At 42.3% G+C, this 125,241-nt stretch overlaps 2 protein-coding genes across 3 annotated transcripts; one reads left to right on the forward strand and one right to left on the reverse strand.

Moving 5' to 3' along the window:
- The first annotated feature begins 8,934 nt into the window (after window positions 1-8,934).
- Window positions 8,935-14,267, forward strand: LOC311140667 (NADH-cytochrome b5 reductase 3-like). The gene is made up of 9 exons (XM_084175835.1): window positions 8,935-9,310; window positions 10,170-10,295; window positions 11,266-11,338; window positions 11,550-11,656; window positions 11,752-11,881; window positions 12,084-12,167; window positions 12,260-12,345; window positions 12,448-12,547; window positions 12,683-14,267. Exons 1-9 carry the CDS (start codon window positions 9,290-9,292, stop codon window positions 12,853-12,855), a joined length of 900 nt encoding a protein of 299 aa, XP_084031961.1. The 5' UTR covers window positions 8,935-9,289; the 3' UTR covers window positions 12,856-14,267.
- A 520-nt stretch (window positions 14,268-14,787) lies between these two features.
- LOC311140314 (liprin-beta-1-like) lies at window positions 14,788-55,768 on the reverse strand. Of its 2 annotated transcripts, XM_084175320.1 has the most exons (26): window positions 55,644-55,768; window positions 31,753-31,837; window positions 27,590-27,798; window positions 26,412-26,492; window positions 26,000-26,113; window positions 25,691-25,801; window positions 24,644-24,736; window positions 23,101-23,218; window positions 22,397-22,458; window positions 22,054-22,120; window positions 21,758-21,882; window positions 21,438-21,505; window positions 21,237-21,300; window positions 20,326-20,476; window positions 20,042-20,074; window positions 19,170-19,314; window positions 18,837-18,962; window positions 18,454-18,604; window positions 18,106-18,217; window positions 17,905-17,993; window positions 17,579-17,701; window positions 17,264-17,389; window positions 16,955-17,143; window positions 16,479-16,637; window positions 16,154-16,219; window positions 14,788-15,994 (listed from the first exon to the last, which is right to left on the reverse strand). In XM_084175320.1, the coding sequence occupies exons 2-26, from the start codon at window positions 31,814-31,816 to the stop codon at window positions 15,908-15,910; spliced, it is 2,733 nt and encodes a 910-aa protein (XP_084031446.1). In that variant the 5' UTR covers window positions 31,817-31,837; window positions 55,644-55,768; the 3' UTR covers window positions 14,788-15,907. The 2 variants fall into 2 exon arrangements, with proteins under 2 accessions (XP_084031446.1, XP_084031447.1); XM_084175321.1 differs by lacking the exon at window positions 20,042-20,074.
- Window positions 55,769-125,241: the final 69,473 nt, after the last annotated feature.

Here is a 125,241-nt window from a genome sequence, read left to right on the forward strand (position 1 = left end):
CTTCTTTTAAGCAATATTATCTGTATAGATAGCGCATGACTGAAAGACATTTATTGTACCACAGTTGTATATATCAGTCTGCAGACAAAAATTATTTCTAGTTTATGTTGGTATGTTGTTACCCGTTTCCTAATCTATGTATATCTGGATGTTTTTAATAAGATGTTCTATTTTAAATTATATAAATGCAGATATAGGAGAGCCGATATTATATATTACAGGATAAAAAAATTGACCTTATTGCATTCTAGAAGAAGAAAAGAATTCCAACCTGCAAGATGCTAGTGGAAGTATAGTCACATTGTAAAGGACGGTGTCTGGCTTTATGTTTACTAATGAACCATTGCAGAAAAAAATAGAAATACACAGAAAACAAAGAAAACTAGGCCGTTAACTACTATGGTTTCATGGGAAAATATATGCTGCTGGATAGTATACAAGCACATGGTTTCTTATACGCCTTTTTATACAAATTTCTCAATCAGAGGACCTATTTGTTTTGTTTGAAACACAATGTTTTGGAGAATCTCTCAAATCGATGCAAACCGGTTAGCCTTTTTCCTTTTCCTTAAGCAAGGCACCACCTTGTGACACAGTCAGTTACTTTTAAGTGAAATAGGTCCTCATTTGAAAGGCCATCTTTTCATTAAATTATTTTTTATTTTTTTATTTTTTTACAGACCGGTTCTCTTAAACCCAAACGACTATTCCGCCAACCCCCCTCGGAAACTGACCCCATATGAAATAGAATCAAGCAGTAGCCATTGTGTCCTTATGCTTGTGGAACAATATTTGTTAACTGCTTACTTTCAATAGCCTTGTTGTTGGAAATGGATTATGTTCAGGACATTGGAGTCTCAAGGTCTCCAAAGATGGAGTAAAGAGTTGGGATTCTAAGCTTTTAGATGACAATTTTTTAGATAAATTCAGCGGATTTTTTTGTAAACGGCATGATTTTTTAAACAATATTTGCTAAAGGCTGGGACGGGGGAGATCTACCAACACCATGGGGCTGTCTCTTATGATAAGATCCCCTTGCCTTCAATCTATTTAATCTAGATTAAAGCTGAAGTGAGTGATTTGATGGGTCAGTATATGATTTATGTATTGACTGAAAGTAAAGTGAGTTTCTAAACACTGCCATTTTCAGGGAGGTGACAAATGTATACTAACCTTCTCTCCATGCACACTCCCACTAGGTAGTGATCGTAGCTTTGGTTTATCGGAAACAATGTATTTGGCTGCACATGGTGCCCTAAATAGCAGTCTTTGCTTTGTGTTGCCTTTTCACAGTTGCAATAGAGCTAGCCATGTTATACTGCCCATCATACTTTCTATACGGCTACTGTTTTGCACTGTATGTCTTTGAACCGGCAATAGCTTGTTGACTTCTTTACTCTATGTTGACTGGCTTTATTTAAGGATGCTCAATGCGCAGGGGAGCTTCTGTCCAGGAGCCCTACTGGTTCTTGGTATTTACTGAAAGGAACAGTACATGAAAGCAACAACCACATACTGTATCTCTTCTTTGAGTCAACAGTAGTTAGACAGTTTTCTATTGTTGGCTCTCAGTACAACACCAAGAGAACAATGGTATATAAAACAATAACTTTAAAAGTGAACGGTCTGCATAGGTGATAATATTTGTCTATATGTCCTTTACTACGGGTCCAACAAGAGTAACAAGTAAGACGTTTGAATCCATGAAATCCATGAAGTCTCTTATCTTGGAGGAACCTAGCATATACTGGATGCTAGCTTCAGGAGTAGTTTCTAAATGTTTTCAATGTTATTGTGTAGTTGATAGCACTATTATGAAAAAGCTATTTGTCATTCCATAGGCGTCTCTGAGGACAGCTTTGTGTATCACTGTGACTGCCGTGCGTGCTTAGAGGTGTAGACTTTATCAGTAGATAGTGACAGGTTTGTTCTGTAGTGATGTTGTACTGCCATTTCCCTTCCACATGTTGAGAGAGTGCGTGCGTGGCATCGTCTTTTCTACTAACTGTGGAGCGGCTGGTTGGTTGATTGACAGGGCTATACACAGGAGTTGTAGAATGGTTTATGGGAGAGCGAGAGTGGTTGGATTCACACAGCATTTCGTTGAGCACTGTGCAATACTTGTATGTTCATCCCATAGTGTTGTGTGGGTGGTGTTTGCCCGAGAAAAAATGAATATTTAAGTTGACTCCTATCAAGTCAGACGTATTCCTCTCCAGTGATATGGTTAGGACACAGCACATGTAGATTCTGTGGTGGTTGGAGCTTGACATCTCACATCCTTTTGTTTAGGGTTCCCTCATACAGTACCTTGCAAAAGTATTCATCCCCCTTGGCGTTTTTCCTATTTTGTTGCATTACAACCTGAAATTTAAATGGATTTTTATTTGGATATCATGTCATGGACATACACAAAATAGTCCAAATTGGTGAAGTGAAATAAAAAATATAACTTGTTTCAAAAAATAAATAACGGAAAAGTGGTGCGTGCATATGTATTCACCCTCTTTGCTATGAAGCCCCTAAATAAGATCTGGTGCAACCAATTACCTTCAGAAGTCACATAATTAGTTAAATAAAGTCCACATGTGTGCAATCTAAGTGTCACATGATCTGTCACATGATCTCAGTATATATACACCTGTAAGCGGCAAGCGGCACCATGAAGACCAAGGAGCTCTCCAAACAGGTCAGGGACAAAGTTGTGGAGAAGTACAGATCAGGGTTGGGTTATACAAAAATATCTGAAACTTCAAACATCCCACGGAGCACCATTAAATCCATTATTAAAAAATGGAAAGAATATGGCACCACAACAAACCTGCCAAGAGAGGACCGCACACCAAAACTCACGGACCAGGCAGGAGGGCATTAATCAGAGAGGCAACAAAGAGACCAAAGATAACCCTGAAGGAGCTGAAAAGCTCCACAGCGGAGATTGGAGTATCTGTCCACAGGACCACATTAAGCCAAACACTCCACAGAGCTGGGCTTTACGGAAGAGTGGCCAGAAAAAAAGCCATTGCTTAAAGAAAGAAATAAGTAAACACGTTTGGTGTTTGCCAAAAGGCATGTGGGAGACTCCCCAAACATATGGAAGAAGGTACTCTGGTCAGATGAGACTAAAATTGAGCTTTTTGGCCATCAAGGAAAACACTATGTCTGGCACAAACCCAACACCTCTCATCACCCCGAGAACACCTTCCCCACAGTGAAGCATGGTGGTGGCAGCATCATGCTGTGGGGATGTTTTTCATCGGCAGGGACTGGGAAACTGGTCAGAATTGAAGGAATGATGGATGGTGCTAAATACAGAGAAATTATTGAGGGAAACCTGTTTCAGTCTTCCAGAGATTTGAGACTGGGACGGAGGTTCACCTTCCAGCAGGACAATGACCCTAAGCATACTGCTAAAGCAACACTCAAGTGGTTTAAGGGGAAACATTTAAATGTCTTGGAATGGCTTAGTCAAAGCCCAGACCTCAATCCAATTGAGAATCTGTGGTATGACTTAAAGATTGCTGTACACCAGCAGAACCCATCCGACTTGAAAGAGCTGGCTGACTTTCAGCTGTAATTGCTGCAAAAGGTGGCTCTACAAAGTATTGACTTTGGGGGGTGAATAGTTATGCACGCTCAAGTTTTCTTGTTTGTTTCACAATAAAAAATATTTTGCATCTTCAAAGTGGTAGGCATGTTGTGTAAATCAAATGATACAAACCCCCAAAAGGCAACAAAATAGGAAAAATGCCAACGGGGATGAATAATTTCACAAGCCACTGTAGATCCAGCATCAGAATAATTTTCAGGACATATTGGGATAGGGAAATACCAAAATGTGACACACACACACACACACACACACACACACACACACACACACGGAAACATTTAAATGACCCCTCACCCTCTGAAAGTGCATATGTACATATTTTCATCATTGTCCAAAAAGTAATTTATTTATCATATTGAAATGGTCATGATTATTACCGAAACGTATCACATCTTGTCATGATAACTTCATCCATCATGGTATCAACCTGATCTACTATAGTATATCTAATTATGATTATTTGTATTAATAAGTTATGTTTACAACCCTGTTGAAAATTATTTTATATTTGAAATGAAAACTCTGAATGTACAGTATGTACTGTGTGTTTGTGGTGATTACTTTAACTGTGAGAATAGTAATTGGCACTTTTCTTTAATTGTTGCAAAAAAGTGTTGATTTGTGTGTGTTTATTTATTTAAATACCCTATTGGGTAGACCTTCCCCGGATAAATAATACAGTCCAGAAATGTTGAACATACATTTAATCACAGCATGTATGTCACCTAATCAATTACATTCCCTCTTGAACTATATATTTTTTCATTTAACATATTTATTATGCATCCCTTAACTCATGAATTACAAAAATGCTTGTTTAAATAAAACAAGGATAAAACATAGGCTCAGTATTTGAATGGAACGAGCAACTCCATAGGGGTATGATTAAATCACTAAAGAAAGGCTGTAATCAATATTTAAAGGGGAAGGAAATGAAAAGGATTCAACAAAAGAAATGGAAAGCGTCAAACGCTTGAGGGCGGACACTACAGTAAGATGCAGCATTACAGGATCAGATTGTGAGGTGTGTAACTTACCACAAGAAAAGCCATTCACTGCAATGCAATGCTACTCTTACTGGTCCCCCTGCTAAAGCATGGAAGCAAAACCCCTCACATCCTATTCAAGAAAAGCCCATACATCTCCCTGTGTGACCAGAAACATACAAGATTCTCTCAAATGACGACAACAAAAAGCCCCTCTAACCTTTCAAGACAAAGCTGTGTAAAGTATTAGAATCTGATGCTGTAGAAAGATCCTAGTTGCCTTTGTGTATATCAACTGCCTGCTTGAGTATTTTATGTGTTGACATTTTCTCTGTAATCTTGTAGAACTGTTTGGGGTGTTTTTTCCTGCCATATCGCTTGCAGTGATAGCGAGCTGACAGTTACTGTGTATACCTTCATTTTTGATGAGGTGTTTTACAGTTTTGTTTCACTTTGTGTAGTGATTCACTCTGTGGAGTTTTCTGACTGTTGTTATATAACTTCATATACACAAATGATCAATAAAATGGTTTTATTTCCTGTTGATACAGAACCTTTTCAAGTGCTTCTTTTTTTTCCGGATACTTGGTTGGTTCACTTACCAACTTTTTATGTGAATTTTGATGTGTGAGCAGATAATACTGACATTCACATTTTAGACAACATGCCTTCATCAGCATAAGAATAAGAAGCATTGAGTGCATTGAATAAGAAACATTGAGTGCTTATAAAGCCTAGATTTATTTTCATAATGAGCCAAATATATTGGTTTTCTACCCAAAGTTGCAAAGGAAATGCTGTGATCTATTTAATAAACACAAGAGACCAGAAAAATTGATAAAAGAGTGTGGCGGTATAGCAGGAACAGCGGAATCTAGTGGTCAAACCTGGTAGATTCACACTAAACAATGCAAGCGACTTCAATCACTCATTCTTTATTAGGGGGAAAAAACATCTCCAGATTCACAGGGAATACATTACATAGTATGGAGAAGCAATACTACAAGCCACAGCTTCATACTACTTGTCAAACATAGAGAACTGATACTGGTTCTTGGGGTGGCATTGGCGTGGGGTATGAAAAATGTATGCACTCACTAACTGTAAGTCGCTCTGGATAAGAGTGTATGCTAAATTACTAAAATGTAAATGTAAATGTAGGGGGGGTCCGTGGGTGGCTTTCGACCATTCCTTTGGATTCCTCATGTCTAAAGCATTGCTAGAAAGTATGTTAGGCACTATATTTATCGAATATTATATGAACCCTATACACTTAAATGGTCAATTTGGATGCAATCAATTAGCTTAATTTCTCAGAGATCCAATTATATTTCAACAAAATAATGTTGCATGAATGCTAATCTTATGTGTTTCTAACAACATAAATTATTTCAGAACAATCTGAGATGGTGGGTGTCAAAATCCTTTCCTGTGCTTTTTGAGATGGAACGACCATACAATCATTCAGACATTATCAAATGACTAATAAAGAGAACGTGAATGGGTACACACATTGTGAAAGGAAGCAACACATACCTTCGGAGTCTTCATCCAGTATACTTAATACATTAGTAACATTACTACAGTAGCAGTTCATATTTTTATTGCCGGGACAATGGAGATCGAACCCATATTTCCTGATCTGAACATCTGCAAAATGTACCCTCAACGTTATCCACCAGGAGATCTGAAAGTGCATTCTCAACCATATTACTACTCCACTTAAAATTATTTCAATATAGCCCAGGAATACTCTCAGATTACTTAAGAGAGTATAACTTTCACTCTGAATTGGTGATAGAAATAGATTGCATTGAATAAACCTGGGTTTGGTGTGGTTTAAATGGTTTTGTTCTATATGAATAAAATGATTTGATAACTTCCAGCCCCTTATTTAAGGAAACTTCTCTTTGCATTGGATTTGAACCAGCAGCTGTAATGTGGAACTGACCTCTTAGGGAAATACGACATTGTAATGCTTTTTTTAACCACCATTGCCATTCTAGCGAAGGCTCATATCATATAGCCTAGTTCAGAGCATGCACAGATCAGCTGGCTCTAGTGTTTATGGACATTTTCATACTCTCCCTGTCCCAGTCTGTCATCCCCACTTGTTTCAAGACGACCACCGTTGTTACTGTACACAAGCAAGCTAAGATAACTGAACTAAATGACTATCGCCCCGTGGCACTCACTTCTGTCGTCATGAAGTGCTTTGAAAGGTTAGTCAAGGATCATATCACCTCCACCATACCCTACACCCTTGACCCAGTTCAATTTGCATACCACCCCAACAGATCCACGGATGACACAATCGTTGCTGCACTGCACACCGCCCTATCCCACCTGGACAAGAGCAACACCTACGTGAGAATGCAGCTCAGCGTTCAACACCATAGTGCCCTTGAAGCTTGTCACTAAGCTCAGGGTCTAAACTCCTCCCTGTGCAACTGGGTCCTAGATTTCCTGACGGGCCGACCCCAGGTGGTGAGGGTAGGCAACAACCCCTCTGCAACACTGATCCTCTACACGGGGGGCCCCCCAGGGGTGTGTACCCAGCCCCCTCATGTACTCCCTGTTCACCCAGTGTTGAATTCAAGTGTTGTTGCAATTCGCCTAGTTTCCAAGAGGGGCATAACTGTGGGAAGCAATGGAGTCAACATGCAATTCAATATTTGGAAGGTGTTCTTAATGTTTTCTACACTCAGTGTAAGTCAACTATAATAAGTCAACTATGATAAGCCTGGGACACCAGCCTTAACCTCTGAGCCACTCTAGTCTACACCTCTGTTACCTCGACTAACCTGTGCCCCCGCACATTGACTCTGTACCGGTACCCCCTGTATACAGCTTCGCTACTGTTATTTTACTGCTGCTCTTTCATTATGTTTTACTTATCTATTTTTTATTTAACAAGTATTTTTCTTAAAACTGCATTGTTGGTTAAGGGCTTGAAAGTAAGCATTTCACTGTAAGGTCTACACCTGTTGTATTTGGCGCATGTGACAAATACAATTTGATTTGATATGTAGTTGGCAAAAACACAGAGTCTATTCTTGGCTCCAGCCGTTTAGTATGGTCACAGAAGATCAGGGTTGGGGAGTAACTCATTACATGTAATCAGTTACATGTAATGTGATTACATAAAAAATAACTGTAATCAGTTAGGTTACCAGCTAAAATATTGTAATCAGATAAGAGATACTTTAGAATAACTAGATGATTATTTCTTGGATAACTTTTAAATTCAGTTTAAATTCAGAAAGGATGTTTACGAGAAGAAAAACACCTTTCTGTTTTCTCAATGACATTAAATACAACATTGAAAAAAGTTTAAGTTTGTTCCACCTGAGCGAGTCTGGCCACAAGTCAGCGAACACTATGATGACACACCAAATGCGTTTGATGGATAATTTTTGTTTTCTTCTAATGCCTTTTAAGGGTAAAATAATCCAAAAGTAACTGAAAGTAATCAGATTACGTTACTGTGTTTGAGTAATCGAAAAGTTATGTTACTGATTACAATTTTGGACATGTAACTAGTAACTGTAATGGATTATATTTAGAAAGTAACCTACCCAACCCCGCCAAGACCTTGCATGTCACAGCTCTGTCCACAAGATGGAGACACAAGACCCTTTTTACACAATGATTTACATCTGCATGATATTCTTTTCTACAAAAACTTGGGCATTTGGAGTGAAGTATGAATGTTGTTTACTGCTGAGGTGAGGTCCCTCTGTTAGAATGGTGGTTTGTCCATCAAAGTATCAGGTAACACGTACTATTTAATTCAAATAAGTCAATTAAAACCTTTATTAGTGTACTATTTATCATCATTTGCTTACATAGTTTTTCTAAATGCATGCAGTGCACTCTATATCAGCACAGGGCCATCCATTGACTTTTAAAGGCCCTGATATACACAAGTCTTTGCTGCCATCTACTGGACTTGACTGCTATGTCAATTGGCTCCAGACATATCTGTATGATAGAATCATTAGAAATATCCATCAAATGAATCAACATAGCTTAAAAGGCAATTCCACCACTTTTCAACCTCATTTTCATTATCTCCAGCCTGTGTCTACATATGTAAAATCGGTGCATTTCTATGTTTTGTAGAAAAATAAAGTTAAAAGTTCTACCCGATGACATCATCGTAAAAAACTCTCATTTGTATAAAAAAAAAAGAAAAAAAAAAAAAAAAAAAAAAGTGATGGCTATTCAGCATCAAATGCGACTCCATTCATTGTAGCCAGACAGGCATGTTCAAAGCAGTTTTCATGCAAAGTCATGGGTCGTGCATGGACTCTTATTTTGAAATGCATGTTTAGAGCTGCATGTAGAACTGCAGAAATGAGTGCTAATTTCTTATGACGCGTTCAAAACATATGTGAACTCGTGCTGCGTTCAAAACAACTGGGAATTCGGGAGAAAAAAAAACCTAAAGAGTGGGAAAAATCGTTTTGGACGGTCATCCAAATCGGAATTCCAACTCGGGAATTCGGGACTCTTTCTAGAACTCTAACTTTCCGACCTTAAGATCACCGACGTCATGATTTGACCTCGTATTTTTTCCGAGTTCCCAGTTGCCTTAAAAGCACCACAGTCAGTACTTTGACAGCGCGACGGTTTGTCCTCGGAGAACAGACTTTTCGCTGTTGCCTTGTAAGGTACCAAAAACAAGATGCTCTCTTACATCATTGGGGTAAGTATAATTGCCAGCTAGCTAAATATTATATTGTTGCATTGCTTAGGCTCAGCTACAGTTGTGCGATTTGACAGTGCACAAGGAATCTATAACTAATGGTAGGCACGTTAGCTATGGTTGGCTAACTAGTACTGTAGCTAGTTACATATCTTCGTCGTTAACCATCAAGTTTGTAATCCACTGTAGCTGTAGTAAGTCATATGGTGTATATAGTAAACTGTCATAACTACCTAGCTTGATAACCAAAGCGTTTGATTTGCCACTGTTATGGAGATGTTTGGGCGTTTAGGTAGAAGATAACTAGCTAGCTTGTCATGCAACTTGCTAAGCAACCCTCTCTATTCGCAGTGGTTTATTTGTTATGGAGCTAGACAGTTGGTTCCCTAGTTTATGTGATTGACAATCGGGTTAATTTCTGATCAAAATAGCCAGCATGGAGATCTCTGCACGCTTGTCAAAGGAGTGCACGCCACCATGTCGTTATTGAGTTAGCTAGCTACTAGCAATGGAACGGTGGTGAGCGCAGCAGTTTGGTCTAATGGAGTTTCCCCAGTGTTCTCTGACAAAACCACTCCCCTAATTTTAGGTAAACATTGCGCCTATCCATTATGACTAAACTATTTGTCAAGTTCGGTGTAATTGCACACTGACTGATGCATTGTATATCAGTACAAAAATGAGGTATATCCTAGTAACTGTTAAACACCTGTTTTTGTTGACATGTTGGTACAGTCAGTAACTTTCCCCTCGCAATCATGGCTGCAGTCTTTACAATGTTCAACATGTAAAGATCGACATCTTTATTTCCACAATAACTTCAACTGAAAAGGCAAACCTTCCTTTCACATCTCCGCAGCTCATTCGAAGCAGTATCGACAACATCATCAACCTCATTCTGAGCCTCTTCCTCTCAAAGAAGAAACCTGCCATCACCCTAGAGGACCCCAACATCAAATATGCATTAAAGCTGATAGATAAAGAGGTACGAATTCTGTGTTGTGATCTGCTTATTATTACTCTGTGCTGTGGTGAAACCATGTTCACATTATTAATTTAATAGAGTGAAAGAAACAAAAAACATTGGACTAAGAAATAAAATGAGTAACAATTGTGTGACTAGATAAGACATGTTTGATCTGGGATGCCCAGTGCTGTTCTAGGAAGACTTAGGGCAATTCCATGAAATGGAGTGACGCTCAGACTCAGATTTGTCACTTTAACATTTATGTAAAACAAAAACCAATGATTGCAAAGTTAAACAAACCATACAACTATGCACAATGACTACTTTTAACAATTTCCACACCAAAAAAAAACACATTTACTTGAACAACAGTGCAGATGCAATATTTGGTAACATAATGATCGCACAAATCGTCATTCTGTTATCAAATGTTTGCATCTGCACTGAGTTCTAAGCTTTGTTTAACTTTGTAATCATTGTTTTTTTGTTTGAGTTTCAGCATCACTCTGTTGCTGTGGAAATGCCCCTTACCATTAATGGAACTGCACAAAGACCAAACAAATAAGTTAGGCTGGTCTGTGTCACAAGCCCCTCAGGACTTGGGCTGGGCAGCTGCTCCATTGCTACAGACTGGGTTTTCTCCATTTAGTGCAGAGGTCAATATGCAACCACTCTGGATTATAGTTTGAAGTCATTGCTCTTGTACAGACTGCTAATGTGGATGAAGGCTAACAGTCAGTCAACTGTGTGGTTTATTCAGGGTTATTCAACTCTCACACAGTGGTCCGGAGCCTGCTGGTTTTCTGTTCTACCTGATAATTAATTGCACACACCTGGTGTCCCAGGTCTAAATATAGCCCTGATTTAGAGGGAAACAATGAAGAAAAACGCAGTAGAACTGGCTTCGAGCTCCAGAGTGGAGTTTGAGGGATCTATATCATGTCAGCGTTTTGTGCAGTTGTGAAGGACTGTGTTGTGGTTCTCACAGATCATCAGTCATGACACAAGAAAATTCCGTTTTGCCTTGCGGGAGAAGGATCATGTCCTTGGGCTTCCCATTGGTGAGTACATTCAATTGATGTAGCTGTTCAACTTTTCAGCATTTATATGAAAACACTGTTAGACTATATAGCATAACATGGAATGTATTGCTGGTCTGAATCAGAAATCATACAAAAATGTATTGTATCTGTTCGTAGGGTTGTCTTTGCGCTATCACGACTCCTCTTCATTTGTGGCCACCATACTTTGTGACTATGTTTTTGTTCTCAGGGCAACACATATTCCTGTCTGCCAAGCCGGACGGCGTCCTGGTGGTCCGACCGTACACACCTGTGTCTAGTGATGACGACGTAGGCTTCGTAGACCTGGTAGTCAAGGTACAGAAATCATCTGAAGAAGCTTTCTCAGTACTATAATTCAACCTCCATCTCCTCAACCAGTTTTCCCAACAAATGTTCTTCTTGCTTCCCAGATTTACTACAAGAACGTTAATCCAAAGTTTCCTGAAGGTGGGAAGATGAGTCAGTACTTGGAGAGCCTCCGGATTGGCGACACCATTGATTTCAGAGGGCCCAGCGGCCTGCTGGTCTACCAAGGAAACGGTGAGTCATCACATTTGCCCGACACTGCCACTGTGTGGTAGACAAAAGGACAACACTTAAATAATACCCTGTTATGTATATGTAGGCATTGGCTGAAATTCTGTTTATAAAGTGGTCACTGCTCTGAGCTAGGTCAATGGTGAAGAAGTGCATGCAAGCCACACCTTTACTAAGTTGGTTTCTTTACTGGGTGTTTCAACAGGGGCTTTTGCCATCAAGGCAGAAAAAAAGGCGGAGCCTGTGATCAAAACCGCCAAGCAAGTGGGCATGATCGCAGGAGGGACCGGTAAAACTAATGCCACCATGCTCAATCTGTACATAGCAGAATGGCCATCTGTGATTGGTTGACATGTGTTCTATTGGATCCTGTTCCCTCAGGAATCACTCCCATGCTGCAGATCATCACAGCTATAATGAAGGATCCCCAGGACCAGACTGTGTGTCACCTGCTCTTCGCCAACCAGGTGAGTTAACACCGCTTTCCTCATCTGGATTGAATCTAATGTCAAGGTGTTCAAACATGGGCTAGTAGTCCCTAATACCTTCTCTATCCTGTTCTCCCTCAGACTGAGAAAGACATCTTGCTTCGACCTGAGTTGGAGGAGATCGCAGCAAATCACCCAACCCGATTCAAGCTGTGGTTCACCCTGGACAGGGCACCTGAGGGTAAGAGATGCCCATAACTACTATTTTGTTTCAGTGAACATGATCTGATATAGGCAAATTCATGTTTGTTTCCCATGTTTAAGAACCTTGTCTGGTCCTGAGTGACTTAAACTTTAACGTCTCTTTGCTCATCAGAGTGGGAGTACAGCCAAGGCTTCATCAGTGAGGACATGGTGAGGGACCACCTTCCACCCCCCGGAGACGACACTCTCATCCTCCTGTGCGGACCCCCTCCCATGATCCAGTTTGCCTGCAACCCCAACCTGGACAAAGTGGGCCACGCCAGCAGCCGGAGGTTCACCTTTTAAAGGCCACCCCAGGCGAGGGGTTCCCCAGGGCTCAATGATCCGCTACACCCAACATTTATTAAAATGCTCTTGCATCAGCGCTTGATCATCTATTGAAATCATTTCACTCATCCTACAGCAGAATTGGTGTGGACCATTTTCTGTAATTTGGTGTGCAAAACCGAATCCTGAAATGAGTAGAGTCCAAAGCATTTTCTGTTGATCAGTGATTTCTGATTAAAAGGTTTATCATTCTGAATTTAATCATTGGTAGTTGGAGGGAAGAGTAGAAAACATATATTTGTTATTTGAACGTTCCTCCTGTCAAACTAATTGTGACATCAACAGATACCTGTATACTGAACAAAATATAAATGCAACATGCAACAATTTCAAAGATTTTACTGAGTTACAGTTCATAGGAGGAAATCTGTTAATTGAAATAAATAAATTGGGCTCTAATCTATGGATCTCACATGACTGGGCAGGGGTGGCATAGGCCCACCCCTTGGGTGCCAGGCCCAGCCAATCAGAATGAGTTTTTGCCACAAAAGGGCTTTATTACAGACAGAAATACTACTCAGCACTCCTCCGACGATCCCGCAGGTGACAAAGCTGGATGTGGGGGTCCTGGGCTGGCGTGGTTACACGTGGTCTGCGGTTGTGAGGCCAGTTTGACATACTACCAAATTATCTAAAATGATGTTGGAGGTGGCTTATGATAGAGAAATTAACATTCAATTCTGGCAACAGCTCTGGTGGACATTCTTGCAGTCAGCATGCCAATTGCACACTCACTCAACTTGAGCCATCTGTGGCATTGTGTTTTGTGACAACTGCACATTTTAGTGGCCTTTGTCACCAGCACAAGGTGCACCTGTGTAATGATCATGCGCTTTAATCAGCTTCTTGATATGCCACACCAGTCAGTTGGATGGATTATCTTGGCAAAGGAGAAATGCTCACTAACGGGGATAAACAAATTTGTGCCACAGACATTTCTGGGATCATTTATTTCAGCTCATGAAACCAACACTTTACATGTTGTGTTTATATTTTTGGTTCAGTCTGGTTTGTGTAACTTGACTCAAGTGCCTTAGCAATTGTAATACTTTTTTTTTGTATGCACAGCTGAAGACATGACCGTAATACTGCTCACTTGCATCCAATGCAAACTATTCCTTAAAGTAATGTATAGCTTTGCACAATATTGTCATTGATGTACTTATTCCATACAATATTCATATTGTTGCAGAAAGATTCTCATTGAGTGTGACTACTAAAAGGGGGGATATCTTGAAGCTGTTACTGGAGTCTTTCCATGTGCTTAAATGTGTCTGTTGCTTACATGTCCTCACAGCACTTGAATTACAGTTTCATTATGCAACACGTTTGTTATATACATTGTGACCAATAAAATACAAATGCAATAAGTTGGTTTAAAGTCTGAGGTAGCCGTGGTTACCGCAGAGCAATATGACTCCTCACACCACTTAAGTAACCAAGTTAAGATTGGCACCTTAGGCTGCGCTTACACACAGCCCAATTCTGATTAAAAAAATAACAAATTGGTCTTTTGACCAATCATATCAGGATGTGAAAAGATCTAAGCGCAGCCTTAGTGAGACATGGGACTGGCAGATCTCTAGTTGCACAAATGTGATGCATTGTACTGGCTATGTTCGTATTTAATGAGAAGAGGTTGTGGGTTCAAATCCCATTCTAACTCCATGTCAACATACAAAATAAGGAGTCTCTGGCTGGTGTAAGGATCTCTCCCCATAAGCAAGTGCTCAAGAACTCATAGTGAGACCTTACCTTGCTCCATAGCTCCAGTCAGCTGAAAAGTGGAATAAGTAGCTATAAATAAAAATACTTCCACAAGTATCTCAAAAAGGGGAAAATGTACATAGCTCACCCATCTGTTATAGGCTAGTATACACATACAGCCCATCATTTTTTACCATATTCGTTTTTATTGACAATTCTTTACAAAAAAAATGCATAGAAACAGTACACAGTACATAGTGTTCACTGATATGGTTAAGGCTTGCATAACGATATCATTGCTTTGTGGTAATGTTTACATTCTAGAACGTTGGGCTTCCATGTTTAATGTTCCTAAAATTCATGGATATTATGACAAATTCAACAACATGACAGGACAAACCAAAGTTATTATATTGAATTATTTGGGACACATTAAACAAAACATGCAGATAGTAGCATCAAATGAGAGGACAACATGGAGAGGAAATTATAATTATGGATTAAGAGCGTCTGCTAAATGACTTAAAGGTAAAGTACAGAGACTCATTTGTGGATATTCAAACAAATATATAAAAACCAGTTCTGTAATACATTAAATCTATGGTAGTATAAAGTAAATGCTCCAATGTTGAATTCTCAATTAATGCACTACAATTCGACAACAAATAAGTACAAATGTATAACTTCACTCGGGAATGCAGAGAGAGATCGTAAATTGCTTGAAATGACAACGACGTAATAAGGCCAAAAGGTGGTCTCACAGGTTGTAGAAGAGAGCTTATCAAGGTGGAGGGGTTCAGGGTTGGATGTTGGCACAGTTTGTTCCCATTCACAGCGCTTCATTAGGTTTGCATGGCGACGCCAGCGGGGGCCAATGATGTGTATAAACCCTGGATTGCTGATGCGATGTAATGTCCAATGAGAGGCTTTGAAGCCACCGGTCAGCCATATTGGTACTCATCAGAAGGAGCACTCTTCAAATCATTCCTATAGAGTTTTACAGTATTTCAATAAAATGTTTAAAGGACAAAATTACATTATTATTTATTGTAGTGGGGACAGTATCATTAGTACTCCCTTGTATTTTTATGTTCAGTTCACATATCATTTCAAAGTATGCATTAAGGTGCCTAATAGAATATACTTGTCAAAAACAAAATGTAGACATTAATAAATGCATTTCCATAGCTTCCTAAATCTTTTTTACAATGGAGGAGTACCAAAATGGCTGCGTGGTGACTGCAAAACAGCGCCCCCTGTCAGTCATCTAAAGTTAATACATATCACTGGCGGGGACCCTCCCTCACACGTTGGAGTCGTCATCGGTGACGCTGGCCTCAGGGGAGCGAGAGGAGACCTCGCTGAAGAACTCAACCTCCTTCAGCATGCTCTGAAACACGCAGGAGAAAACACAACACACAGGAGAACGAGGTGGTCAATAACAGTGCCAGAAGAGAGCCATGGTTGTTTTGCTAGTGCACAGCTCGCTGAGAGGCTCTTGTCAAGTGATTCGATGTGTGATCATGTGAGCATTTTAATGACTTCTTACTGTCAGGTTGTCGATTTCCTCAGAAAATGCTCCTATCTGCCTCACAGTCCCTTCCGAGTCTTCCATCTAGAAATACAGACAGTGTTCAAGAGCACTTCACATGGAAAATGAAAAGTAAACATTAAAACGCTATCCTCGCGGTACCACATTCCACCCTCTCATCTGTTCATTGGAGTGATCTAACCTCACTTAAAGTATGATCAGTAATACTTTTTAAAAAGTTAGTGCCTCAGTGGAAGGGGCTACGAAAACACACATAACACTACCTATATCCATATAGGTAACACATTCCCTGAAGTTGAAGGGGTTAATGGCAGTCCCCTACCTGCTCCAACTGGTCCAGGTCGTCCTCGTAGATCCTCAGGCCCCCCTGGAAGCTGCTGTTCTTGGGAATCTCCACGTCCATGGGGCACACGTACTCCTCGCTGTCCTCCTGGCGCTTCTTACGCAGCGTCCCGAAGCCACCGAACGACAGCCTTCTGGGCTGGAGGAGGAGAAAGGATGATGGGAGAGAGTCAGTCAAATGGGGACAAACAGCTGTGTGCCGATAGTGTTAAAAAGCAGTCTGTCCTCGCCTCCTTTTCCTGCTGACCACTGATCTGATCTGATCTGACAGGACAGGACAGGCGAAAGCAATATGGCAAAAACCTATCCAGTCCATTCACACATAAGTGGTCACGAGGCCAACTTCGAGTAGTGAGACACAGCCAAGGACACTGATCAGATCAATAAACACTGATCCCCAAAGCTCTGTATGTCTAACAACAAGATGATGCCTTACCAGCTGTGTGTTGACCCTACCTTGACCTTGGCGGTGGCAGTGAGCAGGGTGTAGTCAGGGTTCTCCAGACACTCCTGTTTGCTGCGCTGGGCCGCGGAGCCGATGAGCAGGTGGAAGTGGGTGGCCAGGTGGCGGCGCAGCAGGGTCTTGTTGGGAGGGATGTTGAGCAGGAGGGCCAGGGACTCCACGTTGAAGCGAGGCTCCAGCACCTGAGACAAGGAGAGATGGAAATGAAGAGACAGACAATGTATGTATATGCTGATGAAGGCATGTGTTCCTGAAATTAGTCAGTGGCAAGCCAATTCAAACGTAAGACTTTTCCCTCTCACCATGACCCCCCCGTGCACACCACTGCCCCTCAGGTTAGGAGCGTACTCAGCCAGGTCCACTGATCTCAGCCACTCCATCACTCTGTGATTGGTCCACTGGGAGATCTCCGCTGGCGTGATGTTGTTCTGCCGAGATAGTTTTTATTAACACCAGCTTAAAAAACAGAAAAGTGTCTCTTTTCCCTATACAAATAACACCACTGAAATGTAACTGAACTGGTGAAGTGAGAGATCATGTGTATGGTGGATATGAAAGCACAGGGAAAGAATGAGAGAGAGAGAGACTTTATTTATTTAGTTGTCTCTAAACCGTACCTCGTCAGAGGGTCGTCGGCGGAGGCAGTTGGGCTCGTAGAAGTTGAGCCGGAGGACCTGGATGGCTCTCTTGATGCTGAGGTGGTGGAGAACACTGCCCACCTTTAGAGACAGCAGGTCATCCTGAAGAGGACAAACACATACACTTCTCAGTCAGGAGAATGACTACTGTCAATCAATTAGAAATAAAGTACACTAGACCTACAACATATGATCACACAAAAGCAAGGATTTTTTTAATTTAAATCGACTTTATTCATCCCCCCTGACACTGATTCTAAATGATTTTAGCCATGTTAGACCGACTATTGCAATTTGAAACTCACCACAGTCATGTAGTGTAGCATTCGCCCATCGACCCTCCCCTCTTCAAACTGGCTCTTATACTGGGGCAGACCAATGTCATCCAGCCATCCTGAGAAACACCAAAACAAGTCAATCACAAGTCACAAAACAGAAAGGTTATTCCATTTTTCGTTGTTAAGGCTTCATTGATAACTCCGAGGCGGTGGTCAGTGGTCACTCACTGGTCACCCAATTGTGGTCCAGTTTGGACTTGCCGCAGTCCTCGTCTGATCCCAGTGCCTGGAGAGCCAGCTGCAGCTTCTTCCTGTGTAGGGGGTGTTTGATCCCCAACTCCTGTTGCCACATAAACATGTATGAGTTGTTTAAGACATCTCACATACTGTACAGTTAAGAAGAGAGCGCTAGAGAAAATAGATGTTTGTCAGGACACAGGTAGCAAATTGAACATTAACCAACTATAAGCTTTAACATTGGGGTTTCATTAAAATGTCTAGCGACATAGAATCTAAACACAGCATGCATGATGGTCCCAGGAAACGCCTCCTGGATGGTCCACTGAGGTGTCCTACCTTCTCCAGGTCGTGCTGCGAGGCCTGCAGCAAGGTGTGCCCTGAGCGGATCCACTGCTGGGCTTGAGCCACGTGCAGCCCCAGGCACTGCTCCTGCAGCCACACACACACCTGCTCCTTACTCCACTGTGCAAAGGGAGCGGCCACATCACTGAGGGGAGAGAGAGCGAGCACACTCACCTTAAACGTGGAGGGTAAACACTACACTGCACTCCATAATTCATTGCCATTTACTCCTCTGACACCACAACATCCTAATATTCTAAAACTGTGATACTGTAGACTTAGTTCCAATTATCTTCTGATCTATTCCTCTACATATCTAGCTCACAGACAGATACACACACAGAGACACAGTCTAGCAAGAGGTGAGCTTCACATACTCAACACTGTGCTGCAGGTCACGTGACCAGCCCAGTCGGGGGCCGGCCGTGGCTCTGACTCCTCCCCTCCTGAACTCAGTCTCTGTCTCCTCCAGGTCTAGCGAGGTGGAGTGACTTCTCTTCAGCCTAGAGGGGTCAGAACACTACACCTAAATATCCTGCCATACTCTGTCCTCATGTTACAGCAAACCCTCTGTCCTCATGTTACAGTTAATAAAGCCATAGTTTCATTTAAAAACCCTGGCTCCATCTTAATTCAGCTTTCCCCAATTATTTGCATAGCATCTCCTTACCTCCTTCTAAACTCAGGGGATAGAGAACATTTTGACCCACCTGCCTAAGAACTTCTTAAAGCCTCTGGACTTCTTCTTGGCCTCTGGTGAGGAAGGAAGGGTCTGGCTGTTGTCTCCTCCCTGAGGTTTGTGTGGTGGGGCACCAGCCAAGTCCAAGTGGTCTGTGCCCTTACGCTCGGCCTCAGCTGGATTCAAACACACATCTGTTAGATCAACAGCCAACATCTGACACAATCCACCACCACTTAGAAAACGCCGGAGGCCAACACTACCCAAGGACTACAGCTGCAATGGCCACCACAAGCACTTCTGGACTACATCTTCCACTACACACCACCACCACTAGGACTACGCCAAGAACCACTGAAAAGCACCACAACTCAATCTGCACATGCAAAGGACTGGTTGGCATGAACTGCTGATGCAAATTCATAGACTTCCAACTGTAAAAGACAAATCTCAGAGGCACATCTTGAAGGACAGCTAGCAGAGTTACGCGGCATCATTGCAGATGGTGTCACGTCATGGATAAGGAACAACTGGATATGATTTCAAAGGGGAAAGAAATCACACACTAAAAACCACCGAGCTCACACCAGCGATCAACTAAAAACTTTCACTTGCTTGATACAAGTGAAGAATTAAGAGTAGGAAAGATGGAGGTAGAGGCATATCTAGGGATTCTTCAAACAACAACGTAACCATTTACCATCTATGACCCAATCAGCCTCAAGAGCGCTCAGAAAAACACACTGCCTCTTTATTTAGTCTACGATGGGTCTGGTTGTATGGTAGATGGTGATCACATTGTTGTGTTAGTATCCCTGCACACATCCAGCGGTCATCCTGATCTGCCATACTGCAGGCCTGGCCCGTCTGTGGGGCTCTGCACTGTAGACTACTGTACTGTACCCAGTGTAGGCGCACTCACACTCCGGCTGCGATCTTCACATCACATAGAACCATGGAGGATAGAGAGAGCAAGGACAGAACATAGTCACTAGTGTAGATACTACCAGACGACAGACAGAAATAAGAAAACACACATTAAGGTATGGAACTGTGAATGGTTTTTCTTATATCATGAACAGAGAGTAATATATATATTTTCACAGCCCTTGTTCACACCACCCCGTGCAGAGGCACGTGCACCCTTCTTCCCCGTACCCTTCCTGCCCCCCAATGATGAGACTCACCCAGATTTGGGGCACTGGACGTCCTCTTGCCTCCACGCATCTTGAAGAAACCACGTCCAAAGGAGGAGCGGGCCTTCTTGGTCCCAAAGCTTTCATTACTGGTGGGGTTTGATGGGGAGGTGGATGGGGGGCTGGGCTCCTCAATTGAGGTCTAGAAATGGGGGGGGGATCACTATGAGCACATAAAACCTAATGAAATATTTGGCATACCAGTAAACAAAGTCAATCTCCCAATAGAACCAGCTCCATTGTAGTTATATTGTTCTACCACCAGGTGGCGGTGGAGTAACATGACTGTTAAAACAACCATTGCTCAGGAATCCTTTTATGATTCTGTATCATCTGGACAGACAGTCCGGAGTCCAGTCAGCCGTCACAGTGGGGCTCAGTGACTCCGTCCTCCGTGTGGGGGCGATAAGAGCTAGAACCATGCCTTCTGCATGACTTGCCCATTTGGGAGACACATCCCATAGTGCCTTTGAGACTCTCCCACGTTGAGAGGTCAAAAGGTCAAAGATAAGAGGCTCTAGTATTCTAGTTTGGGTGACAAAACTAGGGGGGGGTAGGTAATTGGCCCCTTTTGCACTGTAAAAATATGTGATTTAAAACTTATAGTCAGGCTAGAGCAATGGGTCAGTAACCGAAAGGTTGCTGGTTCGAATACCCGAGCCGACAAGGTGAAAAATCTGTCGATGTGCCTTTGAGCAAGGCACTTAACCCTAATTTGTTCAAAGGGTGCTGTACTACTATGGCTGACCCTGTAAAACAACACATTTCACTGCACCTATCCGGTGTATGTGACAATAAAAAAATCTTATCGTATATAAACTCTGCCATGATTGCAGCAAGTCAAGGTCTTTCCAGTTAACCCACCACTCCCCATCCCCCTAGGAGAGAGGGGACGGTCTTACCTGCTCGGTGTTGCTGTTTGTGTGACCCAGGCTACCTGCTGAATGTGGTGGGACTTCTGGTGGACTGCAAAGAGAAGGGAAAGTTAACTCTCAGCTTAGACCTAGAGATGATGAACATACAGACAAATAAACTAAAAACAGTGACCTAAAGTGCAAATAGTCCATGGGAGTGTAGTTTGTGCAGGGAAAGTAAAACTTTACCTGTCTGTGTCTGGCGCCTGTGTCGGTCTCTCCTGCTCCAGCTCTGAAAACACTGCAATAGATGGAATCTGGGAAAAGAGGGTGAGCGAGGAAGAGAAAGAAAGACAAGAGTCAACATCTCTAAATGAATGTGTCGTCAATGTCGCAAAGCACAGTCGACAGTTTCATTGGTTAGGTAGCTGCTGTCCAGCTAAGCCAATACCCCAAGCCTGTTGACTTGCACATTCCTATGAAAGGCCCAACATGAAGTTTTGGTAAGGAAGTCTAGAGTCTCGGGTCCATCCTGTGTGATACATTGTTATGACAGGGGAGGTCTTTACCTCGTCCCAGCTCCTTCCTGTCTCCTCCCCAACCGCCAGGGTGGCCCGGTCTGTATCCATGGCGACCTGAATGGAGCGGGATCTGTCATCCTGGATGTCATAGTAATCGTCTTCATTCAGTGTGTCTGGGGGAAGGGGGGGACATTTATAATTGTTACACAATTATCAAGTCCATTATTCTACACTCTCAAACATGTGATTGATCTAGTCCGATAAATAGAGAATGAATGGACTATTGCAATGATACCGATAAAACACTTCATTACTACTTTCATACTCCTTGAACATAGTTTCACCTTTCACCAAGTCCTGGACTTTCTTGTACCGTGTGATAGACTCCTGAAGCTCCTTGATCCTCCGGTCCTGTGGGTGAAGGATGGTAGATCAGAGTTAGAAAAAGCCATTGAGATCCCCATGCGTCAACTAATAATAATAATAATAATAATAATAATAATATGCCATTTAGCAGACACTTTTATCCAAAGCGACTTACAGTCATGTGTGCATACATTTTTACGTATGGGTGGTTCCCGGGGATCGAACCCACTACCCTGGCGTTACAAGCGCCATGCTCTACCAATTGAGCTACAGAGGACTACTGCAGCCTCTATGAAACAGTAAAGACAGCAGCTCCAGTACCTTGTCATTGTTGGCTGACATCAGGGACTCCATGGCCCTCTTCATCCTCAGCACATCCACATCTGGAAAACAACAAGTGTGCCCCCACAGTGATCAGACAGACACACTGTCTGGTGTCTACTGGTGTCTGTCCACACTGATGGAGTTTATAAATACCTACATTCAAGTCAAGTTCACTTAAGCAACAGGAATTTTAATCGAATAGACAATTACCTTGCAGTATATGGGGCATGTTCAAGCACAATACATTCTTGAAGTGAATAAATTGCACCCTACATAAATTGCATTCCTTTATAGTAAATGGGTGATAAGAGACTCAGCTGTGGGTTGAAAGAGTCAGAGATCATGTCTAAACATGTGTGGTATGAGCCCTGCAGACAGATAAGAGGACAGTAAGGTTGGAAGTACAAAATCCCCCTTTTTTCCCCTCAGTCTGTGTGAGACAGACAGGATGCTTAGAAAACTGTATTTCAGGGGGAAAATCCAATGCTCAGGCCATGTCTTGATGGTACTCATCATTACTTAAGGGAACTTAAGGGCAGAAGTAACTGCAGACGAATTAGGAAAAGGAATGCTGGAACATCTTTTTGCCGTATATCTGTCAAGGTGCAAGTTAAGCCTATTGAAATATTATGGCTCCTGGTGTGTATGGGGGTGAGGCGAGGTCCCCCTCCCTCTCCCATGTCTAGTAACAGTACTCCCACCTTTCTCCCCTCCATCTGTTCTGTCTGGGGTCAGGACTCCCAGTGTAGCCTGGTCTTTTAGCCTCCTCAGCTCCTCCCCTCTCTCCTCCAGCTGCCTCTGAAGGGTCTGCAGTTCCTCCTGAATGGGAGAGGACCATTCTGACCTCATTAAACTACATATACACATCTAGGCCCATATTCTGAAAGTGTCTCAGAGTAGAGGGGTACACGACAAAGCAGAATCAATGAGCGAATTTGCCTAAATATTCTGAAATAACGTTATATTTTTTAGAGAGAAGCTTGAAAATGGGCATGGCATAATTGACTCAATAACCAAAAACACATATCGAAGTTTAGCTTTCTTAATGAACCAGAAAATCAATACTTATTTCTGGTTGTTTATTAAAGTTAGCTGGCTGACCCATTGAACCTACATTGTAGTATACCCCTTAGGGGCGCTGATCTAGGATCAGATCCCCCCTGTCCCTTCATACCAGAGAAGCACTCTTAGTAAGAGACACTTTATGAATACAGGCCAAGCTCTAGATAAGAACACAGCTAGACAACAGAGTCTGACCAAACTCAGTTAAAACCCAGTCTGATAACTAACTAACTGTGATGTAGGGCAAGTGAGTGCATGACCCAAAACAGGATTAGAGTGAGGCTACATTCTACCAGAGGACTGGTGTAGCCCTCCTGTAGCTCAGTTGGTAGAGCATGGCGCTTGCAACACTAGGGTTGTGGGTTCGATTCCCATGGGGGGCCAGTATGAAAAATGTATGCACTCACTAACTGTGAGTCGCTCTGGATAAGAGCGTCTGCTAAATGTCTAAAAATGTAAAAAAATAAGTGTCTTTACCAGAGAACCATACACAAACACACTGTAAACATGTTGTCAGTTTCACATTCCACTGAGAAAGAACAGCTCCATTGGGATGTTAATCCGTGACCGATCAGATCCATCCATTAGTTTAGCAGCTTACTTAGCCAAAGGTTTAAGACATTTTCTCATCAATGTACAGTTAACATACAATTAAGTGGATCAGGGCAGGAAGTGAAGAAGAACTAGTGTGTTAAGAAATCTGCAACTTATACTTAGCTGGTAGGAAAACTTACAGTCAAAGTGGAAGCGTGGTGAAAGCTGGCAAAGTGGATAGGGTCAATGGACAAAAGGGAAGGTTTAGAGGCCCATAGGGATAGACAGGGAAGAGCAGAGCGCTGGGTGTTAACTTCTGCACCACACCTCCAGAGAACCGTAACCTGCCCATGTTCCGTTCCTAGGGCTGCACAGGTTAGCATGTTGCAGGGGAGAAGTTAGCCAGGCAGGAGTGAGAGAGGAGACAAAAAGGTATGAACCCTGAAGGAAGTGGTATTAAGAGTGAAAGCAGGGATATATAACCAACACACAAGGGAACGATAGATTCAGTACCTACATGCTGTAGAAAAGATGTAGAGTGAGTCAAACTTAATCTGTGGACCATACAGTATGTCATGCACAATCAAATGTGAATGGACTGATCTAAAGCCTTCGTATTGCAGACAGATTTTTAGCCATGCTACTCACTTTGGTGGATTTAAGTTTATTTTCACACTGCAGTCTTTCATTCTCCATATCGGTCACCCTGAACCGCAGGTCGTTGACTTCCTGGTACAACCCCTGGGGAGGTAAAAGACTGCATTACCCACATGCCCAAGGGGTCAGCTGAGAGTCTTGGAGGAAACTGTGGGGGATGTTTTTGCAGAGTGAAAAATCCCCAATGGAGGCACCAAATACTATTTAGAGAGAGAGAGAGGAGAGAAACAGAGAGCCAGAGAAGCCCAACATGGAGACAGATCCTTGAGTCGAAGGAAGCGTCATGGTCAATTACCATTACAACTGCTTTTATGTCATGGATAATACATACTCCTGCACCTTGGCGCAATTACCGTATAGATAGAGCACTCAGGAAATATGCATCATCATTAAACAAGAATGTGCTACATGATTCACGACACATACATTTAGACAAGAGTAAAAACCGCAGAGCACTGTGGGTAGGAAAGAAGAAATGGATCAGACTCAGGGGTGTGTGATTTACACCCGAACAAAGCCCAACATTAAACAAAGGCAGTATTAAATATATATGGAAGACATTGTCTTTCCACACACACACCACTCCCTAAAGGTTATAGTAGTGTCGGAAACCCACACTCAGGATCCAATATCCTGATTCCTCTCAATATTCCTCCAACCCAGGCCTGCTCAGTGCTCATGGATGGGGTGTATGGAAACCCTGACTGTCAAACTCCCAGCTTCTCTAGAGGGGGGAGGAATTATTTTATGAGAGGAAACGGCTGCTGGAGCAGGGGGTGTTTTGGCACTCTCCCTGCCCGCCAGTCCACCCAGGTCAGGATCTGCATTACGGATCAGGGCCCACTCCAACCGACTGAGACGAACCTCTGCATGGTCTCAGTGTGAACTATTAAACGTTTGGGTGACTGCCAAGATTCATATGCACTCACATCCTAATATTATAAGAAGTCTGCCTGCCGTTGAACGAAACTCCAAATATCTACCAAATACATGATATCTCTGTGTGGGTGAGTCTATTGTCATAACGCATCTGTGTACCTCACTATCCCTGCGATCTCTCGCCACAGTGGTCAGCTTCAGTTTCAGACTGGACACCTCGGTCATCAGCTCCAGCTTCTGGCTCTCCAGGGTCGACCTGCTCAACAGCTCCTGCACAGGACACACAGTCACAGATTCAGTCACTAACTAGTAGGAGTGAAGTGTTTAAGTGTATTAAATCAGTATTAATTCAGAAAGATAATTTGGATCAAAGGCTGACCAATACCTTGAGCCCAAGGTTCTGTCTCATAATAAGACATACCACCATGCTAATAACCATAATACACTGCAACCCTGCTGGGGCCTCACCTGCTGCAACATTTCTTCAGTGGCGTTGAGTTTCTCTCTGTGTTCCCCCAGACACATGTCCAGATCCCTGATCTTCTCCCCCTGCACCTCCACCTGGTCTGAGAGAACACTCACCTGGGGACAGTCATTCAATAATACACCACATGTCATCTGTGTGTTGTTTTCAGGGTATAGGTTTGGGATCTAAGAGCATGCTCTGTGATTCATGCATTTCACTCAAACCATGAATAGGTTAAAAAAACGACTGAATTCAACAGCAACCTACCAAATACACTTTCAACAGAACACCCTTGTCCAATGTATTTGCTAATGTACACATTTTCAAAATATGGGGTCGTATTTCCTATTTGTTAAAACTGGTCTCTGCTTCTTCATGGCCTCGTGACACAGCGTTTTTCACTCAGACACACACCTGGAGGACGAGACACTCCTTATCGCTCTCCACCCGTGACAGTCGTTCCTGGTAGATCATGGCGGAGCCATGTCCGTTGGTCTGAAATCACAAACAACCAAGGCCATCGTCAGAAGGCTGATCGCCCTATCACCATACCAGGAAAGACTCCTGACCCTAGCAATAGAGCAACCTCCAGTCATAAGGAAGATGATGTATCACTCCATCTCAAAGGCCAGCATACAGGTGTCATAGCATCCCTACATTGAAAAACATCACATGATTTTTCCCTGGGAAAAAAAGAGTCCGGTGACACGTGAAATGCATGTTATTTGAGAGACACGTGAGGGTCGATAGGATTCTCACATGCAAGTGCTTCGTGTGTGACTAAAGTGGAAATTGAATAAAAAACTAAGCTCCTCTTCTCATATTTCACACAGGGAAAGAAAGGGCTTGAGGAGGGAGGAAAACATGAGCCTCACTGTGAATGGAAACCATTGCAAACACCGCTCCAGAGACACTTCGTCACTCACAAAGCATGTCATCACACAATAGCTGTACAATCAAAGGAGTCAAGGTATAAATAAGGTAAGGGTGTGAAGACACAAAGCAGACAATCACACAAAAGGAATCTAGTCTAAAAGTACTTTTATCTTAATGTGTGGAACACTCGTCAGCAATACATTTTCCATGATTACACTCAAATTCTGAATATCTCAGACATTAAAAAGAGATTATCCGGTACTTTTGTAGACTTTTTAGCCAGTAGTTCTGAAAGTAGCACTCACGAGACAAAAGTTCACGCACCACATAATTTCTCTCTCGCTCGCTCTGCTGTGTGTGCATCTTAATAGCAGTCACTCAAATCGCGAGGGGCTGAAGCAAATTGTCTAGAACTCTAATTGCTAGGGGGCTGGGCCATGATGGGGAAAATGTAGGGAAAATGGTGCAGCACAGCTTCCCCAAAAACAGTCGCTTTCAAAATAGGGATTTCGTGGCTAATTTAGGTAAGACAGTAATTCTGCTCATAAATGATGCATGTATGAACTACACACTGACACATCCAGCCCAAAGCGGGAGATTTAAAAAATACTTAGTTCCGGAGCATGTCTTTAATGTACTTCACAATAGTAAAAATACTGACTAACATTATCAGTGTTTGCATTTGCAACAGTAAGAGAACAGAGGGAGTTACCTACCAGCTGTCCCTGCTGCAGCCACTCCACTAGGCCATCGGCGGTGGTGTCGGGGACCTGGCAGCGGAGGCCCTCCCTCTCGTCCTGGTCCATCATCTCCAGCGCCGCCCGCAGGTCCTCCAGCAGGTGCAGCGCCCGCAGGCTACCCAGGAAGGGCGAGGTGGGCGACTGGCAGTCAAACAGCCCATTGGAATAGTCCATGGCCTTGGAGCCTGTTGGGTCCAGGGTTAGGAGAGCGGTGGTTAAGAACAAATAAGGGAGTTAGAAGCATAGATATACAGTGCATTCTGAAAGAATTCAGACCCCTTGACTTTTTCCACATTTTGTTAGGTTACAGCCTTATTCTAAAATTGATGAAATTGTTTTTTTCCCCCTCATCAATCTACACACAATACCCCATAATGACAAAACAAAAGACATTTTTGCAAATTTATAAAAAAAAATATATAACTGAAATATCACATTTACATAAGTATTCAGCCCCTTTACTCAGTACTTTGTTGAAGCACTTTAGGCAGTGATTACAGCATTTAGTCTTCTTGGGTATGAAGCTACAAACTTGGCACACCTGTATTTGGGGAGTTTCTCCCATTCTTCTCTGCAGATCCTCTCAAACTCTTTCATGTTGGATGGGGAGCGTCGTTGCACAGCTATTTTCAGGTCTCTCCAGAGATATTCGATCGGGTTCAAGTCCAGGCTCTGGCTGAACCACTCAAGGACATTCAGAGACTTGTCCCGAAGCCATTCCTGCGTTGTCTTGGCTGTGTGCTTAGGGTTGTTGTCCTGTTGGAAGGTGAACCTTCACCCCAGTCTGAGGTCCTGAGCACTCTGGAGCAGGTTTTCATCAAGGATCTCTGTGTACATTGCTCCGTTCATCTTTCCCTTGATCCTGACTAGTCTCCCAGGCCCTGCCGATGAAAAACATCCACCCAGCATGATGCTCCCACCACCATGGTTCACCATAGGGATGGTGCAAGGTTTCCTCCAGACGTGACACTTGGCATTCAGGCCAAATAGTTCAATCTGGGTTTCATCAGACCAGAGAATGTTGTTTCTCATGGTCTGAGAGTCCTTTAGGTGCCTTTTGGCAAACTCCAAGCGGGCTGTCATGTGCCTTTTACTGAGGAGTGGCTTCCGTCTGGCCACTCTACCATAAAGGCCTGATTGGTGGAGTGCTGCACAGATGGTTGTCCTTCTGGAAGGTTCTCCCATCTCCACAGAGGAACTCTGGAGCTCTCTCAGTGTGACCATCGGGTTCTTGGTCACCTCCCTGACCCAGGCCCTTCTCCCCAGATTGCTCAGTTTGGCCGGGTGGCCAGCTCTAGGAAAAGTCTTGGTGGTTCCAAACTTCTTCCATTTAAGAATGATGGAGGCCACTGTGTTCTTGGGGACCTTCAATGCTGCAGAAATGTTTTGGTACCCTTCCCCAGAGCTGTGCCTTGACACAATCCTGTCTCAGAGCTCTATGGACAATTCCTTCAACCTCATGACTTGGTTTTTGATCTGACATGCACTGTCAACTGTGGGACCTTATATACACAGGTGTGTGCCTTTCCAAATCATGTCCAATCAATTGAATTTACCACAGGTGGACTCCAATCAAGCTGTAGAAACATCAAGGATGATCAATGGAAACAGGATAATAATATAATAATAATAATAATAATAATAATAATAATAATAATAAGCCATTTAGCAGACGCTTTTATCCAAAGCGACTTACAGTCATGCGTGCATACATTTTTTTTTTTTTGTGTATGGGTGGTCCCGGGGATCGAACCCACTACCTTGGCGTTACAAGCGCCGTGCTCTACCAGCTGAGCTACAGAGGACCTCAGGATGGACCTGAGCTCAATTTCGGGTCTCATAGCAAAGGGTCTGAATACTTATGTAAATAAGGTATCTGTTTTTTAATTTCAAATACATTTGCAAAACTTTCCAAAAACCTATTTTTGCTTTGTCATTATGGGTTATTGTGTATAGATTGATGATTTTTTAATCAATCTTAGAATAAGGCCGTAACGTCACAAAATGTGGAAAAGGTCAAGGGGTCTGAACACTTTCCGAATGCGCAGTACATCTATAGTTTTATCCCTGTGGTTAGAAGTTTGAACCTCTCCCATCCTCTCCTAATTCCCTTCAACAAGGAGGATGAAAGGCGATATCACCAGGTGGGATATCATTGACCAATGTGATGCGCTGCAGATGTGGATTTCTGAATGTGTCCTGAAAAATCACATACCACACATTCTAAAAGCAAAGAAAAACAGATTAGATATCTATAAAACAAATGTTTGGGTGCAAGAGGCCTGAGAAGAAGCTTATTTGTTGGACTTGGAAAAGCCATGTTTCCAGTGTGTACTATAATCTGCTAGACAGCATCTGTCAACCAGCTCCAAAAGGTCAACCTTCATAGAAATGTAGAACAGAAAAATAGAGGGATAAATAAATATACAAGTCTTCCCCAAAAGGCAGCCAGGGATTTTGAATGCTGTGGTTTCTGTGGTAACGGGGGCTAGAGGATGTCATGTGATCAGCCATCCTTCTTGGAAAGGTCAATTCTATAAATTACACAAGTCAGTGGAAAGGCCTGGGCTCTTAAAGTGGACCCCTCTGCTCATCTGTCACCAAAAAGTAATAGGACCAAAACGTCCCTCTGGTGTCTGACTTTCACTGGGTTTTTTTATTGCTTTTGTGTTATTTTCAGAAATATGTGGTACATTTTCAAAACTCAAAAGAGATCATCAAAAAGGCAGTGGTTTCAAAACTAACCACATTTTCAATTGACTAAGTACAAGACACAATATCAGTCAGTTTTTCACCAAACTTAAAATCAGTGTTTCATATTGCAATTCATGTTCATATAAAGTTATTGCCTTTCACAATGCAATGCTCACATTACTTTTGATATGATTCTCTTCTATTTGGTTAAAATACATTTTACTATTACTTAGTCCGACTGTTCTTAATTGATGACCACTTAAAAGTTTGGTAAAGCTATAGGTTTTACATAGTTTGTCAACTACAGAATGTTTGTAACAAATTCAAGTTAAATGGTTATGTACACAGATTAGCAGATGTTACAGCAGGTGCAGTGGAAATGCTTGTGTTTCTAGCCCCTACATTGCAGTAATACAATATCAATATGAAAATAATCCAGAAAGTCCAAAACAATAAAGAAATGCATCCCCTATACAGTAAACATGTATCCAAAATTGTGTTGCTGGGGGTCACACTGCTTTACAAAAATGGCATCGGCCAATAAAGTACTGTAATACCGTAATAAATGCCAATACAGTACTATAATACTGTAATATATGCCAATACAGTACTATAATACTGTAATATATGCCAATATAGTACTGTAATAGGTGACATTTACGTAGCAGACAATTTTATCCAAAGTGAATACAGTCCACACATTTCGGTATGTGGCCCCAGTGGGAATCGAAACCCACAACTCTGGTGTTGCTAGTGCCATGCTCTTATGAACTGAGCCACGTACATGACCACCAAAATAAACACGTACAAAACAATACACGATTACAATACAGGTGAAGATGTAGGATTGCCATCCCCATGGGCGTGCCACCCTCCTTCAGGCCATGGATGAGGCATGCAATGCCTGTAAATCATCTTAGCAGTATGCCTTGAATAATCATTCGTTTCCATCACTGCTGAAACAATGGAAAGTCTTGCTTTCTCATTTTTGGAGGACTGCACTGGGAAACATCCCAGACCAGTACCACAGCCACATGTTAAGACCAGCAGCATGGGAACCCTAGTCCCGAGGGTAGATATCAGGGGCTTATTTAAGAGGCGGTGTGTTTTATGTCAATATTTGAGGGGATCAGCCCCACAGTTCAAAATGTGAGTGAGTTTTGCATGTTTTATTTATTTGATTTCACCTTTATTTAACCAGGTAAGCCAGTTGAGAACAAGTTCTCATTTACAACTGCGACCTGGCCAAGATAAAGCAAAGCAGTGCGATAAAAACAACAACACAGAGTTACATATGGGATAAACAAAAAACGTACGGTCAAAAACACAATAGAAAATCTATATACAGTGTGTGCTGTGCAAATGCAGTAAGTTATGGAGGTAAGGCAATAAATAAATAGGCCATAGTGCAAAAGAATTACAATTTCGTATTAACATAGCGTTACCTGCTATGATCCCATCCATTTGCTCCAAGGCGGCTGCCAACATCTCGCTGGCGTCGGACATCATCTTCACCGTCCCACTGTGAATCTGAAAGAGAACAGAAGTGTGAAGTCATAAGTAAAGACCAATGACGCCTGAACAGCCATTGCCCAGAAGACTACAGCCATTGCCCAGAAGACTACAGCCATTGCCCAGAAGACTACAGCCATTGCCCAGAAGACTACAGCCATTGCCCAGAAGACTACAGCCATTGCCCAGAAGACTACAGCCATTGCCCTGAAGACTACAACCTACAGTACAAGTTAGACGATGTGCTTGTAAAAACGTCAGTGTCTGAAAATGTATGGCATTTCAAAGCTTTTAAAACTTGAGCAGTAAATTACATTAACCCCCTGGGAAGTTCAAGTCTACACATTACACACAGACAGAACTAAAGTGGACAGAGACCACCCAAGAGTCAGGACCCCCCTACATTACCACACTAGCAGATTTGACAACTTTTTACAGTAATACTTGATGAATGGCATTTCTATGCACCTTCATTTGTAAGCCACTTCCCGGTAGTAAGGATAATGTTCTAGCCCACAGTTAGTTGTAGAATGAAACTGCAAATAATATGTAGGATTTTCTCCCTCCATGTGAATGGGACATTAGTGAATTCCCATGTCTTGTGTGATCAAGTATAATTACAATGCATGGCAGAGTAACTGTAGCAAAGGATTTTCTCCATCTGTTTGATAAGCTCGCCAAACAGGAAATTGGAGCATAATTGTCTGGTATTGTTGGTGGGCATTGTGGTGTCCCTGGTACATTTGAATATGAATATGAAATCGTATTCCTCATCATTTTTTTAACAAAATACATCCAATTGAAAAGGTTGCTAAAGAAGATATTATCCATCATGAATATTCATGGTTGTATGATGACAAGTTCTCAGATTCAACAGCGTTACTCCTACCATACATGCATTCTCCTATAGTGGAAATCTGGTGGCCTGAAGTTGTTGGGCATTTTTGTGCCACACAACTTCCCCATTGATGACTGCATTTAGTACAGACCTCAGCAATTCACTTTAGTAATGCGGTCAAGACTCAAGCCCATGACTGGGTGTTTCCATATGCAAATGTTGGGTAACAGCCTAGCAGTTTACAATCACCCTATCCTCCCTTTTCATCATTCGACTGTAAGTCTCTTTGGATAAAAGCATCTGCTAAATTGCATATCATCATATCATATCATCATTAAGTGCCCCAGTTTCCCCACACCTGCTCCATGACTGTCTAGGTAAAAACAATTGATCAGTGCCACTGGAATCAAAACCAGAAAGGAATCTAGACCATGGCATAGCGAGTGATGTGAACTATAAGTAACCACAACATGCCAGTCGGAAACAAAGATGAGCTCTCAGAGGCAAAACCAGTGATTTCTCACCCCACAAAAATTCCCTGAGACCATTACATTTACATTTTAGTCATTTAGCAGACGCTCTTATCCAGAGCGACTTACAGGAGCATTTAGGGTTAAGTGCCTTGCTTAAGGGCACATCGACAGATTTTTCACCTAGTCTGCCCGGGGATTAGAACCAGCGACCTTTCGGTTACTGGCACAACGCTCTTACCCACTAAGCTACCTGCCACCCTTAGACCAGTCATGGGAATTGAGAGTGGGCTCTTATCTGGAATAATGATGCTATTCTACCAGGGATCTCTCCCCACAGTGTGTTGGCTTGACTGGAATTCCAAGCTTCCATAACAAAGTATCACTCCCAGCCTCAGGATGTCACAAGCAGCTCATTCACTTAAAATGGACCAGACAACTTCACTTTCATGGTAGGCCTAACGTTATATTACATATTGAATTCACGAAAACAAATGTACAATCTGAATGAGAAATGTAAAATAGCCTGAGAGGATATGAAATCACGACGCAAAGTCAATTGAATTGGAGGGTAATGAGAGAGAGCCCTCTCCTTGTCCAGGGCAGAAGGGCAGCATAACTCAGGGTTGGAGGGGGGAGGGGGGGGTGAGTTGTTGTGGAAAACGCTGAGGGGGCTTACTTCATTTCCCCCTGGGTCAGAGAGTCACACCCAGAAACTCTCTGATGGAAGGGAGTTGCTCAAGCAGAAAACATTTCCAGAAGAAAACAATTCCAGCTTTATAAAGCTGCCCACATAATTGTCTTGGATGGTTTTCACAGCCTTTAAAAAAGGCACATAAAGCAGAATCATTGTTCATTGGACATTCCAATTGATAACTCAAATAATCTGAACGACGTTATCGTCAAGATGAATTATTTGCTGACTAAAGGCTACCTATAGAATGCAGGGTGGCGTAGCAGTGTGGTCGTGTACTCTTGTGTGTCCGTGTAAATAGCCTGTTTTTTGTTAGTTTTTTTCGTACATATTTCCCTATCACATTTTCATCCTTCTATTTATTTATTTATTTATTTATTTATTTTTGGTCATTTAGCAGACGCTCTTATCCAGAGCGACTTACAGGAGCAATTAGGGTTAAGTGCCTTGCTCAAGGGCACATCGACAGATTTTTCACCTAGTCGGCTCGGGGATTAGAACCAGCGACCTTTCTTCTACTAAATATACTTTCCTGCAACCCGCCTCACTCAATGTGGAACGGATTCTATTATTGACTTACCTTTTATCTAGGATCTCCAGTTGAAACTAGCTAGCCAGCTAACTAGCTACTTGCTATTAGCCACCGTTAGCGGTTTTTCACCCAGAACATCGGATTTTCTGCCAGAATAACTGAATCACTGGACATTAACACCGGATCGCAACTAGCTAGCCGCAACCGGATGGATGTTACTGTTGGCTAATCACCACTGCCCCCGAAGCAAGCACTAGTTAGCCTTGAGCTAGCCTCGAGCCAGGCCTATTTCCCGGCTATCTACCAGACGGGAGTAGCCAGCTAACTAGCTACTTGCTATTAGCCACCGTTAGCGGTTTTTCACCATTGTCCGTGGCCTGCACTACCTACCAGCCAGCTCTAGCCTGGACTATTATCGGCCAGTCTGCACTGTCTGCACAGCGCGTTAATGACCCAGAACATATCGTTTTTTCTGCCGGAATCACTGAATCACTGGACCTTTAACACCGGATCATCGCAACTAGCTAGCTGCAACCAAATGGATGTTGTTGTTGGCTAAATCAGCCTTGAGCTAGCCTCGTGTCAGGCCCATCTCCCGGCTATCTACCTCTCTGTCAACCGGACGGGACCTCCTAGAGTCGACACGGAGCCCCGCCGATCCATCACGACTGGTCTGCCGTCGTAATCGTCTGTGGTTTCAACAGGCTTCCCGTTGCGACGACAACGAAGATCCATCTGCTAGCACCGGCCCGCTAGCACACGCAAACAACAGCCGTGCTTCCTGCTCGCCTGTGCTATAGCACCAATTCGAACTGCTCTCGGACTCACATATTGCTGTTCACTGGACCTTATGATCACTCAGCTGCACAGCTGATGCCTGCTGGACTGTTCCTTTACACGGTACCCTGTCCTGTTAATCTGTTTAGCCTCAGCCCAAACTTTCATCGCCATTACCAGTTGTTGTCTTAGCTCTCTCGAATAACACCTGTGATTGCTTTATGCCTCTCTCCCATGTCAATATGCCTTGCCTATTGCTGTTCCAGTTAGTTCTTATTATACAATTTCACTGTAGAGCCCCAAGTCCCTCTAAAACTGCCTCAAATAGCTCCTTTGTTCAACCCCCCATACACGCGGAGACCGGCTCAATCGGTGCCTACAGTGATGCTCTCTCTTTCATTGTTACCCAATGCTTAGGTTTACCTCCACTGTACTCATATCCTTCCATATCCTTGTCTGTACATAATGCCCTGAATGTATTCTACAACGCCCGGAAATCTGCCCCCTTTATTCTCTGTACCCAACGCACTAGAAGAACAGTTCTTAAAGCCTTCAGCCGTACCCTTATTCTAGTCATCCTCTGTTCCTCTGGTGATGTAGAGGTTAACCCAGGCCCTGCAGCCCCCAGTATCACTCCTACTCCCCAGGCGCTATCATTTGTTGACTTCTGTAACCGCAAAAGCATTGTTTTTTTGCATGTTAACATCAGAAGCCTCCCTAAGTTTGAGTTATTCACTGCGTTAGCACACTCCGCCAACCCTGATGTTCTAGCAGTGTCTGAATCCTGGTTTAGGAAGGCCACCAAAAATTCAGAAATGTCCATTCCCAACTACAACATTTTCCATCTAGATAGAACTGCCAAAGGGGGTGGAGTTGCAATCTACTGTAGAGATAGCCTGCAGAGCTATATCATACTATCCAGGACTGTGCCCAAACAATGAGCTCCTACTTCTAAAAATCCACCTTTCCAGAAATAAGTCTCTCACTGTTGCCGCTTGCTACAGACCCCCCTCAGCCCCCAGCTGTGCCCTGGACACCATATGTGAATTGATTGCCCCCCATCTATCCTCAGAGTTCGTACTGCTTGGTGACCTAAACTGGGATATGCTTAACACCCCGGCCATCCTACAATCCAAACTAGATGCCCTCAATCTCACACACATTATCAAGGAACCTACCACGTACAACCCTAAATCCGTAAAAAGGGGCACCCTCATAGATATCATCCTGACTAATTTAACCTCTAAATACACCTCCGCTGTCTTCAACCAGGATCTCAGCGATCACTGCCTCATTGCCTGCGTCCATAATGGGTCCGCGGTCAAACGACCACCCCTCATCACTGTCAAATGCTCCCTAAAACACTTTAGCGAGCAGGCCTTCCTAATTGACCTGGCCCAGGTATCCTGGATGGATATCGATCTCATTCCGTCAGTAGAGGATGCCTGGTTGTTCTTTAAACGTAATTTCCTCTCAATCTTAAATAAGCATGCCCCATTCAAAAAAATTCAGAACTAAGAACAGATATAGCCCCTGGTTCTCCTCAGACTTGATTGCCCTTGACCAGCACAAAAACATCCTGTGGCGTACTGCTTAAGCATCGAATAGCCCCCGCAATATGCAACTTTTCAGGGAAGTTAGGAACCAATATACACAAGCAGTTAGGAAAGCAAAGGCTAGCTTTTTCAAACAGAAATTTGCATCCTGTAGCACTAACTCCAAAAAGTTTTGGGACACTGTAAAGTCCATGGAGAATAAGAGCACCTCCTCCCAGCTGCCTACTACACTGAGGCTAGGAAACACTATCACCACCGATAAATCTACAATAATCGAGAATTTCAACAAGCATTTTGCTATGGCTGTCCATGCTTTCCACCTGGCTACCACTACCCCTGCCACCAGCTCTGCACCCTCCGCTGCAACTTGCCCATGTATACATCTGGCCCTTCATTGGACACTGTGTTAACAAACCTCCAAATGAGCTTCAATGCCATACAACACTCCTTCCGTAGCCTCCAACTGCTCTTAAACACAAGTAAAATGTTATGCATGCTCTTCAATCGAACGCTGCTGGCACCCGCCCACCCGACTAGAATCACTACTCTCGATGGGTCTGACCTAGAGTCTGTGGACAACTACAAATACCTAGGTGTCTGTTTAGACTGTAAACTCTCCTTCCAGACTCACATTAAGCATCTCCAATCCAAAGTTAAATCTAGAATCAGCTTCCTATTTCGCAACAAAGCCTCCTTCACTCATGCCTCCAAACATGCCCTCGTAAAATGGACTAACCTACCGATCCTTGACTTCGGCAATGTCATTTACAAAATAGCCTCCAACACTCTACTCAGCAAATTGGATGTAGTCTATCACAGTGCCATCCGTTTTGTCACCAAAGCCCCATATACTACCCACCACTGTGACCTGTACGCTCTTGTTGGCTGGTCCTCACTACATATTCGTCGCCAAACCCACTGGCTCCAGGCCATCTATAAAATCACTGCTAGGCAAATCCCCGCCTTATCTTAGCTCATTGGTCACCATAGCAACACCCACCCGTAGTATGCGCTCCAGCAGGTATCTCTCACTGGTCATCCCCAAAGCCAACACCTCCTTTGGCCGCCATTCCTACCAGTTCTCTGCTGCCAATGACTGGAACGAACTGCAAAAATCTCTGAAGCTGGAGACTCTTATCTCCCTCACTAACTTTAAGCATCAGTTGTCAGAGCACCTTACCGATCACTGCATCTGTACACAGCCCATCTGAAATTAGCCCACCCAACTACCTCATCCCCATATTGTTATTTATTTTGCTCATTTGCACCCCAGTATCTCTATTTGCACATCACCTCCACATCTATCATTCCAGTGTTAATACTAATTGTAATTATTTTGCACTATGGCCTATTTATTGCCTTACCTCCATAACTTGCTACATTTTCACACACTGTATATATATATATATATTATTTTTTTGTTGTATTTTTTTTTAACTTTATGTTTTGTTTTACCCCATATGTAACTCTGTTGTTGTTTTTAATCGCACTACTTTGCTTTATCTTGGCCAGGTTGCAGTTGTAAATGAGAACTTATTCTCAACTGGCTTACCTGGTTAAATAAAGGTGACATAAAAAAAAAGGGTGGTGTACCACTGGGCTCCTCCTTAAGGCGTCCACATGCTTCCCAGCCTAAACAGTTCGGTAGAGTTCGTGCATATATTATGACGACATTTTGTGACGATTCCGTTCGTTTTGGACATTTCGTTTTTTCCGGCTGTTCGGGCACACACATTTTTTTCTGGAGGCAAGCCGAAGTTCAGAGCCGAAGTCTACGCCCCTTCGTCTGTGATTGGTCAACAGTAGGGATTCTTCAATAAAGTCTGTTGTCATTCAATGAGAGGACTCATTTTCATGCAAATATTTTCATTGAAAAATACTGCACCAAATTTTAGTTAGATGTAAAATTACGCAACTAAGACCTCTTCGGCAAAAACGTCAAAATTAATTACAGATTTCTTGAGTTATCTTAGATTAATTCTGACTATTTTGAGGAAGTGTATACTGGCTACGGCATCTCAAAATGGACAAACAGTACTATTGCCGCTTTTTTCTAGTTTTTCAAGCAAAGGTCTTATAAGAGAGCATGCTGACGCCTTTAGTACCATTGCTTTTTCCTCCCAAGGCATTTCCTTCTGATGGAAAGCCATCCCACTCTCACTCCAGGGAGGGAGGCAGCTTTATTTGGTCAGCCGTCTGTCTCACACCCCAAGGGGGAAACCCAAAACGTGGATATTTTTCTAACTGGAAGAGCAGTTTTTAGAATCCAAACATGAACATTCCCTCCATGGGATAGTAAAATGAAACTAATAAGAAGCATAAAGAAAGGGTAGCAGTAAGGCACTAAAGCAGGTAAGCTTGAGTTCCTTTAACATAATTCAGTATGCAAAACATGACTTAATACTTGGTGGCAAAACCCTTGTTGGCAATCACAGAGGTCAGACGTTTCTTGGAGTTGGCCACCAGGTTTTCACACATTTCAGGAGGGATTTTGTCCCACTCCTCTTTGCAGATCTTCTCCAAGTCATTAAGGTTGAGGCTGACGTTTGGCAACTCGAAACTTCAGCTCCCTCCACAGATTTTCTATGGGATTAAGGTCTGGAGACTGGCTAGACCACTCCAGGACCTTAATGGGTTTCTTCTTGAGCCACTCCTTTGTTGCCTTGGCCGTGTGTTTTGGGTCATTGTCATGCTGGAACACCCATCCATGACCCATTTTCAATGCCCTGGCTGAGGGAAGGTGGTTCTCACCCAAGATTTGACGGTACATGGCCCCGTCCATCGTCCCTTTGAGGCAGCATTCCTCCTCCTCCAAACACGGCGAGTTGAGTTGATGCCAAAGAGCTCCATTTTGGTCTCATCTGACCACAACACTTTCATCCAGTTCTCCTCTGAATCATTCAGATGTTCATTGGCAAACTTCAGACGGGCCTGTATATGTGCTTTCTTGAGCAGGGGGACCTTGCGGGCGCTGCAGGATTTCAGTCCTTCACGGCGTAGTGTGTTACCAATTGTTTTCTTGGTGACTATGGTCCCAGCTGCCTTGAGATCATTGACAAGATCCTCCCGTGTAGTTCTGGGCTGATTTCTCACCGTTCTCATGACCATTGCAACTCCACGGGGTGAGATCTTGCGTGGAGCCCCAGGCCGAGGGAGATTGACAGTTCTTTTGTGTTTCTTCCATTTGCGAATAATCGCACCAACTGTTGTCACCTTCTCACCAAGCTGCTTGGTGATGGTCTTGTAGCCCATTCCAGCCTTGTGTAGGTCTACAATCTTGTCCCTGACATCATTGGAGAGCTGTTTGGTCTTGGCCATGGTGGAGAGTTTGGAATCTGATTGATTGATTGCTTCTGTGGACAGGTGTCTTTTATACAGGTAACAAACAGATTAGGAGCACTCCCTTTAAGAGTGTGCTCCTAATCTTAGCTCGTTACCTGTATAAAAGACACCTGGGAGCCAGAAATCTTTCTAATTGAGAGGGGGTCAAATACTTATTTCCCTCATTAAAATGCAAATCAATTTATAACATTTTTGACATGCGTTTTTCTGGATTTTTGTTGTTGTTATTCTGTCTCTTACTGTTCAAATAAACCTACCATTAAAATTATAGACTGATCATTTCTTTGTCAGTGGGCAAATGTACAAAATCAGCAGAGGATCAAATACCTTTTTCCCTCACTGTACCAATTAGTTAGTGATTTTACTGATATCAATGTTATGAATTATTAAGTGATTAAAACTCATAATTCCCCACCCCATTCTTTCTGCAGGTATCTTTGAATCTTCATTTGGAGCATATACACTGCTCAACAAAATAAAGGGAACACTAAAATAACACATCCTAGATCTGAATGAATGAAATAATCTTATTAAATACTTTTTTATTTACATAGTTGAATGTGCTGACAACAAAATCACACAAAAATGATCAATGGAAATTAAATTTATCAACCCATGGAGGTCTGGATTTGGAGTCACCCTCAAAATTAAAGTGGAAAACCACACTACAGGCTGATCCAACTTTGATGTAATGTCCTTAAAACAAGTCAAAATGAGGCTCAGTAGTGTGTGTGGCCTCCACGTGCCTGTATGACCTCCCTACAACGCCTGGACAGTCTGTGGTGCAACGTGGCGTTGGTGGATGGAGCGAGATATGATGTCCCAGATGTGCTCAATTGTATTCAGGTCTGGGGAACGGGCGGGCCAGTCCCCATAGCATCAATGCCTTCCTCTTGCAGGAACTGCTGACACACTCCAGCCACATGAGGTCTAGCATTGTCTTGCATTAGGAGGAACCCAGGGCCAACCGCACCAGCATATGGTCTCACAAGGGGTCTGAGGATCTCATCTCGGTACCTAATGGCAGTCAGGCTACCTCTGGCGAGCACATGGAGGGCTGTGCGGCCCCCCAAAGAAATGCCACCCCACACCATGACTGACCCACTGCCAAACCGGTCATGCTGGAGGATGTTGCAGGCAGCAGAACGTTCTCCACGGCGTCTCCAGACTCTGTCACGTCTGTCACATGTGCTCAGTGTGAACCTGCTTTCATCTGTGAAGAGCACAGGGCGCCAGTGGCGAATTTGCCAATCTTGGTGTTCTCTGGCAAATGCCAAACATCCTGCACGGTGTTGGGCTGTAAGCACAACCCCCACCTGTGGACGTCGGGCCCTCATACCAACCTCATGGAGTCTGTTTCTGACCGTTTGAGCAGACACATGCACATTTGTGGCCTGCTGGAGGTCATTTTGCAGGGCTCTGGCAGTGCTCCTCCTGCTCCTCCTTGCACAAAGGCGGAGGTAGCAGTCCTGCTGCTGGGTTGTTGCCCTCCTACGGCCTCCTCCACGTCTCCTGATGTACTGGCCCGTCTCCTGGTAGCGCCTCCATGCTCTGGACACTACGCTGACAGACACAGCAAACCTTCTTGCCACAGCTCGCATTGATGTGCCATCCTGGATGAGCTGCACTACCTGAGCCACTTGTGTGGGTTGTAGACTCCGTCTCATGCTACCACTAGAGTGAAAGCACCGCCAGCATTCAAAAGTGACCAAAACAGCCAGGAAGCATAGGAACTGAGAAGTGGTCTGTGGTCACCACCTGCAAAACCAGTCCTTTATTGGGGGTGTCTTGCTAATTGCCTATAATTTCCACCTGTTGTCTATTCCATTTGCACAACAGCATGTGAAATTTATTGTCAATCAGTGTTGCTTCCTAAGTGGACAGTTTGATTTCACAGAAGTGTGATTGACTTGGAGTTACATTGTGTTGTTTAAGTGTTCCCTTTATTTTTTTGAGCAGTGTATTTAACAAAGTTTAGGGAAAACGTGGTTCCATAAAAACCTGAGGGAGATTTTACCGTAATGCCGTTACTAAAGTTTGCATCTGCACAGTTCTTCCACTAAATTAGTTTTTGTACATTTTTATGTAGAAGTTGTTAAAAGTAGTCCTTGTGCATAGAGTCGTATGGTTTGTTAAACTTTGAAATCAATGGGTTTTGTTTGGCATACATTTTAAAGTTTAAAAACTGAGTCAAAGTGTGATTCCGTTATCGTGGAATTGCTCTAAAGCACAAGCTACACGCTGTTTATCAGTGCCCAAAATCACTCGCTAGCTAAGTTCCAACTCTGTGTTTGTCAATGAAGCTAACAGGTAGAAGCTAGCAGGCACATTGAGCAGCCAAGCCACAATCAGCTATTCAAGTCACTGGCGAGGTGTGTGCTTTAGTGCCGTTTAGTTTTTTACACCTTTCTCAACATCTATTACCAGAATGTGCATCTGTCTGGCAGTGTTTCATAGGGATTCATGTTACAAAACAGGTCGCGGGGGGATACAAGATGCTCGCCAATGGGTTTTGGAATATTGACAATACAATATATCAAGAGTACTCTGTTAGTCTCAATTCTCATTTTGCCCAAAATAGTGGCACACTCTAATGATTGACACCAAACACATCAGCAAGTGGCCACTCCATAAAGGGCTTAGGGCCAAGGGTTATTTCAACATAACGTGTTGTCTTATGTAAACAAGTCTGAGGTGCTGCGTAATGGGCAAGTCTGTCTCACTGTCTGGAGGTTCTAGGCTGCTATGATTGGATAGAGCGGAATCAGGACAGCTGCTTCTCTCGTGTTAGTGGGCACTGGGTGTGGGCATGATCGTAATCCATACCCAACCCTTCAGTAAGTTGTGACAAACTCACTTACAAAACTCAGTTTTGGACGAGACTGACTTAATGACCAAAATGATCCTATTTACACTCTGTAGTCAATTTTGACAGTATAATTAATGTTCCTGACTCATACTGATGCCACATAGAACCAACTTCTCTGGTTTTTAACAGCCTAAGGGGCAGTTGACATTGAAATAATAGCTGAGAACATATCTTTATCTAATATTAAAATCTGGACCTAATGAAATCAACTGAAGCGTACCTTTTGAGAGCCTTTAGAGCGCAATTGACACAATGGAAAAACAAATACAATTTTAATGCGTGTCTTTGCTAAAATGGTTAGTGGGAATTAACACCACATAGGCCATCCCACTCTCAATGACTCACTGAACCAGTAAAGTACAACTTTATGGTGAAGAGCAAAGAGTTTTCCATTTTGGTTATATCGCTCAGTGGCTGGCAGATTCAGAGTTTTAAAACCACCGAAAAAGTTATTATCTACGCAGCCTTGTAAAGTACTGTCTGTCAGGAATGGCAACTCTTCGGAGCTAGGCTACACAGACAGTTCTACTGTGGGTAAATGCATTGAAACCTTCTTTCATTCCAGAGCAGTTCAGTGCTCAGTGTGAGGTGTCAGTTCAGTACCCGACACTGGCATCTCTGTGAGCTGTATGACCTGCAGTCCGTAACACCCTCCCCCGGATTCCTTCAAACCTCCTCCAGATGTGCTCCTCTCTCATATATATCAAATGTTATTCGTCACATGCGCCAAATACAACAGGTGTAGAACTTACAGTGAAATGCTTCCTCACAAGCCCTTAACCAACAATGCAGTTAAGAAAAATAAGTGTTAAGTAAAAAATAGATATGTAAAAAAAAAGAAATAATAATAATTAAAGAGCAGCAGTAAAATAACAGTAGCGAGGCTATATACAGGGGGTTATGGTACAGAGTCAATGTGAGGGGGCACAGGTTAGTCGAGGTAATTGAGGTTATACGTACGTGTTGGTAGCGGTAAAGTGAATATGCATACATAATTCTCTGTAGCTCAACTGAGAGCATGGCGCTTGTAACACCAGGGTAGTGGGTTCGATCCCCGGGACCACCCATACATAAACAAAAAAAAATGTATGCACACGACTGTAAGTCGCTTTGGATAAAAGTGTCTGCTAAATGGCATATTATTATATTATTATAATAAACAGAGTAGCAGCAGTGTAAAAAGAGGGGGTGGGGGGGACAATGCAAATAGTGCGTTTAGCCATTTGATTAGCTGTTCAGGAGTCTTACAGTGAGGGAAAAAAGTATTTGATCCCCTGCTGATTTTGTCCGCTGATTGAGTTTGCCCACTGACAAAGACATGATCAGTCTATAGTTTTAATGGTAGGTTTATTTGAACAGTGAGAGACAGAATAACAACAAAAAAATCCAGAAAACGCATGTCAAAAATTGTATAAATTGATTTGCATTTTAATGAGGGAAATAAGTATTTGACCCTTCTGCAAAACATGACTTAGTACTTGGTGGCAATACCCTTGTTGGCAATCACAGAGGTCAGACGTTTCTTGTAGTTGGCCACCAGGTTTGCACACATCTCAGGAGGGATTTTGTCCCACTCCTCTTTGCAGATCTTCTCCAAGTCATTAAGGTTGAGGCTGACCTTTGGCAACTTGAACCTTCAGCTCCCTCCACAGATTTTCTATGGGATTAAGGTCTGGAGACTGGCTAGGACACTCCAGGACCTTAATGTGCTTCTTCTTGAGCCACTCCTTTGTTGCCTTGGCCGTGTGCTTTGGGTCATTGTCATGCTGGAATACCCATCCACAACCCATTTTCAATGCCCTGGCTGAGGGAAGGAGGTTCTCACCCAAGATTTGACAGTACATGTCCCCGTCCATCGTCCCTTTGATGCGGTGAAGTTGTCCTGTCCCCTTAGAAGAAAAACACACACAAAGCATAATGTTTCCACCTCCATGTTTGACGGTGGGGATGGTGTTCTTGGGGTCATAGGCAGCATTCCTCCTCCTCCTCCAAACACGGCGAGTTGAGTTGATGCCAAAGAGCTCCATTTTGGTCTCATCTGACCACAACACTTTCATCCAGTTCTCCTCTGAATCATTCAGATGTTCATTGGCAAACTTCAGACGGGCATGTATATGTGCTTTCTTGAGCAGGGGGACCTTGAGGGCGCTGCAGGATTTCAGTCCTTCACGGCCTAGTGTGTTACCAATTGTTTTCTTGGTGACTATGGTCCCAGCTGCCTTGAGATCATTGACAAGATCCTCCCGTGTAGTTCTGGGCTGATTCCTCACCGTTCTCATGATCATTGCAACTCCACGAGGTGAGATCTTGCATGGAGCCCCAGGCCGAGGGAGATTGACAGTTCTTTTGTGTTTCTTCCATTTGCGAATAATCGCACCAACTGTTGTCACCTTCTCACCAAGCTGCTTGGCGATGGTCTTGTAGCCCATTCCAGCCTTGTGTAGGTCTACAATCTTGTCCCTGACATCCTTGGAGAGCTCTTTGGTCTTGGCCATGGTGGAGAGTTTGGAATCTGATTGATTGATTGCGTCTGTGGACAGGTGTCTTTTATACAGGTAACACGTGAGATTAGGAGCACTCCCTTTAAGAGTGTGTTCCTAATCTCAGCTCGTTACCTGTATAAAAGACACCTGGGAGACAGAAATCTTTCTGATTGAGAGGGGGTCAAATACTTATTTCCCTCATTAAAATGCAAATCAATTTATAATATTTTTGACAAGCATTTTTCTGGATTTTTTTGTTGTTATTCTGTCTCTCACTTTTCAAATAAACCTACCATTAAAATTATAGACTGATCATTTCTTTGTCAGTGAGCAAACATACAAAATGAGCAGGGGATCAAATACTTTTTTCCCTGTATGGCTTGGGGGTCGAAGCTGTTAAAAAGCCTTTTGGACCTAGACTTGGCGCTCCGTTACCGCTTGCCTTGCGGTAGCAAAGAGAACAGTCTATGACTAGAGTGGCTGGAGTCTTTGGCAATTTTTAGGGCCTTCCTCTGACACCGCCTGGTATAGAGGTCCTGGATGGCAGGAAGCTTGGCCCTAGTGATGTACTGGGCCCTAAGCACTACTCTCTGTAGTGCCTTGCGGTCGGAGGCTGAGTAGTTGCCATACCAGGCGATGATGCAACCAGTCAGGATGCTCTCGATGGTGCAGCTGTAGAACTATTTGAGGCTCTGAGGACCCATGCCAAATCTTTTCAGTCTCCTGAATAGGCTTTGTTGGGCCCTCTTCATGACTGTCTTGGTGTGTTTGGACCATGATAGTGTGTTGGTGATGTGGACACCAAGGAACTTGAAGCTCTCAACCTGCTCCACTACAGCCCCGTCGATGAGAATGGGTGCGTGCTCGGTCCTCTTTTTCCTGTAGTCCACAATCATCTCCTTTGTCTTGATCACATTGAGGGAGAGGTTGTTATCCTGGCACCACACGGCCAGGTCTCTGACCTCATCCCTATAGGCTGCCTCATCGTTGTCGGTGATCAGGCCTACCACTGTTGTGTCGGCAGCAAACTTAATGATGGTGTTGGAGTCGTGCCTGGCCATGCAGTCATGGGTGAACAATAAGTACAGGAGGGGACTGAGCACGCTCCCGAGGGGCCCCCGTGTTGAGGATCAGCGTGGCAGATGTGTAGTTACCTACCCTTACCACCTGGGGGCGGCCCGTCAGGAAGTCCAGGATCCAGTTGCAGAGGGAGGTGGTTAGTCCCAGGGTCCTGAGCTTAGTGATGAGCTTTGAGGGCACTATGGTATTGAACGCTGAGCTGTAGTCAATGAATAGCATTCTCACGTAGGTGTTTATTTTGTCCAGGTGGGAAAGGGCAGTGTGAAGTGCAATAGAGATTGCATAATCTGTGGATCTGTTGGGGCGGTATGCAAATTGGGAGTGGGTTTAGGGTTTCTGGGATAATGGTGTTGATGTGAGCCATGACCAGCCTTTCAAAGCACTTCATGGCTACAGACGTGAGTGCAATGGGTCGGTAGTCATTTTAGGCAGGTTACCTTAGTGTTCTTGGGCACAGGGACTATGGTGGTCTGCTTGAAACATGTTGGTATTACAGACTCAGTCAGGGACAGGTTGAAAATGTCAGTGAGGAAACTTGCCAGTTGGTCAGCGCATGCTCGGAGTACACGTCATGGTATTCTGTCTGGCCCTGCGGCCTTGTGGACGTTGACCTGTTTAAAAGGTCTTACTCACATCGGCTACGGAGAGCGTGACCACACAGTCGTCCGGAACAGATGATGATCTCATGCATGCTTCAGTGTTGCTTGCCTAAAAGCGAGCATAGAAGTAATTTAGCTTGTCTGGTAGGCTTGTGTCACTGGGCAGCTTGCTGCTGTGCTTCCCTTTGTAGTACATAATAGTTTGCAAGCCCTGCCACATCCGACAAGCGTCAGAGCCGGTGTAGTACGATTCAATCTTAGTCCTGTATTGACGCTTTGCCTGTTTGATGGTTCGTTGGAGGGCATAGCGGGATTTCTTATAAGCGTCCGGGTTAGAGTCCCACTCACTCAATGCGGATGTTGCCTGTAATCCATGGCTTCTGGTATGTACGTACGGTCACGGTGGGGACGACGTCATCGATGCACTTATTGATGAAGCCAGTGACTGATGTGGTGTACTCCTCAATGCCATCGGAAGAATCCCGGAACATATTCTAGTCTGTGCTAGCAAAACAGTTGCTAATGGCCTTATACAGCTTGTTGAGTGCGGTCTAAGTGCCAGCATCGGTTTGTGGTGGTAAATAGACAGCTACGAAAAATATAGATAAACTCTCTTGGTAAATAGTGTGGTCTACAGCTTATCATGAGATACTCTACCTCAGATTAGATTTTGTGCACCAGCTGTTATTTACAAAATATACACAGACCGCCACCCCTTGTCTTATACACACACAGTACCAGTCAAAAGTTGACACACCTACTCATTCAAGGGTGTTTCTTTATTTGTACTATTTTCTACATTGTACAATAAGTGAAGACTTCAAAACTATGAAATAACACATAAGGAATCATGTAGTACCAAAAAAAGTGTTAAACAAATCAAAAATATATTTTATATTTGAGATTCTTCTTGATGACAGCTTTGCACACTCTTGGCATTCTCTCAACCAGCTTCATGAGGAATGCTTTTCCATCAGTCTTGAAGGAATTCCCACATATTCTGAGCACTTGTTGACTGCTTTTGCTTCACTCTGCAGTCCAACTCATCCCAAACCATCTCAATTGGGTTGAGGTCGGGTGATTGTGGAGGCCAGGTCATCTGATGGAGCACTCCATCATTCTCCTTGGTCAAATAGCCCTTACACAGCCTGAAGGTGAGTTTTGGGTAATGTTGAAAAACAAATGATAATCCCACTAAGCGCAAACCAGATGAGATGGCGTATCGCTGCAGAATGCTGTGGTAGCCATGCTGGTTAAGTGTGCCTTGAATTCTAAATAAATAACAGACAGTGTCACCAGCAAAGCACCCCCACACCTCCTCCTCCATGCTTCACGGTGGGAACCACACATGCGGAGATTATCCGTTCACCTACTCTGCGTCTCACAAAGACACGGCGGTTGGAACCAAAAATCTCAAATTTGGACTCATCAGACCAAAGGACAGATTTCCAACGGTCTAATGTCCATTGCTCGTGTTTCTTGGCCCAAGCAAGTCTCTTCTTCTTATCGGTGTCCTTTAGTAGTGGTTTCTTTGCAGCAATTCAACCATGAAGGCCTGATATAACATCTGAACAGTAGATGTTGAGATGTCTCTGTTACTTGAACTCAGTGAAGCATTTATTTAGGCTGCAATCTGAGGTGCAGTTAACTCTAATGAACTTACCCTCTGCAGCAGAGGTAACTCTGGGTCTTCCTTTCCTGTGTAGGTCCTCATGAGAGCCAGTTTCATCATAGCGCTTAATGGATTTTGTGACTTCCCTTGAAGAAACTTTAAAAGTTCTTGAAATGTTCCGGGTTGACTGACCTTCATGTCTTAAAGTAATGATGGACTGATGTTTCTCTTTGCTTATTTGAGCTGTTCTTGCCATAATATGGACTTGGTCTTTTACCAAATAGGCCTATCTTCTGTATACCACCCCTACCTTGTCACAACACAACTGATTGGCTCAAACGCATTAAGGAAAGAAATTCCACAAATTAACAAGGCACACCTGTTAATTAAAATGCATTCCAGGTGACTACCTCATGAAGCTGGTTGAGAGAATGCCAAGAGTGTGCAAAGCTGTCATCAAGGCAAAGGGTGGCTACTTTGAAGAATCTGAAATATAACATATATTTTGATTTGTTTAACACTTTTTTGGTTACTACATGATTTCATATGTGTTATGTCATAGTTCTGATGTCTCCACTATTATTCTACAATGTAGAAAATAGTAAAAATAAAGAAATGAGTAGGTGTGTCCAAAGTTTTGACTGGTACTGTACACACACACCAACCGACTGGCTTCACTCTTACCGTAGGCCTGTTGTCTAAGGGCAATTCCACGATAACGGAATTACGCTGAGATTCCGATTTATCACTTTAAAAAATGTATGCCATATAGTTGTATGTTTTGTTAAACTTGGAAATCAATGTTTTTTTGTTTGGTATACATTTTAAAGTGAAAAATCTGATTGTCAGCGTAATTCCATTACCACAGAGTTTCCCCTAATATAATCTCACCTACTCACTGATAACAACCATTCCACTAGACTGCACTGGCCATTGTGTGCAAACTCCTCTGAACAACCAGCGGGTTCTTCTTTATCAAAGCATCAAAGCTTTCCGAGTCACCAGAAAAAACAAAAGTCTACCACTCTGAAAAAAAAGATGATTCAATCTCTTGGGAAAAAAGCTTCTCTACGTGAATGTTTTCCTAGTAAGGCCTCATTATTGAATGTGTGCATTGTAAGCGAGGGCTCACCCATTTGGCTCCGGTTTGCCTTTGAAATCATTGGGTAGACGTTATTTTGGTTTATTTACATATTTTGACATCAACCAGATGTAGAGATATGGAGGGGGAGGGGAGACTCATTCGAAAAGAAAACACCTCCTGGCCCATTGACGATCCTCACACACACGAGCACTCGCACATGCACACACAATTTCCAATAGCTACGTAGCTATAGAGTTCCAGCTGTGCCACAGATGTGTCCTTCACAACTAAACTGACCTACGCACTTGTCTCCCCTTCAGCTGGTGAGCTGTTGTTTAACAGGGGGCTCAAAATAGGGTAGATAATTAAATACCCCATATAGCACAATGCTTGAGTCATACAAATTAAGAATGTCCTAACAGTAGTACTGGATGTTGGTTTGGTCATACAGCACCTAAAAACACAACATCAGGTGATTTCAGTCTTCAGAGCCATGAAATAGCCTACCATGTAAAGCCAAACAAAAACATACAACTACAATAAACGTGCAACACAACTAATTCCTGAACAGTATCCTACTATTTAAAACAACTTGGCTTGTTTGCATGCTTCTTTTACTTAGATGGCTAATGGTCCTTTTGTCATGTCTGGAGTGAGGTCAGGTTGCAGTCGTACTAGTAGGCTGGGACTTCACCCTTGTGGTCGTGGTGGTCGTGGCTCTGTAGACACGGCACACAAACAGCTCTTTGTCCTGCACAGTGTCACATGGAACGCGAGGGATACAGAACACAAGGTATGACCGTTTTCAGCATTTCCCGACTAAATTACAGCCAAAAACACACACTTGAAGAAAATAAAAACGGGGGAGGGGGGAAAGCAACTAGGCACCTCAATTCTGAACAGTGCACTACAAAATACACATCAGTCCAACTAATAGCCACACTGAAACTGAATGTCAGTTTAATTATGCATTATATGTATGTCCTGGGGCTAGTCATCATTAGCTATAGTTCTGATGCACAGATGTTTGACTATCTGCCACTGTAGACTAAATACGAATATGGATTTTGAAGCAGGACCTGAAAGCTTGGCATGACTGAATACAAATAAGACAGAGACAATCATCTCTGAAGTTAGACTAGGCTGTTTAGTGAACTAGGCTGCTGGCCAAAGCATCCCTGCACTCAGGATGACCTTCGCCTTGTACCGTTAGGAAGTCCTTCCTGTCACGTGCTTGAGAAATGTCTTCCTTTCAGTCACACTGTCTGCCGTTTTCCCAGCTACAATTCAGAGCTCTACGCTGATTTTTTTATTTTTACAAGGAGCACCTACGTGTGCACCTAAGTCGAAAAATGTAGGCTCACACAAAGAAATTTAGAAGCACAACGAAAAATATTTGAGGTATTAAAGCTAGAATCCTTAATTTTTCTAGGCGCACTGGTGCTCCTAAATTAAAAATACAGGTCGCACAGCAAAATATTTAGGCACATATGCGAGTAAAATGGTTGCACTGTAGAGCCCTGCTACTACTGGTATGTGACGCAAGCCAAAGATCTTGACAAAGAGGTTTTTAGCGGAAACAGAAAGCACATTATTCCAGTCAGGAATTCCATAGACTACTGTAAATGCAAATATGTGTATAAGAATTCAACAACAACAAGTGCAATGAATGAAACAAAGAGTCTTCACATTAAAATGTCAAGTACAAGAATCATGTCTACTCCAGCAATGCCCCAACTGCTTCACAACATTTGTGTTTAACAAAGAGTCGCGCCCAGGAGCTGTCCCACCACTCAAAATACGCCACCGCAGGAGTAGTCCTCCAGAAGTATGTATGGAATGTCAACGTGTAGGAAAAGTAGGTCTGAATGGTGGAGTATGGCCTCAGGACAAAATCTAGTAGAATGGGTGCAGCTGAAGGAAGGGTTTTTTAAGCTAGATGCATGACATCTATTACTTTACGTAGCTAGGATATCTAGGTCTGTCAAATAACTCAGTTGAACACTGGATGAAGGAGCTGTAGGCTAAAATACTTTGCTCTCTGCTCTTCACAACAAACTAGGACCAACCCATGCTATATCAATGAACTTCACCTCCTCTGCTGGAACTGACTCAACTCTGGCTGAGGAACAAACAACTGACAGGACACACTGCCTGAGGAAATGAAAAATGTCAACAAAACTATTCTGCACATAATGCAGATATAGATTAATGGATATTTCCTTGAAAAACCTTTTAAAAGGACAGACACCCAGTTGATTGTTTCCTTGGTACTAGGTTGGAGGGCACAATTTTGTTAATATAAAGCTGTCACTATAGCTCTTGGAAGTCTGGCCTTTCGGCTGTACCTGGCTTGAACAACAACTTTCAGCTGGACTTGGGGTGAAAAGTATGTTGTCTTGCAGCACTGATACAGATTTCAAACGATTATCCTTGCCTGATAATGTTGCAGTCATTGGACACAAAACGGTATAATACAGTCAAATACATGTGACTGCATGCTATCCTTAGGACATTTGTCTGGGGGGAAAAATAGAATCTACTATACAGTAATTGGTCTGAGTGCAGCAGACTGAACCAAGGTCTTTGAGAGTAAATCCTTTGTTATGCTTTCAGTCCCCCCCCCCCCTCCCAAAGACACCCAATACACAGAGCGATAGCCAAGAGCAAGGACACAGACAATATCTCAGGAAGGAGCGCTCTTTCCTGGACAATTTAAGACTACAGAGTAATACCAATAAAACTAAGAGCCCTTAAATAAAAGGACACAATGAATGAATTTGGCATGAGCTCTAGATCAACTATTTTTATTAACCATTGCAACTGTGATGTTTTCGTTGTTGAACTATCTTGTGAACGTGTCCTTGTCTCTCACAATTGCAAGAATGAATCACCCCCTTTATGAATAGGCCTAACTTACAGTTAATGAAACTACCTGGAGGTAACGTTGACCTACCTACCTGAGGTGTACATACAGTGGCGGCTCCTGAAAAAATTCTCAGGAGGGGCAATTTTTCTGATGATTTAGGTGACCTACACACATTTAAAAAAAGATATGTCCAGCAACAACATGAAGACAGGGGCAGCATATAAGTCAATACCAGAAGCATTTATTGACTGATCTCAAAAGTGTTGGCTTACCAGGGTTGGTGGAGCCCTCAGTTTCATCTTTGCCTCGCAAAGCTAACTCAAACACTCCGCAAAACTTCACACACTGGATTAGCCGGCTGAGGATGTGGCGGTTCTTGCTAATGTCGTAGTAAATATATTTGTTATAGTGAATATGGAATATGATATGTTGAGTAAAATGTTGTGCTAAGATCTATTTAGGTCAGGAGCTGGTTATAAATTCTGTTCCTATCCAATAACAATGGACAAAAGGGTCCTATCTTGTCAGCCTTGTCAGCAGGTGGCCAAGGACAACACCCACGCCATAGGCCTCTCAGTTCTTCCAACTCACGAGTTCTTGCTCTGAGGACACACACACACACAAACACACACACACACACATCATCACTGTTAAACACACACACACACACACACATCATCACTGTTAAACACACACACACACACACAAAAATCCCCTCTCTTAGGCTGAACATTTGAAGACAGAGAACCCGACTCAGAGCCAATGCAACAGTGACAGTAGCCTGCAGGGGACCTCGCCCAACTCATCAGGACCAATCAGAAGATCAGAACTACTAGATTGAACCTACTTCATTTATTGCATAAAATGTCTGCACACAATGTTTCGGGGCTCTCTTCAGATAATAATAATAATAATAATAATAATAATAATAATATGCCATTTAGCAGACGCTTTTATCCAAAGCGACTTACAGTCATGCGTGCATACATTTTTGTGTATGGGTGGTCCCGGGGATCGAACCCACTACCTTGGCGTTACAAGCACCATGCTCTACCAGCTGAGCTACAGAAAGTGGATACTCATGGATGCGCATTGCAATTGTAAAATGTCAACACAATTGGAGACACCACGTCATTTTTGGAGACATGTTATTGACAGTAAACTATTGTAGATGCGACTGCTAACTAACTAAAACATTTTAGCTGGCTAGCTAATCATCTTAGCTAAATGTGGGGCAAACAATTCAGTTATTTACCGTTAATTTGAGGGATTGGGGTGAAAGAAATCGAGTTACATAGTGATACTTTACGATATACTGTATTGACAATATCGCAATATTTTAGCGCTAGTTGGCTGTACCTGCACCAAAACACCATTATTGTTCCTTCATAGCTTGTTCTCAATCTTTTCACATTGGGAGCCAATTTGTTTTCAGCACTTTTATTTCCATGACTGATCAAAACTCGTTCTCATGGCTTTCTGATCCCTCTGCAACAGACATATGGTGCGCAATAAAATCACAGTATCGAATCGCAATACGTATAGAATCATGAGACTCGCAATGCTGATGCATATATCTTATCGTGAGGTTCCTGGCAATTCCCAGCCCAAGTTCATTTGCCACAACAAATCTCTTCGCTAGCAAACGCGATGTCTTCTCCAAAACGGCAATGTGTCTCCAGCAATGTTTACTTTTTTGACGTTCTATGGCATCTCCACTTTCCAAGCATATATGACCACATGTAATATTTTGGTAAGTGATGCAAATAGTGAACTATGTAGGGCCAGGATGTAAAATATATGTAGCTGCAGCAATTTCTCTTATCTGATATGGTAAGTAATGGGGCTTAATTTATAGCTCCCTAAGAGTTTGACGAACGGGTCCGTGAACGCGATTCCAGATATATTTACCTCTGAATAAACTGCCTTTATTACACCATATCCACATCCAGTAAACTTGTGATTATCAACACTAACCTCATCGTTGTGGCGGCGGACAGCTAGCCTGTATCCCTCGTCATCCAGTTGAGTGAGTGGCAATGTCTTTTTTCGTTCGTACCAATTTTTGGAAAATCCTCGGGTGTAGGACTTTCCGCCTTTAGTAGAAACCTGTTGAATTATTAAATTTGGTCTGGGAGGTCCTAATTGTTTCGTTGCCAATTTATCTTAATTTGTTCGCCGACAAAAAGGAACTTCTTTCAAACAATCCACTCTTTTCTCAGTTACGTTCATGGTTACGTAACGTATGACGAAAGCGCGTAAGTGCAAGCCCACAGACACCCATTGAGATTGTATTGAAGGCTCTGAAATTTGAAAAAAATAGATTTTACATGGGAGTCTATGACAGAAGTTCTGGGCGATTTTCAATCTGACTGAAATCGCCCCAAAAGGGGGTGGAGCCATTTGAAGCACGACTTTAGCCTGATTCGACATTTAGTGGCAGTGTGGCACTGTGGCAGATCAGACGTATAGATTACAACACTGATAACTACTGTTGCCGTGATATAATTGATTAGAAAAAAAATCCCTTCCTTTTCCCGTTTGGCAGTGCGTCGCCCATATCGCCCTATTGAACAGGCCGTCCCTGTGTACATACCATATGTAAAAACTTCAGTGGCATGCAACACTTTTTAATATTTGTGATGTTATTGCTCATTGCTACACTGTAACCATAATCAAGAGTTGTGGTAAAGGTGAAAATGTATTCATTGTATCACAATGTTGCCCATTCATTGTTTTTTTGACCATGTCAAAGTTGCGGTCTCATCAACTGATTACTGACAGCTGTGCACAGCAGTATCGTAAGTCAATGAGGAAAATAACTGTCCAAGAAAGTTGGTCTCAAATGTTTTCCATTGTTTTTCTATTTAATTTCATAGTAAAACTACTGTTATTGACCATGAATAACCCAATGGCGCAGACTAAATTTAACCCATACAAACAATACAATTGACGGTCAAAGTCTAAAAACTGGTGCGATATAACTGGAATACACATTTTCACATTTAAAACAACGTACCCAATTCAAGAGGAATAACTTCACACGTGGACTCCTTGAAGGGCGACCTTTCCGCTATTCCAAAAGTTCACTTTTCAGTGCTCTCTCGAGCGGTATGCAACACCTTTCGATAGAGCTGCATAACGAATTCCCAATTTCCAGAAGTTTGCGATATATCGCACTGCGCATGCGCCAACCAAGGCCAATCACAGACTACTACATAGCGTTTGCTATTCAATCCAATTTCAACCCCGTGTATGCTAAATTATTTTTGGATTTGAAGACGATTGGTTTTCACTTTGGAGGGGATAAAATAACTAATTGAAAACTGGCCATTATACATGAGACAAATAACATATATATGTGTGTAATATATATTTTATTTTATGAATATCATTCATATTGAATACCATATCATACTGATATGATTATTATTTTGCTTCCTCCACCAAACTGTCTGAAAACTGATGATTAACAGATTATGTCCGTCAGGTTTTTCACAACAGCTGTACGGTATGAATGTTGCTCCTCATTTCATTATTTTAGGTTCTGATCATGATGTTCTCTAGGCAACGTACCTTAGCTTGGTGGGCATTCTGCTGTAGGCTGATTTGATGGACTGTCTAAGGGCACTTCAGTAATCAGTACAATGAGTTTAGAGTTAGGAAATGATGGAAACTGAGTGCACTCTGAAGAAAATAACAGTGGTCAACAGGCAAATTGACACAGGATATAATCCTAGTTGTATCAAAGGAGAAGATACTAATAAACCAACAGCTAGTTGAGCATACCTTTGCTTAGCTTACTAAACTCCACTCTGTGGTGAAGGAAGTTTCTGATGACTCCACCAACGGAGTGGAGCAAAGACCAGGCTTTGTGGAGTCTAGCTCCGACTAATCTAGTCCACAAACCTTTGCTGGGCATAAAATCAATTCTGACTGCCACCCCTGGAGTAAAGCTAAATGTCTCTCTCTAGTGGTTTTAACGGTCACAGTGCATAATTGAAACTGTCAACATAGCCAGCAGCACTGCAAAAACAACACATTCCTGAAATAACTAATTCCTTGTGGCTATCACCTTGGCAAATGGGTGGATCCAGCAATTAATTTCCTGTCAACTCTATCATTCACTGATTACACATCCTCATGGAAGATTCCACCAAGTCTGGAGGAATGTGAACATATTTTTGTTTATATCTCTTTCTGGAAAATCACCACTTGAATGAACTTTCATTTTCCGGAGGTTACAGTCACAGGTTCAATAGATAAAGCATTTAATTATTATAACGAAAGTAGGCAACGTAATTGAATCAGCTGCTGATATTCACTGGCATTAGGCTTACATGTTGTTTCAGATATGCATGGTCTTAGTTCTCTGTTTGCAACCTTTTGCAAAAAAAAAACGCTCTGGAACAGGTAAGTCCTGGGTTGGAGCAAAAGCCTGCACATCCAGTAGCTATCTGAGAACGGATGATAATGGAGCTCTGATTGACAGAGGAGACAAAATAACCAGCAGGTGGAGCTGGAGCAGTTCTTAGGGCTAGATCTGGAAGGAAATGAGTAATCTGGTCTTGACTGAGATATGATGAATATGCTATAATTACCTAATGACAGGCAGGTGATAATGGGACATATGTCACTGTACTTGCTCTTCACAGGACTACATGGAATTACTGTAAGTATGGCATTACAATATTTTCTACCTCATTGATTGAACCACATTCAGCATGTCCTTATTACCTCTGAGACCAGTTGATTTATCATACTTCAAGGTCTGTGTGCTCTGATTGCACAGTGCTAAGAGAAGTATGCAGCATTGAACTAGCTCTCACAGTGTGCTGTAGCTTTACCCTTTATACTGTACAGTCTGTGGTTCTACCCCACAGTGTACAAAAAAACATCTAGTGCCCATGCCCTCCCACAGCTGTGTGTTATGTGACTGGAGACCTTGCCGTTTGCAGCGAGACACACTGTGAGCCACACTGGCCATTAAGTCAATAGACTACTTACAACAACAACAGGACAGAATAACATGTTCTAGAACTTCACATTTTGCCCAAAAGGCAGCCATTATGCTGTTGCCATGCTAACATACCAGAGCAACTAAACTCTCAAATAGACTTCACTCTTACAGTGGGGAAAAAAAGTATTTAGTCAGCCACCAATTGTGCAAGTTCTCCCACTTAAAAAGATGAGAGAGGCCTGTAATTTTCATCATAGGTACACGTCAACTATGACAGACAAATTGAGGAAAAAAAATCCAGAAAATCACGTTGTAGGATTTTTAATGAATTTATTTGCAAATTATGGTGGAAAATAAGTATTTGATCACCTACAAACAAGCAAGATTTCTGGCTCTCACAGACCTGTAACTTCTTCTTTAAGAGGCTCCTCTGTCCTCCTCTCATTACCTGTATTAATGGCACCTGTTTGAACTTGTTATCAGTATAAAAGACACCTGTCCACAACCTCAAACAGTCACACTCCAAACTCCACTATGGCCAAGACCAAAGAGCTGTCAAAGGACACCAGAAACAAAATTGTAGACCTGCACCAGGCTGGGAAGACTGAATCTGCAATAGGTAAGCAGCTTGGTTTGAAGAAATCAACTGTGGGAGCAATTATTAGGAAATGGAAGACATACAAGACCACTGATGATCTCCCTCGATCTGGGGCTCCACGCAAGATCTCACCCTGTGGGGTCAAAATGATCACAAGAACGGTGAGCAAAAATCCCAGAACCACACGGGGGGACCTAGTGAATGACCTGCAGAGAGCTGGACCAAAGTAACAAAGCCTACCATCAGTAACACACTACGCCGCCAGGGACTCAAATCCTGCAGTGCGAGACGTGTCCCCCTGCTTAAGCCAGTACATGTCCAGGCCCGTCTGAAGTTTGCTAGAGTGCATTTGTATGATCCAGAAGAGGATTGGGAGAATGTCATATGGTCAGATGAAACCAAAATATAACTTTTTGGTAAAAACTCAACTCGTCGTGTTTGGAGGACAAAGAATGCTGAGTTGCATCCAAAGAACACCATACCTACTGTGAAGCATGGGGTGGAAACATCATGCTTTGGGGCTGTTTTTCTGCAAAGGGACCAGGACGACTAATCCGTGTAAAGGAAAGAATGAATGGGGCCATGTATCGTGAGATTTTGAGTGAAAACCTCCTTCCATCAGCAAGGGCATTGAAGATGAAACGTGGCTGGGTCTTTCAGCATGACAATGATCCCAAACACACCGCCCGGGCAACGAAGGAGTGGCTTCGTAAGAAGCATTTCAAGGTCCTGGAGTGGCCTAGCCAGTCTCCAGACCTGAACCCAATAGAACATCTTTGGAGGGAGTTGAAAGTCCGTGTTGCCCAGCGACAGCCCCAAAACATCACTGCTCTAGAGGAGATCTGCATGGAGGAATGGGCCAAAATTCCAGCAACAGTGTGTGAAAACCTTGTGAAGACTTACAGAAAACGTTTGACCTGTTTCATTGCCAACAAGGGGTATATAACAAAGTATTGAGAAACTTTTGTTATTGACCAAATACTTATTTTCCACCATAATTTGCAAATAAATTCATTAAACAAGATGGCGTATTGAATAGAAATCGGTACAAAACACCTCAAGATAAAAACATAATATTCAAAATCAGTAAGTTAGACTAAATATTAGCATTTCATATATTCGCAGTTAATATAATTCAATCTGGATAATAACAGAAATAAGATCATAAGGCTAGAGAAATATATCGACAAATATTACTACAACAAGCAACACCCAAACATGACTGAAGACAAGCGTGGAGAGCCGATCCCCAAAAGAAAACGCGACTCATCGACAGATACAGATGATATATGCTTTTCACCACTGGGTATGGTAAGTGTGGAAAGCGACCTGTTGAAGTCGATAAATGACAAATTGGGCATATTAGAATTGGTCAGTAAAGACGTAAAAGAGTTGAAAGCGAGTCTTCAAATGAGTGACGAAAAAGCTTTGGTAATGGAGAAAGAAACCAAAGAAATAAAAGTGACAGTCTCTAAAATGGAAACGGACGTTAGGGAATTAAAAAAGGAGAACAATCTTCTGAGAGAAGCCTTACTAGACATCCAAACTAGATCGATGAGGGAAAATCTAGTACTTACGGGTATTCAGGAAAAGGAGGGAGAAATAACAGAGAATATTATGAAGGACTTCCTGCATACAGCGCTACAAATCCCACTCGAGGCTGTCGATAAAATCCAACTAGAACGTGTACATCGTTTCGGAAAAAGAGGACAGAAATATGAGCGCCCAATCGTTGCCAAATTTGCTTTTTTTAAGGACAAAGCTATGGTGAAAAGCCTGGGAAAAAGACTTGCTGGCACGAAAATAGGCATGAATGATCAGTTCCCGAAGGAGATTGTAGAAAGGCGCAAAGTTCTGTATCCAATCTTCAAGGAAAACAGATTAAAAGGGAAACGTGTTGCACTAGTGGTGGATAAATTATATATTGACAACCAAATGTTCAGAGACACAAAGACTACTCCATGGCTATTCTAAAAGTTGTAATAGAGGAGTCAAATATTGGAGCACCTGATACTAGCAATGATAGGGATTGTAATATTAAATAACATTTATAGTAAGTATAGTATTTTATAAATGGATAAAACGATATAACAAGCAGAATAATACATCTTTATATACAAATAATTAGAACATGGATTTTTTGGCGGGAGATTGTTGTTTTGGCGGATGGTTGTTGTGGTTGGTCCTGTGTTCTCTCTGGCGTCCTTTCCCCCTTGCAGCAGATGTGGATGCGGGTGCGTTTGCACGCTCGGCCCATTTCTTCCGCAGTCAACCATGTGGTGTGCATTTTTGTATTTGAAAAGGTACGGCGTTAAGTGAGTGAGAGGGGAAATGGTTGCATATCCCAGAGCCGACCGGGGGTCTATGAACAGGGGTAGTGAGAGAGAGAGCTTTCAATTTTGTGTAGATGAGGGATATACATTTTTAAATATAGTATACATCTAATCTAATTATTCATTGTCCTATCATGATGGAAAGATCCCTAACCCTATAACCTGGACACCCACCTGAGCGACCCATACACCAAAGAGAAGTTCCCATCTATTTTATGGACCTGCTGTGAATATGCAGCCTAAACAGAGAAATAAATGCGGTCAGAGACCTACTTGAGCAGCACCGCCCCCTCAAGATTCTGAGCCTGCCTGGCAGGGTTGGTCCTACAAAGCCAGAGCCCCCTGATGGGAGAGCAAAATATACAAGGAAATTCTCAAAGCTGCTAATGAGAACCTTGACGACCTTTTACCTAGCCGGTGGGGATTCCGGTGGGGTACGCCCACCCAGGTAGTGGCAGTGCTGGCAACACTGGCTGCAGTAACCCATGGGGAGGGGGTCACACTCGGACAATCAGAGAGGGGGTTTATCATTGTGGCCCAGGTGGCACAAAACAATCAAAGGTCTGACCGCATGGAGATGCTTGGGAAAATGGTTACAACAGGGGATCAGAGTGTTTGTGTCTCAGGTGAAGAGGGTGGATCTGATCTCCATCACCTAGGACTTGACATAGATTAAGTAGATTAATCAAATCTCACATTGTTATCAATTTCTGCTCAATCTGCATGCTTTCTCAATCAGCTTTAACTGTATGTGCACTCGTAGATCAAGTTATTTCTCGAGTTGGGCTCTGGGATATAACAGCCGTTGAGTATCGGATTTTATGGTGGATTGTGGAGGAGGGGAGTTGAGTGTGTTGGAGTATGTGAGTATGTGCGTGTGTGCTGGTCTGGCATCTGTTTTGGGGGGGGTGGGGATGTTGGGGGGGGGGGGGGTATGGGATGGACCGCAGGAATTATTTGCTAGGATAATAATTGCTTGTCAATGAATTAAATGTAATACAATGGCAATCCTGGTTATATGTTAGAATCCTATGCGTGAACTGCCGACATTATTACGCATATTAATTGATAATGATGGAAAATAGGATATGCATAATAAAAATAATAATAATAGTTATATAGATATATATATATAGAGGTAAAAGCATTGGAAATGCTTTTGGCGGTTAACCTGCTTCTGTTTTGTGGGTGGCACTGTGTGCTGTTATCGATGGATGGGTCCTGGCCTCTCGGGGCCTTAGGGATACGGAGGGACGTGGGTGGGATGCTGATCACTGGGATGACGGCTCAACTTGGGATGGGGAGGGGCTTTAGCGGGGGAATTAGTGGAGAACAATTGAAGGGTTACTCCGTAGCAATGCAAATATCACGGTACAGCTATATGGACACTCAATCATTACGCTATTTTTTATTGATAAATTTACAAACATATATAATGATAAATAGACTTGAAACTTGTATCTCATTATGGTGTATGGTGAAATAAGTATAGCCAGTTATAATTGTAATGGCTTAGCTGATAATAACAAAAGAAGAACAATATTTACATGGCTCAAAGAGAAGGAATATAATATCTATTGTATACAGGAAACTCATTCAACAATTCGAGATGAAGTAGCGTGGAAAAAAGAATGGGGGGGGGGAAATATACTTCTCCCATGGGCAAAGAAATTCAAAAGGGGTGATGATATTAATTAATAGTAATTTCGATCCAAATGTGCAAATTGTCCAAATAGATACGCAAGGTAGATGGATTATTTTAAATATGGTATTGGACCATAAACAGATATGGCTCATTAACCTTTACGGACCAAATAATGATGATCCACAATTCTTTGACAATATATATAATAAATTATCAAGCCTGCAAGCAACTCAAGACAATATTATTATGGTGGGGGATTATAATACTATTTTAAATAGCTCAATGGACCGAAAAGGAAATCACACCACAAACAATCACCCACATGCTCTTAAGGAAATTGTGAATGTCATGGATACATTAGAACTAGTAGATATATGGAGGCTTAAATATGCTGATCTAGTGAGATATACATGGCGGAGACTGAATCAAGCTAGTCGTCTTGACTTCTTTCTTATCTCATTCTCGTTGGCACCAAAAGTAAAAAAAAGTGTTGATAGGGGACAGAATGCGGTCGGACCATCATATAATAGGCATATACATTACTCTGACTGAATTTCCACGTGGGCGAGGATATTGGAAATTTAATCAAAGCCTATTAGATGATAATTTATTTATAATTAGAACAAAGGAATTTATAACTGACTTTTTCCAACATAACATAGGTACAGCGAATCCCCTTATTGTATGGGACACCTTTAAATGTGCCTTTAGAGGCCATGCAATTCAGTACTCATCTCGAAAACAAAAGCAATTTAGGTCAAAAGAGTTTATACTAAGAAAGGAAATAGAAAGTCTAACAGAACAGATAGATGGCAATAAAAACTGTAACATAGAGGCTCAGAATAAATTAGAGGAAAAACAAAAAGAAATGGAAAAACTTATTCAAGAAAGATCAAGTGTAATATATTATAAAAATAAAGCAAACAGGATGGAATATGGGGAAAAATGCACAAAATTATTTTTTAATCTTCAACATAGGAATGCTACCAAAAAGAACTTAATGAAACTAGTTACAATTGACGGAGTCACCCATAATTCACCTAATGATATTTTGAAGGAAGAAACAAAGTATTTTAAGCATATGTTTTCTTTTCAGTCGCCTCCATCTCCTCTAACTGAAGCTAATTGTAGAGATTTTTTTTCTATTGATAATGTCAAATTAACAGCCACACAGAAAGACTCATGTGAAGGTGAAATTACAGAGGAGGAACTTCTGGATGCAATTAAAGACTTTAAGTCGGGGAAAACTCCAGGGTTGGATGGCATACCAATCGAGGTATACCAAACCTTTTTTGATATACTAAGAGGACCGTTATTAGCATGTTTTAACCACTCCTATGTAAATGGTAGATTATCTGACACTCAAGAAGAAGATCTCATTATTACTGAAACAGGATACAAGTGGAAAATATAAAGATCCAGTCCATTTACAAAATTGGAGGCCCCTTACACTTCAATGTTGTGATGCAAAAATCCTAGCAAAATGTATAGCGCATAGAATTAAAAAGGTATTGTCGGATATTATTCATTCTAATCAGACAGGTTTTTTACATGGAAGATACATTGGAGATAATATAAGGCAAGTATTGGAAACAATAGAACACTATGGAAAATATGGGAAACCAGGCCTGCTATTCATAGCAGACTTCGAAAAGGCATTTGATAAAGTTCGACTGGAATTTATATATAAATGCCTGGAGCATTTCAATTTTGGAGAATCTCTTATAAAATGGGTCAAAATCATGTATAGTAACCCTAGGTGTAAAATAGTAAATAATGGCTATTTCTCAGAAAGTTTTAAACTATCAAGAGGAGTGAAACAAGGTTGTCCACTATCGGCATATCTATTTATTGTGGCCATCGAGATGTTAGCTATTAAAATCAGATCCAATAATAATATCAGGGGATTAGAAATACAGGGCTTAAAAACAAAGGTGTCATTGTACGCAGATGATTCATGTTTTCTTTTAGATCCACAACTAGAATCCCTCCACAGCCTCATAGAGGATCTAGATACATTTTCTAACCTCTCTGGATTAAAACCAAATTATGACAAATGTACTATATTACGTATTGGATCACTAAAAAATACAATTTTTACATTACCATGTAGTTTACCAATAAAATGGTCTGATGGTGATGTGGATATACTCGGAATACATATCCCAAAGGAAATAAATGATCTCACTTCAATAAATTTTAATAGAAAGTTAGCAAAAATAGATAAGATCTTACTACCATGGAAAGGAAAATACCTGTCAATTTGTGGAAAAATCACCCTGATTAACTCTTTAGTATTATCCCAGTTTACCTATTTGCTTATGGTCTTGCCTACGCCTAGCAAACAGTTTTTAAAAATATATGAGAAAAAAATATTCAATTTTATTTGGAACGGCAAGCCAGACAAAATTAAAAGAGCATATTTATATAATGAATATGAATTCGGAGGACAGAAATTATTAAATATTAAAGCATTAGACCTATCACTAAAATCTTCAGTCATCCAAAAGTTATACTTAAATCCGAACTGGTTCTCAAGCAAATTAGTAAGATTGTCTCACCCACTGTTCAAGAATCAATCAATCAATTTCAATCAATTTTATTTTATATAGCCCTTCTTACATCAGCTAATATCTCGAAGTGCTGTACAGAAACCCAGCCTAAAACCCCAAACAGCTAGTAATGCAGGTGTAGAAGCACGGTGGCTAGGAAAAACTCCCTAGAAAGGCGAAAACCTAGGAAGAAACCTAGAGAGGAACCAGGCTATGAGGGGTGGCCAGTCCTCTTCTGGCTGTGCCGGGTGGAGATTATAACAGAACCATGCCAAGATGTTCAAAAATGTTCATAAGTGACAAGCATGGTCAAATAATAATCAGGAATAAATCTCAGTTGGCTTTTCATAGCCGATCATTAAGAGTTGAAAACAGCAGGTCTGGGACAGGTAGGGGTTCCATAACCGCAGGCAGAACAGTTGAAACTGGAATAGCAGCAAGGCCAGGCGGACTGGGGACAGCAAGGAGTCACCACGGCCGGTAGTCCCGACGTATGGTCCTAGGGCTCAGGTCTCTCAGTTGGCTTTTCATAGCCGATCATTAAAGAGTTGAAAACAGCAGGTCTGGGACAGGTAGGGGTTTCGTAGCCGCAGGCAGAACAGTTGAAAGGCCTTTTTCCCTTTATTCAGATTACAATCTCTCACTTTCAGTTATTTGAAAAGGAAATAATCTCCCAAATGTCACTATTTCTAAAACAAGCCATAGAAAGTTGGTTGCAATTTCAATTTAATCCTCCAGAAACGACAGAACAAATAATGCAACAAATATTGTGGTTAAATTCAAATATACTAATTGACAAAAAACCTTTATTTTTTGACAGAATGTTTAAAAAAGGTATAATCTTCGTAAATGATATCATCGGTAGGACTGGTGGAGTTATGTTGCACATGCAGCTAACAAAAACATATGGAAATGTCTGCTCTACCCAAAATTACAACCAAATAATTGCAGCCTTACCACAAAAGTGGAAGAGGAAAGTTGAAGGGGGAGAAAGTAAGGAACTTGTCTGTCGGCCTTGCATTAAAGAACATAATTGGTTAAGGAAAACTGTGATAAATAAAAAAGTATATCAGTTTCACTTAAGGACCAAAGGATTGACAGCCGTCCCATATAGATTGCAAAATAGTTGGGAAGAGATCTTTGACGTACCAATCCCATGGCATAGTGTTTATGAACTGACACGCAAAACGACACCGGATTCAAAAATTAGAATCTTTCAATTTAAATTATTATATAAAATTCTTGCTACCAATAGAATGTTATTTATATGGGGGATACAATCTTCACAGCTCTGCAGATTTTGCTGTGAAGAGATAGAATCATTAGATCATTTGTTTTGGTTCTGTCCATTTGTAGCTTGTTTTTGGACACAGGTCCAGGAATGGCTAAAGGATTGCAATATTTACCTGGAACTAACTTTGCAGATAGCATTACTGGGTGATCTGAAAAGTCATAGTCAATCAATCAATAATATAATAATACTTTTAGCAAAAATGTTTATTTTTAATTCACAATCTGTAGAAGCAATGAGAATAGAAAGGTTCAGAACTTTTGTAAAACATCACAGTATGGTTGAAATATATATGGCAAATAGAAATCCTATATGGATGGTGTTAAGAGATAGATGGGAGGTATTGAATAGAGTTGAAGGATGGGACTAATAACAAATAACAACAAATAATAACAAAGATAGCTAATAATGTAAGCATACTGTGTCCATAATAAGTATATAGGTTGTATGTTGGGAGCTTTTGGGAAAGAGCACAGTTAGAAAGATATGGCATTTAGAAGCAAACCGGATGGACATCATGAAAATGATCGGAGAGGTTGAGAGTAGAAGAAGTTCAGGAGCAAAAAAATAAATAAATATATATATATATATATATATATATATATATATATATATATATATATATATATATATATATATATATGGATATAGAATTATTGTAAAATTAACTCTGTCCATAAGGTGTAGATAGTAATTATAGACCGGAAGTAGAGGCCTGGGCGTAGTTGTTCACTAATTTACTCCAAGTAGGGAAAGGATGGTGGGGTTGAAAAGTAATAAAGGGGAATATATATATATAAAAAATAAAAAAAACATGGGGGATTGGAAGTGATGCAGACAATTACATTGATAGAAGATACAATCTATCTGCAATATTAAGCTGATCCATCCCCCCAGAAAATAAAAAAAATAATAAAATAAAAAAATAAATTCATTAAAAATCCTACAATGTGATTTTCAGGATTTTTCTTTCTCATTTTGTCTGTCATAGTTCACGTGTACCTATGATGAAAATTACAGGCCTCTCTCATCTTTTTAAGTGGGAGAACTTGCACAATTGGTGGCTGACTAAATACTTTTTTCCCCCACTGTATGTGTTGCATCTCATGCCCATCCTTCTGCACCCCACCATCTGGCATACTGTATATCAGCATGATCGCTGTGTACTAACAGTAAACACATACGTTTTGAAATGCAGACAATCTGAAAATTGCTTCAACGGTCTGTTTAATTCCGAAAACCATATGGAATCCTGAGTATGGAGTCATTATGAGGGCACTCATCAGGTGAACGTGCTTGATGCTGACTTTTTTACTGTAACAATCACACTATGTAAATTAGCATTAGTTTGAAAGTACAGTTTGTGCCAGTACTTTGTGTATATTGTACAGTATGCTGCTATTCACTCCTAATGATAACAGTTTAGTCCCATACTTGTCTGCCCGTACAGTAGATTAATGTATCCTCCTGTAGGCATTGTATGTATGATGACTGTCTTTAAAGACCATGGCTATGGCAGTTGTGTAAAGAAGATATGACTGATCCATCGTAATGGAGATTGACATGGAATGGTTTGACAGTGAATAGGTAGCGTAGGGGGATAGGCAGTGACACTGCCCCTTTGCACTCTAGTGCACAGCAATGGCCTGAATGGATCAAGAGTGACTTTAAAGTGACTCTAGTGTCTCATGTCCTTGATTGAAGGCACCAATAGGGAGCAAGCTAGAAGCTTCTGTCCACAGGAGCTAGAGGCAGTGGTCCATCTGTGTCAAGTTGATCCTTTTAAAGTTGTAGTGAAGCGCTAAGTTGGACTGGAGTGGAGCCATTTCTTGTTTCAGGAGTAGGTACAGGGCAGGTTGTCCTGACTTTAACCCCCTAGAGTCGATGTCCACGCCCCCGTAATTTAATAAGCATAATACAACAATCCCCATCAAAATCTGTCTGTTTAAGCAACTCCCTCATCATGCCCCTATGGGGAATTCAGATAAGGTGGCTCTAACACATGTTGAATGGCAAAGAAACAGCTGGTTACAGGATGTACAAATTGTCAAAGGAAGTTTACATTTTAGTAATTTAGCAGACACTCTTATCCAGAGAGACTTACAGTTAGTGCATAGATTTTCCATACTGGCCCCCCGTGGGAATCAAACCCACAACCCTGGCGTTGCAAGGGCCATGCTCTACCAACTGAGCTACAGGAGGGAAGTTAGGCAATATTCAGACTTAGAAACACTTGTGATGTGAATGCTGATGTTTGTCATTTTCCAGGAGTTGCTCTTGGTTAACAGTGTTATAGCACTCTATTGAAGAATTGTGTAGTGTGTAATTTTGGTGTAGTTTCTCATCATAGTCAATAAGACATCATGCTTTTAATGTACAGTCCAGAACATTGAGGATAAACCCATTAGGGGAAACTGTTTTAATGTTGGATACACATGAGAAAGCCTTCTCCCGCTTTTATCAGGGTCAGTGGGTTTTATAACGGCAGTTACGAGTGTCTGGACCAGAAGCCACCACACCAGAATGGGGACGCTTGAGCTCTCACTGCTTCGCTAGCCTGTATCTTTCTACTACTCTGTTGTAGCATCATTTTTCTTTTTGTTTCCTAACTTTGCAATCCTTCCTCCTTTGTTATTTTCTACAATTTTCTTCATCTGTTGCAGCGAGGGAGAGGAAGAGCACAACTTCATGACCTGCTTTGATACAACGACCAGTTACTACAACAAACTGCAAGGTTCCATTTCCTTATCAAATAGAAACAAATGATGGTAGTGAAGGATAGTGTTAAAAACAGAGTACCCTGATGGAAATAGGATGATGATGAAGAGTTAAAAACAGTTCCCATAATATTGACGATGAAGATGAAGAAGAGGAGGATGATGAAGATGTTTAACTGATTATGCCAAATACAAGAAAGACAAGCTAAACCAACAATGCCGAACATACTTCATTAGTAAGGAAATAACAAATAGTGAATCGACCTGTCGACCTGCTCTCTCCCATGACCAGTCAAATTAAAACTGTTTTGTAACAGTCAAACTATTTTATAACAGCCTGCAAGAGCACCTTTCAACATCTAGAGGTTAGTATTGAGAAGGTCACGATTAATAACTGTTGCATTCTAATGCAATTCAACCTCTCTCCATATCAAACATTTGAGTGACTCAAGCTCTTGTTCACTCATTTCCACTTCTTGGCTGAATTAATTGTCGCTTATTAGTGGGGAAACTGTCCAGGCATGTTTCAGTTCATCATTCAGCTTCCTGGTGCTTTCTTTCTTATGTAACAGCTGACAGGGTGATCATTAACGAGCTGAGGGAAGTCAGCAGGATCCCTGGGGCGGCCCCAACCAGACAGGGATGGCTGCTCACCCTTCTGTACCAACCGTTGCCACGGTTTCATTCATCATCACCACTTGTAAAGGGTTTATTTTTACTGGTCTACGAACATCATGTTACCGCTTGCCCTCTTGATTATGCACAATCCCCAAAGGAGTGGCTATATGTTTCAATGTAGCTATTTATTGATACATAAAAAAAAGTGTTTAGTATCTTACCTGACTTTTACTGTCAGGAAAATGATGATCCACTATACATTTCATGATCTGCTGCATGCTAAATAAGATGTTTAGCTCAGCTAGTCTAATGGCTAGCCATTCATATACTGTGGCTTGAAATCAACCCCTGCAAGATCCTTCTTATTCACACCCCCATGTCATCGCTTTCTCATGGAAGATGATTAGCGAATAACAGAGTCATCCTTGCTTTTAGCATGGTACTGACAATGACCTTCTTACTGGTCTGATGAGCATTACAGTGGAAAGTTCCCATAAAGAAAAATGCCTTGGAGCAAATAACTGTAGCTGTCCATCAGCCACAAAACACCCCCTTACATCCCATAATGATCCCTCTGGACGACAGGAGCTGATAAGGAAGCGACCATTGGCCAGTAGGAGAGCGGAGTGAAGTAGCACTTAGAGACGCGTCGAGAGGCGCCTGAGGCCAGGGGTCAGTTGAAGAGCACCACTTAACCAAAGGGAGGAGATGAACCACAGACACAAGGAAAGACTGTCTCTGACAACATGTGAACCTCTCCAACAGAGAGTCCTTTATCTGTGTCTGCTTTCACAATCTCAGCACCTTTGTTGGTATACTTTCCCTTTCACGCTTTTGGCTTTGACCATCAAAGATTAAGGTACAAATAGAAAGATTTAGACTTGAAAGAACATCATTTTTTTCTGTTCAATGCATAATGAAAGATGTTGATAGAAACATATATTATCTATTGATGTCTTTTCTAGGAATGTAGAAACCTGTTATAATGTACCAAGCTGTGAGAAATTTGTGCAGGGAAAAACAGAAAGAAAAACTCAAATCTATCAATATCCGTACAGTATAAGAATGTGGACCAGGTAATGAAACTGCATACAGAGAAGGAATCATACCAGAGTATAATATCTGTGCTGATGTTGAACATCGTGGGTGGTATTACTTTATAATATGCCCCATGGAGGATAAAATCACATCTCTCTCTCACAACCCAGGAGCAAACTGCAAGAAGAAAATGTGAACAGAGTAAATGCTGTTTGTGTGGAGAGAAAATAATGTTATAATAATATGCCAATTAGCAGACGCTTTTATCCAAAGCGACTTACAGTCATGCGTGCATAATTTTTTTTGTTTGTGTATGGGTGGTCCCGGGGATCGAACCCACTACCCAGGCGTTACAAGTGCCGTGCTCTACCAGCTGAGCTACAGAGTTATCCAAGCACCTCTGTGCTCTCTAAATAAAGCTAGCCTTTCTCTGCTTAAGCTGGATGACAAAGGAGTTTAATATTGACATTAGAGACGGAATAGGGGATCCAGCCAACTATGTTTGTCCAGAAAGCACATCGCTTTTGGGTCACTAACTTTACTATTAATCTCAATAAGTCTGACCGCTCGCAGCTCAAAAACTCATTCAGTCATTCTCAATGTTGAATCATTCTCAATGTTGAATCATTCTTAATGTTGAATCATTCTCAATATGGTGCTACTGTACTAGGAGCTCTGCTTGAGGTCCATTTGGTTTACCATCAACTTAATCTCCTCCATCAGCTGACTCTCCCTCTGTCTACATGCGGTAGCAATTGAGCCTGGAGACAAGGTTACAATCAACTGAAACCTGCGGACTGAAATTAATCCCAGTGAAACAGTATTGACTTGAATAACAAGCCTAACCGTCTCCTAGTAGAGTTATATAAAACTCCCTAATTTATGTATCTCTCTGCTATGATAGGTATGATTGCTGGTCACTAACAATAACTGTTCTGCTGGGGACATAGTGTCAACACTTGTCTGGTACTGTTTACAAAGTTTCAGGCTGGTGCAGCACAGTCACTTAGTAGGAGCAGAGTAATTGGACCTTTTTCCCTGAGTGGAGAGCATCGCTTTGATTTATCTCCAGGTGACAGAGAGAAACCTAGCAACAGACCGTTCCAGACATAGCCTATTGCTGCTGCTCTCTGCATCCCACCAGACTCTGTCTGGGTCATAGCCTGATGCTGATCCTGCTCTCTGCATCCCACCAGACTCTGTCTGGGTCATAGCCTGATACTGATGCTGCTCTCTGCATCTCACCAGACTCTGTCTGGGTCATAGCCTGATGCTGATGCTGCTCACTGCATCCTACCAGAGTCTGTCTGGGTCATAGCCTGATGCTGATGCTGCTCACTGCATCCCACCAGAGTCTGGGTATGGACACACATGCATTTGGACACAAACACACCCTTGGACACAAATACACAAAGACACTTGGACCCCCAAAAATGTGTCTGCTCCAGCACGCACACAGGCACACACGATTACTATTAATGAGACGTCCCCTCGGGACGCATGAGGAATAACCAACAATACACATTAGATGCTCAAATCAAATCAATTTTTATTTGTCACATGCTTCGTAAACAACAGGTGTAGACTAACAGTGAAATCCTTACTTCCCAACAATGCAGAGATAAAAACAGAAAAGTTCAAAGCAGTTAGCCATTTGGTTAACTATGCTGTACATAGAGCTGAAGGCAGGGTGTGTACAGTATTACAGTATGTGAGTGAAATGATAATGGAATATTTCAGAGCAGAGCAGTGAAATATGAACAATTATGAAAGCTGTAATCTATCCTGCCCTCCCTCACCACCCAAGCCAGTCACCAGCACTTCTAGTACAGACTTGACCAGATAAGGGCTTGTAAGAAAAAATGAGATGGGCCCACAGTTAGAATCTAAATAATCTCTCAAAATCATCAGGGTTCTATTCGGGCCAAGAAGAGGAGCTACCACAACACTCCACAGGTCTTACAGTGGTGAGGGTCATTCCGTTCCTCTGACAGACAGGCTTAGACTTAGAGCTAAGTATATTTCTAGGCCCTAGTATGAAGTGTAATCATTACATTTAATCCGGTTATCTGATCCCAGAAGGGGACAATCCAAAACACAAGTGGCATTTAGAACTACAGTACATACACATAGTTAGTCTGTTAACACAGTTAATATGCTGATTTTCTCTTACCTCCTAACAACACAGGGTAGTCATTTTTGTCATAATTGTCACAGCTGGATATGGAATGCGGAAATATTGTTTTCATTTGCTGATATCTGGGATGCAACCTTTTATACTTTTAAAATGTATTTTACCAAACATTCATGTGCCTACCTGTAGCAAAAACACAGATACCAATTTTAGTAACACGCATTTGAATTTCAAAGTGGGTATTCCACCAACGCCTTAGTGATTTTAGTGCCTGGATTTCTCTGAGTAGGCTCGATGAATAGCCTAGATGTTTTGGAGAGCTGACCATCAACATGGTTATTTCAATGCTATACCGACCTAATTTTCCATGACAGTGTGTGTGGGCTGGAGAGAATTCTGAAAAAACCCATTGCGTTTAATTAACCACTACAGAACATTGATATTTATGTACATGCGTGAAGCAGAATAACTCCAAGGCAAATCTTTTGATATCAACAAAGGAAGACAAATTGTGTCCCCCAGCCCAGCCTCCAAATCATAAGCTGTACTATACAGTGCAGTACTGATCAAAACATATTCTTGTTGATTTATGAAGACTGTTTTCTCTCCCTTTGAGTATTGTAGGCAAGGCTTTGAGAGAGTAGTAAATTACCGGTATGTGCTGTTAAGTGTGCATTGGAGGTTGAGAGATTCCTGTTGGAAGCTTGAAAAATAAGGTCAAAATGACTTCTGAAAGTGGTCTTTCTAAGAAATGGGATAAAAGGGGAGAATGTAATCAAAATGAGGGCTTTTATGGACAGCGCTTAGTCCTTTTAATACCATTGTGTAATTTCATTTTCCATTGTCCTTACAGTATGTCGGCTTGACTCAGTAAAATTGGGCAGTAATTTATTCTGTAATCTTTGCCTGCCAAGAGGATAAAATCAACACTGTTTAAGAATTCTCCCTCTATGCAGAGAGTCTGACAAATGGTCAATCAGAATCATTTCGTACACATTCTTTCTGCTTTCCATCTGCTTACTTTATGTGTATGGTGCCTATAACTATCATTCACAATGCCTTCCATGAGACAGGATACACAATAATAATTATATTCATGAAGTTACTAAAGTAGACTACCCCTTCTTTCCGGAAGTGTAATTCAACACAATTCAACTATGAAAAAGTAGCAAAGGTAGCAGGAAGTTGATGAGATGCTGTCATTGTTGTTGCACTGATGCACTGTGGGAAGATGTGGCCCACCTAAGTGTAGATTGTACATTTGAGACCTTAATGTACCTCAACCAATGAATCATATCACACTCATCATCTTGATTCTACGTTATACTTTTGTACTCTCTGTGTGTTCTCCAAGTAAGACTCTCTTCATTTCACACTGGTTTCCACATTCAACACAATCAAAGTCAGAAGTTAGTGAAACCACACATCACATAACACATTAGTGCCAATAAGGAAGCTTTGGGTACCAATAAGAAAGCTTGTTCCACAAAAGAGGATTCCAGCAAAGAAGAAAGAAGACAGGAACGCTCCATATAAAAGAAAGGTGTGAAAAATGAGGACATTAAGCAAAACCGAAATAATTACACCAAACACATTCATGAATTGAGAGCACGTAGCGTTTAATATAAAACACCTCAGACGTAGGAAGTGTTTCATTATAGATGTGGGTCTGACTGAGAGATATGGCAGGGGGGCCTCCATCGTGGTCCAAGCCTTTTCCACCTTATCTGATTAGCCCAAACTTAAATGATATTAGTGGTTGATGTGATATCCCCCAGTTCGCTCTGCGGATGGACGCCAAAATGAATCATCCCACCCCCTCTCTCGCGTGATGACTTATCAGATCTGACATGTTTGTATGATAAATGTAATTACGTTTATATTGGCCCTCCACTGCTGTCTACTGAAGGAGATCGCATTACTCATTCATTTGAATGATTCCCCTTAATTTAAAACAAAGCAACTTAATTCTGGACGGTCCAAAAGAGTTTGATATGTTTTTCTGCAGGAATAATATAATAATTAAGGGAAGAACTGGGTTGAAACTGCTTTGGGAAACTTTGGGTTAAACTGCTTGACCACTAAAAATTATTTAAGCATCCAGTGAAAGAGTCTCGAGCTGAATGACAACACTAAGATGTTGACCTTTGCTCATTATTTGCCATACAAGTTGTGTACACCCAGAGAAATGGAAATAGCTAAGGCTCAAAATAAGAGTGACCTTTTGGTATGAGTTAGACAGAGACACTTTAAGTACACTCTCTGGTAAAACAATGGGAACCAAACATCTAACGCACAGTAGGTAAAGTATGGGGGATTTCATTGTTACACTTCACATGGGAATACCTTCCTGGATATGGATTATATGTCCTCAGTCTATTGAAGTCTGAACCATTGACCCAAGCCACATTTAGTCACTGATCCAAGTAATGAGGAATCTGAGATCATGTCAATGATCTGTGTCATGAATGTTTATTGACCTATTATGTATCTTAATTATGATTGACCTAAGTCATGAACGACCGAGAAAGACTGGTTTGTACTGTAATTGTCAGAACAGCAGTGTATTGACCATTTCGAGTCTTATACCAATACTATGTGTGCAAAATCAAGTTACTTTCCCAACAAACTTGGACTTTGAAGTAGAACATGGCCTTCTTTAAGGTTGTTAGCTGGCATACAGGCTGTTCTCAAGCCAGGGCCAAGTGAGTGCCCTTAAAATGCCAGACAGAGAGGAGGGATAAAGGGTTTTGGCAGAAATCTTGTTAAATGAAATCTCTAAACAAACACAATACTAAATCCCACTTGATGATAAGTGACGTATCTACAGCAAACTCCAGAAAGGTTGTTCGGTGAGTGGTTTCCTAGTGATGGCGGCAGATAGCCTAGCAGTTGGAGCATTGGGCCTTCTGATGTGCCCTTGAGCAAGGCACTTAACCCTAATTTGCTCCTGGGGTGTTGTACTACTGCGGCTGACTGGTTAAAACAACACATTTCCCTGCATCCACCCGGTGTACGTGACAATAAAACATACTTTTTTAAATGATTATTTGGGTAAAGCTCTAAAGCTCTTAAACACTAGTAAAACTAAATGCATGCTTTTCAATCGAACGCTGCTGGCACCCGCCCACCCGACTAGAATCACCACTCTCGACGGGTCTGACCTAGAGTATGTGGACAACTACAAATACCTAGGTGTCTGGTTAGACTGTAAACTCAACTTCCAGACTCACATAAAGAATCTCCAATCCAAAGTTAAATCTAGAATCGGCTTCCTATTTCGCAACAAAGCCTCCTTCACTCATGCTGCCAAACATGCCCTCGTAAAACTGACTATCCTACCGATCCTTGACTTCGGCGATGTCATTTACAAAATAGCCTCCAACACTCTACTCAGCAAATTGGATGTAGTCTATCACAGTGCCATCCGTTTTGTCTCCAAAGCCCCATACACTACCCACCACTGTGACCTGTACGCTCTTGTTGGCTGGTCCTCACTACATGTTCGTCGTCAAACCCACTGGCTCCAGGCCATCTATAAATCACTGCTAGGCAAATCCCCGCCTTATCTTAGCTCATTGGTCACCATAGCAGCACCCACCCGTAGTCTGCGCTCCAGCAGGTATATCTCACTGGTCATTCCCAAAGCCAACACCTCCTTTGGCCGCCATTCCTTCCAGTTCTCTGCTGCCAATGACTGGAACGAATTGCAAAAATCTCTGAAGCTGGAGACTCTTATCTCCCTCAATAACTTTAAGCATCAGTTGTCAGAGCACCTTACCGATCACTGCACCTGTACACAGCCCATCTGAAATTAGCCCACCCAACTACCTCATCCCTATATTGTTATTTATTTTGCTCTTTTGCACCCCAGTATCTCTATTTGCACATAATCTCTTGCACATCTAGCATTCCAGTGTTAATACTATTGTAATTATTCTGCACTATAGCCTATTTATTGCCTACCTCCATAACTTGCTACATTTGCACACACTGTATATATATTTTCTGTTGTATTTTTGACTTTATGTTTTTTACCCCATATGTAACTCTGTGTTGTTTTTATTGCACTGCTTTGCTTTATCTTGGCCAGGTCGCAGTTGTAAATGAGAACCTGTTCTCAACTGGTTTACCTGGTTAAATAAAGGTGAAATAAAAAAATAAAAAAATATGAGAGAGTGGGGTAAGTTGAGCCAAAGGGGTAAGTTGAGCCACCCTTTTTTCTAGGAAACCATACACAAAATTTATTATTTGACTAAATATTTAGGAAGAGGTCGTCATTTCATGGAGTCTGTGAAGGAAGAAACAACATTAAAAAGGTGGTAAGCAAGTTAGGTCCAAAAAACAAATTTTCACCAAGTCAAATTAATTTATTGTGTTAAATGTTTCTTCATGCTTGTATCTAAACCAAAGTAAATAATTGTAAGATTGTACGCAGATGATTCATGTTTTCTTTTAGATCCACAACTAGAATCCCTCTACAGCCTCATAGAGGATCTAGATACATTTTCTAACCTCTCTGGATTAAAACCAAATTATGACAAATGTACTATATTACGTATTGGATCACTAAAAAATACAATTTTTACATTACCATGTAGTTTACCAATAAAATGGTCTGATGGTGATGTGGATATACTCGGAATACATATCCCAAAGGAAATAAATGATCTCACTTCAATAAATTTTAATAGAAAGTTAGCAAAAATAGATAAGATCTTACTACCATGGAAAGGAAAATACCTGTCAATTTGTGGAAAAATCACCCTGATTAACTCTTTAGTATTATCCCAGTTTACCTATTTGCTTATGGTCTTGCCTACGCCTAGCAAACAGTTTTTTAAATTATATGAGAAAAAAATATTCAATTTTATTTGGAACGGCAAGCCAGACAAAATTAAAAGAGCATATTTATATAATGAATATGAATTCGGAGGACAGAAATTATTAAATATTAAAGCATTAGACCTATCACTAAAATCTTCAGTCATCCAAAAGTTATACTTAAATCCGAACTGGTTCTCAAGCAAATTAGTAAGATTGTCTCACCCACTGTTCAAGAAAGGCCTTTTTCCCTTTATTCAGATTACAACCAAAAAACAAATTTTCACCAAGTCAAATTAATTTATTGTGTTAAATGTTTCTTCATGCTTGTATCTAAACCAAAGTAAATAATTGTAAGATTGTACGCAGATGATTCATGTTTTCTTTTAGATCCACAACTAGAATCCCTCTACAGCCTCATAGAGGATCTAGATACATTTTCTAACCTCTCTGGATTAAAACCAAATTATGACAAATGTACTATATTACGTATTGGATCACTAAAAAATACAATTTTTACATTACCATGTAGTTTACCAATAAAATGGTCTGATGGTGATGTGGATATACTCGGAATACATATCCCAAAGGAAATAAATGATCTCACTTCAATAAATTTTAATAGAAAGTTAGCAAAAATAGATAAGATCTTACTACCATGGAAAGGAAAATACCTGTCAATTTGTGGAAAAATCACCCTGATTAACTCTTTAGTATTATCCCAGTTTACCTATTTGCTTATGGTCTTGCCTACGCCTAGCAAACATTTTTTTAAATTATATGAGAAAAAAATATTCAATTTTATTTGGAACGGCAAGCCAGACAAAATTAAAAGAGCATATTTATATAATGAATATGAATTCGGAGGACAGAAATTATTAAATATTAAAGCATTAGACCTATCACTAAAATCTTCAGTCATCCAAAAGTTATACTTAAATCCGAACTGGTTCTCAAGCAAATTAGTAAGATTGTCTCACCCACTGTTCAAGAAAGGCCTTTTTCCCTTTATTCAGATTACAACCTCTCACTTTCAGTTATTTGAAAAGGAAATAATCTCCCAAATGTCACTATTTCTAAAACAAGCCATAGAAAGTTGGTTGCAATTTCAATTTAATCCTCCAGAAACGACAGAACAAATAATGCAACAAATGTTGTGGTTAAATTCAAATATACTAATTGACAAAAAACCTTTATTTTTTGACAGAATGTTTAAAAAAGGAATAATCTTCGTAAATGATATCATCGGTAGGACTGGTGGAGTTATGTCGCACATGCAGCTAACAAAAACATATGGAAATGTCTGCTCTACCCAAAATTACAACCAAATAATTGCAGCCTTACCGCAAAAGTGGAAGAGGAAAGTTGAAGGGGGAGAAAGTAAGGAACTTGTCTGTCGGCCTTGCATTAAAGAACATAATTGGTTAAGGAAAACTGTGATAAATAAAAAAGTATATCAGTTTCACTTAAGGACCAAAGGATTGACAGCAGTCCCATATAGATTGCAAAATAGTTGGGAAGAGATCTTTGACGTACCGATCCCATGGCATAGTGTTTATGAACTGACACGCAAAACGACACCGGATTCAAAAATTAGAATCTTTCAATTTAAATTATTATATAAAATTCTTGCTACCAATAGAATGTTATTTATATGGGGGATACAATCTTCCCAGCTCTGCAGATTTTGCTGTGAAGAGATAGAATCATTAGATCATTTGTTTTGGTTCTGTCCATTTGTAGCTTGTTTTTGGACACAGGTCCAGGAATGGCTAAAGGATTGCAATATTTACCTGGAACTAACCTTGCAGATAGCATTACTGGGTGATCTGAAAAGTCATAGTCAATCAATCAATAATATAATAATACTTTTAGCAAAAATGTTTATTTTTAATTCACAATCTGTAGAAGCAATGAGAATAGAAAGGTTCAGAACTTTTGTAAAACATCACAGTACGGTTGAAATATATATGGCAAATAGAAATCCTATATGGATGGTGTTAAGAGATAGATGGGAGGTATTGAATAGAGTTGAAGGGTGGGACTAATAACAAATAACAACAAATAATAACAAAGATAGCTAATAATGTAAGCATACTGTGTCCATAATAAGTATATAGGTTGTATGTTGGGAGCTTTTGGGAAAGAGCACAGTTAGAAAGATATGGCATTTAGAAGCAAACCGGATGGACATCATGAAAATGATCGGAGAGGTTGAGAGTAGAAGAAGTTCAGGAGCAAAAAAATAAATAAATAAATATATATATATATATATATATATATATATATATATATATATATATATATATATATATATATAGATATAGAATTATTGTAAAATTAACTCTGTCCATAAGGTGTAGATAGTAAGTATAGACCGGAAGTAGAGGCCTGGGCGTTGTTGTTCACTAATTTACTCCAAGTAGGGAAAGGATGGTGGGGTTGAAAAGTAATAAAGGGGAATATATATATAAAAAAAAAAAAAAACATGGGGGATTGGAAGTGATGCAGACAATTACATTGATAGAAGATACAATCTATCTGCAATATTAAGCTGATCCACCCCCCCCCCCAAAAAAAAGAAGAAAAAAAAAAGAAAAAAAAGAAGAAAAAAAAAGAAAAAAAAAAGAAGAAGATTGTTCTATACATCAGTTGGGGTCTCTATATGCTTTAATATGAGGTCCTAAACCTAGCATGAAAGAGCATCCTTGTAGCTGTGTGGGCTAATATAGTCAAAATGTTTGCCTTGGGGTAAGTTGAGCCAATGGTTGAGCCAATAGCAAGTTGAGAAAATGTACGATTTCTCTTCCCAGATGTAATGCAAGGCATTATCCCTGGGATATGAGCTAATAACAGGGTCTATGTCAAAAGTGTTTTTTTAAAAGTGTTTGTTGGGTGTTAAAAGATGCTTAAAATGATTAGAAGGCAAAAGAGCGATTTTGATTGTGTTGAATTGTGTTTCGGAAATAAAGATAGACATGGTTTTAAAAGGGTAGTAGTAGTATTTTATTCAGTACAGAAATCCCGCGGCTCGACTCACCCCATACCCGGGGTAAGTTGTGCCAAGAGCCAACTTTTTTTGGACAAGCTATGTTTTCAAAACTGTAATGTTTACATGAATTCTGATTGTTTCCAGGGAAACACAACTGAAATACAGTAGATGCAGATATCTTTGTTAGAAATAATACTATTTGTACCTTGACGGAGTGATGCTGAATGTAAAAAATGGCTCAACTTACCCCACTCTCCCCTACTGTAAATAGAAGAAAAGAGGTTTGGAGACAAGGGGAGGATCCCTTCTGCAGCGTCTCCAGCTGGGTGGTAAACACAGAGTAGGGTTCTGTCTGCCTCTCTCTATCCCTCTTGAGTTATCAAATGATCATGATTACCATTTGACTGATTAATAGTGAATGAGAGAAGTCATGATCTCTTTTAAGGGCCCTGATTTTAAAACAAAGTTATTGGAAAGTTTTGTATAAGGCCTATAACAGCCTGGTGTGTCCCCCACAGTAGACAAGGACACGGAGGCGTGTGTATGGGACAGCCTTCTAATAAGTGGTGACAATGGCATGGAAACGGAGTGGCCTTTAAAGGTATTCCAATGTTAGCAATCCAAATGCCGGATAACTTTTTTAGGGACAGGAGAAACGGTATCTAGGCCAAATTGTATCTCCACCAATGTTTGAGAGGAGGATGCTCTCTGCAATGGAAAAAAGGTCGACACTGTGCAACAGTCCACTACCATTATGCAAATACATACCAAAATACTCCAAAATCCACCATAACCCAAGTCTCGTCTTAAAGGTCAGGCATAGTCTAGACAGCTCAGTCATGCTCGGTTAGACCCAGAGTGCATAAGAAATGTTACCTAATTCAGAGTCATATTTTCTAGATTATTAAAAATGTTATTATAATACTTGTGATGAAATTTAAATCCTCCCTAAGCCATTGCAGGATTGGAGTCCTGTGTTCGTTCGCATTGCAGAGAGGAGAGTTGGTATATGGACTGTAGATTCATATTGCTTTGTTTGAACTAATAAGGGTGCTCTAGCCTAGTACCATGTTCAGACCCATTTTGCCATAAGGTGAAAGTATTTTAACAATTCGAGAGCTTGGGATTATAAGGTTCTATCTGCAAAAAGTTGATTCTGAGATAATTGGCTTTAAAGTTCCGATCCCTCATTGGTTTGAATGGTGTCAGCAATTTATATTGTATTATTTTGAACTTAACAACATGAATTGGGATATTTAGAGTACTATATAGGTAGAGAACATTGAACAGAACAAGGCTATGTCAATAACTGAATTTTGACTAAAATGAAGATAGAACCTTATAGTCCCAAGCTCTCGAATTACCAAAATACACACCGCATTCATGGATATCTAAACTAGTAACTTCCCTGATACATGTGTAAATATTGTACTATAAAGAGTGCCTTCCTGTATAATACTTATGCTAAAATGTTTATTTTATTCTACTGAGCCATTTACTCTATGTTCATATTCTTATATTTTATTATTTATTATTGTAACGACCCGGTATTGTGTTCTGTGTTCGTGGGTGTGTTATCGTTCTCATGGGTGCTAGCAGGGGTTAAATATGCCAGGACAGATGGAAAGGTTGGGGGGGTATGATGGGTAATCCCGCTGGGTTTTGGAATGCTTAAATAGGGGTTACAGTCTCATCTCTCTCTCTTCTGTTTTGGGACCCTTGACTTGACATGTTATATTTGTGTATGTTCGAGGTTTAGCGGCGTGGGCTGTGGCCTGAACAATAGCCCATTCAGGAATAAACCTGTGTTCTGCCTGTACACCTGGTGCCCGTCTCTCTTTTACTTTATGACCCAGCTGGGTCATTACATTATTGTCGTTGCATTGTCGAGAAGGAATCTGCAAGTAAGCATTTTGTTGGATGTGTATACCATGTGTATCCTGTACATATGACTAATAATTCAACTTGAACTTGAACTTCATTTTGTAGGTTTTGTCAAGTCAAGGACAAGCAAGCAGACCACAAACAATTAGAAACTCTAAACCGGACGCACAAACATCCCACCTCTACACAGGTATTTCAGGGCCTTGATAAAGAAAGAGCTTCTCGCAAGGCACTGACAAAAACCACTCTCCTCTCTATTCAAGGTCTATTTTAAAAGCCTCCTACTCCCTAGCAGCAACAGCAGAAGAGATGTTGGACACATCAGTGTGGTAGTAAGCCGAGGGCGAAGTCAAACATCACATAATACACAACGGGCCGGAGACAGCTCCATTTGCCACGGTTTCGCCTGCTGGTACCTCAGCTTTGACAGGGGTGCTGACTCACAGCTGATATGAATGAGGTGGACAGCGCCCCCTCAATACAGTGATTCTTCGCTAACGGCCATGGATTGAACCTGTGACTCATGCCAGCGCTCCATTAAAGAAAGCACAGTGGGGGTGGCCGGCCATGCCCGTGGGATGTGCTCCGGGTTTAGAGTCTCAGAACAGGCAGGCGAGGCTGATTTCTGAATGACAACACCATTTACAAGTGAATATAACTTTATATCGGTGATTCACATAGTGGATGTGATTCACTTATAAGCCGTGGTATTTATTTTCATACATTTTCTATTCATACTGTAATGACATTTAGTATGAACGGAAGTCTGCAACACTGTTGTCATCTGTACAGGGTACAAGCCTTTTGCCTATCTAAGGAGGTCAGTCACAAATGTATTCTTCTTCCCATGAGGTTCAAATCAGGACATTACATGGACATGGCCAAGGTAAACATGTCAGACCAGCAACACAGAGCGTGCTCAGTACGTACTAAGGCGCAGTGTAAACACACCATTATCAATATGGCTGGTATGTATCTGCAGGGTTGGGGAGTAACTGATTACATGCAGAAAAAAATATATAAAAAATAAAAGCAACTGTAATCAGTTACGTTACCTGCAAAAAACATTGTAATCTGATTACAGATACTTTTGAAAAACTAGATGATTACTTTTTGGATTACTTTTAAATTCAGAAAGGCTATTTGCGGGGGAAAAAAATACATGATGAAACCTTCCTGTTTTCTCAATGACATTCAATTCAGCAAGTTTCAGTTTGTTGTTCTACCACTATGATGACACCAAACGCGTTTGATGGATCCTTTTCATATTTTTGTCAAATCCAAAAGTAACTGAAAGTAGTCAGATTACGTTACTGAGCTTCGGTAATCCCAAAATTACATTACTGATTACAATTTTTGACAGGTAACTAGTAACTGTAACTGATTACATTTAGAAAGTAACCTACCCAACCCTGTAATCTGACACCCTACGTACAGTCGTGGTCAAAAGTTTTGAGAATGACACAAGTATTGGTCTTCACAAAGTTCGCTGCTTCAGTGTTATGAGATATTTTTGTCAGATGTTACTATGGTATACTGGAGTATAATTATAAGCATTCCATAAGTGTCAGAGGCTTTTATTGACAATTACATTAAGTTTATCCAAAGAGTCAATATTTGCAGTGTTGACCCTTCTTTTTCAAGACCTCTGCAATCCGCCCTGGCATGCTGTCAATTAACTTCTGGGCCACATCCTTGCATAATCAATGCTTGGAGTTTGTCAGAATTTGTGGATTTTTGTTTGTCCACCCGCCTCTTGAGGATCGACCACAAGTTCTCAATAGGATTAAGGTCTGGGGAGTTTCCTGGCCATGGACCCAAAATTTCGATGTTTTGTTCCCCAAGCCACTTAGTTATCACTTTTGCCTTATGACAAGGTGCTCCATCATGCTGGAAAAGGCATTGGTCGTCACCAAACTGTTCTTGGATGGTTGGGAAAAGTTGATCTCTGAGGATGTGTTGGTACCATTCTTTATTCATGGCTGTGTTCTTAGGCAAAATTGTGAGTGAGCCCACTCCCTTGGCTGAGAAGCAACCCCACACATGAATGGTCTCAGGATGCTTTACTGTTGGCATGACACAGGACTGATGGTAGCGCTCACCTTGTCTTCTCCGGACAAGGTGTTTTCCGGATGCCCCAAACAATCGGAAAGGGGATTCTTCCGAAAAAAATTACTTTACCCCAGTCCTCAGCAGTCCAATCCCTGTACCTTTTGTAGAATATCAGTCTGTCCCTGATGTTTTTCCTGGAGAGAAGTGGCTTCTTTGCTGACCTTCTTGACACCAGGCCATCCTCCAAAAGTCTTTGCCTCACTGTGCGTGCAGATGCACTCACACCTGCCTGCTGCCATTCCTGAGCAAGCTCTGCACTGGTGGTCCCCCGATCCCGCAGCTGAATCAACTTTTGGAGACGGTCCTGGCGCTTGCTGGACTTTCTTGGGTGCCCTGACGCCTTCTTCACAACATTTGAACCTCTCTCCTTTAAGTTCTTGATGATCTGATAAATGGTTGATTTAGGTGCAATCTTACTAGCAGCAATATCCTTGCCTGTGAAGCCCTTTTTGTGCAAAGCAATGATGACGGCACGTGTTTCCTTGCAGGTAACCACGGTTAACAGAGGAAAAACAATGATCTCAAGCACCACCCTCCTTTTAAAACTTCCAGTCTGTTATTCTAACTCAAACAGCATGACAGAGTGATCTCCAGCCTTGTCCTCTCCAGCCTGTCCACTCTCACCTGTGTTAACGAGAGAATCACTGACATGATGGCAGCTGGTCCTTTTGTGGCAGGGCTGAAATGCAGTGGAAATGTTTTTTGGGGATTAAGTTCATTTTCATGGCAAAGAGGGACTTTGCAATTAATTGCAATTCATCTGATCTCTCTTCATGACATTCTGGAGTATATGCAAATTGCCGTCATCAAAACTGAGGCAGCAGACTTTGTGAAAATTAGTATTTGTGTCATTCTCAAAACTTTTGACCACGACTGTATAGTCTCACTAATAAACTCCCCAGCAGGAAACAGCAGCAGCGTTCTCCAGTGTTTGCAGAGCAAGAGACAGGTATTATTAGAGAGGTGCCTCTTCACCTCACTTCACACTCTCCTCACTGTCACTGTACCTCCATTTTGTGTCCCACCACTCTCCTTACTGTCACTGCACCTCCATTTTGTGTCCCACCATTCTCTCTCACTCTGTTTACACACATCCCTCTATCTATCAGGCCTTCACTCTTATGTGCCTGCATACTTTAGGGAACGCCACAGTCACACACACATGCACAAACACACACACACACTCACACACGTTTGTTGTATTATCCTTGTGGGGACCAAACAATTGATTCCCATTAAAAATCCTATTTTCCCTAACCCCTAACCCTAAACCTCACCCTTTCCTTAACCTAACCTTAACCTTAAACCTAACCCTAACCCTAATTCTAGCCCTTAATTGTAGACCTAACCCTAAACCTAACTGCTAAGCCTAAAATAGCCTTTTTCCTCGTGGGGACCAGCGAAATGTCCCCACTTGTCTGAATTTTCCTTGTTTTACTATCCCTGTAAGGACATCTGGTCCCCACAAGGATAGTAAAACCAGACAGACAGACAGACAGACAGACAAACCAAAGACAGGTCTTCCTCTGGAGGGATTTCAATCCATCTGTGCTGCGAGGGACATGTCCTTGGTACGTGAGTCCTACATATGACCAAGCCTGTCCTGTCTTCAAGGTTCCCATTTACTTTGTGTTAGATATCAGATTACATTGATTTCAGGATAATCCAATGGTAATATGAATAAGACAAAGCTGTCGTATCTCCAAAGGACGTTTACAGTTGAAGTCAGAAGTTTACATACACTAAGTTGACTGTGCCTTTAAACAGCTTGGAAATTTTCAGAAAATGATGTCATGGCTTTAGAAGCTTCTGATAGGCTAACTGACATCATTTGAGTCAATTGGAGGTGTACCTGTGCATGTATTTCAAGGCCTACCTTCAAACTCCGTGCCTCTTTGCTTGACATCATGGGAAAATCTAAAGAAATCAGCCAAGACCTCAGAAAAAATGTTTTAGACCTCCACAAGTCTGGTTCATCCTTGGGAGAAATTTCCAAACGCCTGAAGGTACCACGTTCACCTGTACAAACAATAGTACGTAAGTATAAACACCATGGGACCACGCAGCCGTCATACCGCTCAGGAATGAGACGTGTTCTGTCTCCTAGAGATGAACGTATTTTGGTGCGAAAAGTGCAAATCAATCCCAGAACAACAGCAAAGGACCTTGTGAAGATGCTGGAGGAAACAGGTACAAAAGTATCTATATCCACAGTAAAACGAGTCCTATATCGACATAACCTGAAAGGCCGCTCAGCAAGGAAGAAGCCACTGCTCCAAAACCGCCATAGAAAACCCAGACTACGGTTTGCAACTGCACATGGGGACAAAGATCATACTTTTTGGAGAAATGTCCTCTGGTCTGATGAAACAAAAATAGAACTGTTTGGCCATAATGACCATCGTTATGTTTGGAGGAAAAAGGGGTAGGCTTGCAAGCCGAAGAACACCATCCCAACCGTGAAACAGGGGGTGGCAGCATCATGCTATGGGGGTGCTTTGCTGCAGGAGGGACTGGTGCACTTCACAAAATAGATGGCATCATGAGGAAGGAAAAGTATGTGGATATATTGAAGCAACATCTCAAGACATCAGTCAGGAAGTTAAAGCTTGGTCGCAAATGGGTCTTCCAAATGGACAATGACCCCAAGCATACTTCCAAAGTTGTGGCAAAATGGCTTAAGGACAACAAAGTCAAGGTATTGGAGTGGCCATCACAAAGCCCTGACCTCAATCCTACATAACATTTGTGGGCAGAACTGAAAAAGCATGTGCGAGCAAGGAGGCCTACAAACCTGACTGAGTTACACCAGCTCTATCAGGAGGAATGGGCCACAATTCACCCAACTTATTGTGGGAAGCTTGTGGAAGGCTACCTGAAATGTTTGACCCAAGTTAAACAATTTAAAGGCAATGCTACCAAATACTCATTGAGTGTATGTAAACTTCTGACCCACTGGGAATGTGATGAAAGAACTAAAAGCTGAAATAAATTATTCTCTCTACTATAATTCTGACATTTCACATTCTTAAAATAAAGTGGTGATCCAAACTGACCTAAGAAAGGGAATTTGTACTAGGATTAAATGTCAGGAATTGTGAAAACTGAGTTTAAATGTATTTGGCTAAGGTGTATGTAAACTTCCGACTTCAACTGTATACGGTAGTTGCTTTTCAACCCAACATGCTTTTCTCTTAGCCTTCCCACCCCTAGGAGGGGCCAGCTCCCACTCATCCCAGGCAAAGCTCTTTAATGTCCTGGCACCCGAATGGTGGCACAAGCTTCTCCCTCATGTCAGGACAGCTGAGTCCCTGCCCATCTTCTGATAACGTCTGAAAGCCCACCTCTTCAGAGTACATAAAACCAAATATATTTACAAAAAACACCCTTGTCTTGTTTGCAGTAACACTCTCACTTGTCTTTTCTCACTAGCACTGGCTTTGTTGATAGCTACTTTATTGAAGAAAAATGTACTTACTATGACTGTTGTATATGGTTGTCTTACCTAGCTATCTTAAGATGGATGTAAGTCGCTCTGGATAAGAGTGTCTGCTAAAATGTAATGTAAATGTAAATGCAACCCACTCAAGCATTATTAACCATGCCTGTGTTTTTCCCAAACTCATTTTGTGTTCTGTAATCAACCTGGACTTGGACTTGACCTAGCTAAGCTCTGTCTGAGATGTGTCCACACAGAGATGAGCATCCCAGGATTCTGCAGAACACATAAAGCTAGCTACCGAGCAATTACCCCTTAACCCCAATAATGTAATCATTCAGCAGGCGTATGCGGGCAACTGGCCATCTTCAAAGTGGCTAAATCAACAATTAGACATCAAACGAAATGGCATCAGCCGAGCAGTTACGGGAAAGAAAATATAATGTTTACTGTCATTGATGTGGGGAGGCGGATGTCCGCTGTCAGTATGTCTGTCTCTCTGTCTGTCTAGGGACAGTCTTAAAGACATCATTGCTGGCTCCATGGTTAGGGCAGAGGAGAAAGAAGAGAGAGAGAGAAAGAGAGAGAGAGAGAGAGAGAGAGAGAGAGAGAGAGAGAGAGAGAGAGAGAGAGAGAGAGAGAGAGAGAGAGGGGGGGGGGGGGGGGGGGGGGAATGAAGGCAGCATTTAGCTAGGGGTCACTGGCAGGATACAGCTCATTATCCTGTTTCAGAGCTGGGTTTGGCACAGGCAGCGTCCGCCCTTCACATACGTGTTTATTAGCCTGGCATTTGGACATGTGTCCGTCAAACCGTCGCCGCACGCCGGGCGGAGGGGAGAGACAATCAGACAGGGTGAGGCAATTGAGGAGCAGACAATAGTTGGGCAATTTAAGGGTTCTGAAGGTGATTTCCCACCCCCTCCGTTGATGTGTGAATGGATTTGAGTGAAACAGAAGGTTAATTTAAAAAAGAGACGAGGAGTTGGAGTGTGTGTGTTCGGGTGTGTGTGTTTGTGCGCACGAATGTGAATTCATCCGTGCATGTGTTTGTGTGTGTGTTTATGTGTGTTTATGTGTGAAAATATGCATTCATCTGTACATGTACAGGTGTGCTATCTTAATTTGATCACTCTGTTGTCGCAGAAAAATGCAAACTTGTAGTGTATTCAAGGTTTTAAAAGGCTTCTACCATTTGTAATTTCCACTTTAAAATCTCAGACTAACGAAAAATGTATCAACCCCTATAAAAATGTCCATTCATTATAATCAACATAATAATTCACATGTCCTGTTCCTGCAGGATTATTTTCATGTCATGAGAAACTGGTCAAATTAAGATAGCAGATCTGTATGTGTTTTGTGTTGGTGAGGAGCACCCACGTCACAGCCCTAAGTACACACAGAAATTACACTGGCAGTGTTCTTGGACCTGTTGGCAGTAATGTAAATGGCGATTGGCGAAGAGAGAGGCTGGCAGGGGGTTTAAAACGAATTTGCCAAAGAGTCTGCCCTTTATAGAACAATGTACAAAAAATACTTGTAAGGCATAGGGGGATGGAGAGAAAACCACAGTCCTCTGTAATGGATTTGCCATTCCAATCTGGAAAAGATTGTACTAATTGACAAAGCCATTTATAGAATCAGCAGTCCAAACTGATGCACTGTACATCTTCCCAGTATGCTAGGGCTGAGCTAGTTCTCTTCACTGAAGCAAATAAAACGTCCAGAAGTGATTCATTGCTAAAGAAACTCATTTAATGACACTCTATGCCACAAGAGTTGTGATGCCTCTTGAGCGTGTCTTCTGTCTTGTGACAAAAAGCTATCTTCAGTAATCATAGGTGTACTAAATTGTCTCTGACCTTAAACACCTTTCCTTTAGACACGACCGAGAGCTTTGTTGTGTCCAACGTCAACTGAGAGCTTTAATCATTTCCCTGGAAGAGATAAAGGCAGAGATATACGTATGTGTTCTAATTATTTTTCTATAAATGTCAGAACAAATAATTACACATCGACCATTGCATTTCACTTCAAGTTCAAAGGTGAATACTGTATAGAAATTCTGTAAATTCTGTAAAAAAGTATCAATTTACTTTGTTGGAACATCATTTACTTGGACGAGTGAGTAAGTAAGCACTTACTGGGAAAGGGAAACTTTTTTTAACATAATGTTATTCATTGATTTGATGTGCCCACCAATTTATTGTTGCCACCCAGGTAACATTACGACTCTGCCAATATCAAAATAGGCTTTTTGTCTTTTTTGTTTTATTGGATAATATATTTCATTGCCCTGCTGTTTTATGGTGTAATGTGTCGACTCATTGATATACTGAAACATTTTGTTATTGTTCGTGTAGTGCTAGTATAACATTGTGTAGCAATTTAAATGAAGTGTATATTATAATTACACATCTATAAGTATATTATAAACATGACATTTATTGTAACACTTTCTTTTAAATCTGTGTTATGCATCAGGTCCCCATAAAGAAACGGTTTATCAGATATACAATTCTATCAATCTAGACACAGATTTCCTCTAGACTTGTCTGTCTGTATCATTAGGTTATAGGCTGCTGAACGTCTCTTACATGCTTGAGGGAGTGTGAAATAATCTGTGTGGGTGGACTAATTGACTACTTGATTGACTTCCCTGAAACAATTGATCCATCCTAGCAGCATGTCAACAGCTGACTCCGAGACAAAGGAGGGCTTTGTTTTCCCCCGTTGTAGACACAATCCATGAGGGCCTAAACATGTCTCTGCATCGTGCCACTCAGGATTTGAGGAGATGGATGGACATTGAACATAGAGAGGAGCTGGCATTCACCTCTGGGAGGACTCAGTCATGCTGAATGCCGACATCTGAACGCAGTGTTCCTCTAGGTATTGACTGAGATACCCTCAGGCCCTCCGTTCCTGGACACAAACGCAGTCAAACACTTATTACCTGTCAGCTCAGTAGGCATCAGGGGGACTGCATGCCTACTGCCTTGACTTCCTTTGTTCCCACAGTCAAATGACCAAATTGCACTCTAGTGGCCTCATGGGTGGAGTGTTATTAATATTTCTCATGATTTCATAATTAATAAACATTTTTGTTTTTTGCCGAAAATCTGGTGTTTCTATGTCAAACGGTTTTGTTATATTTCAGTCTTCTGTGATGTATATAAAGTGTAGTATTGGGATACAAACTCAACATTGAATACAGTATGAAAAACGTATGCACTCACTAACTGTAAGTCGCTCTGGATAAGAGCGTCTGCTAAATGACTAAAATGTAAATTTCAACTCTATGTCTGACAAGGTACAGGTGTCTTCTTTCTTTAAGCCCATAACCATGCGTGTGAGGTGTATACTTTTGTTTCAAAGTAGATTTGTTTAAGACTACTGTCGTGTATTAGGATTATGCCTTTGTTAAATGTTTTTCATGAAGAAATGGAATGTTGTTTATGTTAGGTCAAATGTAGCCGTTTGGAGGGTGACGCCCCAGGGGAGACTGGTGATTGGCCAGAAGAGGGAGCACCCATCTTTTTGCATTGTTTATAAGTAGGGGCTAGACAAAGAAAGGGCAGAGCGACCATTGCAATCCGGGCCGTCGCTCTCCGGATGTCATGACATCTGTCACTTATGCTGAAGCTTGTGATATGAATAAACCTTATGATCCAAGTTCAGTATGAGCAGACTCCTTTGTTTATCAGCAATAATTGCCAGCATTCACCCGATACGACACTACTAAAAACACTCCACGTGACCCTGATGTAGCCCACTGCAGTAAATTCATTAAACTGATTTCTATTTCAATAGCTCCTTAGACATGAGGCACACAGACAGTGCTTTTCTGCTTTCATCCCTCAATGCTTTCTCAAGTAGCAGGTCTCAGGTGTGTGTGTGTGTGTGTGCATAGAGGTTTGGTGCTGTTCTCACAAATAAGACAGTTGGTACTTATTGAGGCCCAGTTCTCTAACAGTGGTTGTCAAAGAGAGACAGTGGGTGCCAAGTCAGACAAACAAAAGCTGCTGCAGCTGAAAAAGAGAGAGAAAGAGAGGCTTCGTGTTAGCAGAGACACCTGTGTGTGTCTGAGACTTTTGGCACTCTCTCTTTCTATCTCTGGCTTTCTCTCACTGATCCTATGGGACACCGGGGTCTAGTCTGGGATAATACCATGACAAATACATTTAGCACAATATGCACAATAGCAGGACCCGTACACAAAAAAAATAAAGAATTGTAACAGGAGGAATCGGTTTGATGCGATAATCACAATGTCAATACAGTATGGAAACATCATAGGGGCTCTTGTTTAAGCCTTGATGCATCTAGATCTCCTTCACTGCTGGGTGATTTCTACTGATGTGATTTCCAGCGCTTCTCTCCCGGTTTCCAGCGGCCCCAACGCCATGCTGACCTTGTCACTGAGTACGTTTACATGCACACTAATAATTAAATATTAAACTGATCATGGCAGTAGGCCGAGTATGGAAATAGTCATATAAACAGCTTAATCGGCATAAGGTAATAATCAAAGTAAGCATTAGCCGATTAAAACACCAGGATTTATTTTGCAATCTTTTGAATTATTAAGACATGTAAACACCTTAATCAGTGTTCCAACAGTGTATTTGATCTGAGTCCCATCAGGTAGCCTGATTTCAGATGTGTCTATGTAAACATGATTATTAGAGAAATCATTCTTCTTGCAAAGCATGTAAACGTTTTAATCAAACTATTATATTAATCTGAGAATTCACAATAATCGTATTATTGTGTATATGTACACGTACAGTGGGGAGAAAAAAAAACTGTAAGTCGCTCTGGATAAGAGCGTCTGCTAAAAGACTTAAATGTAAATGTAAATGAGAACAAGTATTTGATACACTGCTGATTTTGCAGGTTTTCCTACTTACAAAGCATGTAGAGGTCTGTAATTTTTTATCATAGGTACACTTCAACTGTGAGAGATGGAATCTAAAACAAAAATAGAGAAAATCACATTGTATGATTTTTAAGTAATTAATTGCATTTTATTGCATGACATAAGTATTTTATCACCTACCAACCAGTAAGAATTCCGGCTCTCACAGACCTGTTCGTTTTTCTTTAAGAAGCCCTTGTCACGATCGTTGGTTAGAGATGACCAAGGCGCAGCGTTGAAAGTGAACATATCCTTTATTTATACAGATCACACGATCAAAACGATAACGTGACGTCTACGGTTTAACACGAACCGAAATGAACAAAAACCCACAACACTAAGGTGAACACTGACAGTTTAAATATGGCTCCCAATCAGAGATAACGAGCCGACAGCTGACACTCGTTACCACTGATTGGGAGTCACACGACCAAACAATGAAACACAACCAAATACAACACAACCAAATGAACACACCCTGGCTCAAAATACACAGTCCCGGAGCCAGAGCGTGACAGTACCCCCCCCTAAAGGCGCGGACTCCGACCGCGCCTACACCCCAAATAGGGAAGGGCTGGGTGGGTATTGCTCCTCGGAGGCGGCTCCGGCTCCGGGCTTGACCACCACCCTACTACAATCCCCCCGTAGTGCCCCCAGTCCGATCTGACCCAGTTAGCTGGATCAGGACTGCCGACGCGCACCCCTGGCTTGGCGCGTGAGGCAGGAATGGACCGGACCTGGCAGACGATACGCACCCTTTGCATGGTGCGTGGAGCCGGAACAGGCCTCACCAGGCTGAAGACTCGCATCCCTGGCTTGGTGCGAGTAGCAGGAATGGGCTGAATCCGGCTGACGACTCGCACCCTTGGCTTGGTGCGAGTAGCAGGAATGGGCTGAATCCGGCTGACGACTCGCACCCTTGGCTTGGTGCGAGTAGCAGGAACGGGCCGAATCCGGCTGACGACTCGCACCCTTGGCTTGGTGCGAGTAGCAGGAATGGGCTGAATCCGGCTGACGACTCGCACCCTTGGCTTGTTGCGAGTAGCAGGAATGGGCTGAATCCGGCTGACGACTCGCACCCTTGACTTGGTACGAGTGGCAGGAATGGGCCGGACTGGGCTGGCGACGTGCACCACAGACCTGGTGCGGAGAGCAGGAACGGGCAGAGCCGGGCTGACGAGACGCACCACAGGCTTGATGCGGAGAGCAGGCACGGGCCGTGCCGGACTGACGACGCACACCACTGGCTTGGTGCGGGAAGCTTGGATGGGCCGGACTGTACTGGGGACACACACCACTGGTCCTACACCGGGATCTGGAACGGGCCGGACCGGACTGGCAACACACGCCAGTACCTCTCGCCGTGCCTCTACTTCCTCCATCCCCTCTTCGACCAGTGGCCCCCGTAACCCGGCGGCCTTCTCCGGCAACCCACTGGGCCGCTCTATCGCGGCCTCCTGCTGGTCCGACGTCGTGAGCCCCCCCCCTAAAAATTTTCGGGGCGTCTCTCCTACCCGTGGACCAGGTCTCCATGTCCCTCGCCAGCCTCTCGCCCTTCTGCCATAATGTCAAGCCCTTCTCTTCCTCACTCGGCTTGACCCAGTCCAGGAGGCGAAGGAGATCTGTGAGGGATCTCCCTGGCGATGGCTCCTGGACACGCTGCTTGGTCCCATCTTGGTGGGTTTTTCTGTCACTGAGGACTTCATGATCGTGTTTTGTTTTGTATTCTCGTGTATTACATTAAAAATCAATATGTTCGCTACCAACGCTGCGCTTTGGTCCTCCTCTGTAGATGACGCTCGTGACAGCCCTCCTGTTCTCCACTCATTACCTGTATTAACTGCACCTGTTTGAACTCGTTACCTGTATAAAAGACACCTGTCCACACACTCAATCAAACAGACTCCAACCTCTCCACAATGGCCAAGACCAGAGAGCTGTGTAAGAACATCAGGGATAAAACTGTAGACCTGCACAAGGCTGGGATGGGCTACAGGACAATAGGCAAGCAGCTTGGTGAGAAGGCAACAACTGTTGGCACAATTATTAGAAAATTGAAGAAGTTCAAGATGACGGTCAATCACCCTCGGTCTGGGGCTCCATGCAAAATCTCACCTCGTGGGGCATCAATGATCATGAGGAAGGTGAGGGATCAGCCCAGAACTACACGACAGGACCTGGTCAATGACCTGAAGAGAGCTGGGACCACAGTCTCAAAGAAAACCATTAGTAACACACTACGCCGTCATGGATTAAAATCCTGCAGCGCACGCAAGGTCCCCCTGCTCAAGCCAGCGCATGTCCTGGTCCGTCTGAAGTTTGCCAATGACCATCTGGATGATCCAGAGGAGGAATGGGAGAAGGTCATGTGGTCTGATGAGACAAAAATAGAGCTTTTTGGTCTAAACTCCACTCGCCGTGTTTGGAGGAAGAAGAAGGATGAGTACAACCCAAAGAACACCATCCTAACCGTGAAGCATGGAGGTGGAAACATCATTCTTTGGGATGCTTTTCTGCAAAGGGGACAGGACGACTGCACCATATTGAGGGGAGGATGGATGGGGCCATGTATCGCGAGATCTTGGCCAACAACCTCCTTCCCTCAGTAAGAGCATTGAAGATGGGTCGTGGCTGGGTCTTCCAGCATGACAACGACCTGAAACACACAGCCAGGGCAACTAAGCAGTGGCTCCGTAAGAAGCATCTCAATGTCCTGGAGTGGCCTAGCCAGTCTCCAGACCTGAACCCAATAGAGGGAGCTGAAAGTCCGTATTGCCCAGCGACAGCCCCGAAACCTGAAGGATCTGGAGAAGGTCTGTATGGAGGAGTGGGCCAAAATCCCTGCTGCAGTGTGTGCAAACCTGGTCAAGACCTACAGGAAATGTATGATCTCTGTAATTGCAAACAAAGGTTTCTGTACCAAATGTTAAGTTCTGCTTTTCTGATGTATCAAATACTTATGTCATGCAATAAAATGCAAATGAATTACTTAAAAATCATACAATGTGATTTTCTGGATTTTTGTTTTAGATTCCGTCTCTCACAGTTGAAGTGTACCTATGATAAAAAATTACAGACCTCTACATGCTTTGTAAGTAGGAAAACCTGCAAAATCGGCAGTGTATCAAATACTTGTTCTCCCCACTGTATGTACCCACTGTCAATCTGTCCGTCTCTGTAACGATACCATATTTACTCCTGTCACACCCCCATTCATCCATTGCCATGGCAGCCTGTTACATAACATACATGACATGTACGACGCATGATCACCGCCACTGTTTCCCAGAGAGAAATCAATCCGCCCTGTGTTTCTCCTCTTCGCTCTGTCAATAGCTCAATTCATCTTTTTCTCTCTATTGTCTCACCTTCTCCGTTCACTCATCCATTTGAGGCTCAGTGTTGGAACCTTCTATGTGCAGCAGGCAGTGGGAGTGTGATTCAGTCACATCTACCTTATGGCTGTTGTTTGTGTACTGTACAGTGACTTGCATTGTTGTGGTCCTCCTTCTCCTGTCCTCCTTGTTGGTGTCGTCTAACGATCATTCAGAATGAGAGCCGGGGGCTCGGGTACAAAGACACTGGGGATTGATCGGACCAAACCCTTGCAGGCTTTGGTGAATGAAGAGGCTGCGAGAAAGTGTTTGTGTGGATGGGTGTTTGGGTTTCTCCAGTCGAAGAATGAAATATCAAAGACAACTATTTGAATTTGTGCCTAAATCTGAATCAATCCCCCCAAAAGTGTGCAATCCTTCCAGAAAAGCGTATGGTAGTTCAGTGCTTTCCAGATTAGATTGAACACTGGATATGGCATATGCTCGACAACCTGTTAGAATCTGTAGAGCATGCTATGCATATTTCCCAATTACTCTCCTGTCCTGGTGTGATTTGAGCAGGCTGCACAAGGGGAAGGAAAATCAATTAACCTTTAGGGCAGCGGGAGCACCTTCCAACCAGCCGGGAGGGGAAGAAATGCATCTGGATTTAAAGGTTAGGGGATGGGTACTGATGGAGCAGAAATACACACAGGGGCATCAGTGATTTGTTACTGGATATACACAAATACACACTTGCAGACATGCAAAGCAAACACACACACGCTATCACAGATACACACAAACACACTCACTCTTGTTTAACTAACCTTGTGGGGACACACAATTTATAACATTTCAATATCCTATTTTCCTAACCCCTAACCCTAAACCTAACCCTTACCCTAAGGTTAGGCCTAACCTTAACCCTAACCTTAACCCCAAAACCTTAACCCTAAACCTAACCCTAACTCCTAACCTTAACCCTAAACCTAATTCTAACCCTAAAACTAACTAAATGTCCCCAGTTAGTCAATTTTTGGTTCATTTACTATTCTAGTGGGGATTTCTAGTCCCCATAAGTATAGTTAAACACATCCACGCTAATTGACACATAATCATGTGCACGTTTAAGGAACAGTCCACATGCAATGTGAATGTTGATTGTGGAAGTTTGGAAAGAAACATAATACAAAACCTGAGCTTCATCCGAGCAAGAAGCCAAACTCCACATTAATTAAAAATGAACATTGAAATTAAATCACCTCTTCGTTTGATTTATTTACAATCCACATACTGACAAAACTTAAATGGAACAGAGTACTGCAACTCTTCTAACCTCGAAGACACCAACAAACTACCTGATTCCAGCCGGTTCACCTTCAGCGGGGGCTATTCTCCTTGGCCGTGATTAAGTCCACATCTGGCGTGAGAGGAAGACCAGTAGCCAGGTGAGGTGAAGAACAGCCAACCCAGCCAGGTGGGTGAACATGGAGCTTCAGCCAGCCACGTGCATACTGATGCTTTCTTAATAACTGCCCGAATAAATGGAATTAACAGGGATTTGGTGATTAAATCATGTTTACTCAGGTTCAGGAAATTCAGTTATTTAATCGAAAAAACTCTCCGAAATGGTATTACAAGGAAACTGAAGAGGTGATTTAATTTCAATGTTCATTTTTAATTTCAAGTTGCCTTACTTGCCTTGACAATACTATATTGCCAGAAGTATGCAAGAAGTACACGACATGACCAAAAGTATGTGGAGCCCTGCTCGTCGAACATCTAATAATAATAATATAATACTTAGCAGACGCTTTTATCCAAAGCAACTTACAGTCATGTGTGCATAAATTTTTACGTATGGGTGGTCCCGGGGATCGAACCCACTACCCTGGCGTTACAAGCGCCATGCTCTACCAATTGAGCTACAGAGGACCACACTGCAATAGACTTGAGCAATGATTGTTTTCATCAATTGAGCAATGAATGAGCATATCTATAATGTGCATTGTGTCTCACTCTGAATAGTGTGCTGTGTATAATTGCATCCTTCTTGGGTTTGTGGATCTTTCCTCATATCAGCCTTGAACAATTTCCCTGAAGCATTCATACACTGTGGCAATAGTCAACTGAAGCTCAAGCAATCACAGTGTGCATTCTGCAGTAAACGTTTCATTTAAAAAAAAGTTTTAGTCATTTAGCAGACGCTCTTATCCAGAGCGACTTACAGTTAGTGAGTGCATACATTATTTGGAAAACATCTGCTACATGCAAAACAATCAATAACACCACTGTGTTAGAAAACCACCAACACTAGACAGACTAATCAATACAATAACACTGGGATTTAACAACGGTCTGTTTATTTTTAGCCATTTCTGTATAGCTAATGCACAACGGACTCAAAGAGGTACAGCAGGAAACTGTGGTTCCCTGCCATGTGGTTCACTGTCAGGTTCATTCTGAACTTGATTCACTGGGCTAACATCTCATTCCAAAATCATGGGCATTAATATGGAGTTGGTCCCCCCTTTGCTGCTATAACAGCCTCTACTCTTCTGGGAAGGCTTTCCACTAGATGTTGGACCATTGCTGCGGGGACTTGCTTCCATTCAGCCACAAGAGCATTAGTGAGGTCAGACACTGATGTTGGGTGATTAGGCCTGGCTCACAGTCGGCGTTCCAATTCATCCAAAAGGTGTTCGACGGGGTTGAGGTCAGGGCTCTGTGCAGGCCAGTCAAGTTCTTCCACAACGATCTCAACAAATCATTTCTCTATGGACCTCGCTTTGTGCACGGGGGCATTGTCATGCTAAAACAGGAAAGGGCCTTCCCCAAACTGTTGCCACAAAGTTGGAAGCACAGAATCGTCTAGAACGTCATTTTATGCTGTAGCATTAAGATTTCACTTCACTGGAACTAAGGGGCCTAGCCCGAACCATGAAAAACAGCCCCAGACCATTATTCCTCCTCCACTAAACTTTACAGTTGGCAAGCGTGATTCATCACTCCAGAGAACGCGTTTCCACTGCTCCAGAGTCCAATGGCGGCGAGCTTTACAACACTACAGCCGACACTTGGCATTGCGCATGGTGATCTTAAGCTTGTGTCAGGCTGCTCGTCCATGGAAACCGATTTCATGAAGCTCCCGACGAACAGTTATTGTGCTGACGTTGCTTCCAGAGGCAGTTTGGAACTCGGTAGTGAGTGTTGCAACCGAGGACAGACGTTTTTTACGCTCTACGTGGTTCAGCACTCGGCGGTCCTGTTCTGTGAGCTTGTGTGGCCTACAACTTCGTGGCTGAGTCGTTGTTGTTCCTAGACGTTTCCACTTCACAATAACAGCACTTACAGTTGACCGGAGCAGCTTTAGCAGGGCAGAAATCTGACTAACTTACTTGTTGGAAAGGTGGCATCTTATAACAGTGCCACGTTGAAAAGTCACTGAGCTCTTCAGTATGGCCATTCTACTGCAAATGTTTGTCTATGGAGATTGCATGGCTGTGTGCTCGATTTTAATACACCTGTCAGCAATGGGTATGGCTGAAATAGCCGAATCCACTAATTTGAAGAGGTGTCCACATACTTCTGTGTATATAGTGTATGTCAACATGTAATTACGATATGAAAAACACTGCAATAGACTTGAGCAATGATTGTTTTCATCAATTGAGCATATCTATAATGTGCATTGTGTCTCACTCTGAATAGTGTGCTGTGTATAATTGCATCCTTCTTGGGTTTGTGGATCTTTCCTCATATCAACCTTTAACAATTTCCCTGAAGCATTCTTACACTGTGGCAATAGTAAACTGAAGCTCAAGCAATCATTTACATTTTAGTCATTTAGCAGATGCTCTTATCCAGAGCGACTTACAGTTAGTGAGTGCATACATTATTATTATTATTTTTATTTTTAATACTGGCCCCCCGTGGGAATCGAATTGCAAACGCCATGCTCTACCAACTGAGCTACATCCCTGCTGGCCATTCCCTCCCCTACCCTGGACGACACTGGGCCAATTGTGCGCCGCCCCATGGGTCTCCCGGTCGCGGCCAGCCACGACAGAGCCTGGATTCGAACCAGGATCTCTAGTGGTACAGTTAGCACTATGATGCAGTGCCTTAGACCACTGCGCCACTCGGGAGACAGCGTGCATTCTGCAGTAAACATCTGCTACATGCAAAACAATCAATAACACCACTGTGTTAGAAAACCACCAACACTAGACAGACTAATCAATACAATAACACTGGGATTTAGCCATTTCTGTATAGCTAATGCACAACGGACTCAACCAACACTAGACAGACTAATCAATACAATAACACTGGGATTTAGCCATTTCTGTATAGCTAATGCACAACGGACTCAAAGAGGTACAGCAGGAAAGTGTGGTTCCCTGCCATGCGGTTCACTGTCAGGTTCATTCTGAACTTGATTCACTGGGCTAATGAGGGGAGAAAATGGCTGGGCTTTCAATGGCACTCCAACTGGGCCCATGTTCACCAGAGATATCATTACTTTCCTGTGCATGCTTATGATGGTTAGGACAAGTTAAGCCAAAGAGATGGAGCATGTGGGAGGTCTACAATATGGTTCATTTCCTCCCTTTGGTACCATAATTCTAGGCTTCACACCATGTAAAAATACTATCAGCTCATTGTTAGCAGAGCAATGTACCATGCATGGAGAGCTCATCGTGATTGAGGCACATTACTCAACTAACAGTGAGCCACTGCAGATCTACCACTGTCTGCATGAGAAGTTTTTGCTGATCCATTTTTGTGCAGTTTTCAATCTCCTGTCCCTGAGTGACAGGTCTCCAGCACTGAACAAGGACAACCACTGATGGTGTCAACATACTGATCTAAGTCATAAGTAGAACGTCAATATTCTGTAGACAGGGCATCATGACAACCTTAAAGGGATACTTCAGGATTTTGGAAATGAGTTAGCATTGGATCGCAAAACAACCACTAACTTCCTTCATACAGGACACAGAGACATAAAAATTCATCTGACTCTGGGGAAGTAGATAAAGGGCCTCATTGCCAAAATCCCAAGTATCCATTTAAAAGAGGAGAGAGAGAGGGAAGAGAAAGAGAGAGAGAGAGATTGGATCGTCCTTTTCATTCCAATAGAGCTTCAATGGAAATTGAGAGAAGGAGAGGAGCGAGAGGACCCAGATCAACTCCTCCTCTGAAAGGACCTGGAATTATTTTAAGAATAAACGTTCTGTTCATATGTCAGCACCTCCATTTTACCCCAGTAATGAGTAACAAAGACGAGTCATCATTCATATAATACATACAAATAAGGCTAGTTTAGTTATCATGAGATTAGGTATTATTAAATACATTATCTCAGCACACTGCTGTTCTTATAACAGGGTGACTCATAGGGCTTGCCATTTCAGTGTGTACACAATGTCTTTTGAACTTTAAGTAGAGCTAAGTATCTTGGTCATGTGCTTTTATTCAGTCCTTTTTTGCTCATGTCTGACATTTGCTTACATTATTACTCACCTGATTACCAGTTTGGCCTACCACTTCTGTAATTACCAGTTCAATTATATAACATTCTACTATTGAAGATCAGCTGTCACCCTTATGCCAATGTCTTTTCTCATGTACATACGCTGTCATATCTGTAAGTAAACATCAATTTTCCTTACATGTATGGATTTCCATATCTGCGTTTTGGAATCAGTTTCTAATGGTTTATTCATGAATCATAGTGTAGCCCATCTCCTGCCTGTGAAGTGCCAAAAGCCTGTAGCATTCTTCACTCTCCAAGTCCTATTAGTCAGATGAAGATATGGAGTGCTTAAGGCTAATAGAAACGCTTTCCATGAAGAGAAAGCGTTTCTCTACAGATGTGTTAATAATGGTCAAGAAACCCGCACAGTGTTCTTATACACTCAATGCCTTCTCCAGCAGGTTAGGACAAGGGTGAACAGTACAAGGACAAGTACTGTCCATCATGCCATACCATGATTGTACAGAGGAAAATAATGTGGTCATAAACAGCAAATGATACAAAAGTTATTTCCATGGCGATGTCGTGAGTGTTTCAGCCTTTCACCTTTTCATCCAGTAGAATAATGTAATATACCGTATCTCGAAAGAGTTGGAAATGTTGGAAATTCTAGTACGATTTCTAAAGGAGTAGAAAGGATCAAGTATTTTTGCTCTCAGAGGACAAAACATACTGTACAATAAAAAGCTGGACAATCTTTTACCTGCGGTACATTTTGGCCATTTTGTTTCCACTGAGCACTTTATTAGAGACTTTAGACAAAATAAAAAACATCAAACACAGATGGAGAAAACACTACAGAAACACGAGACAGATCTCTGGTCTTTGCCCATTCAGCTGTCCACACACTATCTGCTACTCTATTAATTCCCAAATCCATTTCCTCCTGATAAGATGATCGAATAAAAAGGAAATAGATACAGCCTTTTAGTGGCCTTTCCCCCAGCTGTGATTACGAGCCGCTGCTATCCGTCCATCCCCTCACTGTAGCTTATTGTCCAGGCTGTTTCACATGCTTCACACATGTCTTAAGAAGGGTGGGAGAGGCGATAGCATCACGACCCTGTCTGACCAGAGGGCAGGCCAGAGGACCTGGCTGAGATGCGCCCCTCGTCTCTCGTCCATCTCTCTGTCAGGACAGGGTGGTGTTTCTCAGACCCTCCAGAAATCAAGGAGAATCAGGGAATCAACAGATGGGAGTAAATGTCATTATCTTTGGGCTACCTCTGCCAGCTTATCTCTGGGCTGTAGGCAGGGGAGAAAGGAGACAGGTAAGGAAAGGCAATTATAGAGCAATGAGAAGGGTCTAAGCTGCCACCTCATGAGCTGGGTCTGTTCCACTGATCTCTCCAGGCACATGACTGAGCAGTTGATTGACTACCATCACGGTCAACAGTTGACAACACAATATGCTCATTCTATCCTACTCGACACTTAGACTAGATAGATACCTAACATGAACCACCTCAGTAGTGATTGACTGCTCATCCTTGAATGTTGACGTTTAAACAACTTCCTCCACAGAGAGAAGTGGTGTTACATGCATCCATATGTCCGGAAGAACAGGTGACGTGTATCTTACATAACTTAAGTCTCGTTGCATAACACTTTATACATCCTTACATAACAAAAATGGAGGCTCGGTTAGGCACTACCCTTTTAGCCTCCACCACCACAGCTTTCGCCTCTATTTCTCCATAAATAACCTCCAGGCCACCAAAGCGGACAACCACCTCAGAAGTGTCCTTTGAAGGGGAGATTCAGCGGGCGGCTTCTCCCTTCACACAGAGATCTGAGCCAGGATATATGAATAGGCTTTCTCTCTCTTGGTGGTTGGTGGTGAAGGTGCGGGGGAGGGGAGATACGTGGGGGCTGAGTGTGAATACAAATATCAGTCGATATGGTTTCAAGACTCATTTGTCTTGGTAAGTAAGCCAGTCGTTTGGTAAGCCAGTCGCTCGCACTTGTGTGCCTGTCAAATAGGCCTCCATTTTTTTTAAGGAACATAAAGCCAGGGAACAAGAAGAGATTATATGTTCCAGGCTGTAAATATGTTCTCATTGTCTCTCGTCTGATGGGAGCTCAGTGATGGTGTGCAGGGGGAAAGAATGCGCAACGAAAGGTTGAATATATGAAAGAGCTTTAAATAGTGATGCCTCCTCATTCTTAAGGGCTTTGCTCCTACTCAGTTTGTTTTGTGCCCTTTCCGCCATGTCTAATACTGCTATTCCAAATGTAGAAAACAAATAATCTCGAGGATGATGTGCAGCGTCGTGTAGCTATGAAATTTCAATAGAAAAACATTCAGCTTCATTCACAAAGACACCCACACATTGAATAAACTTTATTTCAGATCTGATTTAATGCTTTGTACAAAGTTTCTTGTCATAGTCTCAGAAACCCTGTCTAAAGAGATGTATCCACTCTCAAGGCGCACAAATGAATTGCTACCCACTGGGCACACACTAGTAGTTATCAACATTGTTTCCATGTCATTTCAATGTACCCTTTGTGTACTGTCTGCAACAGTTGCTGGGTGATTATCATGAAACCAGTTTTAACCACGTTAGCAGCAAATTGAGTTAGAAAACCATGATGCATCTGCAACAATGAACTACACTACATGACCAAAAGTATGTGGACACCTGCTTGTCGAACATCTCATTCCAAAATCATGGGCATTAATATGGAGTTGGTCCCCCCTTTGCTGCTATAACAACCTCCACACTCTTCTGGGAAGGCTTTCCACTAGATGTTGGAACATTGCTGCGGGGACTTGCTTCCATTCAGCTACGAGAGCATTAGTGAGGTCGGGCACGGATGTTGGGCGATTAGGCCTGGCTCGCAGTCGGCGTTCCAATTCATCCCAAAGGCGGGGTTGAGGTCAGGGCTCTCTGCAGGCCAGTCAAGTTCTTCCACACCGATCTCGGCAAACAATTTCTGTATGGACCTTGCTTTGTGCACGGGGGCATGCTGAAACAGGAAAAGGCCTTCCCCAAACTGTTGCCACAAAGTTGGAAGCACAGAATCGTCTAGAATGTCATTGAATGCTGTAGTGTTAAGATTTCCTTTCACTGGAAGGGGGCCTGAACCATGAAAAACAGCTCCAGACCATTATACCTCCTCCACCAGATTTTACAGTTGGCACTATGCTTTCGGGCAGGTAGCATTCTCCTGGCATCCGCCAAACCCAGATTCGTCCATCGGACTGCCAGATGGTGAAGCGTGATTCATCACTGCAGAGAATGCGTTTCCACTGCTCCAGAGTCCAATGGTGGCAAGCTTTACACCACTCCAGCCATCGCTTGGCATTGCGCATGGTGATCTTAGGCTTGTGTGCAGCTGCTCGGCCATTGAAACCCATTTCATGAAGCTCCCGACGAACAGTTATTGTGCTGACATTGCTTCCAGAGGCAGTTTGGAACTCGGTAGTGAGTGTTGCAACTGAGAACAGACCATTTTTACATGCTACGCGCTTCAGCACTCGGCGGTCCCGTTCTGTAAGCTTGTGTGGCCTACCACTTCGTGGCTGAGCCATTGTTGCTCCTAGATGTTTCCACTTCACAATAACAGCACTTACAGTTGACCGGAGCAGCACCAGCAGGGCAGACATTTTACGAACTGACTTGTTGGAAAGGTAAGGCCGTTCTACTGCCAATGTTTGTCTATGGAGATTGCATGGCTGTGTGCTCGGTTTTATACACCTGTCAGCAACTGGTGTGGCTGAAAAAGCCGAATCCACTCATTTGAAGGGGTGTCCACATACTTTGGTATAAACAGTTGAAGTCGGAAGTTTACATTCACCTTAGCCAAATACATTTAAACTCAGTTTTTCACAATTCCTGACATTTAATCCTAGTAAAAATTCCCTGTTTTAGGTCAGTTAGATTCACCACTTTATTTTAAGAATGTGAAATGTCAGAATAATAGTAGAGAGAATTATTTATTTCAGCTTTTAGTTCTTTCATCACATTCTCAGTTGGTCAGAAGTTTACATACACTCAATTAGTATTTGGCAGCACTGCCTTAAAAAAATGTTTGCGTTTCATTTGGGTCAAACGTTTCGGGTAGCCTTCCACAAGCTTCCCACAATAAGTTGGGTGAATTTTGGCCCATTCCTCCTGACAGAGCTGGTGTAACTGAGTCAGGTTTGTAGGCCTCCTTGCTCGCACACGCTTTTTCAGTTCTGCCCACACATTTTCTATAGGATTGAGGTCAGGGCTTTGTGATGGCCACTCCAATACCTTAACTTTGCTCTCCTTAAGCCATTTTGCCACAACTTTGGACATAATTTTCCTTCCTCCTGATCCCATCTATTTTGTGAAGTGCACCAGGCCGTCCTGCAGCAAAGCACCCACACAGCATGATGCTGCCACCCCTGTGCTTCACGGTTGGGATGGTGTTCTTCGGCTTGCAAGCAACCCCCTTTTTCCTCCAAACATAACGATGGTCATTATGGCCAAACAGTTCTATTTTTGTTTCATCAGACCAGAGGACATTTCTCCAAAAAGCATGATCTTTGTCCCCATGTGCAGTTGCAAACCGTAGTCTGGCTTTTTTATGGAGGTTTTGGAGCAGTGTCTTCTTCCTTGCTGAGCGGCCTTTCATGTTGATATAGGACTCATTTTACTGTGGATATAGATAATTTTGTACCTGTTTCCTCCAGCATCTTCACAAGGTCCTTTGCTGTTGTTCTGGGACTGATTTGCATTTTTCTCACCAAAGTACGTTCATCTCTAGGAGACAGAACACGTCTCCTTCCTGAGCGGTATGACGGCTGTGTGGTCCCATGGTGTTTATACTTGCGTACTATTGTTTGTACAGATGAAGGTGGTACCTTCAGGCGTTTGGAAATTGCTTCCCAAGGATCAAACAGACTTGTGGAGGTCTACAAATTTTTTTCTGAGGTCTTGGCTTTTTTTTATATTGCCGCCGTCCTGGAGCTAGAATTGGGATCTTGTATACTGCGCTAATGATGACACAAAAAAAGATTAAAGTAGAGCAATGTATAATACAGCGAACTTAGCAAACGAGGCATTTGTGGTAAGTGCATTGGGGCCGCCATCTTTATACACCTCCGCTATTGTTTGCTGACTTATAATGGCTGTTTCCTATTACTTGCATTTTGAGGGCCTCTCATTACTGAAACACACATTTTTCATTAACACATAAAAAATGTTAGGTCAGTTTCGGTAATGAGAACTTTAATTTAGGTAATGATAATAAGCTAATTCTAATGTATTGTCAATGGGTGTGCTGTGCTGGTAACTTTATTTTACCAGGACCACTGCTTACACCTATTGTTTAGATTTTTTTTTAAACATCAGTTATTTGACCAAGTAGGGTTTGTCAATAAATATGGGGTGTATAAACCCCATTTAATTTACTTAAAGCCACAATCTGGAGTTTGTGTTTCAGCAAAGACCAACCCCGCCACTTAAGAGAATATCATAATGTCGGCTTTTGGTTACTGGCCCAAAGCTCTAACCACTAGGCTACCTGCCGCCCATTTGATATCCCCCATTTTAAAATGTGTACCTGTTTTAGCACTTACCTATACAGTTGTTTGATATCCCTAGACAGTCTTTGGTCCATATCCCACATATTTAGATACTTTATAGGCATATCATGTTATGCCATTTGCCAATAGGATCCCATTCAATCCAGAAATACATCTAAAATACCTTACAACCACACATATCAATGTCCTAATACACAAATATTACCTGTAAAGAAAAATGACTTTTTCTTAAAAAAGTAGCTTTTCTACCCTTAAGTCTACTTTTGTCTTGCATGCACGTAAAGTCTGAAATACAAGCACATAATTACAGTTATGCTTGTGCTAAAATAAGGGGTATTTTAGTCAATTGCATTAAGATCAGTGATTTTAGTATTATGCAAGTCATTTGGGATTTACAAATGACACAGTTTGATGATATATTGGGTTACTGAATCTCTAATGGAGCTCAGTACAGTTGTTCAATGGAATGGCAAACTGCAACACTCATTACCGAAACATGCATTATTATCTCCAAAAGGAGGAAATATTAGGAAAAATACAACTTATTCTTTAGCAATTTTGGCTTAATCTGATGCCTTTTGTTCTTTTTCCAAATATGTGTACATAAAGATAACAAGTAATTATGACAAAAACAAGATTCAGAAAAGGTTATGTGTTGCGGTAATGAGATAAATTACAAAATATTATTTGAAATATATTTGTTTTCAGTGTTATGTTTAACTCAAGCCTTTTCATTAGGGGAGCAATGTTAACAAATATAAGAAATTGATTTGTTTATAACTTTTTTGGACATTGAAAACTGATCAATAAACATAACAATAATTATGAAATAGATAAATATAGATCCTATTCAGTCATTTTTATAGTAAAAAATGCATTTTTTTTTTTTCAAGTGCCAGTTTTATGAGAATCACAATGCTACATGAGGTTTCGCAATCAAAGCCACCATTCCATTCCTCAAGGCCCTCCCTGACATTAAACATGAAGGACAGTGGAGGAATTGAACTCAACGAACTGGAATCACACACCCACACACCTACACACCTACACACCTACACACATGCACAAACACAGCACAAATCCAGTTGCCATTACATCTTATTACTTCCACTCAATGTCTTCGACAAAGTGAGCCCAGATGGAAGAAATGAAAGTGTTGTTGTTGTTCATTCCAGGCTTTATTTAGAGGGCCCATCAGGCAAAAGCCTCTCTTGCATGACACACCATTACCACATCATCCACATTCTTGATCTCTTGATGTGTTGAGTTCGAAAACGCTCTGCGAGACATGCTCTCTCTCCTTGGGAGCTAGATAGCAGGTACTAGCCTACCTGCAGGTGCTCACAAAGCAGCGGAAGGAGGTTAACGCCACGGCACGTTCTAATTAAGCAATAAGGCATGAGGGGGTGTGGTATATTGACCATATAACACAAACACCTGAGGTGCCTTATTGCTATTATAAACTGGTTACCAATGCAATAAAAATAGTCAAAATAAATGTTTTGTCATACCCGTGGTATACGGTCTGATATACCACAGCTTTCAGCCAATCAGCATTCAGGGCTCAAACCACCCAGTTTATAATTTAGGGTAATTATAGTCCTGGAGCACCTGGAATGAGTTCCATCAGTCCAGCCCGATATTGACCACTGGGGTAACCATGGCGACGGCTCAATGAATTGTTAGTCTCTGCACTAGAGTCACGCTGGGCTGGGGGGGGGGTGGACATACACACGCACATGGATAGACACAAACGCATGAGCACGCATACATGCCTGCACACCCAGAACAAGATGCACACACTAATATAGACAGCAGAAGTTCTCATTGATTATAAGCAAATAAACTGACGAATTCAATTGAATCATGTTGACAGACTATCCATTATCCATCCATTGTCAGAAATTCAATAATTGTATGTTTGAGCATAATATTTGTTCAAACACCAGCGGTGATACAGATGTAGGATCTTAATTTGACCAGTGATGTCAGAGAATAATAATCCTACAACAATAGGTTTGAACATTTAGTCCATAATTTTGCTTGATTGGTAGTAACTATGTGTTAGTGTGGGTTTTCAGTGAAATTATGTAAATCACAAAGCTCGTCTGCATTTCCTGCAGCACAGTGATCAAATTAAGATCCTACATCTGTAGTATTACAACACCCAAGGCTGAAATAGCTGGATAACAGCATTGTTAGAACACACCATATATTACAGCATCCATTCTATAAAGCGGTGACCAAATGACATAAATTACAGTAAGAGCTTTCTCAGTTGTCTGGCCCTGTCACTGTGGGTGTGAGCGGATGAGCAGCCAGGACACGGGTATTGATTGGAAGGCCTCAAGCAGAATACATTACTGCAGCAGACACCTTCTTGTCTGGCTGGGCACTGGCTAGGGGAAGGGAAGGCAGTCTGCTTCAGAGCAGTGTGTAACAGGCCAATTCAGATTTCAACCTTTAAAGCCTTGTAATCTGACGTTGTTGCCACAGTGGAGGTGTTCACATGAACAGCTCCCATAAAGAGCCCTAACAAACGGCTAGGCCTGCATATAACCATATACAGTATAATTACATATGTATATCTCTATATATGGGTCTGGGCCTGCAGCTTCAAAATTAAAGATGGGATGATGAAGACTTCATAAACCACATGGTAGACATATTCCTCTCACATGAACTCATGACCCTCGCTGTTTATGTCAAAAAGGTGCCATGAGGCTAAATCAATCGTTTGATGATTGACAGCCAAAGCTCTCATACAGTATATACTGTATCCCCTATCATCGCTTGCTTTACCTACCCACAGGGCCATAGAAATTATAATGGACATACATGTATAGTCTCTTCCCCCTGACCAGCTTGCTAACAGTGTTTGACACCCCTGCTTTAAGCTATTCATACTTTTTGAACTACAACAATATTAAAATGAACCCCAATGCATTTCAATGGCCGTAGACTTTTAAATTCTAGACACTACTCATCTTCAAACGTTTAAGCTATCAACTCCAATTCAATGTTGAAATGTGCAGACTGGCTCAACTTTGATTGATTTTATTCCGATTTTTTATACTATTTATACTTTTTGAACTATAACCATTTTACATTTGCATAAATCATCATGGGTTTGAATGAGAACCATAGGAATACAGTGATAGCTATTCAAAATGGTCCTGTTCCTTGGCCAATTAAGCTACAACCAACTTTTAAATGTTCAAGCTTTTCTAACTTCAAATTCTCTAACACCTTGTCACGAACGTTGAGAGACGGGTCGGACCAAGGTGCAGCGTGAAAAGCGTACATGTTTATTAACTAAATAAACATTCAACAAAACAAGAAACAACGTAACGTGAAGTCCAAAGGGCTATACACATACCAGAATAACAGGAACAAGATCCCACAATAAACAGTAGGCAATAGGCTACCTAAGCATGATCCCCAATCAGAGACAATGAGCGACAGCTGCCTCTGATTGGGAATCATACCCGGCCAGACATAGAAATAGAAAACTAGAACTTAAACATAGAATATCTAACCTAGATTTCCACACCCTGACTCAACAAACAAGAGTTCTATAGGTCAGGGCGTGACAGTACCCCCCCCCCCCCCCCCCAAAGGTGCGGACTCCGGCCGCACAAACCTGACATGACAGGGGAGGGTCCAGGTGGGCTTCCCGCTTCGGTGGCGGCGCCGGCTCCGGGCGTGACGACCTCTCCCTCTCTGCCTCCCCGTTGCGCCCCTGGTCTGGTCTGGACCTCGGCGCGATGCTTCCCCTCTCCTTCCTCCCGCGATGCACCAAGCCCTGTCTGGACCCTGGTGTGGGAGGCCCCGACCCTGGAGAGGGGCTGACGTCTGGACCCGGAGTAGAGCCGCTGATTGGAGCTGAACTGGATCCCGGTGGAGCGGACTGCTCTGGCTCCGGAGTGGAGCCGCTGACCGGAGCTGGCTTGGACACCGGTGGAGCGGACTGCTCTGGCTCCGGAGTGGAGCATTTGACCGGAGCTGGATCAGGCACCGGTGGAGCGGAATACTCTGACTCCGGAATGGAGCCGCTGACCGGAGCTGGACTGGACACCGGTGGAGCGGAATGCTCTGGCTCCAGAGTGGAGCCGCTGACCGGAGCTGGACTGGACCCCGGTGGAGCGGAATACTCTGGCTCCGGAGTGGAGCCGCTGACCGGAGCTGGACTGGGCACCGGTGGAGCGGACTGCTCTGGCTCCAGAGTGGAGCAGCTGACCGGAGCTGGACTGGACCCCGGTGGAGCGGAATGCACTGGCTCCGGAGTGGAGCCGCTGACCGGAGCTGGAGTAGACACCGGTGGAGCGGACTGCTCTGGCTCCGGAGTGGAGTAGCTGACCGGAGCTGGATCAGGCACCGGTGGAGCGGATTGCTCTGGCTCCGGAGTGGAGCCACTGACTGGAGCTGGACTGGACCCCGGTGGAGCGGACTGCTCTGGCTCCGGAGTGGAGCCACTGATCGGAACCGTATCCATCCCCATCTCTGGAGCAGGCCTAAAGCCGTGCCCAGCCTGGGCACCGACGCAGAGGTGGTTTCCAACCCTGAAGTTGGGCTGGTTGCCGGCCCCAGACTGGGCACCGACACGCTAAAGTGCTCCCTGCAGGGGACCATCGCTGGAGGTCAGGTGAGTTGTGTGGTTGGAGGAGTTGTAGAAACGGCACCTCTCTCCCATCGCTCCAATGTACTCACCACGCACTCCATTGCGCTGCCGAGAGCCTGGATCCTGCTCGCCTGCCGTTGGATACGTTCCTCCAAAGATCTGGACGGACCGACTGTACCTGCTGACTCCATTTTAGGTGCGTGTTTCTGTCATGGAACGGGCCGTGCCGGACTGGGAACACGCACCACTGGCTTGGTGCGAGGAGCAGGCACGGGCCGTGCCGGACTGGGAACACGCACCACTGGCTTGGTGCGAGAAGCAGGCACAGGGCGTGCCGGACTGGGAGCACGCACCACTGGCTTGGTGCGAGGAGCAGGCACGGGCCGTGCCGGACTGGGAACACGTACCACTGGCTTGGTGCAAGGAGCAGGCACGGGGCGTACCGGGCTGGGAACTGGCGTTGGAGATCCACGACTGCTCCAGTCCTTCTCTCTCCACCGCCCATCCTCCTCCAGTGAGGACTCCTCCGGGAGCCCCCACGAGTTAGGGAACAGAAACTCATCGTCGTCATCATCCTCCGACTCCTCAGTGTAAAACTGTTCCCATTCCTGTTCCCATGGTCGTAGGGACTCCAACTGGAACCCCACCGGGTGCAGTGGTTGGGGCTCTTCTCTCTCGATCCCCGACCACCCCTTTAGCCCCCCCCAAAAATGTAATTGGGGCTGCCTCTCGGGCTTCCTCCTCGGGCCGGCGCCGTCGGTGTCGCCGTTGCTCCTCTCCTACCCGGGCTTCCTCTGTCTGTTGCCAAGGACGGCGATCCATCCCAGCATGGTACTCCTCCCATGTCCAAGATCCCTTACCATCCAGGATCTCCTCCCATGTCCAGGATGTCTGCTCCTGGCCACGCTGCTTGGTCCTCGTTTGGTGGGATCTTCTGTCACGAACGTTGAGAGACGGGTCGGACCAAGGTGCAGCGTGAAAAGCGTACATGTTTATTAACTAAATAAACATTCAACAAAACAAGAAACCACGTAACGTGAAGTCCAAAGGGCTATACACATACCAGCCTAACAGGAACAAGATCCCACAATACACAGTAGGCAATAGGCTACCTAAGCATGATCCCCAATCAGAGACAATGAGTGACAGCTGCCTCTGATTGGGAATCATACCCGGCCAGACATAGAAATAGAAAACTTAAACATAGAATATCTAACCTAGATTTCCACACCCTGACTCAACAAACAAGAGTTCTATAGGTCAGGGCGTGACACACCTTTATAAACTATAAACCATTATAATTTCCATTAAATGTAATGGTTTCAATGCCAATGAAACAAACATCAGTGTGCTTCTAACAGTATAGCTTCCTCCACTGTCCCCATATCGGGCTCGAACCAGTGATCCTCTGATAGCAAACACATGTGACCGCCCTCCTGACAATGAACTAACCTCCTGAGCTATCGAATAATATCTCATTTGATAGCTCCATCGGCGACCTTTCAAGCTAGCTGTGGAGTGAGTTTACGGTATATTCTTAACTCCATTACACTCACCCCTTCTAAACTCGCAACACCGCGAGTGACACCGGCCATTGAGCTGAGCCCAACTGCTGATCCTGGTCACGGCACCAGTGAAACGTATGTCAGTGTGCTGCTAACAGTATAGCTTCATAAACCGTCCATGTCCCCATACCGGGCTCGAACCAGTGATCCTCTGCTCGCAAACACACAACTGCCCTCCTTTACAACGTACCAACCGTTGATCTATGGAAAAATATTTAATTTGATTTCTCCATCTGCGTCATTTCAAGTTAGCTGTGGAGTGATCTTACGGTAGGTTCTTAACTCCTTTACACTCTTCCTCCACTGTCCCTGTCCCCATACCATGCTCGACCCAGTGATCCTCTGCTCGCAAACACACGCGGACTGACCGCCCTACTTGATAACGTATCAATCGTTTGAGCTATCGAAAAAGATCCATTGGCGATATTTCAAGCTAGCTGTGGAGTGAGCTTACGGTACGTTCTTAACTTTACACTAACCCTAACAACACACTGGTCTTTAACACTTTCAGCTACAGACATTAAATCAACTTTAAAATGTTCTAATCCTTATAAATTATAACAATTAAAATTAGCATAAAATAATCCACCAACAGTAATAGTAACTCTTGAACTGTTCAAGCTAAAGACACCAAACCAACTTATGTTCAGGCTATCCTATCCTATCAAGCAATCAATCAATCTTTCCATTTATCTATACTTTTTCAACTATAACTATTTACAATTATTCTATGTCTAAATATAAATAAAGATAGTTTAGTGGTTTAGGCTAAGCTTTATTGTTCTGGCGTCTTATCCCCTTCTGAAAATAACCACCACACTGCAGGCTTTGCACAGGTGCAAATGTTTAGTAATGTAGAAATGTTATTTTGTAGTCAGAGACAAAACAAATGTTTCTCAAGTAATTTCTGTGGGATTTATTTAAGATACCCTTTAAAGAATTAACGTTTCAGACGTTCGGAAGCTGGGCAGGTACTCTTAGCTCTCCTGACATTAAGGGGAAGCTTGTTCCACCATTGGGGTGCTAGGAGAGAGAAGAGCTTTGGCTGGGCTGAGCGGGAGCTGCCCTCCCGTAGCGGTGGGAGGGCCAAGAGACCAGAGGTGGCAGAATGGATTGTTCGGGTTTGGGTGTTGGGTTTGACCATAGCCTGAAGGTAGGGAGGGGCAGTTCCCTTGCTTCTTCATAGGGTTAGGGTTAGGTTCTTGAAGATGATGCGAGCTTCAACTGGAAGCCAGTGGAGTGTGCGGAGGAGCGGTGTGACATGGGATAACTTGGGAAGGTTGAACACCAGGCATGCCGGGCGTTCTAGATAGGTTACAGGGGTTTGATGGACAAGCGGGGAGCCCAGCCAACAGAGAGTAGCAGTAGTCTAGACGGGAGATGACAAGTGCCTGGATTAATACCTGCGCCGCTTCCTGTGTGAGGAAAGGTCGTACTCATACTTGTAGAGAATGACAGGGTGTTGTCTTGTAAACGCGGGTACTCTATTCTTAGCTAGTTTTGCCACAGTATATCTCATCTGTCTGAACTGTCCTCTCCAGAATAAACTAAACGATTTTGAATACATACGTCACTCTTGCTTGATAGATTACAAGATAAACACAACAGTGTGACCAGTGATATACATATAGCCTCACCTACATTTGCATTCTGTATCCAATTCTGATCAGTGGAATGGGTATTTAGCCTGGTCTCCCTGCAGATGCCCCTGACTGCTCAGTTTCCAATATTAATGTGAATAAATAGCTGTGACTGCAAAGAGCAGCCTCAGGTTGCCATTATGACTTCACTTGAGGGGTCGTGAGTGGCAGTCAGGTGGACATAATGGTTCTGAACAGCCCAGTGTGGCGCTCTCAGTTGTGATCAGCTCATCCAAACAGAGAGTAAATGTGTGTGTGTGTGTGAGAGAGAGAGAGAGAGAGAGAGAGAGAGAGAGAGAGAGAGAGAGAGAGAGAGAGAGAGAGAGAGAGAGAGAGAGAGAGAGAGAGAGAGAGAGAGAGAGAGAGAGAGAGAGAGAGAGAGAGAGAGAGAGAGAGAGAGAGAGAGAGAGAGAGAGAGAGAGAGAGAGAGAGAGAGAGAGAGAGAGAGAGAGAGAGAGAGAGAGAGAGAGTGTGTGTGTGTGTGTGTGTGTGTGTCTATCTCTAAGAGAGAGTGTGTGTAGGCGCCTGCATGTGTCCATCTCTGAGTGTGTCTGTCTCCTCCTGCCAGGTGCTCAGAAGTAAAGGCACTCATAGTGTGTGTAAGGAACATACATTATGTACAAAATGATATCAACCTAAAGTGAATATGCATTATGTACAGAGAGTGATATCAACCTAAAGTGAATATGCATTTGCTGTACAAGCTCAAGTAAGTAGACGCTCTACATTCTTCATCACAGGGTATCCATGAGCTCTAATAAATAGCTTCCCTGGACAGTCAACTACTTTGTTATACATTATCATACCAAGTCATTATATCCCGTAAAGCTGTATCAGTTTATAAGTCATTATTTGCTCTATATTACCTGCGGGCTTGGAGTATGAAAATGTAACTTGTTGAGAACATAGCTTAGAAGTGGCTGTATCCATAGACATACATACAATAGTGTTCTATCACAAGTATGTGGTAAAATTCCACAACTCTTAGTGCAAAACTCAAAACAGATCATCCAAAAGGCTGTTTTTTCACAACTTTAAGCACATTTAAAAATCACAAAGTACATTTTCCACCAAACCTAATCAGTGTTTCATCTAGAAATACCTTTCATATAAAGTAATTGCCTTTCACAATGCAATGCTTTTCATATGATTCTCTTCTCATTTGCTTAAATACATTTGACCATCACTTAATCCAACTGTGCTTAATGGTTAATGATTTAACCGTTTGGTAAACCTATAGATTTTAAACTGGTTTGTCTACTATATATGGATTTAGAAAACTACAGAAATAAAATGTGTTTGTAAAGTATACAAATATAATAAATTACATGTATGATACATACATAACAACTACTCGTTATTGCTAATTGATTTCACATAGTTGTAACAACAATTGGTCACAATATAAAAGGGGGGGTGTGAACACTTGCAATTTCTTTCAACATGGAGCAGGATAGACAGCAAGGGAGAGGAAGAAATCAAAGAGCTCGAGGACAAGGGGCCTGTCAGAGATGTGGGCATGTGCCCCATCAAAGAGGCTCAGCATGGGCCCCATCAAAGAGGTCAAAGAGGTGGGCATGGGCCTCATCAAACAGAAATTTGCATCCTGTAGCACTAACTCCAAAAAGTTTTGGGACACTGTAAAGTCCATGGAGAATAAGAGCACTTCCTCCCAGTTGCCCACTGCACTGAGGCTAGGAAACACTATCACCACCGATAAATCTACAATAATCGAGAATTTCAACAAGCATTTTGCTACAGCTGGCCATGCTTTCCATCTGGCTACCACTACCCCGGCCACCAACTCTGCACCCTCCGCTGCAACTTGCCCATGCCCCCCCCGCTTCTCCTTCACACAAATTCAGACAGCTGATGTTCTGAAAGAGCTGCAAAATCTGGACCCCTACAAATCAGCTGGGCTAGACAATCTGGACCCTTTCTTTCTAAAACTAGCCGCCGAAATTGTCGCAACCCCTATTACTAGTCTGTTCAACCTCTCTTTCATAACGTCTGAGATCCCCAGAGATTGGAAAGCTGCCGCGGTCATCCCCCTCTTCAAAGGGGGTGACACTCTAGATCCAAACTGCTACAGACCTATATCCATCCTGCCCTGCCTTTCGAAAGTATTTGAAAGCCAAGTTAACAAACAGATCACCGACCATTTCGAATACCACCGTACCTTCTCCGCTATGCAATCCGGTTTCCGAGCTGGTCATGGGTGAACTTCAGCCACGCTCAAGGTCCTAAACGATATTATAACCGCGATTGATAATAGACAGTACTGTGCAGCCGTCTTCATCGACCTGGCCAAGGCTTTCGACTCTGTCAACCACCGCATTCTTATTGGCAGACTAAATAGCCTTGGTTTCTCAAATGACTGCCTCGCCTGGTTCACCAACTACTTCTCAGATAGAGTTCAGTGTGTCAAATCGGAGGGCCTGTTGTCTGGACCTATGGCAGTCTCTACGGCGGTGCCACAGGGTTCAATTCTTGGGCCGACACTTTTCTCCGTGTATGTCAATGATGTCGCTCTTGCTGCTGGTGACTCTCAGATCCACCTCTACGCAGACGACACCATTTTGTATACATCTGGCCCTTCATTGGACACTGTGTTAACAAACCTCCAAACGAGCTTCAATGCCATACAACACTCCTTCAGTAGCCTCCAATTGCTCTTAAACAATAGTAAAACTAAATGCATGCTTTTCAATCGAACGCTGCTGGCACCCGCCCACCCGACTAGAATCACCACTCTCGACGGGTCTGACCTAGAGTATGTGGACAACTACAAATACCTAGGTGTCTGGTTAGACTGTAAACTCTCCTTCCAGACTCACATAAAGAATCTCCAATCCAAAGTTAAATCTAGAATCGGCTTCCTATTTCGCAACAAAGCCTCCTTCACTCATGCTGCCAAACATGCCCTCGTAAAACTGACTATCCTACCGATCCTTGACTTCGGCGATGTCATTTACAAAATAGCCTCCAACACTCTACTCAGCAAACTGGATGTAGTCTATCACAGTGCCATCCGTTTTGTCTCCAAAGCCCCATACACTACCCACCACTGTGACCTGTACGCTCTTGTTGGCTGGTCCTCACTACATGTTCGTCGTCAAACCCACTGGCTCCAGGCCATCTATAAATCACTGCTAGGCAAATCCCTGCCTTATCTTAGCTCATTGGTCACCATAGCTGCACCCACCCGTAGTCTGCGCTCCAGCAGGTATATCTCACTGGTCATTCCCAAAGCCAACACCTCCTTTGGCCGCCATTCCTTCCAGTTCTCTGCTGCCAATGACTGGAACGAATTGCAAAAATCTCTGAAAGCTGGAGACTCTTATCTCCCTCACTAACTTTAAGCATCAGTTGTCAGAGCACCTTACCGATCACTGCACCTGTACACAGCCCATCTGAAATTAGCCCACCCAACTACCTCATCCCTATATTGTTATTTATTTTGCTCTTTTGCACCCCAGTATCTCTATTTGCACATAATCTCTTGCACATCTAGCATTCCAGTGTTAATACTATTGTAATTATTTTGCACTATAGCCTATTTATTGCCTTACCTCCATAACTTGCTACATTTGCACACACTGTATATATATTTTCTGTTGTATTTTTGACTTTATGTTTTTTTACCCCATATGTAACTCTGTGTTGTTTTTATCGCACTGCTTTGCTTTATCTTGGCCAGGTCGCTGTTGTAAATGAGAACTTGTTCTCAACGGGCTTACCTGGTTAAATAAAGGTGAAATAAAATAAAATTAAAAATAAATAAAAAAATTAAAAAAGAGGTCAAAGAGGTGGGCATGGGCCACGTCAAAAAGTTGGACATCAGAGAGAGAGATGGAGGCAGACGGCAGGGAACTGTTGTGTCTAATGAAGTCCGGGCCATCGTTGTTGGCCATGTGGTAAACAGAGGCCTTACCATGGCAGAGGCTGCCAGATTATTTAACACCAATCTGAAAAGATCAACTGTCAATTAGATCATGAGAACATTTCGCCATGAAAACCGGTAAGTCTGCAGGATATGCACTATGCTTTACCATTACATTTACAGTAAATTACATATTATAATGCCTATAAATTCACAAAACATGTTACAGTATTCTTATAGTATGATCTATTGACAGTATACTCTGTTCTACCCTCAGAATTGGCAGAAAACCCCATGGTGGTGGCCTTGGCAGTGTGCTGACCAACCAGCAGGAGTGGGCAGTGGTGGAAATGGTGAGGGCCAGGAATGATATACGGCTGTCCAAAATAAAACAGGCCATTGAGGAGAACGATGACACCTTTGCCAATGTGGCATCATCAGCCTACCAAAAATCGCCCGCCTTTTGAAGAGACACCAGGTATCTATGAAACACATTTACCTGGTGCCTTTTGAGAGAAACAACGACCGGGTGAAACAACTGTGGGCCAAGTATGTTCAGGTACAGCACTATATACTGTATTACTGTTAATATTTGATGCACATAACACTTCACAATATCATATTGGAACTATAGTGTAAAAATAACTACCCCAAATATATTTTTAGAGGGTGATGGTGCTTGATTGAACCATCACAAGTATACAGTATCTTTGTAGATGAAGCGGGCTTCAACTTGGCCAAAACTCAGTGCCGTGGGTGGAACCTCATCGGCCAACGAGCAACAGTCCAAGTTCCTGGACAACGTGGGGGAAACATCTCCATGTGTGCAGCTGTCTCTGTAGATGGTGTGGTAGGACGTAGGCCATTACTTGGATCCTACAACGCTGCACACATTCATTGAGCAGGCCTGTCAAGGGGAAGGGGTTACCTATTTCATTGTTTGGGAAAGTGTCAGGCTCCACCATGCAGAGGTGGTTCAGGCATGGTTTCGGGCCCATCCCAGATTCATGACCCTATATCTGCCCCCATACTCTCCTTTCCTCAACCCCATTCTTTTCAGCATGGAGGTGGAAGGTGTACGATCGTCGTCCCAATGTGCGTGCCACCCTCCTTCTGGCCATGGATGAGGCATGAGACGACATCAATGCAGACCAATGTCAAGCTTGGAATCGCCTTGTCAAAAGGTTTTTCCCGCAGTGCATGAACGATGAGGACATTCACTGTGATGTGGATGAAAATTGATGGCCAAATGCTCAAGACAGACCTGATGCAAATTAATGTGTGCTAAACTATGTTTTATTTTCATTCATTTAATTTGTTTCATTTAATTTCTTACATTTGATTAGACAGTACACCTTTGTTGCAATTATATCTGAAAAATATATACAGTGAGGGAAAAAAAAGTATTTGATCCCCTGCTGATTTTGTACGTTTGCCCACTGACAAAGACATGATCATTCTATAATTTTAATGGTAGGTTTATTTGAACAGTGAGAGACAGACTAACAACAACAAAAATCCAGAAAACAAAACACAACTTAGTACTTGGTGGCAAAACCCTTGTTGGCAATCACAGAGGTTAGACGTTTCTTGTAGTTGGCCACCAGGTTTGCACACATCTCAGGAGGGATTTTGTCCCACTCCTCTTTGCAGATCTTCTCCAAGTCATTAAGGTTTCGAGCCTAACGTTTGGCAACTCAAACCTTCAGCTCCCTCCAAAGATTTTCTATGGGATTAAGGTCTGGAGACTGGCTAGGCCACACCAGGACCTTAATGTGCTTTTTCTTGAGCCACTCCTTTGTTGCCTTGGCCGTGTGTTTTGGGTCATTGTCATGCTGGAATACCCATCCACGACCCATTTTCAATGCCCTGGCTGAGGGAAGGAGGTTCTCACCCAAGATTTGACGGTACATGGCCCCGTCCATCGTCCCTTTGATGCGGTGAAGTTGTCCTGTCCCCTTAGCAGAAAAACATCCCCAAAGCATAATGTTTCCACCTCCATGTTTGACGGTGGGGACGGTGTTCTTGGGTCATAGGCAGCATTCCTCCTCCTCCAAACATGGCGTGTTGAGTTGATGCCAAAGAGCTCCATTTTGGTCTCATCTGACCACAACACTTTCACCCAGTTCTCCTCTGAATCATTCAGATGTTCATTGGCAAACTTCAGACGGCCCTGTATATGTGCGTTCTTGAGCAGGGGGACCTTGCGGGCGCTGCAGGATTTCAGTCCTTCACGGCATAGTGTGTTACCAATTGTTTTCTTGATGACTATGGTCCCAGCTGCCTTGACATCATTGACAAGATCCTCCCGTGTAGTTCTGGGCTGATTCCTCACCGTTCTCATGATCATTGCAACTCCACAAGGTGAGATCTTGCATGGAGCCCCAGGCCGAGGGAGATTGACAGTTATTTTGTGTTTCTTCCATTTGCGAATAATCGCACCAACTGTTGTCACCTTCTCACCAAGCTGCTTGGCGATGGTCTTGTAGCCCATTCCAGCTTTGTGTAGGTCTACAATCTTGTCCCTAACATCCTTGGAGAGCTCTTTGGTCTTGGCCATGGTGGAGAGTTTGGAATCTGATTGATTGATTGCTTCTGTGGACAGGTGTCTTTTATACAGGTAACAAACTGAGATTAGGAGCACTCCCTTTAAGAGTGTGCTCCTAATCTCAGCTCGTTACCTGCATAAAAGACACCTGGGAGCCAGAAATCTTTCTGATTGAGAGGGGGTCAAATACTTATTTCCCTCATTAAAATGCAAATCAATTTATAACATTTTTGACATGCATTTTTCTGGATTTTTTTGTTGTTATTCTGTCTCTCACTGTTCAAATAAACCTACCATTAAAATTATAGACTGATCATTTCTTTGTCAGTGGGCAAACGTACAAAATCAGCAGGGGATCAAATACTTTTTTCCCTCATTGTGTATATATATATATATATGAATGATTGTAGAGGATGTCTTCATTGATCACACCTTTGATTACACACTTTGTTGTGTAATGTAAGTGTATTGCCTAACATGAAAACGGTGTAATTTACAGTACTGTAGCGTATTAGTTTCAGCACTTCTAAGTATGACTTGAAACACGTATCTTGCATTGTTTACTATTGGATTAACTGCTAGTTAAAACAACTAAATTGAAAAGATATCATTATGTTGTGTTTTGGTGATTAAACCAATGTTGTAATTACATTTCACAATAAACTTATATTTTGAATCAATGGCTGTGTGGTGAGATGTTTACAATCCAAATTAATGCACAATGACAGGTTTTGAATGAAAGACTGGCTGCGTTACAAGTGTGACCAGTTCTGAGTTGTTAAAATGTACCACATACTTGTAAAAATAGTACCAAAGCGATAAAAAAAACTGTAATGCGTGCCAAATGTTATGTTTATTTTCATTTATTTATTTTGTTTGATTTAATTTCTTACATTTGATTACAAACATTACACCTATGTTGCAATTAAATCTGAAAAATGTAATTACCAAAGCGATTTAAAAAAACGATTATTCTTCATGCAGACTGAGATGGTCAATCATAGGAACAAAGTAGCAATTATTCATAGTCCAGTAGTTCATGTAATTATTTTAAATAAATCACTCAAGATGAAATGAAGGAGGACTCAACTAATTGATTAAGACATTAAATATAAAGTTTAACTGACAATGTGAACAGAAGTCTCAGTCAAAGCAATGTCCATTGACAATGCAAAACCAGATAGGACTGGGTTTTAATCCAATTCGTTCTGATGCATAACAGGTGAGCAAGATTCCACTTCTGTAACACCTGAAGAATCTTACTTACAGTATCTTTCATTGCATTGCATTGCAGATACTATAAGTATTACAATAATACATGTCTACTTTTTCACATGAACAAATAACCTTTTTGGTCAGACCCATGTTCTCTTTGCAATGACCGAGAAGGTCTGCTTCATCAGTGGTGATAAGTATCAGTATTAAAGGCAATGAGCCGGGCTCAGTGAGGTTTCTGACTGCTGTGGACGTGGGAGCAGACCTGGCAGTTAACCTTTCAATGGCCTAATTACTGTAAATCACTGCCAATGCCATTACATAACCCTTTATTAAATAGGACTGTTGCTGAGGCTGTGTATGAAGACTTGCTTTTATACAGTAGTGACTTTAGGGTGTGTGGGGTATGCGTGTGTGTGTGTGTGTGTGTGTGTGTGTGTGTGTGTGTGTGTGTGTGTGTGTGTGTGTGTGTGTGTGTGTGTGTGTGTGTGTGTGTGTGTGTGTGTGTGTGTGTGTGTGTGTGTGTGTGTGTGTGTGTGTGCGAGTGTGTGTGTGTGCATGCGCACGTGCACTTGCACTTTAGTGCACGTGTGTGTGCATGTGTGTGTTTGTACTTTGGAATAATGGGGTGGAGAGGATTTCAGATGAATCTATATGAGTCATTCACACAGCCGTTGATTAACAACCCATGCTAGGAGCAATGGCTCTGTTGTGTCATCTGCCACAGAGTATGTCACCAAATCTCTAAACATTCTACCATCTTCATCAGGGAAGGCAGTGACTTCAATAAAGAGTGAATTACAAAGAACATGAATAAGGCAGAAATAGACACGGAAAAGAAATTAGGTTGAACAAAATGTACACACAAGGAACACAGGGAACTTTTGAAGTACAGTAAGGCTTGACTTAAAATAATGACTGAGGACATAGTCTATTAGGATCATTGCCGTTCAACAACAGAACAGTGTTACTGGTCTTTGGAAGTCTGCTGGGTCTCTGAAAGCAGAAGCAACAGGTTTGTGACTCGCCATCCCCTCATATCTCAGTAACACAGGCATCCTGGAGAAAACTCATTAGTCCAGCTAAATGTCAGAAAACGTCAGTGTTTTGTCAAAACAAAATAGTCCCTTACCAAGGGGAATTCGATTTTATAGAGCTCTAATCACAATGATTCCAGCTTGTTGAAGAATGGCTAGCCTATCCTGTTGATTTCATACTTCAGCTGTAGCCAATATTTGGGTAAAAGGTGTATAATAACGCTCCAAATTAACTACTTCAACACATTTGTCTCACGATAACAGTGCCCTATGCCAGCAAACACAGCCGTTCATTGAAACAGAAGCTGGAGTCCAGAAGTGTTTACTTCAAAAAATTACATTAATACAGCAGGTTAATTCTATCCGGTGTGCAAATATTGAGAAATAATCCTCAGCATATTGTATAGGATTTTAAGTATGCAAAAAGGCACTCACTGAAATGTCAACAAATCCCAGATATAATGGCTTCTAGTGTTTGGAGAAAATATTAATTTTCTCTCCAAATGAATGGTTTGCTGTGCAATTCAAGAAGAGAGCAATTTTGGCTTCTCTGTGCGAGACTCTCTCCATGTTTCACAAATTGGCCCTTTTAGGAGTGCGCCACCAATGGAGCTGAAGCACAATCATACTGTTTAGCAAACAAATTGATCTAACCTCACTGCTGAACTTAACAATGTGGCGACGTGGCAGAGCCCGGGGGCCCTAACGAGACAAATTGAAAATGGCTGAAAATGAGAACATTCATTATACTCCACCGGTGGCAGCCCGGCACAACTTATTTCTATAGTCATTAGGGGACTGTGTCTAAAACTCCTCACACCTCGCAGGAAGCTGGCAAACACCATGTTCTGGAATGGCTCTATACAACCGTTTCTAAAAGTGACAGTCTGTTTGGTATTCATGCCAGTTTGTTCTTACATAAGCCTGAGCTCTTCCCGAAATGTGTTTTGCACCAGATTTCTGATGTTGTCATTGTTTCCCAAATAATCAATTACAGCTGTAATTTCAGTGGCACACTGGCTGTGGTTCAACACAGAGAGCTGGAGGCCTCTGTGTTTCTGGTCATGAATGATAATAAATAAATCATTTCTCACTCTCAGCCTCAGTTAATGTCAACGGATGCAATTCCACGGCATCAATTCAAGACAGAGGGAGGCTGGCTTTCAATCCTAAGGTTCAGTGTTTAAAGCTACACTCTTTCTCATGACAATTACTCTTGGTTTATACAGAAATTCCACTCCACTCCTTTACTAAAGCCTTTTTTTGTCTCATGGAAAAATGAGTAAATGTAATTGAGTGTGTCCTTTCATACATTTAGGACCTGAACACCTCTCTAACTCAGTGCTCTTGTTAGTTCACTGACACATCCATTGATATTTCACATGACACTTGACATTCACATAACCCTTTAGTCCTCCAAGCTAACAGACCTGAGAATACAGTGTTTTCCCCAACAATCTTATGTTCAGAAATAGAAACAGAGTCACAGCCACATCCTCCTTCAGTGGCCGTGGGCTTGGCTGTGTCACTCCTGTATTTATGCAGCACAAAAGCCTGCCTCCATCATTTAATAGTCATCACAGGTCTCTCTCTGCCTTACAATGGCTTTTAAGAGGGATCTTCTCAACTCGCAGCCACCGTAAAATCTCATGTTATTGATTTATGACTAA

Source organism: Coregonus lavaretus (assembly GCF_964263955.1).
Source record: "Coregonus lavaretus genome assembly, chromosome: 13".
NCBI lineage: Eukaryota > Metazoa > Chordata > Actinopteri > Salmoniformes > Salmonidae > Coregonus > Coregonus lavaretus.

Excerpts from the sequence above, each read along its gene's own strand:
- LOC311140667 (XM_084175835.1), top strand. The coding sequence starts at position 9,290 with ATGCTCTCTTACATCATTGGG. Across the intron at positions 11,882-12,083 it reads GCTGGTCTACCAAGGAAACG|GGGCTTTTGCCATCAAGGCA; the intron begins GTGAGTCATCAC and ends GTGTTTCAACAG. Across the intron at positions 12,346-12,447 it reads ACCTGCTCTTCGCCAACCAG|ACTGAGAAAGACATCTTGCT; the intron begins GTGAGTTAACAC and ends GTTCTCCCTCAG.
- LOC311140314 (XM_084175320.1), bottom strand. The coding sequence starts at position 31,816 with ATGATGTCCGACGCCAGCGAGATGTTGGCAGCCGCCTTGGAGCAAATG. Across the intron at positions 18,963-19,169 it reads TTTAAGAAGTTCTTAGGCAG|GCTGAAGAGAAGTCACTCCA; the intron begins GTGGGTCAAAAT and ends TGACCCCTCTAG. Across the intron at positions 17,702-17,904 it reads TGCTACACTACATGACTGTG|GATGACCTGCTGTCTCTAAA; the intron begins GTGAGTTTCAAA and ends TGTCCTCTTCAG.